General features: G+C 48.2%; 3 protein-coding genes and 1 long non-coding RNA gene across 13 annotated transcripts in view; 3 read left to right on the top strand and 1 right to left on the bottom strand.

Annotated features, from left to right (window-relative positions):
* LOC144738219 (uncharacterized) overlaps positions 1-2404 on the top strand; it is a 2639-nt gene extending 235 nt beyond the window's left edge. The window contains exons 1-2 of the mRNA XM_078621216.1: positions 1-1081; positions 2201-2404. The exon at positions 1-1081 is cut by the window's left edge and continues 235 nt beyond it. Of these exons, the coding sequence (XP_078477342.1) occupies positions 1-1081; positions 2201-2404 (1285 nt within the window). The remainder of the gene's footprint in view (positions 1082-2200) is intronic.
* Positions 2405-29060: 26656 nt separating this feature from the next.
* LOC144738206 (uncharacterized) lies at positions 29061-45498 on the top strand. The gene is made up of 3 exons (XR_013589175.1): positions 29061-29130; positions 30281-30471; positions 42945-45498. It is a non-coding gene; the product is annotated as an uncharacterized LOC144738206 (long non-coding RNA).
* Positions 45499-48210: 2712 nt separating this feature from the next.
* On the top strand, positions 48211-57911 carry LOC144738183 (uncharacterized). The gene is made up of 4 exons (XM_078621179.1): positions 48211-48277; positions 50425-50505; positions 52858-52919; positions 55788-57911. The coding sequence occupies exon 4, from the start codon at positions 55798-55800 to the stop codon at positions 56776-56778; it is 981 nt and encodes a 326-aa protein (XP_078477305.1). The 5' UTR covers positions 48211-48277; positions 50425-50505; positions 52858-52919; positions 55788-55797; the 3' UTR covers positions 56779-57911.
* Positions 57912-69572: 11661 nt separating this feature from the next.
* Positions 69573-111661, bottom strand: LOC144738164 (uncharacterized). 10 transcript variants are annotated; one of them, XR_013589155.1, is made up of 4 exons: positions 95713-96212; positions 89704-91789; positions 89537-89581; positions 69573-73329 (listed from the first exon to the last, which is right to left on the bottom strand). XR_013589155.1 is itself a non-coding variant. In XM_078621142.1 (3 exons), the coding sequence occupies exon 2, from the start codon at positions 104807-104809 to the stop codon at positions 103565-103567; it is 1245 nt and encodes a 414-aa protein (XP_078477268.1). In that variant the 5' UTR covers positions 104810-104849; positions 111582-111661; the 3' UTR covers positions 91478-91789; positions 96219-103564. The 10 variants fall into 10 exon arrangements, 4 of the variants coding, with proteins under 4 accessions (XP_078477268.1, XP_078477270.1, XP_078477271.1 ...); XR_013589154.1 differs by lacking the exons at positions 69573-73329; positions 95713-96212 and adding an exon at positions 111582-111599 and having other exon boundaries at positions 84079-89581; positions 89704-91544; positions 91740-91789; XR_013589153.1 differs by lacking the exons at positions 69573-73329; positions 95713-96212 and adding an exon at positions 96219-103569 and having other exon boundaries at positions 84079-89581; positions 89704-91544; positions 91740-91789.
* Between the last annotated feature and the right edge of the window lie 32518 nt (positions 111662-144179).

Genomic DNA, 144179 nt, shown 5'->3' with positions numbered 1-144179 from the left:
TCACACAGGAGAAAAACCATTCAAGTGCACTGTGTGTGACAAGGCATATGCACAGTCATCAACTCTTCAGATCCACCAGAGAACACACACGGAAGAGAAACCTTTCAAGTGCAATTTCTGTGTAAAGGTATTTTCAGGTTTATCTCCTCTGAAACGACACCAGATAACACACAGGGGAGAGAAACCCTTCAAGTGCACTGTGTGTGAGAAGGCATTTACAGAGTCATCACATTTTAAAATACACCAGAGAACGCACACAGGGGAGAAACCCTTCAAGTGCACTGTGTGTGGAAGCGCATTTGCAGCGTTATCAAATCTTCAGACCCACCAGAGAACACACACAGGAGATAAACCCTTCAAGTGCACTGTGTGTGAGAAGGCATTTGCACAGTCATCACATCTAAAAACACACAAGAGAACGCACACAGGAGATAAACCCTTCAAGTGCACTGTGTGTGTAAGCGCATTTGCACAGTCATCAATTCTTCACGACCACCAGAGAACGCACACAGGAGAGAAACCCTTCAAGTGCACTGTGTGTGAGAAGGCATTTGCAAAATCATCAAATCTTCAGAGTCACCAGAGAACGCACACAGGGGAGAAACCCTTCAAGTGCACTGTGTGTGAGAAGGCATTTGCACAGTCATCAAATCTTAAAAAACACCAGAGAATGCACACAGGGGAGAAACCCTTCAAGTGCACTTTGTGTGGGAAGGCATTTGCACAGTCATCACTTCTTAAAAGACACCAGAGAATACACACAGGGGAGAAACCCTTCAAGTGCATTGTGTGTGTGAAGGCATTTGCACTGTCATCACATCTTCACAACCACGAAAGAACACACACAGGACAGAAACCCTTCAAGTGCACTCTTTGCAGGAAGGCGTTTGCACTGTCATCACATCTTCAAATACACCGGAGAACACGCATACATCAGAAGATCCCCAAGGAGCGGAGTCTGAAATTGGCTTGTGAAAGTCCAAGTGCTGCAATGAGCCCATCCCTGCTGAAAAACGAACCAGAATTTAATTCCAGCTTGGACGCAATTAAATGTATCAAGGTGAAGAGCGCAGAAGTGAAGGTGAAATGTGAAGAAGTGATGGTGAAGAGCGAAGAAGCGATGGTAAAATGTGAAGATGAAGATTCAACTCCACATCGATGGAGGCAACGTGAAGCAGGAGGAGAATTCTGACTGTGAGGCTGAGCGAGGCAACTCCCAGCAGTTTGTGGAAGTGGAGGTGTGGGTGGACTTCTTAGGCAATGCAAAGTCAAATGGAGACCCGGTAGATGTGTAAGTTTGAGACAATGAAGCTCCAATAGATGCACCTTTGTCACAGGCCTTTTAATTAAAATAACGTGAAGTTGCACACTCAATTCCTAGGTTCAACCTGCAGAGTAAGAGCAGCCAGTATTTGCGGACCTGTGGGTTGGGTAGATCTGTAACCAGGAGTTAGAGCCAATAAGCTCCAAAGCATTCTCTATGTTATACTATGTTATAATAATTTTAGCATTTATATGGTGCTTGCTTAATCTCCTCAGCAACTCAGTTGTTTTGTATCATCTCATCACAGACACTCGAAGAGCATGTTGTATATGTAATGCGAGCGTAAATCGGGTTGTTGCTGGGCTCTGGCCCAATCACACGGCCCGGAGTATTGGGAGGCGGAGCCTGGTCTGCGGAGCGTGTGAGAGGGGCCACCGTTCACCTCGGCTCCCAATGGGAGGCGAGGTGAATGGGGGCGGAGCCAGCAAGGGCAGTATGGGAAGGCCGGATCTGACGATCCGGTAGGCGAGGAGTCAGGGTCACGTGGGGGGAGAGGATATAAGTGGGAGCCCGGAAGAGATCGGGGTCAGTTGGGGAAGTTAAGAGTCTGAGCCACGTTGGGTGGTGAGAGAGATCCGCGCCATCGGCCACGTGGCCGAAGGACCTCAGCACGCCGTCGGCCAGCGGTGTGCGGAGTACGGGAGTAGAGGAGCTAACGGAGGAGCGTGCGTGGCACGCGAGAGGAGACACTGGTCCCTTATCAGGACCAGCGGGGTGTGAGGAAGAGTGGAGGAGCTGACGAGGGAGCGCGTGCGAGGCGCGCGCGAGATGTCGCTGGTCCGCGGAGGAGACCAGCGGGGTGCGGAGAAGAACCTAAATAAAAGACAAGCGGAGACCAACAGTGCCTGACGGAGTCTTTTATTACACTGGGGTCAGAAGTGCTTCGAGATGTCAAAACATCTCAAGAAAAAGAATATACCTACGCCATCTTCAGAAGACGAAGAGGACCTTCCTCCGGCGGTGGCGATCCCGACCATGGAGGGCGCGGGCGAAGTGGCGGCGAGCGACACGACAGGAGTACAAGATGTCGTCGCGGCGTCCGGGCCGTCTGCGTTAACGAGCACCGAGGACGGCTGGTGACACGTGGCAGACCAGCTTGATTCGCTACGGGCCATTTTGCTGGATTTAGTCACCCTGGTGGCGCCTGCGATGAAGCCGGGACAGCCACGCGTTGGGCCTTCAAGCGGGGAGCCATCGGGTGGGGCCGAGCCGTCCGCCATTGGGGCCTCTGCGAGGCTTCCCGCCCTTCCCGATATGCAGCAGGACGCTGCCATCTTGGGTGTGGCCGTGGCCGAACGGCGGGAAGCCGCCATCTTGTCACCGCCACATGGGACGCCTGCATCGGAAGACAGCAGCTCGGGGACTCGCAGCCATCGCCTGACGACGATTAAAGAATTCTCAGTTGGAGGAGATTGGAGCGCATTTGTGTGGCGTGTTGAGTCGGCCGTCCGATCCGTCAAGTGGACGGATGCGGAGGCCTTGGAAGTTCTGCCGACGCTCCTGGATGACAAGTCTTTGAAATTCTTCTGCTCCATCGCGGCCGTGAAGAAGGCGACACTGAAAGGGGCGTTCGACGAAATGGCAGAAGTGTACGAGCCTCAGGACGACGCACACCGCAGGTTCGTCCAGAGGCAATGGGCAATGGAGGAATCGCCTGTGGCCTTCCGGGGCGCTGTGCTTGAGCTAGCCATGGCCGCGTATCCAGAGACGGAGCCCGACTTGTTGGAGCCCTTGATACTGGGTCAGATGTTGGAGCTGTCCAAGGACTTGGGCATTCCACTGCCGGTGTGCGGCCATGAGCAGCTGACCTCCCGGATGGCTGCCAAGTGCCTCAACATGCAGTTCAACTTGCGCCGTTGGGCAGAGATGACCGCCTGGATGGGGAGCCCGACCGTGGAGGGAGACGCCGTCGTGTGGACTCCGTCGAAGGCCGTCTTCGTGCCGGACGAGAGGGGGCCTGGCGATCTCACTGCGGCGGCGGGCCAGTGGGTTCTTCCAGGGGGAGTGGTGTCGTTCCGGGCCACCGCCGATGGATCGCCGAGACGTGGGGGGAGCCGGGCGGCGGGCCGACTCGTCGTGTTACCGCTGCGGGCGTATTGGACACTTCGCGCAGGACTGTCGGAGTTGCCTTCGCCCGCCTCTTCAGCCGGAGTCCCCGGCCAGGGACGCGCCTTCAATGCCGGAGAGTCAGCCGTGTCAGGCAAGTCGGTACGCATCAGACACCCGGCAAGGCCTGTCATCTCATTCATCACCGTCGGTATGCGTTCCGGGGGCCTGTTCTAACGGGGGGACTCTAAGGGATCCGCATCGCTCGCTGACACAGTGGCGAAAATTGGCACTGAGGGTGGTCGCAGCCGCTACTGGGTCGTCAACCGTACCGGGTTCGATACAGGGGATCGACGTGCGGATTTTGGTAGATTCGGGCGCGTCCTCCACTATCATCTCAGACGTGATATTCCATCTCTTGTCCATTCCGCCGTCGCGGGTACGACCGGTTTACGATTCATGTGTTGCGGCAAACGGAGGGAGTATCGGCATCGTTGGTCAGGTGGAGGCGCGTATTTCGGTTGGGGGTGCGTCGGCTTCGGGGACGGTGTTAATTTCCAGGTCCCTCGCTGTGCCGTGTTTATTGGGGACCGATTTCCTGGCAAAGATGCCCATTCAGATAAGGGTAGATCAGAATTGTATTGAGTTACCGGCGGGCCGGAAGATTTTCTTTTTGCCGTCGCCGTGGGGCCAGTCCGCCCCAGACCGCCAGGTGCAGGCGCTGTCCGATGTTTCGGTCGACATTCCACCTGGCTCGCAGATGCTCATTCTACTGCGTTATCGGAAGCCCGTGCCTGGGGTTAAAGGGGGCGGCGGGGGTGTTGTTGTCGCCATCCAACGCGGTTACGGCTGGCCTGGCGCTGGTCGCGGCACAGACGATTGTTCGGCCAGGTCAGCCTCCGTGTTTGCAAGTGTTGAATTGAGGCGCGGACAATGTCGTCGTGCCGGCCGGAACAGTTCTGGCCCATGCCACGACCGCCTTCACGGCCCATGATGATCCGGCTCACCGGGGCCTCGTAAGGGGGGTTTCGACCTCGACGTCGCAGGACGATCGATGGATCACCGGGTTGTGCCAGGAAAATGCGTCTCTGACTACGGACCAGCGATCCGCGCCTCGCGTGCTGTTGGATAAATATTCTGACGTCTTTAGTAAAGACGATTTCGATCTGGGGGACGCACCTCGTTGCTCTCCCACCATATTGATACCGGGGATGCTGCTCCCATTCGGATGAATCCATATCGGTTGAGCCCGGTGGAGAGGGATCATGTACGCGGCGCAGTGGATGATATGCTAGCCCCCGACATTATTTCTCCGTTCAACAGCCCATGGGGCGCTCCGATGGTCCTGGTGAAGAAAAAGGATGGTAATTTGCGGTTTTGTGTTGATTTTCGGAGGTTAAACAAGGTGTCGGTTGCGGACGCTTACCCCCTGCGCATATGGATGATTCCCTCGATGCCTTGTCTGGGCCGAAATTTTTTTCCACTCTTGACCTCTCTTTGGGGTTCTGGCAGCTCCCCCTGGACGAGTCCTCGAGGGAAAAGACGGCTTTCCGTACGCCGGAGGGCCCTGTTTCAGTTTAATTGTTTTCCCATGGGGTTGAACGCTGCCCCTGCTATGTTCCAGAGGTTGATGGAACTCGTGTTGACCGGTCTGCAGTGGGACACGTGCTTGATATATTTGGATGATGTTATTGTTTTCAGCTGTACGTTTGAGGAGCATCTTCAGAGATTGGATGCTGTTTTTGCTAGGGTGCGTTCCGCCAATTTGAAATTTAAGCCCAAGAAGTGTCACCTTTTGCAACGATCCGTGCGCTATTTGGGCCACATTGTCAGCTCTGACGGTGTGGCCACGGACCCGGAGAAAACGGCGTGCGTCCGGGACTGGCCGATTCTGGCCACGGTGGGTGATGTGCGTCGATTTGTCGGGTTCGCTTCCTATTATCGCAGGTTCGTTCCAAATTTTGCTACGATCGCTACGCCGTTGCACCTCCTTACGGCAAAGAACCGGAGGTTCAGCTGGGGGCCGGCGGAGGAGGCGGCGTTTCATGGCCTATGTTATCGCTTGGCGTCAGCGCCGACGCTGGACTACCCTTATTTCACTCTGCCTTTTATTCTGGATACCGACGCTAGTGACACGGGGATTGGGGCCGTCCTATCGCAGTTTAAGGGTGGCGTCGAGCGCGTTGTGGCTTACAGGAGCCGCGTTTTATCTCCGGCGGGGACCCGCTACTGCGTTACCCGCCGGGAACGGTTGGCGACAGTACATTTTGTCCGTCAATACCGCCCGTATTTGTATGGCCATAAATTCATTGTGCGCACGGACCATGCGGCTTTACAATATTCCCTGAAAGTTGACCAACCGTCTGGCCAATTGGCACGATGGTTGGAAAATTTGCAGAAATTTTCGTTTGAGATTCAATATCGTAAGGGGTCGCGTCACGCAAATGCGGACGCGCTCTCCTGATTGCCGCAGGGAACCACCTGCGCCTCTGGCACGAATAGGTGCACGCGGGTTACACAGCCCCCGCGTCCTGTCATGTCCGCTGTGGAGATGCCCGCGGCTTCCACGTGTCCGGAACCGGCCGACGGGGTTTTGAATTTGCCGCGTTCCGTGTGGGTTCGAGAGCAATTGCTCGATGATTAGCTGGGGGCCTTGCGGAGTCGGGCTGCGAAGGAAAGGGGATATCCGTCGTCCAATGGGACGCCGGGAGCGGCTCCCCGTGATGGCTTGTTGATGTGGAGGGAAGGCTTGCACGATCGCTGGTGTCTTGTTGTGCTGTCGTCATTGCGATATGAGTTGATTCGGATTCTGCACGCTGAGAAGTTGTTACATCTCGGGGTGCAGAAAACCTTATTGACATTGCAGCGGGATTATTTTTGGCACGGCATGACGACTGACGTCGTCGGGCATATTCGGGCGTTCTCCCATTGTGCCCGGCGGAAGCCGCCAAAGCAACCGTATATTCCCCCAGTTGGTGGCGTTGGATATTCTGGGGCCCTTTCCCCCGTCCGCTCGGGGGAACAAATTTTTGCTGGTCGGGGTTGAATATCTTTCCCGCTGGCCGATGGCCTGGCCTTTGCCCGACCAGTCGGCGGCGTCTATCACGGATGCATTTCTGTTCGGATATGTGATGGACAAGGGGGCGCCGGAAAGGTTGCTTACAGACCAAGGGCGAAATTTTTCTTCAAACTTATTGCGGAATGTGTGCGACACACTGGGGACTAAGAAAGTTCGGACGTCTCCCTACCATCCACAAACTGATGGGATGGTTGAACGATTGAACCGGACCCTGTCGGCCATGCTCTGTCATACGGTTAGCGAGAAGCAGGCCGATTTGGATTTGCATATCCCTGGAGTGCTCTCCGCTTACCGGATGGCGCCACATGCGTCGACGGGGTACTCATCTTTCTTTTTGATGTACGGCCGCAAGAATCTGCCGCCTGTGGAAGTGAAACTGGGCACGCGGGCGAGGGGTCCTGTTAAGCCCCTCCCCGAGTATATTTGTGACGCCGCTCGGCGCGTGGCGGAGGCGCGGGAGGCGGCCCGATTGGCTACGGCCACGATGAGAGAGCCGGGCGCAACGTTCATTCCGGGGAACGAACGTTGCGCCCGGCTCTCTCATCGTGGGTCCCCCTGGCGAGTGGGGGACATGGCCTAGCTCCACTGCCCACAGGTACCGGTGGGGACCTCCCCTAAGTTGCACAAACCCTGGCAGGGGCCGGTTGTGCTCATTGAGGTCCCTAGCCCGCAGTCCGCGCGCGTTCGGGTCGGATCGCGACGTTGGTACGTTCACACGTCCCGATTGAAACCCTACGTAGTCCCATGTGTGGATATGTCATCTCCTAACGTTGCCTTGCCGGTGTCTGTCGCATCTGACGCGCCACTGACTTTACCTGTTTGACCTGCAAGCGCGCCTGTCGTGCCTCCTGTAGATGGCCCGGCTGTGATCCTGCCGGACACATGGATTCTTGCACCGAGTGGGCCTACCACGGCGACGGGGATACTTGGCCCCGCTGCCCCTACAACCCCACCGCGGTTGCAGTTGCAGGGGCCCCGAATACGGACCTCTCTGGGGAACGGGGTGCTGGGACGGACAGGCCTCCACCAGCGGCGGATAATTCCGGTTCCATCGCTCCTAAATCTCTGTCGGGACTGCGACCTTTGGGGGCGCCGCCTCTCGTGAAGGACGGGCCGGTGACCCGCACTCGTTCCAAATCCCTTCCCTTTCGTTAATTGTGTTGTCGTTATACTCTCCGTTGTGTCTAGTGATTCCTGATTGTGATGCTGTCGCTCGCATTATTTTATCCTTTTGCAGCCGGAACGGCTGGCGAGCGTAAATCGGGTTGTTGCTGGGCTCTGGCCCAATTACACGGCCCGGGGTATTGGGGGGCGGAGCCTGGTCTGCGGGGCATGTGGGAGGGGCCACCGTTCACCTCGGGTCTAATGGGAGGCGAGGTGAATGGGGGCGGAGCCAGCAGGGCAGTATTAGAAGGCCGGATCTGACGATCCGGAAGGGGAGGAGTCAGGGTCACATCGGGGGAGAAGATATAAGTGGGAGCCCGGAAGAGATCGGGGTCAGTTGGGGAAGTTAAGAGTCTGAGCCACGTTGGGTGGTGAGAGAAATCCGCGCCATCGGCCACGTGGCCGAAGGACCTCAGCACGCCGTCGGCCAGCGGTGTGCGGAGTGCGGGAGTAGAGGAGCTAACGAAGGAGCGTGCGCGGCACACGAGAGGAGACGCTGGTCCCTTATCAGGACCAGCGGGGTGTGAGGAAGAGTGGAGGAGCTGACGAGGGAGCACGTGCGGGGCGCGTACGAGACGACGCTGGTCCGCGGAGGAGACCAGCGGGGTGCGGAGAAGAACCTAAATAAAAGACAAGCTAATGAGATTCTGCAGGAAATCCCCAGTTGCCTTCAAGAGAAGGCCGCCATAAAGGAAAACCCCCACAATAAAACAAATGATGAAAACAGCAGGGGTCATGAACCTCCCTTGGACAGTGAAATTCACCCAAGGGCAGTTAATCATTGCGAGTTAACTGGGTTTTTTAAAAATACAACAGAAATGTTTGAAGCTTAGCTATATCTTCAACCTCAGGATATCAAAATATAACTTGGGAATAAGAAGCACGGATCCCTGGCAATACAGACTGGGAACAAATGTTAATTAAACCCTCGTAATATCCTTGGTAACAACTCATGGTATACCACAAATCTTGGTTAAGCATGAACCAAGTAATTATGAAAGTATTAGACCTAGGGTCATTCAGAAGAGATAATGCGAAATATGCCAATCACACACGACCAAGATAATATGTGTTCCACAGGATCAGAGCCTCGCCAACCGCCTTTGTCTTCCAGTAGCTAACACAGTACATGGTCAGTTTAACACGTAGACTTTCGCGACCAATATTAGTCAAATGTGTCGTAACCCTCCACCACCCGACACTGCCAAACAGTAAAAATTGTGTTGCGTTTACCAAGACAAATAGATTTTCGATTTAAAGCTTTCGTGACTGCAGGGATTCATCTTCTTGGTTCTTTCGGTAAAGTCACGCAGAAGGGAAGTAGCAAAATAATAAAAATAAAACATAATAAAATAATTCTCACGACGTTTCGGCCACAACGCAAGCAGCCGTCCTCAGATGAAAACCAGGTCTGTCAGGGCGACAGCGTCTGAATGAAACAGCACCATGCTTGGAGCATATATTTAAGCTGGGTTGGAAGGGGGGGAAAGGGCGCCTTGACAAAATAATCTAAATCAAAAGGAATTTAGCATATTTATGGGAAATGCAGGTATGTGATTAGTACTACTTATGCCCGTGCATTATGCAGGATTAGCAGCATCAAAGGGAGGGGATATGGGAAATGCAGGTATGTTATTAGTACTACTTATGCCCGTGCATTATGCAGGATTAGCAGCATCAAAGGGAGGGGATAGGGGTAGCATTAATAAAGGGAAGGAGTGTTAATAGTATGTAGCTGCAGTAACTAAAATCACTGCGTAAACAACTAAAGTATAAACCGCATAGTATCATCAGTATACTAAATATACTCTACAATAAGCTGAGTTAATCACATACCTGCATTTCCCATATCCCCTCCCTTTGATGCTGCTAATCCTGCAAGAAACAGGTCTGTCGAAGACAGTAGGTATAGTGTATAGCGGATTGTATAATAATAAATAGTATAAAATTGTAATGTTTAATACAATGTATATAAAGTAATATATAGTATCGTAATTGTATAGTGAATCTACAGCAGTGTGATATACATTAGGGTGGGTAGAATAATACAGTGTAATATTACAATGTATAAGGTATAGGGTGGTTTATAGTAATACAATTTAATGTTGGGTTTGTCTATGGCAGTATATAGCAGGGGGTAGACCGATTGATATGCAAAATAATTTCCATATCAATCGGAATTTAGCATATGTATGGGAAATGCAGATATGGGATTAGTACTACTTGTGAAGTGCGTAGGAGGTGGGAAGGGGGTTTAAAGTCATTATGCCCGTGCATTATGCAGGATTAGAATCAAAGGGAGGGGGTAGGAGTAGCATTAATGAAGTGAAGGAATGCTAATAGTATGTAGCTGCAGTAACTCAACCACCACGTAAACAACTAAAGTATAAAATACATAGTATCGTCAGTATACTAAATATACTCTCCAATAAGCTGATCTACTAACAGTAAGTAATAAATTATAATTCTATGTCGCAAAATTATAATATGCTTCCAGCGAAACTTTATTCCCTTACATCACACGGGTCTATCCCCTGCTATATACTGCCATAGACAAACCCAACATTAAATTGTATTACTATACACCAACTTATACATTGTAATATTACACTGTATTATTCTACCCAACCTAATGTATATCACACTGCTGTAGATTCACTATACAATTACGATACTATATATTACTTTATATATTGTATTAAACATTACAATTTTATACTATTTATTATTATACAATCCGCTATACACTATACCTACTGTCTTCTCGACAGACCTGTTTCTTCACCTGAGGACGGCTGCTTGCGTTGTGGCCGAAACGTCGTGAGAATTATTTTATTATGTTTTTTATTATTTTGTTACTTCCCTTCTGCGTGACTTTACCGAAAGAACCAAGAAGATCAAGACAAATAGTTCACTACTTTCGCCCACCACCGGTGTGTTGAGTGATTCAACATCATTTAAAATTTTGAGTACAACGTTTCGCTGGTAATTACATCCAGCATCATCGGGCAATTTGCCATAATGTTGAGGCCCTCCACTCGCTCCTGGTCTTAAATAGAATAACAGGGTGACGTCATCTTTTATCTCAATCTGGTGCAGTGATTCGAGGCGGAGACGGGGAGGGTATTGTAATTATATAATTGACTAGCATTACTACCCGGCATCGCCCGGGACTTGGATTCACCACGTCTGGCCGCCTTTGTCTCCCCAGTGGCGATGTTCACACCACACCAGTTACTCGTTTGAGGCTGAGTTGACCTAGGGAATGCCCAGGACCGGTTGAAATAATCGTCACCGGTAATGGCCGTGAGCGGGAATCGCACTCGGGTCGCCGGGTTCGTAGCGCAGTGCGCTAACCACGACACTACAATGCGTTACTGTTCCGCATGCGTGGGCCACATAACAGATTTGTATGTCGGATTATGAAATTTTGATAAAAATAATAAAAATTTATGAAAATTTTAAAAAATGCGTAAATCGCATAAATTATGATAATGTATGTAATTATATGCATAAATTCTGATCATCACGGATATAATCGTAGTAATTTATGTGAATGCTTGCGATTATTTTAATGTGTGCAGTTATGATAAGTAGGCTTAGCTTCGTTATCCAGAGTTGTATCAATTGGGATAAAACGATTATCTTTGATTAAACATTTACTGATTATCTTAGTGTGGTTATGTTATGTTAGGTCTCCAAATTCATATCTCATCGCAGGATACAGTTCTTATGAATAAGACAGTTTTGCATGGACTGGGAAAGAAGCACTCGAACTCTTGGTGTTAAGCAATTTTAATTCTAAACAAACATATGACACTCTAATATGCAAAGGCAAAAGTATACGTCAATAGATTCATTGGTAAGATTATGCAATTAACGAAAATAAATGACTAAAACATTTCTTATTCATGTAACTCGACGGCAGCAACTGTTTTGCACGATCAGTAGATATTGAACGCACCACCTTGAAATGGCAACCCTTTTGAAACACAAAGATAACTTTTTGAAAATCTTATTCGTGTGCGTGTTGTGTGTGCGTTGTCCACTTGTAAAATTAATTTAAAATTTTTTAGAGCCGGGAGTTGTGTCGTTAGCTTGTGGGGTGGGGGAGGGAATATACAAACAACGGCCAGAGAGTTTCTCTCCGGCTTGGGCTTGGCTGCAGCGAGCCCGTCCTGCTTTCTCTCTCAACTGCTTGATCGAGCGGCGTTGGCACGATGTTCGCCGTCGTGGTGCGCGATGATTCCGTCGTCGGATAGCGCGCAGCTCCTCCACCGCTGGATGACGAATCGGCACGACGCTCGGTGACACCCGGGTCGTGCTGCTCGTGCGCTCTCTCTCTCCGCTGCTGGATGACGTGTTGGCACGACGCTCGCCGACGTGGTGCGAGATGATTCCGTCGTCGCTGCTGGATGTCTTGTCTGTTCTCACTGGGTGTTGGTCGGTGTGTGTGTGTATCAAACACGGCGCATTCGATGGCACTCTCTCTCTCTTGGTGGCAGCTCCAGGCATCTTTACTGCTGGGTGATTGTTGAGTCGACACGATGCTCGCCTTCGGCGGTGCGCGATGATATCGTCGTCGGATAGCGCACAGCTCATCCGCTGCTGGATGAGGAGTCGGCACGATGCTCGGTGACGCCCGGGTGGTGCTGCTGCTGTGTCCCTCTCTCCTTGATCGCTGCCAACTTCACACGGACACCCGCCCTTTCTTCAGGCTGTGTTGGCTCAGGCTCTGGACGACGCGGCTGTGCGCGCTCACCGGCTTGGAGCGCTCTGGCGATGAACGATGATTCTTGTTGCTCATCCACTGCTGCTTGGTCGACGCTTGGCGATTTCCGCCCTTTCTACAGGTTGATTGCTTGTTGTCACTCATCACTCTCTCTTCTCCGTGCTTTCCTTTGTTCGTGCAGCTGCCAGCTTCACTCGCACTTAACCACACCTCGCCACTTCGTTCTGCGAGAAGCAACACCTGCCATCGGTATCGGTGTTTGCTCCCTCACGACGCTCCGCCAGCCGGAGCACGGCTGAACCCAGCCTCGACCCAGGTTGAACTCAGATTTCTGCCCTAACGACCCCTCGTCGTCCCATCTCTTCTCAGGGCACGACTCGCCCCAGCTCCCTTGCGAGCCCCGTCGCAACGCTGCGTCGCAAGCCGAGTCCCGAGACTGAGCACGACTCGAATCAGACTGCTCACTCTTCTGCCCGTTTGTGCTTAAAACTCAAAAACGTGAACCCCCCCTGCGCATCTCTTGTGAGAGAAACAACAACCCGAAGAAAAAAAAACAGACACCCTCCCGACCCCTCCTCGTGACCCTTTCTAACCCCCTAAGTATTTATGGTGCCATCTGTTTGTGCCGGACCGTTGGAGACAAAGGTGGCTGAGGAGATTTTTGCAATACATTTATGTGGTCCTGTGTGTTACATTTGTAATAAAGGACTCGACCGCTTGTATCTGTCTCCGTGTCCTTTATTTGGGTTCGTATACTTTTCCCACACGGCTCTCCCCTAGAGACTCTCCGCTTGGCAGCCCCAGGCTGCTGTCGCTCTCGTAGCCTCCTTCTCTCTCGTAGCAGTCCCGCTGCTGAACTCTTCGTGCAGACCCCCGCTGCCGATCTCCCCTTGCAGACCCCCAGCTGCTCTCTGCAGCCTCCTAGCTGCTCCCGCTTCTCCGGGGTCGGTCACCGCTGGCCGACGGTGCCGAACCTCACTCTCTGTGTATGTGGCGATCTCGCCACTCTCTCACCCTCCGCCCTACGTGGCCTTTCTCTATCCCAGTCTCCGACAACTCCCCTTCCTCTTCCGGTTTCTCCCCTTTTAGACTTGAACCCTCTCCCCCACGTGACGTAACTCCTCCCCCCATGACGTCACATCCGGAAGGTCGTTTACGCCCGCATTACACCACCCTCCCCCGTAGAGAAAATCCAGCCGACCTCGGCTGAACAACAACTCCAACAAGTAATGCGAGCGAACACGACCGAACACGTTAAAGGACACGAAGCATACAATAATATAACAGTAAGAACAAGAACACAACACAACAGTCAACGAAATGTGAGGGATTTTGAGCGAGTGCGGGTCGCCGGTCCGTCCCGGACGGTCGGCGGCCCTCCCGCCGAGCGGGAACGTGACAGGGTTTTAGGAGCGACAGGATAAAGTTCATCTGTCGCTATTGGAGGCCCGCCAACGTCCCGGTCCCGTATTCCTGAAGGCCCAGTGTCAGAGGTGTCCCGCAATCGCGTCTGCGGCGGGGTCGGAAGGGCTGCGGGTTTCAGAGTTTTCGCAGCCGTGGTAGGCACACCCCGAGCAGAGCCTCCTTTCTCCTGCGGCGTCACGGCCGGCTTGTCTGTAAAAGGCACGACAGGCGCTCTTGCATGGTCAGCAGGCACAGGCAAGGGCGAGTCGGCAGCAACAGACCCCGGCAAGGCAACCTCAGGAGATGACGCATCAGGTCGAGGGGCCACGTATGGTTTCAAACGAGATGTGTGAACGAACCAACGCCGAGATCCAAACCGAACACGCGCCGACTGTGGGTTGGGAACCTCGATGAGGCGAACCGGCCCTTGCCATGGTTTATGTAATTTAGGAGAGGTACCTGGCCCCACCTGTGGGCAATGGAGCCAGGCCAGGTCCCCCGCTTTCCAGGGGCACTCCCCCTTAGAGCGTCGAGCACATCGCTCGTTCCGGGCCTGGGCTTTGGCCGTAGCCATGCGGGCCCCTTCCCGCGCCACAGTAACACGGCGAACGGTGTCCTGAATATAATCAGGAAGAGGCTTAACAGGTCCCCTCACTCCAGTTCCCAACTGCACATTCATCGGCGGCACGTTTTCCCGACCGTACATAAGAAAAAACGGCGAATATCCTGTAGCCGCATGCGGCGTCATCCGGTACGCCGAAAGTACCCCAGGGATATGTAAATCCCAATCTCACCGTGTGACACAACATGGCGGACAAGGTCCGATTTAGCCGTTCAACCATACCACCCGTTTGTGGGTGGTAGGGAGATGTCCGTATTTTCTTAGTTCCGAGAGCCGCACACACTTCCCCCAGCAATTTAGAAGAAAAATTTCGGCCCTGATCCGTGAGGAGCCTCTCCGGCGCCCCCTTGTCCATAACGTACCCAAATAGAAAGGCGTCTGTAATGGACGCCGCTGACTGGTCGGGCAAGGGCCAAGCCATCGGCCAGCGGGAGAGGTACTCCACGCCAACTAGCAAGTATTTATTACCCTTAGCGGATGGCGGAAAGGGTCCCAAAATATCTAACGCCACCAATTCATTAACTCGAGATACCTGAATAGATTGTATCGGCGGCACATATGGATGTTTAGGTGGCTTCCGGCGGGCACAATCGGGACACGCGCGAACGTGACCGACGACGTCTGTCGTCATGCCGTGCCAATAGTAATCTCGCTGCAGCGTCAATAGGGTCTTCTGCACCCCCAGATGTAAAAGCGTGTCGCAATGCAGAGTCCTAATCAATTCGTACCGCAAGGATGCCGGTACAACAAGACGCCAGCGTTCCTGTATCCCTTCCCTCCACATCAGCAGACCATCACGGAGAGCGGTTTCCGGCACACCCCCCGTACCCGGTCCCCCACTTTCCTTCACAGGCCGCTTACGTAACGTCACCAAAGAATCGTCCAACATTTGTTCCCGAATCCACACAGACCTCGGGAGATGCAAAATCCCATCAGCCGGTCCCCCATCAGCCGGCCCCGGCTCAATCGGAGCTTCAGGCACTTCGACTGCCAGCGCGACAGGCTGAGGGGGGTGCTGAATCGGGCCACATCTATGCGTCCCAGACGCGCACGCGCAAGGGGATCGCTGTGGCAACCTGGAAAGCACGTCCGCATTAGCGTGACGCACCCCCTTCCGATGGTGAATTTGGAAGGAAAATTCTTGCAGCGTGTCCAACCACCGCGCCAGCTGGCCGGATGGTTGGTCCATCTTAAGAGCATACTGCAAGGCCGCATGATCCGTGCGAACAATAAACGAACGACCGTACAGATACGGTCGAAATTGGCGGAGAAAAAAAACAATAGCCAAAAGTTCCCTGCGAGTGACGCAGTAGCGGGTTTCCGCGGGAGACAAAACCCGGCTACCGTACGCCACCACGCGTTCCACACCACCTTTGGACTGAGACAACACCGCCCCAATGCCCGTGTCACTCGCGTCCGTATCCAGAATGAAGGGATGTTCAAAATCTGGATAATCCAACGTCGGCGCCGTAGCCAATAGATCGCGCAGGCCTCGAAATGCCGCCTCTTCTGGCGGTCCCCAAGCAAATTTGCGTCCTTTACCCGTAAGGAGGTGCAAGGGCCTCGCGATCGTCACAAAATTGGGAACAAACCTCCGATAATATGAGGCAAAGCCCAAAAACCAACGCACATCCCCCACCGTGGCCGGGGTTGGCCAGTCACGGACGCACGCTGTTTTGTCCGGATCCGTGGCCACCCCGTCCGCACTAACGATGTGCCCCAAGTAACGTACGGAGTGTTGCAGTAGGTGACATTTCTTAGGCTTAAATTTCAAATTAGTGGAACGCATCCTGGTGAACACAGCCTCCAACCGCAGTAAATGCTCGTCAAATGTGCGGCTGAAGACGATAATATCGTCTAAATATATCAGACATGTCTCCCACTGCAACCCCGTTAATACCAACTCCATCAACCTTTGAAAAGTGGCAGGGGCCGCATTCAACCCCATCGGAAGACAGTTAAATTGGAATAACCCCTGCGGCGTACGGAAAGCAGTCTTCTCCCGCGAGGACTCGTCAAGGGGAAGCTGCCAGAAGCCGGAAGAGAGATCTAGCGTTGAAAATAACTTTGCCCCCGACAAGGCATCGAGAGAGTCGTCCATACGCGGCAGGGGGTACGCATCTGCCACCGACACTTTATTTAATTTGCGAAAATCTACACAAAATCGCAATTTGCCGTCTTTCTTCTTAACCAAAACAACAGGCGCGCCCCATGGGCTGTTAGATGGAGATATTATGTCCGCAGCCAACATGTCATCCACTGCCCCTCGAACATGCTCTCGCTCAGCCGGACTCATCCGATGCGAGTTTAACCGAATAGGGGCAGCGTCCCCTCTGTCAATATGATGGTAAAGCAACGAGGTGCGTCCCAAGTCCAAATCGTCGGAGCTAAACACATCAGAATAACTAAATAATAATTTACGAATCGCACAACGTTGTTCCCCGGAAAGGGCTGAATTCTCCCCACACAATTCAGCGATCCAGCGATTATCTGCAGCCCCAGGGCCTGAAACACCACCAACCATAACCTGGCTGGCCAGATAATCATGAGCTGTAAACGCAGTAGTGGCATGTGCCACAACCGTACCGGCCGGCACACACACACTTTCGGTACTTGCGTTAAGCACCTGCAAAAATGGCTGCTGGTCCGGCCGGACAATAGTTTGCGCCCCGACTAGCGCCGATCCGCCCGTGATGGTGGCGGACGGCGACAACAAAACCCCAATAGCTCCTTGACGACCAGGCACAGGCTTCCGAAATCGCAAAGGAATGAGCATCTGTGAGCCAGGTGGAATATCAACAGATACTTCGGACAGCGCCTGCACTTGGGCGACAGGAGCAGGTCGCCCCCAGGGCGACGGCAGAAATGTAATTTTACGGCCCTCCGGTAATTCAATGCAGTTTTCATTAATTCTAATTAGAATGGGCATTTTGGCCAGAAAATCAGTTCCTAACAAACAAGGAACCGTAAGGGACCTCGAAATTAACACAATTCCCGAGGCCGACACTCCCCCGATAGATATTTTAGCGTCCACCTGGCCCACAATGCCCATGCTACCCCCGTTCGCAGTGACGCAGGAAGCGTAAGCCGGACTCACGGCCTCTGGTGGGATGTTCAAGAGATGAAATATTACATCCGATATAATAGTCGCGGACGCTCCGGAATCCACCAAAATACGTACGTCCACCCCTTGTATTGACTCAGGTACAGTGGACGAACCGGTAGCGGCCGCGACGACCCGCCGAGCCAACTTACGCCACTGCGTTACCGAGCGACATGGCCCAGTCAATGGCCTCCCGTTATTAACAACACCCGGATCGCATGACAACGGTGATGAGTGAGGTGTCAAGCCTTGCCGGGTGTCTGGTGCGCACCGACATGCCTGTGCTGGAGAATCCTTCCGTGATGTGTCCGCTGTCGAGGCCTCCTGCTGGGGCGGACCTGGGACGCGGGCCCAGCAGTCCCTGGCGTAATGGCCCTTACGCCCGCAGTGGAAGCAGTCGACGTCGTTGCGCCGCGCCGCGGGCACCCCGTCCCGACGCGGCCGTGTCGGCGGCGCAGCCCACGGCCCCGGCCCACTGCGGGCCGGCCACGGAGCAGAGGCGGCTGACAGCTCCTGCGGGCCCCTCTCGTCAGGCACATACACCGCCTTTTTGGGATCCCAACCCACGGCTCCCCCTTCGACGATGGGCCCCCCCGTCCACGCCGTGACTTGTTTCCACCGGCGCAGGTTAAACTGGGCGTCCAGACATTTAGCCGCAGCCCGGGATGTGAGCTTTTCATGGCCACACACCGGCATAGGAATGCCCAGATCCCGGGACAGCTCGAGCATCTTACCCAGGATGAGAGGTTCCAGCAGGTCAGGCTCCGTCTCCGGGTATGCGGCCATAGCCAGCTCCAGTACCGCGCCCCTATATGCCACCGGCGACTCCTCGGGTGCTCGCTGTCGTTGAACAAACCGGCGATGAGCATCATCCGGCGGCTCGTAAGCGTCTGCCATTTCGTCGAACACTCCTCTCAATGTTTTCTTCTTCGCGGCCTTTATAGAGCGAAAGAATCTGACCGACTCGTCATCGAGAAGAGTCGGCAGAACTTCCAATGCCTCCGCGTCAGTCCACCTTGCAGAGCGTACCGCCGCCAAAAATCTGCAGGCGAAAGCACTCCAATGGCCCCCGATGGAGAATTCTTTAACAGTTGTAAGATGACGACTGCGACTCCTTGGCGCGCCGTCTCCAGCCGATGACTCATCTGGTGGCATGTTCAACATGGCGTCGCATCGTGGCGTGGACAAGATGGCGGCATCTCGCCGCGGAGGGCGCAAAATGGCGGCTTCCCGCCTTTCTTCGCCTGCCATGCCCAAGATGGCGTCTTCGTGCCGCGTGGCCGATGGTGTCGACAGCGAAGGCAAAGCGGCGACCTGCGGACCACCATCGTCTCTCTCCGACGCCGTCCTCGGCGTGACGAGCTCACATAACTGCGCCAGTACGTTTTTGAGTGTCTCAAGTTGCTCCGCCATCTGGCCCCATCGTAAATCCGCGTCATTTTGTGCAGACGGGTCCGCCGACGCGGCGACATCTTGGACCCCCGGACCCGCACTTGTCCCAGCACGGATCTCCTCCTCCATCGTAGTCAGGTCCACCGCTGGAGGAAGGTCGTCGTCGTCGGATGATGAAGCAGATGCTGGCGACGGAATATTATTTTTTCTTAGTTGTTTTGCCATGCCGTTACACTTCAGACACCAGTGTAATAAAGGACTCGACCGCTTGTATCTGTCTCCGTGTCCTTTATTTGGGTTCGTATACTTTTCCCACACGGCTCTCCCCTAGAGACTCTCCGCTTGGCAGCCCCAGGCTGCTGTCGCTCTCGTAGCCTCCTTCTCTCTCGTAGCAGTCCCGCTGCTGAACTCTTCGTGCAGACCCCCGCTGCCGATCTCCCCTTGCAGACCCCCGGCTGCTCTCTGCAGCCTCCTAGCTGCTCCCGCTTCTCCGGGGTCGGTCACCGCTGGCCGACGGTGCCGAACCTCACTCTCTGTGTATGTGGCGATCTCGCCACTCTCTCACCCTCCGCCCTACGTGGCCTTTCTCTATCCCAGTCTCCGACAACTCCCCTTCCTCTTCCGGTTTCTCCCCTTTTAGACTTGAACCCTCTCCCCCACGTGACGTAACTCCTCCCCCCATGACATCACATCCGGAAGGTCGTTTACGCCCACATTACACATTTATTCTTGATATTTCTTATGAGTTCCCTCGGTCTTAGTTTATCGTGGTTATTATTCGGTCTATGTTTAATGAATATTCGTAATGATCCTCGTTACATCATTATTTTGAGGGCTTTGCCAAGTTTGGTTATGCGTTTGTCTCCAGGAATTGGTGTATTATTCTGAGTTATATTTTAATGTCCTGAGGTTAAGTGTAACTAAGTTTCCACTTAAGCTTTCTTGACAGCTGGAATTCGTATTCTTTAGTTTTTGGTAAGCTCATGTAGATAGAAACATACAATGCAAAATAATATATATGCGGTGAATACGAGTAAAATGAGGGAATTACTAATAAAAAGCCTCTATTGTAGGCTGGTTGATTCTTTTTGTTAAGTTTCTACTTTTCGTTAAGGAAACGTTAAAGAAAACGCGAGTTGCAACAGTTGTTTTTCTCTGCTCTGCACGATATCCGTGCATCTCCAGACGTCTTGGGAAGGTTAGGCCATCGACCTTTTGTCCATCTGGATGTCTCTGACCTCTCTGCTCCGAATGGCCTTCCACGGTTTTTTTTTCTTTGTGTGGCATGCGAGGGTTAGCGGGTTGTTTTCATTATTTAATTAAAAAATATATATATATAAATGTAAAAAAAAAACAATTTTTTTTTTGCCTAATTATTCTTAATATTATTTTTTGGAAAACAGGGCATAGATACAACACGTCACAGCTCCCCTCCCCCCCCCCCCCCCCCCCCCCCATAAAAAGTTGATTTTTATAATTTTGCATGGTGTACAGTCTGGAAAGTACCCACATGGCAAGTTTGTTGCATGTCGGGAAGTACGCGAAACATTTTGAACGGTCACATAATCACAACTTTGCCTTTTATGTGTAATGGGTTCCAGAGACACTTGTAGAGGTAACTTCTTTATTACGATACCACACTCCAACAGTCCTCTGTTATAGCCTAGGGACACAGCCTAGGGACACAGCCTAGGGACACAGCCTAGGGACACAGCCTACTCTGGCTACGCTCTCGGGTCCTCCGGCTACAATTACCCTAGGGGAGGCTACCTGACCTGACCCAGCCAAGGTGCGGGTTTCGACTCTGGCTTCCTCGGAACTCGCTCTTACAAGGACGTAGAGCCGCGAGTCCCAGAGTCCCACCACTGGCCCGCACAGCGTCCCGGCCCTTACAAGGACAAGCGGGGCGAGGGGGTCCAGGGTCCTAAGTTAGCTGGTCTTTGGTCTTGAGCTGCGACTGGTCCCGATCAGTTGGGGAGGTCCCCTTTAATGTCCCTTTGCCCATCGAGGGGTGGCGTTGCGTGGGATCGTAGATCCCCCGCAGCCCCCGCCCCCCCCTTGGCGGTACGGGGCACCCTTACAGATGGACCTCGTCTACCACTGCCGGTAAGCGTGGCCCATCTACGGCACTACATATGTATATGGAGATTGGTAATCATTCAATTGTTGTTCATTGCTATTTGTTTCCCCTATAAGGAATGGGAATTGTAATAGAATATGCTTCCAGGCTGCACTAAGCCTGTAGCTTTCAGAGCGATTCAAGTTACTTGTATTTCGCTCAATTTCAATGGATTATATAATTAGTCTTGGCCAGTAATAATTAGTTTTACACAACACTTCAACATTATCAAAATCAATTGAGTGTCCTTGACAAGCATGCTCTGCCACTGCCGACAGTTGTGTTTGAGATTATTTAATAAGACTAAAAGAACACCAAAGAAAGTACTGTCTGTGAAAAGACATTTGCACGGTCATCAGTTCTTCAGATCCACTAGAGAACATACGGAGAAACCATGTGCAGTGTGTGTGGGAAGGCATTTTCAGGTTCACCTGCTCTTAAAAATCACCAGAGAACACAGGTGTAATGATTGTGGTGTTGCTGCTGTGTACACACGCACACGTGTGACGTCACTGTGCCGGGAGCGTTTCTACCACGTGGGTCTACACACATGACGTCATCCTGGCTGGAGGCGGGAATGACGTCAGGGCTGGTGCTGGACATGTGACCGAATCCGAGTGGGGGGCCGGGGGCCCAGGGGGACCTCGGGGGGCACGTGGACAGCAGGGGGGCTTCGAGAGGGTGCTCGAAGGGTGGCGTGGCCGGGGTGAGGCCGGGCACGCCGAGGCCCATATAAGCAGCCTCAGGGGGTTCGAGGCTGCCCGTGCCGAGAATGAAGACGCCTCATGAAGATGCCAAAAAGAGAATTCCTCCAGTGAGCGGACCTGCCAGCAGCCCACCTGGCTGGGTCACGCTAGAGTAGCTAGGAGAGAAGTGTGTATTAGCTAGGGTAGGTCGGTGGTCACCACCCTATGTGTAAAGTAAGAGTAACTGTTGAGTCACTGTTGTGTTAATTAATAAATGAGTGTTGCCTCCCAAGAAATGTGTGCACCTAATATGAACCTATTACACAAGCATCAGAAGATCCCCAAGGAGCAGAGTCTAAAATCGGCTTGTGAAAGTCAAAAGTTCTGCAAGGCGCCCATCCTTAATGATAAGAACTACAAGAAAATCTCAGCTTGGACACATTCAAATGTATCAAGGGGAAATTTGAAGAGGCGAAGGTGAAATGTGAAGATGCGGCAGTGAAGAGCGAAGAAGTGACGGTAAAATGTGCAAATGAAGATTCAACTCCAAAATAGGACCTTCACATCGGTGGAGGCAACGTGAAGCAGGAGGAGAATTCTGACTGTGAGGCAGAGCGAGGCAACTCCCAGCAGTTTGTGGAAGTGGAGGTGTGGCTCGACTTCTTAGAAAATACAAAGTCAAATGGAGACCCGGTAGATGTGTAAGCTTGAGACAATGAAGCTTCACCAGATTTTTCACAGGTCTTTTATGAAATAATGAGAAGTTGAACACTCAATTCCTGGGTTCAAACTGCAGAGTAAGAGCAGCCAGTATTTGCGGACCTGTGGGTTTGGTAGATCTCTAACCAGGAGTAAGAGCCAATAAGCTCCCAAGCATTCACTATATTATGATAATATTTGCATTCATGTGGAGCTTAATTGCCCATAATTAGATCGCGTTAATTTAAATGTTTGGTGAAACCCGCTACTACGCGATTTGTTTTCCAACACACTAGTGTAGTGTAATAACGCCGACTGTTGTCAAGCAACGGCAACTGCTGTGGACAAATAATACACACGCCAGTGAGCAGAGGAACTGGGGCAAGGGTCATGGAAGACCCTATCTGGAAGCCCCTGGAACTTGCTAGAGGGTTCAAGAAGAAAGGCGCGACCAGGGCAGAGCCAGGCCGCGCTGGGTACAATAAAAGCAGCTGAGAGCAGGAGTTCAGCGCTGCCGGTTCTGGGAGTGGGCTCGTATCGTCGTCGCTGTCATCTTCGCTAGATATTGTGCGGCTGGATAGTTGTTGGCTGTCTCGGTCAGCGCCATCGGTGTTACACCGTCAGGGTTGGGTTTAGGCTAGGCTAGACGACTAGAGAGAGTGCATTTATATTTACGCGATCTAACCCCAAAAAAATCTTATGGATGATATTGGTCGCGAAAGCCTAAGGGTTAAACTTGCTTAATTGCATCAGCAATTCGGAGTTTTGTATCATATCTCATCACAAACACTCGAAGAGCACTCCTAAGTGGCAGCTGCCTCTGTGTGGCATAAGGTGGCCCAGCACTAGCCTGCATGTGGGCATGAGTCAGTCATAGGCGATAATTGATGTGTAATCTCAGTTGTGCAATTTCTGGATAATATTTGGAATTTCTCAAATTTTGACAATGACACCAACATGCAAAGACCTATGTGTTTTGAATGACACAATATGTTTTACATCCACTCTTTAAGCAGATGGTGCATATTTTGGTTGATGTTACTGGAGTAGCCAGGAGTGCCTGTCGGATTTGAACCTTGAACCTCTGCAATAAATATAGAATGCGCTACCACTTGGCTTCCCTCAATCTGAGTGTAGGCATGCCAGACAATGTTTCTAACCAGCGCAGATGTTCCATTTAGAGGGGTCCACGTTTCACATGCCTAGAGAACGGAGGGCATGACAGTTGCCGAGAAGACCCGAAGCTTCATGCAGAGCGACAGGCCAGGTAGCTTCCACACAGCATTGCAGAGCTGATGGAAAGATAATGCCGCCCGACTGATTCGGACCACCCACAAACTGTACACATACGCAGTGTAGACGTATTGTGTACACACAATGTATATACAGCGTACACACGGTCTGCACATACACTGTATACACAAACACACTAACAAAAACAACGACTGCCATTCGCCAATACGTGGTGGTGATGTCACCATGGCGCTTGTGCCAGGCTATGTGCACGTTAAGGCCACGTGAAGTGTCGAACTCCCGCCGGCAGGAGGTCACAGGGCAGACTCAGGTGTGTTGTATACTAGCCCTTCTTCCAAGGTTGATATATAATGAATGAAAACACACCAAAAAGCAGCAAACTGCAAAACACCAGGTGTTGTTAAGTAATGAACTGGAGGAGGGCTAGGATGGCAGAATTTGCAACCTTGCTTCAAGGAAAGATAAGGCCTGATAAACGGGCACATGTCACCCGTGCAGGCGGCAGAGACAGTGGGAGAGTCAGCCAGACATAGTTAAGGCAAAAAGCCCAACCATCCTGCATGGTTTTAAAGTAACGTCAAAATTCGAAATTCAACAACAGAGTAGGCTAAATTATCGATCCTCGCGCTCGCTCAAATTGGAGACCAGGCTGCGAGCTACATCAATGAACCATTGCCCATTTGCTAATCCAATACTGAATGTTAATATTACTGAAGTCAAAACGAATTCTATGACCTCAGCACATGGGCGAATAATAGGGCAGTGTCAACTCAAAGGCAATTAAAGGAAGCAGAGGCGCCTTTGTCTAAATCACAACCACAGAAAGCCAGGAATCATCACTGATTGTGTGTTTAGGGATTCCGAGCTAATTGGAACACGTGTGCACAGGGGAGGGAGCAAAGATAAACCCAGCTCAAGGCTGTGTGCACAGAGGAGGGAGCTGATTTAAACAACCCTGCACGTCAGAACGTGAGGGGGCCTTTGTCCTGAAATTAATAACACTCCCAGAGCAGAAGGTTGGATGACCACAGTGAGACGAGAATAAGGGTGTTGTGCATCTCTCAAGGATGCAGGCTCAGCTGAACAGCGAGGCTGCGGGGGTCACCAGAAGTTCGTGTTCGCCTAGTTAAGACAAAAAGCTCAATTATTCTGTATTGCTATTAAAGTCACGTTAAAGTCGGAATTTAACAACAGGGTAGGCTAAAGTTATTGATATGAAATGTTATTTCCATACTTTAATACTTTATATACAACTCGACCCGAAGCATAACGGGATGAATCACCACTAGGTCGAATATAAAATACATAATAAAAGAGCGATGTTAAACCCAGGGTCGGAGAGAAAGGGAGATCCCGGCCGTCTTTGTATCCCCGCAGCGCGGGATAGGAGTGTGTATACGCTCGGGGAAACACCTCCACTTGAGTCAAGCACCACGATGGGAAATGACAGACCTTAGGTTACATACAGAATCATAACTGTGAAATGGTAAGGGACAAATGTTAAAACTTTTTACCCATTTCTTTGTGCGTCAGTGAGGGTCGGAGGGAGTGTTGCCCCTCCCTCCAGGTGGTGCAACACGGACAAAGATGCCTATGAGACGATTTGTAACGTCTGTGTTTTGGTTCATGAAGAAGGCCAAACAAGAGATAATATCGCACCCAGACAGAGAGACGACCTCGAGGCAATTTGTAACACCTGATTGTTTGCTCGTGGATTTTATGGAGGGAGTATGACAACGGAATATACCGTGAGTGATGCACACAAGGACATACGGACGTACGGACACACACATTGACACACCTACCTACGGACAGATCCTGACACAGTAAATCGAAAGAAACCCCGCCTTGTGGGCAGGGTCCAAAGGGATTTTTCGGCATAAAAGAAAGGACCCTGAGCATTGGAAACCAGTTCGACCGGGAGGGTCGACTCAGGAGCGAGCTGCGACCAGCGGGTCGGCTCGACTCATCTTCAGTTCGACCGGGAGGGTCGACTCAGGAGCGAGCTGCGACCAGCGGGTCGGCTCGACTCATCTTCAGCTCGACCGGGAGGGTCGACTCAGGAGCGAGCTGCGACCAGCGGGTCGGCTCGACTCTTCAGCTCGTCTGGGACTCAGCCGAGTTCGATCGGCTCACCGGAGCCGGCTCTCGGGGCTCGACTCAAGCGGCTCCCCATCTCCTCTGCAGGCGGGCAAGACCCGCTTGACAGCTCAACTCGGCCTGCGTGGGTCAACCTCTGCCGAGTCGGAGGTCTCTGCTGCCGCCGGAGTGGCGAGCGTCGCGGTTTGGCGACGAGGCTCCGTGCTCACCCTGGTTGACGACCCAACACTGCACGCTGCGAGCGAGCTGTGGGCGCCACCTACCGACCGGGTTCCGAACTGCGACAGCGTATCAACAGGCATCCAAACCATTTCACCACGGTGACAGGGGAGCGACTGATACGTATGACGCGCACCGCCCCCTCACCACACGACCACCAGGCGTCTGTTTGACATAAAGAACCGACTCCGAACACTGACTATTCAAGACAACTCTTACCACTCAAACACACTCGAACCCATAAGCCATCCGTGGCTGTGAAGGCATCACAACGAAGACCGAGTGATGGCCATCCGTCGTTTATAAGTGTATTCGTAATTTTTATCTTTAATATTTAGTGGGCTGTACTCTTAATCGCATAAATTCCCAACAGATCCATCAATACGAATTGATTCTTGGCACCTCCTTCCGCCGAGCCACGCTCACGTGGGGAGTGGTGGCCCACCAGATCCTTATCAGGTGATCTGGTCCCCAATTAGTAAACTTGGTATAAGATAACGATCTTCGGGAAAGGAGCACCGTCGCAGGCCCTTACTCCGAGCCATTCTGTTGTCAGATAACGTGCCGATGTATCTGTTGAGATTGGTGCCTTTAAGAATAATAACTGTTTTTGATTGTGTTTTTTTATCGCCGTATAATCTTTCAAGTATCTCTCAGTCATAATCGCCGCACGTACTCGCATCCTCTACAGAATATTCAACTGTCCCGTGACCCAAGGTGCTAACAACGTGATAAGGGTTGCGTATGATCAATAAGGAGTGCGGTACTGCGTGAACAATATTGAGTATAATCATTCATTAACGTTAAGGTTTTTCTTAGCACAGTATTTGCATATTTTAACGACTCTCTCTCTCACTAACAACCATCGCGTTATGCGGGATCCATGTGCCGTTGTCAAAGTGAAATCAGACAATCGTCGATGATACTGTATTGATGCCGTGTTGACGTTCCGGGATTGAGAGTTCGCATACTATATCATAGTTGAGGTTGAATTAGTAATAAATTGATTAATACAGAAGTGGTTGTGTGATTCTTTCCTGAAATCTATGCATAAGATCTGCTTCTGCGTTGAGATCTGAACTTGGTGACCTTAATAAACACACTAATACATACTCAGTAAATGTTAAAGGGATAACGGGGTGAACCGGGGACCTAAAATATAACCACGAATACCCACTCTGGGAATGTTAAAGCGAGAATGAGACGAACCTAGACAACGATGCCGAGTTAATCTAAGTTAATCTTGCATACTTACACCACACCTGCATAACTGCATACGATTAATTGCCTTATTCCGATCGATAACCCACCCTCGTCACCGAGGCGGGGTCTGGTTATCATAACGACTTGCATTATCATAATTACACCCACTCGCATAATTACTACGATTACCTCTCGAATTGGCATAATTAAATGTGCATAATTACATAAATTAACATATTTCCGGATAATTACACATTTGGCCAAATTTCATTTGATTATTATTATTTTCACTGAATATTCATAACCCACATATACAACATAATAATTTCACCTACGCACGCATACAACACATAACAAATTTTCATAACCAACATATACAACAGGTGCTATGGTTCAACTGAGATGACTGGCCGATGCACCACCTGTGTCCCCTACTGTGCCAACAGTGTACACACAGTTTGTATACAGGGGCTGTCCATAAATGACGTCACGCGATTTTGGACGATTTTTGACCCCCCCTACTTCGTCACACGACGTCATAAAAAGTCAGCCCCCCCCCCTCAAATATGACGTCACAAAGCTCTGCCCACCCTCCCCCCCAAAAAATTTTAAACATGCTTCAAATCGCTTTAAACTATTGCCATTGCAGTGCGTATTTAATGTGGTGCTACACTCTGATGTTGTAGGAGAATACATTTATTAAAAAGACTTTAATCAAGTAGAACGTGTTTATATTATACGGCCCCCACACACACTATACACAGTTTGTACATACACTGTATACACAGTTTGTACACACAATGTTCACGTTGTTGAGCTCACGCACCCAAAGGGTCAATGTTCAATAGAGGGATAAATTGAATAGGAATTCATCTTCTTGGTTCTTTCGGTAAAGTCACGTAGAAGGGAAGTAATACAATAATAAAAATAAAACATAATAAAATAATTCTCACGACGTTTCGGCCACAACGCAAGCAGCCGTCCTCAGATGAAAACCAGGTCTGTCAGGGCGACAGCGTCTGAATGAAACAGCACCATGCTTGGAGCATATATTTAAGCTGGGTTGGAAGGGGGGAAAGGGCGCCTTGACAAAATAATCTGTATATCAAGAGGAATTTAGCATATTTATGGGAAATGCAGGTATGTGATTAGTACTACTTATGCCCGTGCATTATGCAGGATTAGCAGCATCAAAGGGAGGGGATATGGGAAATGCAGGTATGTGATTAGTACTACTTATGCCCGTGCATTATGCAGGATTATCAGCATCAAAGGGAGGGGATAGGGGTAGCATTAATAAAGGGAAGGAGTGTTAATAGTATGTAGCTGCAGTAACTAAAACCACCACGTAAACAACTAAAGTATAAACTACATAGTATCATCAGAATACTAAATATACTCTACAATAAGCTGAGTTAATCACATACCTGCATTTCCCATATCCCCTCCCTTTGATGCTGCTAATCCTGCATAATGCACGGGCATAAGTAGTACTAATCACATACCTGCATTTCCCATAAATATGCTAAATTCCTCTTGATATACAAATTCTTTTGTCAAGGCGCCATTTCCCCCCCTTCCAACCCAGCTTAAATATATGCTCCAAGCATGGTGCTGTTTCATTCAGACGCTGTCGCCCTGACAGACCTGGTTTTCACCTGAGGACGGCTCCTTGCGTTGTGGCCGAAACGTCGTGAGAATTTTTTTATTATGTTTTATTTTTATTATTTTATTACTTCCCTTCTACGTGACTTTACCGAAAGAACCAAGAAGATGAATCCCTGCAGTCACGAAAGCTTTAAATTGGAATAGGAATCTTGATGAACTTAAACTCTAACCCCGCTCACTGACCTCACCACTGCATTACCTCATCGGCGTGAGGGGGAGGTGTACCCCGCTAGTGACGTCATGTCACCTGCTGCCGCGTGACGTCACTAAACACCAGGAAGCTGCCGATCCGCGCGCGCGCTCACTGAGATCCGAGGTGAGAAGTTCACATCGTGGTTGTTGTTGCGGTGGTGGTTGTTGTTGTTTACCCAGGTAGAGCCTCGCTCCTTCTCCCCCTCATAGGGATATCAATTGAGTAGCAGCGAGTATGGAATCGATGTCCAGGTTGGAACATTACAACGCAGGGCCTTGCCCTTGCCTGATTGCATTTGATTTGATTCTCTGCTTAAGTTTAATTTGTCTTCATCTGGCTCACGACTTTCAAACTTTTTTTCTTTTAAATATTTATACAGTTTTTTTTTATCTTACCAGGCCAAGCCCACTTCAGCTGCTATACCGCGCTTGTTTTCAGAAGCGACCTGCCCAAAACAAAGTGGCTTATCAATGTGTGGGAATGAATATCGGTCAAATACTCTAAACGCGTGGTGATGTTGACTCTAAATGTGGAGGGAAAATCCACGCGACCACGGGGAGAGAGAGAGACACGCAAACTCCAAATATACAGGAGGGGTCGGGATCGAACCCACAACCTCCTGTAAACCAGGAGAGACAATTAACATCTCCCAGCCACCATGGTGCACACTCGAGTACATTACCACAATGAGTCTCAGCACTCTAATTCAGGAGCGTTCTGCCGAGTTGGTTTTGCTGATGCACCCTTTAGACCGATAAACAACTTTTTTTATATTACCAACCAAGGCTCACTGAGCTGTTAGATCTTTGTCAGAAGCCACCTGGCCATAGATGATAGCTCAACGAAATAGCTTATCACGTGGAAGATTATAGCAGCCAGATAATCTAAATGCATGTTACTAAATGTGTGAGGGAAAAATCGAAGGACCCTAATAAAAAAATACTGTGAGTGAGTGTACTCATTTGTGTGAGTGTACTCCTCAAGCGTACTCTGCGTGCGTAAGTGCACTCTGTGTGCGAGCGTACTCCGTGTGTTAGAGTACTCTGTGTGAGTGTACCCCGTGTGTGTAATGTGGGGAGCGGTCGTGTTGCGCGGTGACGATCTGACCCAAAAACCTATATTATGAATAATATTGGTCGCGAAAGCCTACATGTTAAATAGTGTACTGTGTTTGAGGGTTTTCCAATTTAATTTCTTATTTAGTTAAAGGTTATGTTTCAGGTGGGTCCTGCATTGAACTGTTTGACCATCACCAAATATATTTTGAGTTTAGGTTTGGGACAAAAATGGAAAACCCAGTGGAACACCAATGCCGACGGTGACGGCCGACGCCAGGATAGCGGCCACGGGCTCGAAGCGGGGGCAACCCGGCTCTTGTCCCAAGAAAGGAATCCGCTCCCCGCTGCCCTCCACGGTGGCGCATCGTTGGCGGGGCTGCACGTTGAGCCCCAACTTTTCCAGGAGGTCGGTACCTGCAATACACTCGTGGCATAACACGCTCGACACGTATAACTCCTGATTACACACCTGGTGTACGAGGCGACCCTTAAGGGTGACCCTCCCCAGCAGTCCCATCCCACTTCCACTTGCAGTGTGCAGTGCACGATCCGGGGCCTGTAGGCGGCCCACTTCAACCCCGACCACGCTGCAGTGTGTTGCACTCACGAGTGACGTTACCGCCTCCGTGTCCAGCAGAATACGGGTACGCCGCCTGTTCACCTGCCCTTCCACGAGCGACGTGGCCCCCATTATTCCTGCCATCAGCTCCCACAGCCAGTCACCCGCAGTCGCCGCATTCTGGGGTGATGTTGTCGGCATCTGCGTGGGGGTCACTCGCTCATCTTTATCATGACAGTTTATTTGTGTTTGGACCACGTCGATTGCACCCCTTTGTGGTCCCCTCTTTAAGGAGGCCTTGGTGTTTAACCCTGGTGCTTCTCTCGTGCAGGCGATCTGGGGACAGTCTCTCACGAGATTCCCCCATTGGTCGCGTACAGTGAGGGAAAAAAGTATTTGATCCCCTGCTGATTTTATACGTTTGCCCACTGACAAAGAAATAAGCAGTCTATAATTTTAATGGTAGGTTTATTTGAATAATGAGAGACAGAATAACAACATCAAAAATCCAGAAAAACGCATATCAAAAATTTATAAATTGATTTTCATTTTAATGAGGGAAATAAGTATTTGACCCCTCTGCAAAACATGACTTAGTACTTGGTGGCAAACCCCTTGTTGGCAATCACAGAGGTCAGACGTTTCTTGTAGTTGGCCACCAGGTTTGCACACATCTCAGGAGGGATTTTGTCCCACTCTTTGCAGATCTTCTCCAAGTCATTAAGGTTTCGAGGCTGACGTTTGGCAACTCGAACCTTCAGCTCCCTCCACAGATTTTCTTTGGGATTAAGGTCTGGAGACTGGCTAGGCCACTCCAGGACCTTAATGTGCTTCTTCTTGAGCCACTCCTTTGTTGGCTTGGCCATGTGTTTTGGGTCATTGTCATCCACGACCCATTTTCAATGCCCTGGCTGAGGGAAGGAGGTTCTCACCCAAGATTTGACGGTACATGGTGTTGTATGTGTCGGGTTATGAAATTTTGATAAAAATAATAAAAATTAAAAATTTTCCCAAAAATGCGCAAATCGCATTAATTATGTTAATGCGTGTATTAACATGCATAAACTATGATAATGCGTGTAATTATATGCATAAATTATGATAATCGCGGAGATAATCGTAGTAATTTATGCGTATGCTTGCGATTATGTTAATGTGTGCAGTTGTGATAATTCAGCTTGGTTTCGTTTATCCAGGGTTATATCAATCAGGATAACACGATTATCATCGATTAAACGTTTACCGATTATCTTAGTGTGTTTATGTTATTTTAGGTCTCCATTTTCATATCTCATCGCAGGTAACAGCTCTTATGAATAAGACAGTTTTGCATGGACTTGGAAAGAAGCACTCGAACAGTTGGTGTTAAGCAATTTTATTCTAACAAGCATGTGACATTCTATCATGCAAAAGCAGGTATACGTCAATAAATTCATGGACAAGATTATGCAGTAACGAAAATGAATGACTAAAAATACTTCTTCATTGGCGTGATTATGCAGTTAACGAAAATGAATGACTAAACATTTTTTATTCATGTAACTCGACGGCAGCAACTGCTTGCACGATCAGTTGATATTGAACGCACCACCTCAAAATGGCAACCCTTTTTGAAACGCAAAGACAATTTTCTTTTTAAGTCCTATTCGTGTGCGTGCTGTGTGTGCGTTGTCCCCTCGTAATATTAATTGTGTCGTTAGCTTGTGTGGTGTAGGAGGATACAAACAGCGGCCAGAAGTTTTCTCTGGGTTGGGCGTGGCCGCCGCGAGCCCCTGCGTGTCTCTGCTCGTGCGCTCTCTCTCCCTCCACTGCTGGATGACGAGTTGGCACGACGCTCGGTGACGCCCGGTGACGTCCGAGTCGTGCTGCTCTTGCGCTCTCTCTCCCTCTACTGCTAGATGACGAGTTGGCACGACGCTCGGTGACGCCCGGTGACGTCCGAGTCGTGCTGCTCTTGCGCTCTCTCTCTCCACTGCTGCTAGATGACGAGTTGGCACGATGCTGTCCTTGAAGATGCTCGGTCGCTCGTGTGGCTCGGTGGTGCTGGGTGGCGCTCGTTGTCGCTCGGTGTCGCTCGGTGGCGCTCGGTGGCGCTCGCGCTCTCTTGGTGGCAGCCCCCGGCTTCTCCACTGCTCGATTGATTGTTGAGTCGGCACGATGCTCGCCGTCGCTCTGGACGTCTTGTGTGTTCACACTGGTCGTTGGTCGGTGTGCCCTCAGGCACACGGCGCATTCGATGGCGCTGTCCTCTCCCTCACAGCCGTTTGACCAGGCTTCCTCCACTGCTTCGCGCTCTCTGCTTTGCTCGCTTGGTCGACGCTTGGCGATCTCCGCCCTTTTACAGGTTCATTGCTTGTCGTCACTCTCTCTGCTCCGTGCTTCCCTTGTTCGTGCAGCTGCCAGCTTCACTCGCACTTAACTTCGTTCTGCGAGAAGCGACACCTGCTATCGGCATCGGTGTTTCGTTTTCTCACGACGCTCCGCCAGCCGGAGCACGGCTGAAACCCAGCCTCGACCCAGGTTGAACTCAGACTTCTGCGACTCGAACGACCCCTCCTCGTTCCATCTCTCCTCGAGGCACGATTTGCCCCAGCTCTCTTGCGAGCCCTGTCGCAACGCTGCGTCGCAAGCCGAGTTGCGAGACTGAGCACGACTCGACCCAGACTGCTCTCAGGCTGCCACTTTAACGATGTCTCGTCGTCCCATCTCTTCTCGAGGCACGACTGCCACAGCTCCCTTGCGTGCCCCGTCGCAACGCTGAGCGCGACTCGGACTGACTGCCCTCAGGCGGTGTGTGTCCGTGCCTAACTCAAAACGTGACTCCCCTCTCCTCTCTCCGCGTCTCTTGCGAGAGAAAACAAACAGAATAAAAAAACAGATATCTTTGGAATGTCAGGCACCGATTCCCCCCTGTGACCTTTTTGCTCCCTCCTTGCTTGGCCTGCGTGGGTCATTCTGAGGTCAGACCCCGCTGGAAGACAAAGGTGGTCGAGGAGATGTATGCGATCCTTATGTGGTCCTGTGTGTTACATTTATTCTTGAATTATATTTTATGAGTTCCTTCGGTCTTAGTATCGTGGTTATCATTCGTCTATGTTTAATGAATATTCGTAATGATCTTCGTCACATTATTATTTTGGGGCTTCGCCAAGTTTAGTTCTCCAGAGATTGGTGTTTTATTCTGAGTTATATTTTAATGTCCTGAGGTTAAGTGCAACTATGTTTCCACTTAAGCTTTCTGGAATTCGTACTCTTTAGTTTTTAGGAAGGTCGTGTAGGTAGGAAACATATACTAATAAAAAAAAAATATTATTGTTTGTTGGTTAATTATCTTTGTTAAGTTTCTACTTTTCGGTAAGGAAAACGTTAAGAAAACGCGAGTTGCAACCGTTATTTACTCTGCACCTTATCTGTACATCTCCAGATGTCTTGGGAGGCTAGTCCATACATCTTTTGTCCATCTGGATGTCTATGACCTCTTTGTGACCGAATTCTCAACATTTTAACCGCCCTCCATGTTTCATGGATTCCTGGTGTGCTTGTGAGGAGAAGTGAGTTGTTTTCATTGTTTAATTAAAAAAAAAAGATATATAGATAATATAAAAATATAATACATTTTTTTTGAATTGTTCTTAATAAAAAAAAAAGGGTATAGACACAACAATGGCCCCGTCCATCGTCCCTTTGATGCGGTGAAGTTGTTCTGTCCCCTTAGCAGAAAAACAGCCCCAAAGCATAATGTTTCCACCTCTATGTTTGACGGTGGGGATGGTGTTCTTGGTGTCATAGGCAGCATTCCTTCTCCTCCAAACACGGCGAGTTGAGTTGATGCCAAAGAGCTCCATTTTGGTCTCATCTGACCACCTAGTTGTCCTCTGAATCATTCAGATATTCATTGTCAAACTTCAGACGGGCATGTATATGTGCTTTCTTGAGCAGGGGGACCTTGCGGGCGCTGCAGGATTTCAGTCCTTCATGGCATAGTTTGTTACCAACTGTTTTCTTGGTGACTATGGTCCCAGCTGCCTTGAGATCATTGACAAAATCCTCCCGTGTAGTTCTGGGCTGATTCCTCACCGTTCTCATGATCATTGCAACTCCACGAGGTGAGATCTTCCATGGAGCCCCAGGCCGAGGGAGATTGACAGTTTTTTTGTGTTTCTTCCATTTGCGAATAATCGCACCAACTGTTGTCACCTTTTCACCAAGCTGCTTGGTGATGGTCTTGTAGCCCATTCCAGCCTTGTGTAGGTCTACAATCTCATCCCTGACATCCTTGGAGAGCTCTTTGGTCTTGGCCATGGTATAGAGTTTGGAATTTGATTGATTGCTTCTGTGAACAGGTGTCTTTTATACAGGTAACAAGCTGAGATTAGGAGCACTCCCTTTAAGAGTGTGCTCCTAATCTCAGCTCGTTACCTGTATAAAAGACACCTGGGAGCCAGAAATATTTCTGATTGAGAGGGGGTCAAATACTTATTTCCCTCATGAAAATGCAAATTAATTTATAACATTTTAACATGCGTTTTTCTGGATTTTATTGTTGTTATTATGCCTCTCACTGTTCAAATAAACCTACCATTAAATTATAGACTGGTCATTTCTGTGTCAATGGGCAAACGTTCAAAATCAGCAGGGGATCAAATACTTTTTTCCCTCACTATAGATAGCACGCACGGGGAAGGGCGGTGGCTCCTTTAGAGGCCCCTTTCTCACTCCCCCTTACCCTCCCAGTGCGCATTTGTTCGAGTTCTGCCTCTTATTGAGATACTCGCCTGGGTAGCCGCCCGACCATGGAGCGTAGCCCTCCCACCTTGGACTAGACTATCTCCGCTGTGGACTGCAGCTTGGTCACATTCAGGTGTACTTGGGTTACCTCCCCGCATACTTGGGTTACCTCCTTGCGTACTTGAGTCACATGGCCTACGATATCTCCTATACCAGTCTGTATCCCTGCCACCCATCCTGGGGTTGTCTCACGGGATCCCGGAGGCTTCCTCGACCCCCCCCCCCCCCCTCACCGTCCTGGCGAGCTTCTCCTCCTCTAGAAGAATACTTGCAATGGTGCTATCTCGTCCCAGCCATCGGAATTCCGCACGCTCGCGAGCAAATCTCACACACACATGTGCGCGTGCTCGGCAAGGATGTTAAATGGGGGATTTGGGCAATTGGCATCTGGCTGCCACCCCGTTGTGCTTGTCAGATACTGCTGAACTTTCTCGGCAGCGAGGTCATCGATGATCTCGGCAGTATATCCCGGGCGTGCGCTCTGTGTTAGCAAGCGTGATTTATTTTAGTGCGTGCTCACTGAGATCCGAAGTGAGAAGTTCACATCGTGGTTATTGTTGTCGTGGTGGTAGTTGTTTACCCAGGTAGAACCTCGCTCCTTCTCTATCATAGGGAGGCCGTTTTGGATTGCACGACTCTTCGATTTCACATTAACATGCTAATTTATCACATTAACAACACTAGCCCTGGCCACTTCTTTATGACCCTTGGGCTACACCCATTTCAAACCTTTTTAAACAGTCTGCCTCAGACCATGCTTTCCCACCTGATAACGGACGCTTGTGTTGCACCCGAAACGTCGTGATTTATTTTATACCTATGTGACTTTCCCGAAAGAACCAAAGAGTATGAGTTCCTACAGTTACGAAAGCTTCAAATCAAGAATGCATTTTCTATCAGAGTATGTTTTTGTTTGCATTCTGACCACAAGTATTGTGGTTAATGCACACATGATTCCTTGTGTAGTGACATAAGAAGGGAGGGGGCTGCTGGGGGCTCTGGGACCCTGGGCGGCCCAGGCGCTTGGGCCCCTTGGCGCCGGGCACTGGGTTCCCAGGCGACCCAGACGCTTAAGCCTCTTGGCGCCAGGCGCTGGGTTCCCGGGCGGCCCAGACGCTTAAGCCCCTTGGCGCCACCAACGGGGGGGGCTGTGTGTGCTCTGTGGGATATCTGGGGGCGCACACGGCCCCACCCCTCGTTGGGGACTAGGCATAAAAGGGGAGCTCCCTGGACGATCAGGGCCAGTTGTAGCTCAAGACCCAAGACCCAAGACCAGCCATCTCAGGACCCTGGGATGCTGTGAGAGCCAGTGGTGGGACTCTGGAACTCCCGGCTGTACGTCCTTGTGAGGGCGAGTTCCAGAGTGTAGCCAGAGTAGTGGATCTAAGCTGTGCACCTAGGCTGTAACAGAGTAAAATGACTGTTGGAGTGTTGGATTGTACAGTGATACCTCGGTTCACGAACTTAATTCGTGAACTGACTCTGGTCGTGAACCGAATTGGTCGTGAACCGAGGCACATTTTCCCATAGGGTTCAATGTAAATCCGGTTAATCCGTTCTGACCTTTTTTTTTGGTTTTTGAAGCACAAAAATATGAAACAAATGACAATACACATTACTGTAGTACTGTACAGTATAGTAATGTATAAAGAGAGAACACTAACCTTGCTTGAGATGACTTCTGGCATGGAGGAAGGCAGGTGGGAGGCGGGTGGGAGGCGGTTATTTTTTGGAGGGAGAGTCCCAGTAAGCACTCAAACGGGTGAACTGTACAATACAGTAAGTACAGTATTGTACAGTACAGTAGTACAGTACTGTATGTGCTAAAAAGCACACCAAAAAGTCACTCAAAGTGTCTTCACAGTACTCACAGTACTTCTTTCTGTCTCTGCTTCTCTCCACGATCTTCCTACAGGAAGTCACGACCATGTGACAGCCTGGAATTAGCATAAAAATGGCCGCGGCTCCTGTTCGTGAACCGAAGCGGAGTTCGTGAACCGGAGCATATTTTTATGAAATTTTCTATTCGTGAACCGAGTTGTTCGTGAACTGAAGCGTTCGTGAACCAAGGTATCACTGTAATAAAGAAGTTACCTCTACAAGTGTCTCCAGAACCCATTACACTTGTAAAAGGTTTCAGTTTGGTGTTTTAACATCTTAACACCTGTTTTGTTGCCAGAAAAACGTGGAAAACCTATTCTCATATTTTGGTACTGGCAAAGGTTCCATGATGAAATATTGCAGTATATTAGAGGTGAGCTGTGCGTGTGCAGAGAGGACAGTAAGGAGCCGGAAGTTAATGAATTTTGTGGGAAAAATGCTGGCCTTATAATATGTAAGGATAATGTGGTAAATGAGAAAAAATATAGCAGCGGCAGGGTGTTGGAGTGTTGTTGTGTCTATACCCTTTTTTTTAATTAAGAACAATTCAAAAAAATATATAATAAAAATTTTTTAATCTATATATATACACCTTTTTTTTTAATTAATTAATGAAAACAACTCACTTCTCCTCACAAGCACACCAGGAATCCATGAAACATGGAGGGCGGTTAAAATGTTGAGAATTCGGTCACAAAGAGGTCATAGACATCCAGATGGACAAAAGATGTATGGACTAGCCTCCCAAGACATCTGGAGATGTACAGATAAGGGCAGAATAAATAACGGTTGAAACTTCGCGTTTTCTTAACGTTTTCCTTACCGAAAAGTAGAAACTTAACAAAGATAATTAACCAACAAACAATAATATTTTTTCTATTATTATATGTTTCCTACCTACACGACCTTCCAAAAAAATAAAAATAAAAACTAAAGAGTACGAATTCCAGAAAGCTTAAGTGGAAACATAATTACGCTTAACCTCAGGACATTAAAATATAACTCAGAATAAACACCAATCTCTGGAGAACTAAACTTGGCGAAGCCAAAATAATAATGTGACGAGAATCATTACGAATATTCATTAAACATAGACGAATGATTACCACGATACTAAGACCGAAGGAACTCATAAAATATAATTCAAGAATAAATGTAACACACAGGACCACATAAATGTATTACAAACATCTCCTCAGCCACGTTTGTCTTCCAGCGGGGTCTGACGGGCAAGGAGGGAGCAAAAGGTCACAAGGGGGGGGGGGTGTCTGCTTCTTCTCGCTCTGTCTTGTTTGTTTTCTCTCGCAAGAGACGCGAAGAGAGGGGAGTCACGTTTTGAGTTAGGCACGGGCGCACACCGCGAAAGGACAGTCTGGGTTGAGTCGGTCCGAGTCGCGCTCAGCGGTGCGACGGGGCACGCAAGGGAGCTGTGGCAGTCGTGCCTCGAGAAGAGATGGGACGACGAGACATCGTTAAAGTGGCAGCCTGAGAGCAGTCTGGGTTGAGTCGTGCTCAGTCTCGCAACTCGGCTTGCGACGCGGTGTTGCGACGGGGCTCGCAAGAGAGCGGAGGCGCGTCGTGCCTCGAGGAGAGATGGAACGACGAGACATCGTTAAAGTGACAGTCTGAGAGCAGTCTGTCCGAGTCGCGCTCAGTCTCACAACTCGGCTTGCGACGCAGTGTTGCGACGGGGCTCGCAAGAGAGCTGGGGCGGTTGTGCCTCGAGAAGTGATGGAACGAGGAGGGGTCGTTCGAGTCGCAGAAGTCTGAGTTCAACCTGGGTCGGGGCTGGGTTTCAGCCGTGCTCCGGCTGGCGGAGCGTCGTGAGGAAACGAAACACCGATGCCGATAGCAGGTGTCGCTTCTCGCAGAACGAAGTTAAGTGCGAGTGAAGCTGGCAGCTGCACGAACAAGGGAAGCACGGAGCAGAGAGAGTGACGAGCGACGACAAGCAATCAACCTGTAAAAGGGCGGAGATCGCCAAGCGTCGACCAAGCGAGCAAAGCAGAGAGCGCGAAGCAGTGGAGAAAGCCTGGTCAAACGGCTGTGAGGAGAAGGACAGCGCTGTTGAATGCGCCGTGTGTCTAATACACACCCAGATCAACCAGCATCAACCAAAACCGACTCGTCATCCAGCAGTGGGGAGAGAGAGAGCGCAAGAGCAGCACGACTCGGACGTCACCGGGCGTCACCGAGCGTCGTGCCAACTCGTCATCCAGCAGTGGAGAGAGAGAGAGCGCAAGAGCAGCACGACTCGGACGTCACCGGGCGTCACCGAGCGTCGTGCCAACTCGTCATCCAGCAGTGGAGAGAGAGAGAGCGCAAGAGCAGCACGACTCGGACGTCACCGGGCGTCACCGAGCGTCGTGCCAACTCGTCATCCAGCAGTGGAGAGAGAGAGAGCGCAAGAGCAGCACGACTCGGACGTCACCGGGCGTCACCGAGCGTCGTGCCAACTCGTCATCCAGCAGTGGAGAGAGAGAGAGCGCAAGAGCAGCACGACTCGGACGTCACCGGGCGTCACCGAGCGTCGTGCCGACTCGTCATCTAGCAGTAGAGGGAGAGAGAGCGCAAGAGCAGCACGACTCGGACGTCACCGGGCGTCACTGAGCGTCGTGCCAACTCGTCATCCAGCAGTGGAGAGAGAGAGAGAGCGCACAAGCAGAGACACGCAGGGGCTCGCGGCGGCCACGCCCAAGCCAGAGAAAACTTCTGGCCGCTGTTTGTATCCTCCTACACCTCACAAGCTAACGACACAATTAATATTACGAGGGGACAACGCACACACAGCACGCACACGAATAAGACTAAAAAAAATATTGTCTTTGCGTTTCAAAAAGGGTTGCCATTTTGAGGTGGTGCGTTCAATATCAACTGATCGTGCAAAGCAGTGCTGCCGTCGAGTACATGAATAAGAAATATTTAGTCATTCATATTAGGTAATTGCATAGTATCGCAAATGCATAAGTGTTTATTAATTCATTTTAGTCAAATGCATAATATCGTAATTGCATAAGATATTTTAGTTATTCATATTAATCGAATGCATAGTATCGCAAATGCATAAGAGTTTGGTTATTCCTGAATTATTGACGCATGCTTGACCTGCATGATAGAATGTCACATGCTTGTTAGAATAAAATTGCTTAACACCAACTGTTCGAGTGCTTCTTTCCAAGTCCATGCAAAACTATCTTATTCTTGATAACTGTATCCTGTGATGAGATATGAAACTGGAGACCTAAAATAATATAAACACACTAAGATAATCAGTAAATGTTTAATCGACGATAATCGTGTTATCCTGATTGATATAACTCTGGATAAACGAAGCTAAGCCTAATTATCACAACTGCACACATTAACATCATCGCAAGCATCCGCATAAATTACTACGATTATCTCAGCGATTATCATAATTTATGCATATAATCACATGCATTATCATAATTTATGCATGTTAATACACACATTAACATAATTAATGCGATTTGCGCATTTTTTGGAAAATTATTAATTTTTATTATTTTCATCAAAATTTCATAACCCGACACATACAACAGTGTGCAGGTTACAGGTGTTGAAGGTGAACAGGTAAGCTAAAAATTTCGTGAAAAACATAATAACCTTCCTTGAGTACGTATGGAATTTTTGATGTGTGTATGTTTCATAGTGTTGGCGCAATTTGGTTCTCAAAAAAACACAGTCTGCTTTATTTATATACATTTATACTCATCTTGGAATGTTTTGTATACAGTTTCTCCACATTTATTTCAGTAATTTAGTTTATTTGGAATACAGTACAGTACTTATTTCAATTGTGATGTATAGTTTAGTTGCCGTTTACCTAACCCCATTATTTAGGTAAGGGTTTAGTATTGAATATCGGCATTTTAGCTTTCACACGGCACTTTTCAAGAATGTAACCTCCGCGCTGTTGTATTTTCTGTCCATCAGCTATAACACAGGGGTACGGATTTTCAGCAGAAACTAGATCTCTGCTTTCTTGGTGTAATTACGGCCTATAGTACCATAAATAGGTTTGGGGTTTTGGATTGTTTTTTTGTTTTCGATGTCTCTGCCTCTGCTCACATTCGTTGAGGATTTTTATGATTTTTGGCTGGCCCATCTAAAGCTGCGTGACCAGGAGTCGGATCCCTTTCTTGTTCAATTTGGCTTGTGGCTGAAATTCCCTCTGGCCCCATGCATTACATTACGTAGCATTTTCAAATAATGATGTGTTTTGAGAAGCTCACAATGGCCCTATAAAAAATTGCATTTCATACAGTAACAATGATATGCTAATCGATGCCTGGCTGTCGTCAAGGGATCGTCCCCTGCTGGTCAACCATGTTACGCATGTTGATGATCTGGTCATGGCTACTCAAAGATATTGAGTTGTAAAATCGTGTTCTGTACATGGAGAATTCTATGACGAAATGGGTCCTTGCATATGTTCTACAAAAAGATCACCTCCCTGGGAAAATCTTGACTTATAGCTTTCGTAACTGCAGGAATTCATATTCTTTGGGTCTTTCGGTAAAGTGACGTGACTTTACCGAAAGACCCAAAGAACACCTCCCTGGGAATTTAATGTCATACAACACTGCACCTGCTCAGCTCTCCATGAATAATCAGGTAGTTCTACACGTGGTGGAGGAGCTCCTATACCTGGTTAATGTGTTCACGACCAGCTCTGGTTTGGCATCCAAAGTCTCACTTCAAATTAGTCTAGCAGCATTCTTTCATTAGTTTCTGTAACACTATGTTGGAGCTGCCTGGACTTTTTTTCTATACAAAGCTGTGAGTGTCCATCGCCAAGGTCTCGTCCATTGCAAAGGTCTCATCAAAAAAACAGGCAATAGTCTACATTATAGACTGCCAATACACTAACGGAGGTTAAGAACCAGGCTACAGTCTACATTATAGACGGCCAGTATGCTCACTGAGGTTAATAACCAGGCTACAGTCTACATTAGTCGTTTTTTTCGTCTATTCACTTTATTTGAATTATTATTTTCTATCTACGTGACTTTTCCGAAATAACCAAAGAATATGAATTCCTGCTGTGACAAAAGTTTTAAGTCAAGATTTTCCCAGGGAGGTGATCTTTTTGTAGAACATATGCAAGGCCCCATTTAGCTATGGAATTCAACAGGTACAGAACAAGATTTTATAAGAATGGAAACAGTCAGGAAATTAACACTGCACATATGCAGCTGAAGTTAGATCTGTTCATCCTCGCATTCAAGCTCATCTGAGCCTGGCTTCACACCTCTAAGTTGCAAATGAACATTAATTTATACATTTCTGCATAATACAAATAGTATTCTTTTCAACAGCCTTTGCTATGTTAGCTCATTTTTCTTAAATAAATATTCCTGTTGTAGCTAGACAACCGAAATTGTGTGCTTGGAGTTTTTGGTAAACATTCAATTTGAAGATACTCGGGTGTCCAGGCATATTTATGACCATTTGCCCTCTCATTGTGTGCCTTAACAGCCCGTGTGATGAATTGGGGAATCTCTTTCACTATATCTTGAAAATATGAATATGTATAAACGTGTAAGTCATGTGTGACTGTGTATATATGCATTCCTCTGTGCCTCAATACTCATGGAGATGGTGTGGATATGTTTTTCTGTCTGCAGCTGACGCTTGCTCTGCAGAGTTGTTCAGACCGGGATACGTGGGTCTCCCGGCCACAAGGTGCTTGTTGGCGAACACAACCCTGGGCCGGGCCCCAGGGATGATATCAATACAGAATATATGTATGGATGCCCCCCCATTGGACTCCCCCTGGAACTCTACCAGGCATGTGCCACTGGGTGAACACCCCGGGGCTGGCCCAGGACACGCTGGTGGGACTGTCACTCGGCTGGCCTGGGAACGCTTAGGAATTCCCAACAAAGAGCTCGAGTCTGTCGCCAGGGAAAGGGAGGCCTGGACCGCCATACTCAACGTGCTGCCACTGCGACCCTCACCAGGACAAGCAGCTTTAGAAAGAAACGAAAGAACAAAGCTGCTGGGAGTCTTCTTGGCTACAGATATTACTCCTTTCTCTGTGGATGCAAATATTAACTTATTTAAATCTCTACTGAAATTGCCAACACATTGGCATGTTGCATAGTTGGGTCTCGCCTTGACTATTGCAACTCCGGCCGAGTCCGGACCTCAGCTGGCAACCTAAAGAAACTTCAAAGACTACAAAACAACCTAGCACGCGTCGTCATTTCCCACACTCATCCCGTCTCGACTCACTAGCTTGTCTCCGTGCTCTCAACTGGCTACCCATCGCCAGTAGGGTCACATACAAGACCGCCTGCCTCTGCCACAATGCCTTCATATCCGCCTGCCCGCCGTACCTTTCTTCATTATTGACAACTTGCAGCTCAGCACACGGCAGATGCCTGCGCAGCGCGACTCACGACCTCCTCTTGATACCAAGATCCAGGATGGTCATGTCTATGCGCCGCTTCTCGGTGGCAGCCCCAACAGTCTGGAACGATATCCCTCTGCATATTCGCAGCATCACCTCAATCGCCTCTTTCAAGAGAGACTTAAAAAACCTCTACAATCATGCTTTCGAGCGACTCTGAGCTTGGCTCCGCGCCTCTGAGTTGCGGCCACTACGTCTGCAAATTTGCGCGCGTTACAAATTGAACTATTATTATTATTAAATAACCGTCTGTGCTGGCCTATACAATGAAGGCTGGCCTGCTTATGATCAATCCGCTATTGAACCAGACTATATTGTATTAGAAGCTTACAGATCCAAAATATATTAATATAGCATATAATCAGTGAGTCTATTTGGCAGGCAAGGCTCCATTGGTTTGACCATGAATCCCACATTCCCAGACACCGCATGCTCAAGCAGCTTCTGTTAGTCCAGATATTATGGGCTAAAACAGTCATGGCATTGGCTAGAGAAGAGATTAGAGGATGTGGAGGTGATCGGACCTGCCGATGACTGGTGCCAGGTGTGAAGATCGGTCTCTGGAGGAGGCCCGTAAGGTATGCTGCAGGGCAGTTGGAGGTATTTGCTCTGCAACAATGATGAGGTCGAATGAGCGACGCTCACATGAATGGGTGGAACGCTGGGTGCTTAAATGCAGAAAGAAAGCTGGGAGCACAGCTGGTGCATCTGTCAGTCATCTCTTGACACCTGGACCATTCGCATGCTCTACTGACAAGTGATCCACACTTACATGGCCTTAAATTGCACCTATCATGGCATGAGCACTGATGAGATTAATTCCAATTCGTCATAAATGTGGCTGTTTTTTTATAGCATATGTTAATGATTCACGTGCAATGCATGTGTATGTAAGACTTTATCTATGTGAGGAGCGGTGGCGCAGTTATATCACTGCAGTATGAATTCAACAATTAGAGTTTGATAATCGTCGACAGCAAACATCATTGATAAGTGAAAGCTGAACTTATTATGGACTTCTATGTTGATTGATCCTCAAATAATTACATAGTGAAGTGAGGAAACATTAATACTGAGCAGATGAAGGCGGCCAGGCATGGTTCTGGACACACCATCACATTTTACCATGCCAGTGTGTGACAGTGTCAAGTTTGTATCTGCTGTAAAATATATTAAGACAGCACATTTCCAGCTAAAGTTAGATCTGTTCATCAAAGCATTCAAACAAGTCTGAGCCTGGCTTCACGCCTCGAAGTTGCGATTGAACATTAATTTATACATTTCTGCATAATACAAATAGTGTTATTTTCAACATCCTTTGATATATTTGCTGAATTTTAATTTTATAAATATTCTTTTGGTAGCCAGACAGTCAAAATTGTGTGCTTGGAATTTTGGGTTGACATTCATTTTGAACATAATAGGGTTTTCAGGCATATTAGCCCTCATTATATGCCTTAACAGCCCGTGTGATGAATTAGGGAATCTTTTTTATTATACCCTGAATATATGAATAAGTATGGAAACATACTTATTCATATATTCAAACAATGCGACCAGAATGCAAACAGCATGGATTGTACTGGAAATTTGACACAGCATCAGAGAACACACACAGGAAAGAAACCTTTTAAGCGCACTGTGTGTGAGAAGAAATTTTCATGGTCATCAGTTATTTAGAGCCACCAGAGAACACACACCGGAAAAAGCCCTTTAAGTGTACTGTGTGTGGCAAAGCATTTTCAGTTTAATCTGCTCCTAATAAACACCAGAGAACACACACAGGAGATACATCTTTCAAGTGCAATCTGTAAGGGAAGGCGTTTGCACATTCATGATCACATCTTCAAAGACAACAGATAACACACAGGCATCAGAAGATCCTCAAGGAGTGGAGTCTGAAATCGAAGTGATTTGAATAGCGAATAATTGAAGATAAAATATGTAGATGAAGATTCAACTCCAAAATCCGACCTTCACATCGATGGAGGCAACGTGAAACAGAGGGGAATTCTGACTGATGCAGAGCGAGGCAACTCCAAGCAGTATGTTCAAGTAGAGGTGTGGGTGAAATTCTTAGACAATACCAAGTCAAATGGAGACCCGGTAGATGTGTAAGCTTGAGACAATAGATTCACCTTTGTCACAGGCCTTTAATGAAAGAATGTGGAGTTGAACACTCAATTTCTAGGTTCAACCTGCAGCGTAAGAGCAGCCAGAGTTTGTGAACCTGTGGGTTGGGTAGATATCTAACCAGGAGCGAGAGCCAATAAGCTCCCAATGTCATACTGGTAGTAACCTCCTGGTTACACTAGCCCACAGGGGATTATCCTGTCCGTCCGTCTGTCATGCATCCAAAAATGGGAGGGGTGGGGCTGGGTGGAGAGGGGAGGGTGGGGAGGGTAGGGCTGGGTGGGGAGGCGCTGGGTGGGGAGGGGCTGGGTGGGGAGGGGCTGGGTGGGGGGTGGGGCTGGGTGGGGAGGGGATGATCACCCCGTGGTGCCCTTATAAAACTCAACGTTTAATCTACTCACGCCGGCTTGTGCCCGCCCTCACAGTCGGGCATATTTGCGGAATACACCACGCCGCCGTTGACCCTGGCCATTGACCGAACAACCCAACGTTACTACCAGCTCCCTCTGCAGGAATGTGTTTTATATGGTACTTGCTTAATTGCCTCGGCAACTCTGAGTTTTGTATCATATCTCATCACAAACACTCGAAGAGCACCCCCAAGTGGAAGCTGCCCCTGTGTGGCATAAGGTGGCCCTGCACCAGCCTGCATGTGGGCATGAGTCTGTCACGAGGGGGCGATGCTTGATGTGTAATCTCCATTATGTAATTTCTGGATGTTTGGAATTACACAAATATTGACCATGACATTAGCATGCAATGACTGGGTTTTGAATGACACAATAGCAGTGGCGGCTCCTGCAAAATCTCTCAGGGGGGGCAAATGTCTGGATGATTGATAAGGATAAGGTCCACCCATGCAATGAATAAATTAACAGCTTAAGCATGTAAAGGCAACTTCACTTCTTTAATATTAATGAAAAATAAAGTGACTCTTACAATACATCTTGTTTGTTTATATACTCACTTAAAACAAACCACTCAAGTTTATTTTATTAAAGATTCCACTAGGTGGCGATAAATTATATTGTTGGATGAAACGTGCTTACGTATGATGACGTTAGCACGTATGATGACGTAAGCACGTTAGTGCATGCTCTCCCGGAAGCCATAGAGAATGCATTGCAGCGCCCCCGTTCGAAAAAAAACATCTTTGAATGTAAGTCTATGGGGCCACTCGGGGCGATTCTCAGCCGTAGTGAAATCGCCCAAAAAGAGGCGGTACTCCACAGAACGTGACATGACGCTGATTGGACTATATCCAGAGGCTGACAGTGACGGCTAGCGTGACTCTGTGGTTGAATGACATTGGTGGTGCGTCGCCCAATCGCCCTAATGAAGAAACCGCCCCTGCACAATAGTATGTTTACATCCGCTGTTAAGCAGACGGTGCATATTTTGGTTATATTACTGGAGAAGACAGGGGCGCCTGTCTGATTTGAACCTTGAACTTCTGCAATAAATAGAGAATGTGCTACCACCTGGCTTCCCTCAATCTGAGTAGGCATGGCAGCCTGAATGTTCCTTACTGGCGCAGATGTTCCATTTGGAGGGGTCAACGTTTCACATGCCTATAGAAGGGAGGGTATGACTGTGGCCAAGAAGACCCGAAGCACCGTGCAGAGGGACAGACCAGGTAGCTTCCACACAGCATCGCGCAGCTTGATGAAATTATAATGCCGCCCGACTGATTCGGACCACCCACACACTGTGTACACACATACGCAATGTAGACATGTATTATGTACATGCACAGCGGCAACACACACGGTGTACCCTCACAGTATACACAGTATACCCACGAGGTGGACACACACCATGTACATACACAACGAGCGTAAACAATGTACCCGCACAGCATATAACAACCGCCATTCGCCACTAAGTGGCGGTCACGGCACCATGGCGCTTGTGCCAGGCTATGTGCACGGGGTAGACCCAGGTGCCATGGGTCGACTCACTCCGTTGACTGGCCGATGCACCACCTGTACCCCCGACTGTGCCAACACAGTGTACACACACAGTTTGTACATACACAGTGTACACACACACAGTGACGTCACCACTCATTAACTCGTCGGCGTGAGACGCCAGGGGGAGCTGTATCCCGCTAGTGACGTCATGTCACCAAGATATTCAACCCCCCCTCGCGACCAAGGTTTTTGACTGGCGGTTCATTAACATAGTGTATTCATGAATACCGTCGCTATTTCATTGCGACGGGTTCAGCAGCCAAGCCCAATGAGCCCACATGGGCCCGGCTTATTAACATAATTTATCAATTACACTGCCGCTCTTTGGGGGAGGGGATTGTGTGAACCCCGTAAGTGAGGTCATGTCACCTTCTGCTGCCGCGTGACGTCACGATATACGAGGAAGCTACTGCTCTGCGCGCGCTCACTGAGAACCGAGGTGAGAAGTTCACATCGTGGTTGTTGGTGTCGTGGTGGTTGTTGTTGTTTACCCAGGTAGAGCCTCGCTCCTCTCTCTCGTAGGGATATCAATTGAGTAGCAACGAGTATGGAATCGATGTCCAGGTTGAAACATTACAACGCGGGGCCTTGCCTCCTGCCCTTGCCTGATTGCATTTGCTTTAATTCTCTGATTAAGTTTAATTTGTCTTCATCTGGCTCACGACTTTGAAACTTTGTTTCTTTTAAATATTTCTACAGTTTTTATTTTACCAGGCCAAGCCCACTTGAGCTACACCGCTCTTTTTCAGAAGCGACCTGCCCAAAACAAAGTGGCTTATCAACGTGTGAAAATGTATATCGGTCAAATACTCTAAACGCGTGGCGATGTTGACTCTTAATGTGGAGGGAAAAACTGGAGGATCTGGGGTAAGATCCACGCGACCACGGGGAGAGAGACACGCAAACTGCAAATATACAGCAGGAGTCGGGATCGAACCCACCACCTCCTGTATTCCAGGAGAGGCAGTTAACATCTCCCAGCCACCATGGTGCTCACTCGAGTACATTACCACAATGAGTCTCAGCACTCTAATTCAGGAGCGTTCTGCCGAGTTGGTTTTGCTGATGCACCCTTTAGACCGATGAACAACTTTTTTTTTATATTACCAACCAAGACTCACTGAGCTATTAGATCTTTTTCAGAAGCCACCTGGCCATAGATGATAGCTCAACGAAATGACTTATCACGTGGAAGATTCATCTTCTTGCTTCTTTCGGTAAAGTCACGTAGAAGGGAAGTAATAAAATAATAAAAATAAAACAATTCTCACGACGTTTCGGCCACAACGCAAGTTTTATTATGTTTTATTTTTATTATTTTATTACTTCCCTTCTACGTGACTTTACCGAAAGAACCAAGAAGATGAATCCCTGCAGTCACGAAAGCTTTAAATCGAAACGTGGAAGATTATAGCAGCCCGATAATCTAAATGCATGTTTCTAAATATGGAGGGAAAAATCGAAGGACCCGGAGAAAAATACTCCGAGTGAGTGTACTAATTTGTGTGAGTGTACTCCGTGAGCGTACTCTATGTGTGTGAGTGCACTCTTCGTGTGTGAGTCTGTACTCCGTGAGGGTACTCTGCGCGTGAGCATACTCTGCGTGTGTGTGCCATCTGCGTGTGTGTGTGTCATCGCTCTTCCCTACCTTTTACCTTTTAGCAGGTAAGGTAAAAAGCAACGAGTCTACCTTGTCCCATACAAATTACCCGATTACAGGGAAATTACAGGGATACAACACATGAAAAAGGTTTATAACGATAAATGCTAGCTAGAGCGCTTTATACATATAGAATACTCTCGAATCGGGCGTTGAGGCTGTCGACGACACCGTCCTCCATAACCTCCTTGTCCCAGTCGTCTTGGTCGATGGCGATCTCATCAACAACCTGATCAAGTTTGTCATTGCCATCGTCCTCGGACGAACGATAGGCAATAAGATCCTGCGGCGCTCCGGCCCAGTAAGACGGAACCTTCAGGCAGCCGACGCCGACGTCCCGACCTCGCTGCCTGGGGCGAGCACGTTGTGCTTCTTGAGGTGGGCTTTCCACCCCGACGCGTTCGTGTGGGTGGAAAACCACTTGTGGCAGTGCACGCACTGCCGCTTCCCTTGCTGTACATGGGGATCACCCTCCATCCAATCATGTGTGTGCTCCCACGGGAACGCATGCCGCTGCCTCTTTCGATTGCTGTTCGCAGCAACCCCAAAAATGCCATTGCTGGCATCCTCGACCTCGTCCTCTAGTATCTCTGCCTCAAGAACGTGGACCGTCTCCGTCTGGTCCGACATCAATTATCGCAATTTAAAATGGAGGCCACGGACTGCGCCACAGAGCTTTTAGCGGTTAACAAGGTACTGTAGTTACCGGGTAATTATTCGCGCTACATTTACCGTACCGGGTAATTCTTTTGAGCTACCTTTACCCTACCCTTTACTTTACCCCTTGGCATGTCGAAACATTTTCCGTTTACCCCTTTTACCCGGTAAAAAAGGTAATTTACCTTACCTTGCCGAGGCCTAGTGTGGGGAGCGGGAGTGTCGCGCGTTGACGTCACCTTCAGAGTCGGCGCCTCCCCCTCTGTCAGGCGGGTGACGTCACCAAGAGCAGACCGGAGAGAGGAGTTGGGGACAGCAGCGAGAGGTGCGCTTGGGGCGAGTGTTTGAGAGTGAGTAACGCGTGTAGAGTGTGTACAGAGCAAGGGAGTGAGTGTGTTCATTGTAATTTGTTTGTGTGATATATTGTGTTGTGGTGGCGAGATGTTAACTACCTCACATGGTATGCAGAATGTCATGGGTTCAATTCCAACCCTGACGCATTTATAATTGGAGTTAAAAAAAAATTCTCTCCACGTAGTGGCATTGATTTTTCTCCACATTTAGAAACATGCATTTAGAGAATTTGGCTGCAATACAGTTCCATATCATAAGCCACTGAGGTGAGCTCTCATTTGAGTCCAGGTCTATTCTGAAAAAAGGCTATACAGCTCAGTGGGCCTCACCTGGTAAAATAATAATAGTTTGTATTCTGTGTTTTGAGGGTTTTCCAATTTAATTTCTTATTTAGCAGTTAAAGATTATGTTTCAGGAGGGTCCTGCATTGGACTGTTTGACTACCAGGAGAAAAACGGAAAACCCCAGTGGAACACCAATGCAGAAGAAGGGGAGAAATTACAAACCTCATACAGCAAGTAACCCCAGTCAAGAATCGAACCCAAGCACAATATTCATCACTGTTCCACACATGTTTAAAATGTGTCATGTACACATCTATTTTGTCCAAACTTCGAGGTGACTGGAGCCAGATTCAGGCCATTAGACCTCCTGCATTGCACAGAGATCCAGGCGTTATTAGTCCAACTCCCAACACAGGTTTGGCAGCATCTCCTCCCCTATGACCTTATGCAATTCTATGTGGTGAGCAACATTGCCTCATTTCTCGAAACTAAGACATCACAGACATCTGTCCCCTTGGGGCCGATGGCACATGCTTACTTTGAAATTCCTTTCATTGTTTTGGTAATTAGGTTCAAGATGGAAATGATGGACGAGGTTTATTGGCAAGCTGAGGTGTTTCACGTTGTCAAACAATCCATGTCAGAATGAGGAGGCTTACAGCAGCCAAGAGCCGTGCGGTACTGCAAAGATGAGGGGTGATTGTGGGTTGTTGAAGAGATGGAAGCTGCTTCAGCAGCTCGCAATCACAAATTACCACTTAATTTAATCAAAAACGTAACTTGCAGGCCCGAAACTATTAGCATCATTAAGAAACATTTGTAGATTTAGAGAGTAATTGTGAGGTATTCTAGTTGGGAAAACCCCTCAGCCCAGGCAGCATCATGGGGCAGGATGAGGCTGTGTAGTCTCAGATATCTGGATGGAGGAGCCATCCAGAGCCTGTGAGCAATTATAGCGCCGGGCATAAATGACTTTAAAAAAATAAACTCCTCTAGGAGGGTAGCAGTTTTCAAAGGCTGCAAAACAGAAGATTATTACCACTGGGTGGATCAAATAATGGGATCTCTGGGATTGGAAGAATACCTTTCAAGACCACTGCTTGTTAGATAAGTATTATGCATAACTAGCTTGTTTGCCCATCCTAAAACGGAAGCTGTAATATTAACGAATTTTTTTTAGCATAATTGTATCTTGTGTAAATTTAATGGCAGTGAATCTTGCACAAAAGTATGTCATCAAACACTTCACTGCATTTCAGTGTAGCACTATTAATGGCAGTGAATGTGGCACAAAACAAAGTCATAAAACACTTCACTGCAGTTCACTGTAGCACAATATTAATGGCAGTGATTCTTGCACAAAACTACGTCATAAAATACCGCACTTCATGTCACTGTAGCACTGTATATAACTGACCTTGAATTTGTACAAATTCACTGCTCTGATACTTTATTCTCGTCTGCTTTCGGTCGCTGGGGTTTAAATAAATTGGAATTCGATACAATATCTGGAAAATCACCGAGAAATGTCTATTCTACCATAATGTAGAAGTGTAAATTAGACTTACCGTTTGTCTCAAGTGGTGAAGAAATAAAAACACCAAATCCACTGTTGATGCGTATAATTATTTATTTGATTTACTTTCATATAAAGAAACATCAAACTTAAAGCGAATTTGCGAAAAAAAATGTTATTTCCGCTCGACTTTCTGCGTGAGTGCAAATATCCACCCGCTCATGAATATTAATGACTTCACGCACGTTACACACAAACAGACATTCTTGGCTCATTATAGTAGGAATTGGCTTGCCATACCTGCTGAGAAGAAGCTTGCAGAGCCACATTGTGGTTTCAGGCCAGAGCAGTCCTACACAAATGTCATACTCTCTGTCCGTGTGCGAGAGCACATATATACGAATTTTCAGTAGACACTAGATTCCTGTTTTCTAGACTTAATCAACGCATACAGGACCATCACAAGGCCGGGGCTTTGGGCTGTTTATGTTTTCAGGGGCCATTCCCCTGTACTCACTTTAATTAATGATTGTCATGATGGTTGGCAGGACTGGGTACTGCTTCATGACTGGAGTCTGGACAATTTCCTGTTCAACTTAGGGTGTGACAGGTATGCTCTCGAGCCCCTACATTACATTATTTGCTTATGTTGTCTGAGATGCGTTCAATGGCACTATGAGAAGAATTTGCATTAGGTGCAGTTACATTGAGAAGCTCATGGATGGCTGGTTGTAGTCAAAAGATTGTTGCCTACTGGTTCACCATGTTATGTATGCTCATGACCTGGTAATGGCCACTCACTGGAGTGTGCTATTAAGAGGTGGGGTCTTGCATATGTTCCACACAAAAAAGCATCCGTCTTGGTATTTCACGTCATCCAACACTCCACCTCAACTCTCCCTGAGTAATCCAGCAGTTCTGCAGCTATTGCAGGAGCTTCCATTCGAAGCTACTGTACTGATGACCAGATCTCACGTCGCTGCGAAAGACTCACTTCAAATTAGTCGAGCAACAAAAAAAATTCTGGCCTGGACTTTTGCAGCAGTATTAGACTAATTTCAGGGTGCTGATTCTAAATCTGATCTCAGATTTGCTCTATCACATCTCATTTTTATGCTATCGGCATACCCCATTTTCATTGATTTTACCCGAAATTAACTCTGTCACTTGTGATTGCAAGTTGTTGCGAGTCAGTGACTGCTTTAGTGTTAAAATATGGTGCTGTATTTTTAGGATAGTGTGTTTATAATATAATTTTATGTGGATATCCACATTTATTTAATATTTTTCTTCTGCAGGGCGTGATCTAACAATGACTACAACATCCGAAAGAAGGAAATGCAGTAATGACCCAGATATCTTCTGCTACATCTGTGGCAGCTTCACTTTGCAGGATCAAAGGCGCAACATCAATGCCTTTGTCAAGAAGGTTTATCTTACCTACTTTAAAGTACGACTTGGAGACCAAGACAAAAATTGGGCTCCTCACAAAGTGTGTAAAACCTGTGTTGAAACTTTGCGATCATGGTCTAAAGGAAATAATGTTAAGCTGAAGTTTGGTGTGCCAATGGTTTGGAGAGAACCTACAAACCATTTGGATAACTGCTACTTCTGCCTTGTCAATGTAAAAGGTTTCAATAAGAAAAACAAAACACTTACAATACCCAGATATCCCATCTGCCAGACTACCAGTTTAGCACTGTGAGGAAATACCTGTGCCTGTATTTATTGAGCTACCAGAGATTGATGTTGAATCCCTCAGTTTACCTGCTTCTACAGATGATGATGATGCTCAGATCGAATATACACCATCTGATGCAGATTGTGATAAAATGTCTCTGTTTAGTCAGCCTGAATTGAATGATCTTATAAGAGATTTGTATTTGCCAAAGCAGTCTGCTGAATTGTTGGCTTCCAGGCTACAAGAGAAAGGACTACTCAGACCTGGCACTAGTGTCTCCTTTTATTGACAGTAGTAAAAGGAGTTTGAAATGTGTGTTACTTCACAACGGAAATATATATGGTTCAATCCCAATAGGACACTGTAAAAATGAATGAAGAGTATGCCAACATCAAGATTGTTCTGGATAGATTGGAATACCATGTTCATGGATGGCTAATTTCTGTTGATTTGAAAATGGTTAATTTTCTGCTGGGTCAGCAAGGAGGTCACACCAAATACCCTTGTTTCCTGTGCTACTGGGACAGTAGGACTACATTAGATCACTGGGTTAAAAAGATCTGGCCACCAAGAATCAGTTTGACGCCTGGTGACAAGAATATTAAGAATGAGCCTCTGGTTGATAGGTATAAAATTGTATTTCCCCCACTGCACATAAAACTTGCGTTAATGAAGCAATTCGTCAAAGCTCTTGATCACACTGGAGACTGCTTCAGCTATATATGTTCAACCTTTTCAAGTCTTTTATAAGGGCACCCCGTGGTGCCCTTATAAAACTCAACGTTTAACCTACTCACGCCGACTTATGCCCGCCCTCACAGTCGGCCATATTTGCGGAATACACCACGCCGCCGTTGACCCTGGCCATTGACCGAGCAACCCAAAGTTCCTACCAGCTCCCTCCGTAGGAATGTGTTTACCCTGCCCTAACAATGAGGGTGGAGGAGCGATGTACACATCAGTTAGTGGAGCAACTGAAACCACCTCGTTCTGTCCAATGACCTGATGACTAGTGTTCCACAATTACATGCCCTCAATTTGCACCTAGCCTCGCACAAGCATTTTGACCATGTCACCACCAATTAGTGGAATGACTGTTCTGTTTATATTATCTGTTATTGATCCATTTGAAATGTATATGTAATTGTGTGTCTGTATAGGTAGCGGTGATTGCATTATGAAAATCCCAATTAGAGTTTTATTGCCAACAGAAAACATGACAACTAAACGTATTGTGGGCCTCCGCTGAGTTGATTGATCCTCAACTAATTGGTGAAGTGAGGAATCATTAGTAGTGATCAGATGGTGGCCTGGCACGGTTCTGCCCACACCACCACATTGTTCACAATGGCAGTGTGTGAGATTGTAACGTTTGGTTTAATTGTAAAGTATTTTGATTCTAACATGGTGGTTTAATCAAAACCATAGGGATTTTTGTCTCCCTGGAACTTTTTTTTATCAGCATGGAAACAGGATAAGAACATGGCACATATCGAGCTGAAGTTACATCTGTTCCTCGGAGCATTCAAGCAATTCTAAGCCTGGCTTCACACCTACTTTACTAGGCCTTCCAGGCATATTTATTGCAATTTGCCACTCCCACTGTGTGCCTGAACAGCCAGTGTGGTGAATTAGGGAAGCTTTTTCAATATATCATGAATATATGAATGTGTAGATGTGTAAGTTATGTGTGACTGTGTATATATGCATGCCTGTGTGCCATGATGCTGGCTTAGATGGTGTGGATATTTAAATTATCTATGCCGTTAACTCTCCCTCTGCCACTTTACTCTGCAGAATTGGTCTGATGGAAGAAAGACACTCAACACAGCTCAGTACAAAAAACCACCAGTGTGACCAGTGTCCTTACAGCACGGATCACACTGGAAACTTGAAGCAGCACCAGAGAACACACACAGGAGAGAAACCCTTCCAGTGCACTGTGTGTGAGAAGGCATTTGTACGGTCATCACTTCTTCAGACCCACCAGAGAACACACACAGGAGAGAAACCCTTCAAGTGCACTCTGTGTGGGAAGGCATTTGCACAGTCATCAATTCTTCAGACCCACCAGAGAACACACACAGGAGAGAAACCCTTCAAGTGCACTCTTTGCGGGAGCGCATTTTCACAGTCATCTGCTCTTGTAACACACCAGAGAACACACACAGGAGAGAAACCCTTCAAGTGCACTCTGTGCCGGAAGGCGTTTGCACAGTCATCAATTCTTCAGACCCACCAGAGAACACACACAGGAGAGAAACCCTTCAAGTGCACTCTGTGCGGGAATGCGTTTTCACAGTCATCTGCGCTTGTAATACACCAGAGAACACACACAGGAGAGAAACCCTTCAAGTGCAGTCTGTGCCAGAAGGCGTTTGGACAGTCATCAAATCTTAAAACACACCAGAGAACACACACGCAACAGAAAATCTACAAGAAGTGGAGTCTAAAATCGGCTTGTGAAAGTAAAAGTGCTGCAATGAGCCCATCCCTCATGAAACAAGAACCAGAAGAAAATCACCACTTTAGCACTTTGAAAGGTATCAAGGTGAACTATGAAGAAGCGAATGTGAAATGTGAAGAAGTGACAGTGAAGGTTAAATTTGAAGATGATTCAACTCCAAAATCGGGCCTTCACATCGATGGAGGCAGCATGAAGCAGGAACAGAATTCTGACTCTGAGGCAAAGCGAGGCAACTCCCAGCAGTTTGTGGATGTGGAGGTGTGGGTGGACTTCTTCGACAATACAAAGTCAAATGTAGACCAGGTAGGTATGCAAGCTTGAGACAATGAAGCTCCAATATATTCACATTTGTCACAGGCCTTTAATGAAAAATAATGTGAGGTTGAACACTCAATTCCTAGGTTCAACCTGCAGAGTATGAGCGGCCAGTATTTGGACCTGTGGGTTGGGTAGATCTCTAACCAGGAGCGACTCAGTATTTTGTATCATATCTCATCTTACACACTCGAAGGGCACCCCCAAGTGGCAGCTGCCACTGTGTGCCACAAGATGACCCTGCACTAGCCTGCATATGGACATATAGTTTGTTAGTAGGGGGTAATGATTGATATGCCAGTTGGATTTAGACCTTGAACCTCTGCAACAAATAGAGAATGTACTACCCCTTGGCTTCCCTCAATATGGGAATGCTGCAGATAGATATAGGACTCATCTAGTCAGAGATCAACTTGTAAATACGATGCAAGGAGATGCAGTACATTTCACTGTCGTAATGATATGTCAATGTGCCTATCAATAATTTAGAATAATAATTTTATGAATACTTGTCTGATTTAGAACGTAAATGCAACATTGTGTATTAATGTCAAACATAGAATATGTGATGTCAGGACATAGTATCTGTTTTGGTAGTAACCTGTGCAGATAATTCGTGTGAGAGCTGTTTCTTTGTGATTCAGTAAGAATTTGCCCCTGGTCAACTCATTGTCTTTAAAATAGGGAACATAGACGGATCATTCATCAGTTACAAGTCATACAGATTTCAAGTTACGTATAGGAGATACATTCTCCACAACAACACTAATTCTAATTTTGTATTACGTTTTTTATAGCTTTTGTCGAACTGATCTTGAAATGCACCTTGCTGATTAGCATTCGTTGAAGCAAGCCCGAATACTGTTGACACTACACCAAAACCGGTCCATAGATGGCTTGCACTGAATCAGTGCAGCAGACATGCCCTCCCAGAAGGCCGTGGTATTTATATTTTGTGTAAAACATTCCTTTGTTTCGTTAGAGACCGATGAATAAAAGATGTCTGCTGTTTTTCTTAGCAAGGAGATAATATTAAGAGCACATTTGAATGCACCACGGGTTTTTTGTTACAGATTTGTATTCTATCCTAGGTTTTATTGAATTATAATCTGTTTAAATAAAAGTTGTATTAATGTGTCCATTGATGTCCCACCTTGTTCACCACATGTTTACTTAAATATGTAGAAGCTCCCACGAGTGGGTTACGTCAGGCCCTCCCTCTAGCTTGTGACGTCACCAGAATCTAACGACTGTGCACGGTGTCTTGGAATGCATTTGCACAGAAATCACATCTTCACAACTGCCAGGGAACACACATTAAAAACCACGTAAAATACACTTGGAACGCCTTTTAAATTGTTTTGAAACTGAAACGCGTATAAGGAGGTGTACAAGGAGCAGTCTGAAATTGACGTGTGAAATTCGAAGTTCCATAAGCCCATCTTTTGTGATGCAAGGACCAGAAGAAGATGGCAGCTAAGAAACGTTACCATTTGTGAAGGTGACCTGTGAAGGCTCTCGGGTTTGACTTCCAGGTCGTTAATGGAGCCCGAGACAAATCCCAGCCATTTGTGGATGTGGAGGTTTAGGAGGACTTTTTTGACTGTAACGTAGGAGCAGCCAGTATGTGACCATAAGTGTTGGGTCGATCTGTAACCAAGAGCATGAGACACGGACACTCCAGAGCATGCATCTTAGGTTATTAATATTAGCATTTATATGGCACTTGCTTATTTGCCTAAGCAACTTAAAGTGGCTTGTATCATATCTCATGTCAAACAGTCGATGGCCACCCCCATGGTTTAACTGTCCTTGTGCTGCGCAAGTTGGCTAAGTAACGGTCTGTAAGTGGACATTCGTCAACCACGTAGGGATCGATGATTGGTGTGTAATCTCAGGTGGGTAGCTTTTGGATACTTTGTGGAAATTTGGTAAATGTTAACAATTACACCAGCACGAAATATTTTAATGACATCGGAGGAATTTTAACATCCACTTTGAAGCAGATGGTGCATATTCGTTTTAGGCTAATCTAGCCGCAGTCATAACCAGAGCTGCTTGTCGGATTGAACCTTGAACCTCTTCAAAGGGAGATAACTTTTACAATTCATGACCTGAAAAAACACTTCCTGAACAAATCCTCTTTCATCATGTTTTGTACCTTGCTCAACTACACCGCTTCCATAGCCACCATCATAATGCATTTATTCTCAAACTGACCCAAATGAACTAAAGATGGCCGCTTACTAATATTCCTAATGAACTCTCACTTCCTCCTGATAATCCAGCTAAGCTATGAAATCCATGTCCACATTTTTACATTATCATTTTGCAACGTGGCGACTCGCCATGCAGGACTGGCCTGCAACACCGCTGTTATTGTATTTGTTTATCGTATAGTGTGCCTTCGTCTGTCTGATTACTTCGCCTCAATCTGGAGCTTAATCTATGCAGGCACAATACACTGCACTATGAATCAAAAGCACTACACTACTTGTACTGTTTCTGTGTGTACAGCCAGCAGGTGGGATGTACAGTAGGCTTGCACAGAAACCTGCCATTATGTAAAATTCAAAAAGTAATGTCAGGCTAAGACCAATTAAATCAGACTCAAAAGGGATTAAAAACAAAAGGGCAGTAGGCACGCCCAACATTAAACATGTTTTTGCATTATGAAAATGCAATTGTAACAAGTGCTAAACCTAATATAAATCTTAACTTAAAGCTTTCGTGACTGCAGGAATGAATTTTCTTTGGGTCTTTTGGTAAAGCCACGTAGATAGAAAAATAATACAATTATCACGACGTTTCGATCGCAACACAAGCAATTGTCATTAGGTGAAAAATATAGCGAGAGAGCTGCCGAGGCAGGAGAAAATACAGCGGGAGAGCTGCTGAAACACAAAGTTATATAGGCTTGAGATGGGCTCAGCTCAAGGGTAAGTGGGCGGGGCTAGAGGTGGAATTTGTATGTAAATGTAAGATCGGTGATGTACCTCTACGACGACGACGCAGCTGTGGAGGTGGCCATTGTATTGTGAGAGATTAGCATCTCAATGTAAACGAACCAACGCAACGGTGGCTGTGCTAGTGAGACATCCAGCTTGTTAGAAAACGAGGGACAACACCACATCGATGAAAGGAGCAACGGTGGCTGTTAGTGAGTCATTTAGCGTGTATGTAACTCAGAGAGATGGAAATAACTGTTAGCATCGGCAGGTAGGATGGAAACATCACAGCCAGTTATAACTTAAAATGGTTAATAACGTCCTTCCAATGATTGCTCAGTTTGTATCCATCTTCTCGGTTGAAATTGTGTCTGTTAAAATATCTGGATGGCTTCATGAACGAATCTTTGTTGATAGACAGTGGGCTTTCAGAGTACCTTTGTCTTGAAAAAATCAATTGTGTGTGTGCCCACAGCGTTGAAACAATAATCAGCCACGGCTGAAGTATTAGTTATACCGTGTTTCAGATCTGCCTTATGTTCGCGAACACAGTGCGACATATGTCGCTTAGTTTCCCCAATGTATCTACTGCCGCAGCCACAGCTTAGTTTGTATTGCCTGCCAGGGATCACATCCTTCACAGATGGGATCATATCACGCATTGTATGTACTGTGTTGAATCGAACCTGGATCTTGTGTTTGCTCATGATTTTGGAAATCTTTTTGGTAACACCTGCTATGTATGGCAAGGTGATGGTTTTGATTGGGTCCTCAGATGGTTCTTTCCCAACGGTTTGGGTGATAGCTTTAAGGATTGTGTAGTCTGAATATCCATTCATCTTGAGGGCTTGGTGTACGTGTTCCAGTTCACTGGCTCGGTGGTGATGGTCGGAAATACAACGAGCTCTATGGTGTAGAGTTTTGATGAAGGGATGGATGGTGGTGGGAGTCAGATTTTAGGTAGGCATCCGTATGGTTGGCTTTCCTGTAGACAGAGTGTCCCATTGAGACATCTGCTCTTTTTTCGATTAACACATCCAAGAATGGTAACTTGCCATCCTTTTCCACCTCCATGGTGAATGTGATGGCTGGGTGTATGGAATTTATGTGGTTGAAGAATTGGTCCAGAGCTGGTAGGCCATGTGGCCAGATGACGAACGTATCATCTACGTATCTCTTCCACAAGGAAGGACGGAGGGTGGATGCCTGGATGGCATCTGTCTCAAATTTCTCCATGAAAACATTGGCTTGAACTGGAGATAAATGATAACTCATTGGGGTACCTTCAACTTGTTTGTAGAATGTTCCATTCCAGGTGAAGTAAGTGTTGGTGAGGCAGTGTCTATCCAGGGCCGGTACATCAGCATTCAGTCCTTGTTGGACCAAATCTTAAATGATTGCAATGGTGTCAGGCACAGGAACTTTGGTAAACAGAAATACCACATCGAATCTGACACACAAATCACCTGGAGATAGTGAGATGTCTTTAATTGAAGATATCAAGTGAGCTGAGTTAAGTACAACACAGTACATAACATTCATGATTTCATCCCATCTGTGACCCCAGCAATGTAGGGTAAGGTGATGGTTTTGAAAGGCTCCTCAGCAGGATCCTTCTTGACATTGCTGGGGTCACAAAAAAGATCTCCAAAATCCTGATTAAACACAAGATTCAGGTACGATTCAACACAGTACATAAAATCCGTGATCTGGTTCCGTCTGTAAAAGACGTGGTTCCAGACATACAGTACCCTGGCGTCTACAAACTAAGTTGCCTCTGTGGTAGCAGTTACATTGGAGAAACCAAACGACATGTCTCGGACCGCATCCGTGAACATAAAGCTGACCTGAAACACGGCAGGACAAACACCTCAGCCGTGGCAGATCACTGTTACAATTCAGTGGGTTCACATGACATTGACTTCTCCAAGACAGAGGTTCTCTGCAAGCCATCTGGCTACCATGAGAGATTCGTTCATGAGGCGATCCACATATACAAACACAGAGACAATTTCAACCGAGAAGATGGATTCTGGCTCAGCAATCATTGGAAGGACGTAATAAACCACTTCGGATCTTAACTGATTGTTGTTCACGTTTATGGTGACTTTCAGACCGCAGTCCACTCACTGGCATTAACGTTGTATCTTGTGTTCTCCACAGGGAATGCATTATTTGCTCCGCTGCGGATCTCCTGCCACCGTTTTCCCATTCACATGTGTCATTGCTTCTACATACTATTAACATGCCCTCCCTTTGTTAATGCTACCCCCCCCTCCCTTTGGTGCTGCTGATCCTGCATAATGCATGGTCATAATATGACTTTGAAAACCCCCCCGCCCACCTCCTACGCATTTCCCATGAATATGCTAAATTCCTCTTGATATGCACATTCTTTTGTTAAGGCTCTCTTCTTCTTCCACCTCCAACTCAGCTTATATATAAGCTCCTAGCTTGGCAGTGTCTCATTCTTCACCTGAAGACGGCTGCTTGCGTTGTAGCCGAAACGTCGTGAGAATTGTTTTATTATGTTTTATTTTTATTATTTTATTACTTCCCTTCTACGTGACTTTACCGAAAGAACCAAGAAGACAGATGAGCCTTCTTGTCTCGAAGTCTGTTAAAATATCTAATAGTTGTGTGGAAACCCTCCCTGTAGAGGCGGTTAAATCTTGACTAAACGCTTTCGTGACTGCAGGAATTCATATTCTTTGGGTCTTTGGGTAAAGCCATGTAGATAGAAAAATAATAAAGTTATCACGACGTTTCGATCGCAACATAAGCAATCTTCATCAGGTGAAAAATTATAGCGAGAGAGCTTCTGGTAAGACCTCAGCTGTACTTAACTCAGCTCACTTGGTATCGCTAATTAGGGACTTCTCACTATCTTCAGGTGATTTGCTTGTGAGTTTCGATGTAGTTTCTTTGCTTACCAAAGTCCCTGTGCCTGACACCATTGCAATCATTGAAGATTTGGTCCAACAAGGACTGAATGCTGATGTACTGGCCCTGGATAGACACTGCCTCACCAACACTTACTTCACCTGGAATGGAACATTCTACAAACAAGTTGAAGGTACCCCAATGGGGTTTCCCTTATCTCCAGTTGTAGCCAATGTTTTCATGGAAAATTTTGAGACATGCCATCCAGGCATCCACATTACGTCCTTCCTTGTGGAAGAAATACGTAGATGACACGTTTGTTATCTGGCCACATGGCCTATCAGCGCTGGGCCAATTTTTCAACCACATCAATTCCATACACCCAGCCATCAAATTCACCATGGAGGTGGAAAAGGATGGCTCAATGGGACACTCAGTCTACAGGAAAGCCACCCATACAGATGCCTACCTAAAACCTGACTCCCACCACCATCCATCCCAGAAGAATTCCCTCATCAAAACTCTACGCCATAGAGCTCATTGTATTTCCGACCATCACCACCTAGACAGTAAACTGGAGCACGTACTACTCCTTGGTTCTTTCGGTAAAGTCACGTAGAAAGAAATAAAATAAAATAATAGAATACGACGTTTCGATTGCAACACAAGCAATCATCATCAGGTACAAATGACATGCTAATCTCTCACAATACAATGGCCACCTCCATAGCTGCGTCGTCGAGGTACAATACCGATCTTACATTAACATGCAAATTCCACCTTAAGCCCCGCCTAATATAAATGTTCCATTGATTTAATAAAGAAAGTGCGTTACAAAAAACTATTCTAAAAACATCTTGAGAGCATACAGAGAGGCGCCGTCATACCTGACAGCCACTGTTAAAGCAATGTACAACAATTGACATTTATACTATGTAATTTCAAATGTCCCCATTAAAACACGATCCTAAATATATATATTTGTAAAGGCAGCAAAATACTTTGCATTGCAACTATTACACTTCTGCACTCAATACTTCATATGTACAGCAAGCTCTTCTCTGATTGGATGATGCCAAGCCCGTATGCATTCATGTCATGAGTGAAGCCTGTGAATAACCTGAATTCTATACAACCGCATTCTTACACTCCTGATTACAAATCTGTCTAGACTCCATTTCACAAGTGCTGGTCCCTTGTATAGTCTTTTCCAGTCCCTCCATGGGATCAACTGGCCAATGGGCGCACACCACAAGTATCACCAAAGCCACCTGCTCAGACTTTTAGACAATTTCCCTCAGGAGGGTGATTGTGCTATTCTACTGAACGTATTTTGGAAGATATATTTCTGTGCCCGGGACTCGTGAAGAGAAGGCTCCATATGAGTGCAAATGCATTACCGTGCACCTCTGATTTGCACGATTGGCTATGCACGGTGCAAAAACACTCTTAAATATATGTAGTGGGTTCAATGACAGAGAGGAAACTTATCTGAGGCAACACAGGTTTATTTTAACAACAGTTAACACAGAGGGGTACGGCCCCTCATACCCGATACACTATGGAGAGTGTACCCTTCAGACTAATACGCCTCTCACTGGCTAATTCTAGATTTGAAGCTTTCGTGACTGCAAGTATTCATATTCTTAGGTTTTCGGTAAAGTCACGTAGGTAAAAAATTTAAATTAAATAAAAGTAAAAAGAAATCACGACGTTTCAGAGGCAACACAAGCTTCCGTCTTCAGGTGGAACCGTCACAGCACGATAGCTGTATCAAGTAAATGAGAGATTACAAGAGATATAACCACGTATATATACTGGTTGAGGGGGGGGGGGATGGGCCAGGAACGGCCCACTTTTTATTATTATGGTAAGGTGCGGCTTGAGACTACGGCTAGTCTACATAACAAAGGACTGAGCCTTTATTATGGTTAAGGTGCGGCTTGAGACTATGGTTAGTCTACATAACAAAGGACTGAGCCTTTATTATGGTAAGGTGCGGCTTGACACTACGGTTAGTCTACATAACAAAGGACTGAGCCTGAGAGGGGGGAGGGTTCCAGAGTTGTTCAAAGTGCAACTGCTGCCAATGAGACCGAGCCTCTGCCATGTAGATGGTAAAAGCACAAAAGCAGGTCAGGAAGAAACGGCCTCCTGCTATGTTGTTTGGTGGGTAAAACTTATAGCAGGAAACCAGTGTGTAAAAAAAGAAGCTAAACATGGTAAAACAAAACTGGGTGTCTATCAGTAACCTGTACAGTAACTCAAGAATAGTTGTCTGTCAAATAAGATGGTCCAAATATGTGTAGTTAAATCTTTTTTGCATGGTTAATCACATCTTTCCAATGACTACTCAGTTTGTAACCATCATCACGGTTGAAATTATGTCTGTGTCTGTATATTTGTATGGCTTCGTGTACAAACCTCTGATGGTAGCCAGGTTTGCAGAGCACCCTGGTCTCGGAAAAGACAATCTCTACCTGCAAACTAGCCCGGTTTCTATCAGATACTCTGCTTCCCTTCACAGGCAAGACCTCTTCGGCAGTACTCAACTCAACCCAATTAGTCTCTATTGTCAAGGACATGGTACTATCTCCTGATGACATCCTCGTCAGTTTTGATGTAGTATCTCTGTTTACCAAAGTCCCAGTACCGGACACCCTAACAATAATTGAGGACTTAGTCCAACATGGATTGAATTCGGATGTACCTGCGCTGGTTAGGCATTGCCTCACCAACACTTATTTTACCTGGAATGGCACCTTCTACAAACAGAATGAGGGTACCCCTATGGGCTCCCCCTTGTCACCAGTGATAGCCAACATGTTCATGGAAAAGTTTGAATCAGACGCCATCCAGACATCCACCCTGCGTCCTTCCCTGTGGAAGAGGTATGTGGGTGACATTTTCATCATTTGGCCACATGGCCTCCCAGCATTGAACCACGTCTTGGACCACATCAATTCCAGACACCCATCCATCAGATTCACCATGGAAGTGGAGAAAGATGGCAAACTACCATTCTTAGATATTCTGTTTGAGAGGAGACCTGACGGATCCTTGGGACATTCTGTCTACAGGAAAGCCACCCACACAGATTCCTACTTGAAACCGGATTCCCACCACCACCCATCTCAAAAGAACTCTCTCATCAAAACGCTATACCACAGAGCTCATGGCATTTCTGACCAACACCACCTGGCCAGTGAATTAAGACACGTACATCGGGCCCTCAGGATGAACGGATACTCTGAACGCACCATCCGCCAAGCTGTGTCTCCCACCATACAGAAACAGTCACTTGAAACTCCGATCAAAACTGTCACGTTACCATACATAGCAGGCGTGACCAAAAAGATCTCCAAAATTCTGAACAAACATAAGATCCAAGTCCGATTCAGTACAGTACATAAAATCCGTGATCTAATTCCATCTGTGAAGGATGTCATCCCTGACTTGCAATACCCTGTAGTCTATAAACTGAGTTGCAGCTGTGGTGATTGCTACATTGGAGAAACAAAACGTCATGTCTCTGATCGTGTCCGCGAGCACAAGTCAGATCTGAAACACGGCAGAACTGATTCTTCGGCCGTTGCCGATCATTGCTACAACTCTGTGGGCTCTCATGAGATTGTCTTTTCCGAGACCAGGGTGCTCTGCAAACCTCCTGGCTACCATGAGAGGTTTGTACACGAAGCCATACAAATATACAAACACAAACATAATTTCAACCGTGATGATGGTTACAAACTGAGTAATCATTGGAAAGATGTGATTAACCATGCAAAAAAGATTTAACTACACATATTTGGACCATCTTATTTGACAGACAACTATTCTTGAGTTACTGTACAGGTTACTGATAGACAGCCAGTTTTGTTTTACCATGTTTAGCTTCATTTTTCACACACTGATTTCCTGCTATAAGTTTTACCCACCAAACAACATAGCAGGAGGCCGTTTCTTCCTGACCTGCTTTTGTGCTTTTACCATCTACATGGCAGAGGCTCGGTCTCATTAGCAGCAGTTGCACTTTGAACAACTCTGGCACCCCCCCCCCCCTCTCAGGCTCATTCCTTTGTTATGTAGACTAACCGTAGTGTCAAGCCGCACCTTACCATAATAAAGGCTCAGTCCTTTGTTATGTAGACTAACCGTAGTCTCAAGCCGCACCTTAACCATACTAATAAAAAGTGGGCCGTTCCTGGCCCACCCCCCACCCCTCAACCAGTATATATACGTGGTAGTATCTCTTGTAATATCTCATTTACTTGATACAGCTATAGTGCTGTGATGGTTCCACCTGAAGACGGAAGCTTGTGTTGCCTCCGAAACGTCGTGATTTTTATTTTATTTTACTTTTATTAATTTTAATTTTTTACCTACGTGACTTTACCGAAAACCTAAGAATATATATATCTCACTGGTTAATCTATAAGTCCTCTTTGAGTGAAGCTTGGATCTTCACTGGTATATAAACTGAGCTGTCCCTTGCCAGAGGTACGGCTCTGCCCTTGGGCTCTTCAATCTTCAGGAGCTTCTTGTCTTCCGCTGGACGACGACTGACTCGGACCGTTCAGGGTCCGGCTTTTATCCTTGGCCCGTGACTCGCTCCGCCCTAGCCACGCCTTCCTTCCGAACCTTCGAGAAGGATCTGGTAGTGATGTCATCCCCCAGCCCCCCTCCTGGGGTCTACGGTCTGACCCTTAACCATAAACGATCCATAGAGTAACCGTTGGGTCCCAAGGCCCATCGTCTCTCATACTGGACCTCAGCCCCTCGATTGCCCCCTATCGGCGTGTAGCCATTGCTGCAGGCAACTGCATGGGAACAGCGCATCTTTGCCAAACACCGTTACATATATACTACACTATACAACACACTCCATCAATATACACAACATGATACAATACTCCGAATAGCAAATTTGGCTACAAACGGTGTGAAAAAAGTTCCACATATATATACTACCCTTATACACTATACTCTACACCACTGTACACAACGCTATACACTACTCCGATTAGAAGGGTTGGCTGCGTAAGTTGTGAAAAAAGTTCACCATACATATGTAGCGGATGTCTCATCCATCCTCACACAATCGCACGACACCACCACATTGGCTAAATTGGGGCTCTGGACGGGTGCGAGGGGCTGGTAACCCCTCCACCTTCAATAAATTACAACTAAACTACGTGAAAAATATCGAATAAGCTTGTGCCCGAAGCTCCGGGGGTACAGGCGTCTATGACGTCTCCTGGCGAAACCCCATCTGGCGGAGCCAGGAGATTGATCTTTACCCTCGGGGCTCCTCCAGAAACAATAAAAAGCCACTACGTGTGGCCACGTGGGATGTTCGAACACTCACTGCGGAGATTGGCTACCAAAGTGAATCGGCTGATTAATTAATTTAAAGAACAGCATTTAACCTTTACCAACTTTCCCAATCCTTATATTGGTGTTGACAGTGCACCACATCACCTTCAGATGGAATTAATAGAACTTCAGTGCAACAGTAGCCTGAGAGCAAAGTTCCAGGATACTGCAGTCGAAGACTTTTACCGTCTCATCCCCCCTGCTTTGATGCCACAGCTCCACTTCGGGAACCGGCAGCCCTGAGCTCCCGCTCTCAGCTGCATTTATGCTACCCAGCGTGGCCTGGCTTTGCCCTGGTCACACCTTTCGTCTCGAATCAACGAGCAGGTTTCAGGGGCTTCCAGATGGGGTCTTCCGTGACCATTGCCCCAGTTCCTCTGCCCTGCCGACACACCCGTGTATATGCTCACTGGCGTGTGTCCTATTTGTCCACCGCAGTTGCCGTTGCTGGACAACAGTCGCGTTATTACACTACACTAGTACAGAACACCGGTGTGTTGGAGAACAAATCGTGTGGTGGCGGGTAGGCCTCGGCAAGGTAAGGTAATTTACCCTTTTTACCGGGTAAAAGGGTAAAGGTGTCGACATGCCAAGGGGTAAGCTAAAGGGTAGGGTAAAGGTAGCTCGGAAGAATTACCCGGTAGGGTAAAGGTAGCGCGAAGTGTTACCCGGTAAATACGGTGCATTGTTTACCGCTAAAAGCTCCGTGGCGCAGTCCGTGGCCTCCATTGAATAAGTAATATTTAAAAAAACTTTTTTAAAAACATGCTTTTATTAAATGTACTAGTAATGGCAGAACTCCACGCCTCCAGGAAGTGGCCCCGAAGCTTGCCATAATGTAAGGCACCGTGGCCAATTACAGCCAACGTCAATTGAGCGTGGACAATTAGACCCAAGCCGAAACATAACATATAAAAAAGAATGTTTAAAAAATATATATTTTATGATAGAATATAGTATTGTCATCAGTATGACATAAGTATACCAAGTTTGCAGTCGATACCACATTAGGAAGTGGGTTAAAATTGAGTTACAAAATTTGAGGATACGACGACGACAAGCGTGTAAAATTGAAATCGAGAGTATTCTATATGAATAAAGCACTCTACCTAGTATTTACCATTATAAACTTTTGTCATGTGTAGTAGTACCCCAGTAATGACCCTGTAATCAGGTAATTTGCATGGGGTAAGGGTAAAAGGTAGGGTAAAAGGTAGGCTAGTTGCTTTTTACCTTTAACCTTTTACCTGTTGTATATGTCGGGTTATGAAATTTTGATGAAAATAATAAAAATTAATAAAAATGTGTAAATCGTGGAAATTATACTATATAATTATATGCATAAATTATGATAATCATCGTATTAATTTATGCAAATGCTTGCGCTTATGTTAATGTGGGCAGTTATGATAATTAGGCTTTAAATCAAAGATAATTGTATCAATCGGGATAAAACAATTATCTTTGATTAAACATTTATTGATTATCTTAGTGTGTTTGTTATGTTAGGTCTCCAAATTCATATCTCAACGCAGGATACAGTTCTTATAATTAAGATGGTTATGCATGGACTTGGAAAGAAACACTCAACACTTCTGTGTTATGCAATTTTAATTCCAAACAAAAATATGACACTCTAATATCGAACTCTCATGCTGGGAATTGTTAACACAGTACTCCTGAAGATTTCTTCTTGATCTGCACATTTACCCTCAGTGACCATGTTGTCAAACTGGGTAATCATGGCAATCAGTTAATTCCAGAGTAACGCGACCATATACGGTGATAGGAAAAAGTCCTTAAGCATGCATGCAATGATTTCATATGAAAGGCGATAAGCAAATTATTATATCCCGAAGGCAAAAGTATACGTCAATAGATTCATCGGCAAGATTATGCAATTAACGAAAATGAATGACTGAAACACTTCTAACAACCGTATTCATGTAACTCGACAGGCAGCAACTGCTTTTCACGATCAGTTGATATTGAACGCACCACCTTGAAATGGCAACCCTTTTCGAAATACAAAGATAACTATTGTTCTAATCTTATTCGTCCCGATGTGCGTGTTGTGTGTGTGTGTTATCCCTTTGTTAAAAAAAAAATTTTTGGAGCCGGGAGTTGTGTCGTGAGCTTGCGGGGTGGGGAGGGGTATACAACCAGAGGCTTCACACCCTGCTCCCTCTCTCGGGCGTGGCAGTAGCGAGCCCGTCGCCGGCTTTCTCTCTCCGCAGCTAGATTGAGCGGCGTTGGCCCGATGTTGTCCTTGAAGAGGTTGGGTCGCTTGACGCTCGGTGGCGCCCGGGTGGTGCTGCTCGTGCACTCGTGCGCTGGCGGCTGGCTGCACTCGTGCACTTGTGCGCTGGTGGCTGGCACCTTTGTGCTCTATGGCCGTTGCAGCTGTTTGACCACAGCCGGATGACGAGTCGGCACGATGCTCGCCGTCGTGGTGCGCGATGATTCCATCATCGAATAGCGTGCAGCTCCTCCGCTGCTGGATGTCTTGTCTGTTCTCAGCGGGTGCTGGTCGATGTGTGTGTATTAAACACACGGCGCATTCGAAGGCGCTCTCCTCTTCCTCACGGGTGGCCGGTCAGGCTCTTTCTACTGCTCCGTTCTCTCTCCTTGCTTTTGCCTTTGGCGTGCAGCTGACAGCTTCACACGGGCACCTGCTGATGCCCCTCCAGCCCTCACTTCAGGGCTGCGCTGGTTCAGGTTCACTTCGTTCTGCGAGAAGCGACACCGGCCATCGGTATCGGTGTTTGCTCCCTCGCAACGGCACCGCCAGCCGGACACCGGCTGAAACCCAGCCTCGACCCAGACAGAACTGCGTGATGTGTGTTTGTGCTTAAACCCAAAAATGTGAAACCCCCTCACACCCTCCTTGCGCATCTCTTGCGAGAGAAAAAAAAAACAGACACCCTCCCGAACTCTCCTCGCAACCGCCCTGACCCCCCCACTCCCTCTGAGTGGGTCATCTCGAGGCCAGACCCCGCCATACGTATTTATGGCTGGCATGTGTTTGTGCCGAACCATTGGAAGACAAAGGTGGCCGGGGAGGTCCTGAGGTTTGCTGTTTAATGGCATTCCACGTTTTCCAGATGCTTGGTGCTATGAGTAGCGGGTTGTTTTCATTATTTAATTAAAAAACAAAATTGGCCTAATTATTCTTAATATAATTTTTTGGAAAAAGGGGGATAAATACAACATACCTTACCTGCTAAAGGGTAAAAGGTAAGGGTAGAGTGATTGTATTGTGGTAAGGTAAAAGGTAGGGTCAAGGTAGGCTCGTTGTTTTTACCTTTTAACTTTTACCCTACCTTGCCGAGGCCTAGTCGCGGGTTTCACGAAACATTGATATTTACGCGATCGAACCCAAAAAAAAACCCCATTATGGGAAATGAAGCAAAATATAAATGCAAACATTATTATCATAATATAGTGAATGCTTGGGAGCTTATTGGCTCTCACTCCTGGTTAGACATCTACCCAACCCACAGGTTCACAAATACTGGCCGCTCTTACTCTCCAGGTTGAACTGAGGAATTGAGTGTTCAACTTCAATATTATTTTCGTTAAAAGCCTGTGACACAGGTGAATCTATTGGACCTTCAGTGTCTCAAGCTTATACATCTACCAGGTCTCTATCTAAGAAGTCCACTCACACCTCCACTTCCACAAACTGCTGGAAGTTGCCTCGCTCTTCCTCAGTCACAATTCTCCTCCTGCTTCACGTTGTCTCCATCGATGTGAAGGTCTGATTTTGGAGTATAATTTTCATCTTCACATTTTACCTTCACTTCTTCGCTCTTCACTGTTACTTCTTCACATTTCACCTCTTCATATTTCGCCTTGATGCCTTTTAAAGTGTCCAAACTGAGATTCTCTCGTGGCTCTTTAATCATTAAGGATAGACACAATGCAGCAGTTTGACTTTCACAAGCCGGTTTCAGACTCTGCTCATTGGGGATCTTCTGATGACTGTGTGTTCTCTGGTGCCTTTGAAGATTTGATGAATCTGAAAATGTATTCCCACACACACTGCACTTGAAAGGTTTCACTCCCGTGTGTGTTCTCTGGTGTTTTTAAAGAGATGATGACACTGTAAACGGCTTCCCGCAGAGAGTGCACCTGAAAGGTTTCTCTCTTGTGTGTGTTCTCTGGTGTCTTTTAAGAGTAAATGCCTTTGAAAATGACTTCCCACACACACTTCACTTGAAAGGTTTCACTCCCATGTGTATTCTCTGGTGGATCTGAAAAGTAGATGACTATGCAAATGCCTTCTCACACAAAGAGCACTTAAAAGGTTTCTCTCCTGTATGTGTTCTCTGGTGTCTTTTAAGATGTGAGGACTTTGCAAACGCTTTATCGCACACAGTGCACCTGAAGGATTTCTCTGGTGTGTGTTCTCTGGTGTCGTTTAAGAGTACATGCCTTTGAAAATGCCTTCTCACAGCCAGTGCACTTGAAAGGTTTCTCTCCTGTGTGTCTTCTCTGGTGGTCTTTAAGAGATGATGACACTGTAAACGGCTTCCTGCACAGAGTGCACCTGAAGGGTTTCTCTCCTGTGTGTTCTCTAGTGTCTTTTAAGAGTAAATGCCTTTTAAAATTACTTCCCACACACACTGCACTTGAAAGGTTTCACTCCCGTGTGTGTTCTCTGGTGCATCTGAAGAGTTGATGAATGTGCAAATGCCTTCTCACACACAGCACACTTAAAATGTTTCTCTCCTGTATGTGTTCTCTGGTGTCTTTTAAGAAGTGAGGACTTTGCAAACGCTTTATCGCACACAGTGCACCTCAAGGATTTCTCTGGTGTGTGTTCTCTGGTGTCGTTTAAGAGTACATGCCTTTGAAAATGCCTTCTCACAGACAGTGCACTTGAAAGGTTTCTCTCCTGTGTGTGTTCTCTGGTGATCTTTAAGAGATGATGACACTGTAAATGGCTTCCTGCACAGAGTGCACCTGAAGGGGTTCTCTCCTGTGTGTTTTCTGGTGTCTTTTAAGAGTAAATGCCTTTTAAAATGACTTCCCACACACACTGCACTTGAAAGGTTTCTCTCCTGTGTGTTCTCTGGTAGGTTTGAAGACCTGATGACTCTACAAATGCCTTCTCAGACAGCGTGCACTTGAAAGGTTTCTCTCCCGTGTGTGTTCTCTGGTGTCCTTTAAGTTGCGAGGACTTTGGAAACGCTTTATCGCACACACTGCACTTGAAGGGTATCTCCACCGCGTGAGTTTTCTGGTGCTGTGTCAAATTTTCAGGACAATCTGTGCTGTTTGCATACTGGTCGCATTCCTTTTTGTACCGAGCTGCGCTGAGTGCCTTTGCTCCATCAGACCAATTCTGTAAAAGAAGCGTCAGAGGAAGCGTCAGCTGCAGACAGAAAAACATATTCACACCATCTACGTCAGTATCGAGGCAACGAGGAATGAATATATACACAGTCACACGTGACTTACACATCTATACTTATTCATATACTAGCGGGAAGTACCCGGCGTTGCCCAAGCAAAAAAGACACTCACATCGACCCACACACACACATCGAGCCACACACAACAACAACAACCGCCATTCGCCACGAAGTGGCGGTGACATCACCACGACACTTGTGCCAGGCCATGTGCACCTTGAGGCCACGTGAAGTGTCGAACGCCCGCTGGCAGGAGGTCACGGGGCAGACCCAGGTGCCACGGGTCGACTGAGATGATCGAGATGACTGGCTGATGCACCACCTGTGCCCCCTACGGTACCAACTTGCTGTGCTTTCGCCACCCGGCGCTCCACTCGTTGTTGTGAGCGTCGCTCCTCCGCCCTCTGTTGTTGTTGGAGGGCGACTGCCTCCAACTGCCCAGTAGTGTCCTTCACGAGCCTCCTCCACTGAGGCCGATCTTGACACCGCTGGTACCAGTCATCGGCAAGTCCACTCAGCTCCACGTCCTCCTGTACCACATCACTCCATCTCTTCTCTAGCCCGTGCCGCGCCTGTTTTGCCCCCTCGATCCGGCCGAACAAAAGCTGTTTAGGCATGCGGTGGCTGGGCATGCGGGCTACATGACCCAGCCAACGTAGCCTTGCCTGCCGGAAGAGCTCACCGATGGGACTTTGCCCAGATCTTTCAAGGATTTGTGAGCTCCTCACACAATCCAGCCTGGTTAAACCCAGGATGGATCGTAACTTTTCGCAAGACTAGAGAAGGGAGGGAATGACTGTGGCCGAGAAGACCTGAAGCTTCGTGCGGAGCGACACACCAGGTAGCTTCCACACAGCGTTACGCAACCGATGAAAAGATATTTCCGCTTGACTGATTCGGAGTGAGACCTCTGCTGTTAAACTGGAGCCGGTCATAAGCACACTGCCCAGGTATGGGAAACTCTCCACTCTCTCCACTACTGCCCCATCACCGATTGGGAGTTGTGGGTGCGGAGTGTCCGATGGTACAAAATACCCAGGCAGGTGCTTAGTTTTGGTGGGGCTTATGGTAAGGTCCCACCTCTTAGTGACAAGCTCCAGTCTCAGCAGCAGCGTCTCCAACTCCTCCTCTGAATGAGCAGCTATTACCAAATCATCGGCATACATAACGTGGTTGACCAATAGGAAGCCATCCCTTGATCACACCCAGGCATCGATCAGCCTCCCATTATATCTGTACCAAATGGAAATTCCCCCGGTACAGCTATTGAAGGCTTCACGAACTACGTGGTCAAAATAGATGTTAAATAATGTGGGAGCCAGAGGACATCCCTGTCGCACCCCAAGGTGTACAGGTGTAATAAATGACTCTAACGACACACAGCTTGGTCTCCGTCTCTGTCTTTATTCTTGTTATACCGCTCACACTCCGCCGGTCCCGACCGTGGACCGGCTGTTCCACTAGCGCGCCCCGTGCGCTCTTTCCGTCAGTTGCACTCCCGCACACCGTTGGCTGACGGTGTGCTTGGAGCCGTCTCCAGCCACGTGGCCGATGGCGCTGGAGTCCTTCCACGGCTCGACGTGGTCCCACTTCGAGTCTATGTCAACTGCCCCGAGTCTCTTCCGGATCCCCCTTATATTCCCCTCTCTCGTTATCCCATCTCCACCTTCCACCACGCCCTTTCCGAACCTTCCAGATCACGCCCTTCACTTAGCCCCCCCCCCGGCTCCGCCCCTAGGCTCCGCCCTTGATCATCCGATTCGACCGTAGGTAGGCGGCGGACCTCTCCATACGCCCACCTTACTGGGCCACGCCCCCAAACCTCGCTTACGCTCGCATTACACAAGGAAAGGCTCTGACTCCCGGCCACGTAGTTTTACCCGGGCCCGCTCACCATCATGAAGGTCCTTAATGATCATCAGTCCCTGACCCTCTGCTACTGATGGTATCATAGGCCTTGACCAGGTCAATAAAGCAGAGATGTAGGTCTTGTTGGAATTCCCTACACCTCTGCTGTAGCAGACGGACAGAAAATATCGCATCTGTGCAGGACCGCCCTTTCCTGAAACCGCATTGGGGCTCCGCAAGCCTCTCCTCAGCGTGCCTAGCAAGGCGATGTTGAATAATCATTGCCGGGACCTTTCCCGGCACACTGAGGAGTGAGATGCCCCTGTAGTTGTTACAGTCTGTGCGGTCCCCCTTCTTAAAGAGGCGGATCACCAGGGCATCCTTCCAATCCTGCGGAACCCGTCCAGTGGTCCAGACTGTTGTTATGATGTCATATAGGGCAGTCTGTGCACAAACGCCACCCTCCCTGAGCATTTCGCTTGGGAGATCATCTCTGCCCGGTGCCTTTCCTGGTCTCAGACTCCGGATCGCCTTCAGTACTTCATCAGCAGATGGCACCTCAGCCAGCCACTCACAGGGGGTGACCTCTTCCAATATTCGGGACGGCGGCAAGCGACACTGCGGGAGTGCAAGGTATCGTTGCGGGAGCCGGGCCGTCTACGTTTTCGGTCGCCGAGGACGGCTGGCGGCACGTAGCGGAGCAAATTGACATGCTGCGGGCCGTTTTGCTGGACTTGGTCACTCTGGTCGCGCCGGCGCCGGGACAACTACGTGTCGGACCTCTGCGGGGGGAGACTTCGGGTGGGCCCGAGCCGTCCTTCATTGCGTCCTCTGCGAGGCTTCCCGCCTTCCCCGACACGCGGCAGGACGCCGCCATCTTGGGCGCGGTCATTACTGACTGGCGGAAAGCCGCCATTTTGTCACCGCCGCGTGGGGCGGCCGCTTCGGGTGGGAGCAGCGGGGGGGCTCGCAGCCACCGTCTGACATCTATAAAGGAATTTGCCGATGGCAGGGATTGGAGCGCATTCGCTTGGCGTTTTGAATCGGCTGTCCGCTCCGCCAAGTGGAGAGGCCTTGGAGGTCCTGCCAACGCTCCTCGATGACGCATCTTCAAAGTTTTTCCACTCCATCCCAGCTGCAAAGAAGGCAACGCTAAAGGGAGCTTTCGACGAGATGGCGGAAGCATACGAGCCACCGGACGACGCTCACCGTTGATTTGTCCAAAGACAACGGGCACCGGAGGAATCACCCGTGGCCTTCCGTGGCGCTTTGATTGCGCTGGCCATGGCCACGTACCCCGAGACCGAGCCCGACTTGTTGGAACCCTTGATACTGGGGAAGATGTTGGAGTTGTCCAAGGACCTAGGCATCCCACTGCCCGTGTGCGGCCACAAGCAGCTAACCTCCCGGTTGGCTGCCAAGTGCCTCGACGTGCAGTTTAACTTGCGCCGTTGGGCGCAGATGGCCACCAGGACGGGCGATCCGGCCATTGATGGGAAACCCATTGGTTGGACGCCATCGAAGGTCGTCTTCGTCCTGGACGATGCGGGGCCTGGCGATCTCACTGCGGCGGCAGGCCAGTGGGTCCCACGAAGGGGAATGGTGCCACGCTCAGTGCCCTCGTCGGCGGATCGCTGGGACGCTGTGGGGGCCGGGCGGCGGGCCGACATGGCGTGTTATCGCTGCGGCCGTCTCGGACACTTCACGCGTGACTGCCGGGGTCGACCTCGTCCACCTCTTCGCCCGGAGTCCCCGCCTAAGGACGCGCCATCGACGTCGGACGGTGACCCGTGTCAGGCAACTCGGTACGCATCAGACACCCGGCAAGGCCTGTCACCTCATTCATCGTTATCTGAGTGCGTTCTGGGTGCCTGTTCTAACGGGGGGACTCTAGCTGATCCGCATCGGATGGTGACGCAGTGGCTGAAACTGGCTCGCAGAGTCGTTGCGGCCGCCACAGGGTCTTCAACCGTGCCGGGCTCTATACAAGGGGTTGATGTGCAGATTTTAGTTGATTCGGGCGTGTCCACCACTATCGTCTCGGATGTCATTTTCCATCTTCTATCCATTCCGGCGTCGCGGGTACGTCCGGTTTTCGATGCGTGTGTTGCTGCTAACGGGGGGAGTATGAGCATCGTAGGCCAGGTGGAAGCACACATTTCCGTTGGGGACGTGTTGGCTTCGGGGATGGTGTTGATCTCAGGGTCCCTCGCTGTGCCTTGCTTATTGGGGACCGATTTCCTGGCAAAGATGCCAATTAAAATAAGGGTGGATCAGGGTTGCATTGAGTTGCCGGCGGGCCGTAAGATTTTTTTTCTGCCATCGCCATTGGGCCGTTCCACCCCGGACCTCCCGGTGCAGGTGCTGGCCGACGTCTCGGTCGACATTCCTCCGGGCTCGCAGATGCTCATTCCGCTGCGCTATCGTAAACCCGTGTTTGGGGTTGAGGGGGCGGCGGGTGGGTTGCTGTCGCCGTCCAACGCTGTTACCGGCGTCCAGGCGCTGGTCAGCCTCCGTTTTTGCAAGTTTTGAAGGGAGGCGCGGACAATGTTGTGGTGCCGGCCGGTACGGTCTTGGCCCATGCCACTACCGCTTTCACAGCCCATGCTGAAGCGGATCGGCAGGGTCTCGTGGCGGGGGTTTCGGCTTCTAAGTCGCCGGACGATCGATGGATCGCCGGGTTGTGTCAGGAAAACACGTCCCTGACTGAGTACCAGCGGTCCGCGCTTCAGTTTAACTTGCGCCGTTGGGCGCACAATGAATTTTCTGCATACAGATACGGGCAGTATTGGCGGACAAAATGCACGATAGCCAACAATTCCCGCCGGGTGACGCAATAGCGTGTCTTAGCCGGAGAGAGAACGCGACTCCCGTAAGCCACAATGTGTTCGATGCCACCCTTACACTGCGATAGGACGGCGCCAATACCCGTGTCACTAGCGTCGGTATCCAAAATGAAAGGCAAAGCGAAATCAGGGTAATTCAGCGTCGGTGCTGACGCCAATCGATCACGTAGGCCGCGAAATGCCATCTCCTCCTCCGGCCCCCATTTGAACCTCTGATTCTTCGCCGTAAGGAGATGCAGCGGCCTAGCGATCGTAGCAAAATTTGGTACAAATCTGCGGTAATAGAAAGCGAACCCGACAAATCGACGTACGTCCCCCACCGTGGCCAGAGTTGGCCAGTCCCGAACGCACGCCGTTTTGTCCGGGTCTGTGGCCACCCCATTAGGGCTGTTAATGTGACCCAAATAGCGCACGGAGTGTTGTAAAAGGTGACACTTCTTGGGCTTAAATTTCAAATTAGCGGAACGCACCCTAGCAAAAACAGCATCCAATCTCTGAAGATGCTCCTCGAACATGCGGCTGAAAACAATGACGTCGTCCAAATATATCAGGTATGTGTCCCACTGCAGGCCGGTCAACACGAGTTCCATTAACCTTTGGAACGTAGCAAGGGCGACGTTCAATCCCATGGGGAGACAATTAAACTGAAAAAGCCTCTGCGGCGTACGGAAAGCCATCTTTTCCCTCAACGACTCGTCAAGGGGGAGCTGCCAGAACCCCGAGGAGAGGTCGAGGGTCGAAAAATAAATTCGCCCCAGACAAGGCATCGAGGGAATCATCCATACGCGGCAGGGGGTACGCGTCTGCAACCGACACTTTATTTAGCCTCCGAAAATCAACACAAAAACGCAGGCTACCATCCTTCTTCTTTACCAGAACAACCGGAGCACCCCATGGGCTGTTAGACGGAGAGATAATGTCAGCGGCCAGCATATCATCCACCGCACCGCGAACGTGATCTCTCTCCAAAGGGCTCAACCGATGCGGATTCATATGTATGGGACTAGCATCCCCGGAATATTTGGCACGATGGCTGGAAACTTTACAGAAGTTCTCGTTTGACATTCAATACCGTAAGGGTTCTCGTCACGCTAATGCGGACGCGCTCTCCCGACTGCCACATGGGTCCGCCCGCGCGTGTGCCTCGGGCAAGCTTAGGGGCACGCGGGTTCCACAGCCCCCTCGGCCTGTCATGTCCGCTGTGGATAATCCCGCGGACTCCACCTGTCCGGAGCCGGCTGATGGGGTTTTGAATTTGCCGTGTTCCGTGTGGGTTCGTGAACAATTGCTCGATGACTCGCTTGCGGCCTTGCGGAGTCAGGCTGCACAGTCAAAGGGGTATCCGTCATCTGATGGGATGCCGGGAGCAGCTCTCCGGGACGGATTGTTGATGTGGAGAGAGAACTTGTGGGGTCGCTGGCGCCTTGTCATTCCGTTGTCATTGCGATATGAGTTGATTCGGATTCTACACGCTGAGAAGTTGTTACATCTCGGGGTGCAGAAAACCTTGTTGACGTTACGTGATTATTTTTGGCACGGCATGATGACTGATGTTGTCGGGCACATTCGTGCGTGCTCCGACTGTGCCCGGCGGAAGCCCCCCAAACAGCCGTATGTTCCCCCAGTGCAATCGATTAAAGTGACGCGGGTTAACGAATTGGTGGCATTGGACATTCTGGGGTCCTTTCCCCCGTCCGCTCGGGGGAACAAATTTTTGTTGGTCGGGGTCGAGAATGTGCAGCCTGTGGAGGTGCAGCTTAACACGCGTGCGAAGGGTCCTATTAAACCCTACCCAATTATATTCGCGAGTCCGTTCAGCGCGTAGCGGAAGCGCGGGATGCGGCCCGATTGGCTACGGCCAAGACCCAGGCCCAGAACGAACGGTGCACCCGGCGCTCTCATCGTGCATCCCCTTGGCGTGTGGGGGACATGGCCTGGCTCCACTGCCCACAGGTGCCGGTGGGGACCTCCCCTAAATTGCACAAACCCTGGCAAGGCCCAGTGGTGCTGACTGAAGTTCCTAGTCCCCAGTCCGCACGCATTCGTGTCGGGTCGCGCCGTTGGTATGTCCACACGTCCCGATTGAAGCCCTACGTTGCCCCTCGTGTCGATGCGTCATCTTCTAACGTTGCCTTGTTGGTGTCTGTCGCGTCCGACGTGCCACTGCCCTTGCCTGTTCAACCTGCAAGCGCGCCTGTCGTGCCTCTTGTAGACGGGCCGACGGTGATCCTACCGGACACAGGGATTTCTGCACCGGGTGGGCCTACTACGGCGATGGGAGTACCTGCTTCCGCTGCCCCTCAAACCCCGCCGAGGTTGTGGCTGGAAGGAGCTCCGATTTCGGGCCTCTCTGATGCGCGGGTTTCTGCAACGGATGGGCCTCCACCAGCGGCGGATGATTCCGGTTCCGTCGCTCCTTCAACCCCGCCCGGACTGCGGTCTCCGAGGGCGCCGGTTTTCGTGAAGGACGGGCCGGCGGCCCGCACTCGTTCCAGATCCCTTCTCTTTCGTTGATTGTATTTGTCGTTGTTGTCTTCTCCGTTGTGTCTGTTGTGGTTCATGGGGGTGTTGCCGTCGCTCGCATTATGTTCATCCTGATTCAGCCGGGACGGCTGGTCCTTTACATCAGGTCATGTAATGCGAGCGTAAGCGGGGTTCACTGCTCGGTTCTGGGCCAATCATACGGCCCAGGGTATTGGGGGGCGGGGCCCAGTATGGGGGTGTATGTGAAGGTCCGCCACTCACCTCGGGTCCAATCGGATGCGAGGTGAGAAGGGGCGGAACCTAAAGGCGGAGCCAGCAAGACGCTATGCGGAGGCCGGATCTGGAAGGTTCGGTGAAGGGCATGGTGAGAGGGAGGAGACAGGATCACGTGGTGAAGGGAATATAGGTGGGATCCCGGAAGGGCTCCGAATCAGTTGGTAGAGTCACGAAGCTGGACCACGTTGGGTGGCCGGAGGGGATCCACACCATCAGCCACGTGGCTGGAGGAGCTTCGAGCACACCGTCGGTCAGCGGTGTGCGGGAGCGGGGGAGCGGAGTGACTGACGGGAGAGCGCATGCGGGGCGCGCGAGGAGCAGCTGGTCCGCTGTCGGGACCAGCGGAGTGCAAGCGTCAACGGGAATAAAGAGTGACGAAGACCAGGCAGTGTGTTGGCGAAGTCCTTTATTACACCTGCTCACCTTCAACACCTGTAACACCTGCACACACCCCCCCCCCTCTCTTTCTCTCATAATGTGTTAAAGCAACAAGGCATTCTGACTACTTCCAGTTTCCCACACACGCAAACACATTGTGACATTTTATATACTACAATTCCACGCACTCACCATAATATAAGTGTCTGCCCTGCACTGCCATATTTTTTTCTCATGCCACAAAATTCATCCACTTCTGGCTCCTTACTGTCCTCTCTGCACACCTCTAATATACTGCAATGTGTATATTTAAAAAAACATGTACTATTCGGAAATGTCTACATCTAAGTACCAGCACTACCAACCTCCTTCTACACAACAGACGCTATAAACAGCTACAACTAAATACATCAAGTCTACATCGCCTGGTAAGTAATACAAAGCATGAACATACACACTCGCGTTTACATAATTATACATGTACACACACCACCACAGAAATACTATTCATACCCACTTGAAACACTACAAAAAATTACTCCCACCAACAACTTACATCCTTTATACTTTGCTCCTTTGTGGCTATGTATTCACATTCCTACAATGATTACACACAATCTCACCACATCATTCACTCACACACTATTTACTCATTTTTTCTGCTTACTAACTTTTACCTCCACCGAAAATGTGCCTTGCGGAAAACGTGCATTTCTCTTCACCAAACGCGATAATAATTTATGCCATTCGTACAAGTTCTGCAATGGCTGCACCTACAGCTTATGAAACTTCAGTACAGCAGGAAGCAATACATGTTGTGACCAGTGCTGCTTTGCCTGCATCTACATCGAATGCAAGTCAACAGCAATGAGATACACAGAATACTAACACAGAACAAATGGCTGCCGCCACAACTAATCAAACTCCAGTCCACCAACAAGCTAGGCAGCTTGAAAACAGCACAATGGTTGCAAACAGGTGCCTACTCTGCAGCCAAAGGGGCCGTCCATAAATGACGTCACGCGATTTTGGACGATTTTTGACCCCCCCCATTCGGCACAAAAAGGCAGACTCCCCCCTCAAATATGACGTCACAAAGCTCTACCCCCCCAAAAAAAAACCATGCTTCAAATCGCTTTAAACTATTGTCATTATAGTGCGTATTTAATGTGGCACTGCACTCTGATGTTGTACGATAAAACATGTATTAAAAAGTATATTTAATTAAGTATAATGTGTTGTCTATATTTATTTAAAGTTGCGCATTTTGATGTGACGTCACATTTCTCACCCCCCCCCCCCCTCATCACACATCGTCACAAATGTCTAACCCTCCCCCCCCCCCCCCCAGGTGCGTGTTATCATTTATGGATGGCCCCAAAAGGAAAAGTCTTCTTTTCCATACATCCCTCACTTCATTTGCACTTCTGATCCATTGGTTCCATGTCTATTTCTTGCCGCTGCTGCCATACAATGACATTGAAAGGAGACCCTCGAGGGCTATGCTGCAACAGTACCATGGTTCAGCTCCCCACAATTAATGACCATCCCGAGCCTATTCATGTATTGATACCTGCCAAAACTGCCTATGCAAGCCAATTCTGAAACAACAATGGAAGATAGAACTCGTGCTTCCAAAGCACATGTTTTGACACCAAGCAACTCATCCCGACATCTGGCTACATGCCCACATTTAAAGTGCAGGGCCAGGTACATACTCGCATTGGCAGTCTGCTGCCACTACCTAATGACCTACCTACATGACCACAGATCTGCATTCAAGTCTGACAATAGGTGACAGGCTCAACAGCACTGCAACAATGTCACCAACACCAAGGTGCAAATCCTGCAAGGTGATGATGGCTACCATTTCCTACTTCGCCAAACTGACCCAGCAACAGGCTTGCCAACACAAACGAAGATTTCCGCCATGGACTTATTTGCCTTCAGGATCATGGTGCGAAACAGCAGCTTCAATTTCTTCTTGAGATGCAAAGAGCTTTTCCACCAATTTGCTGTCGACATGTATGCCAAAATTGAAGCATCATTCGATGAAACCCACCTGATGGAAACACATCCAACATTGTCTATCCTGAAGCTCTCCAAGGGTAATGAATATAAAAGCTGTCATAAAACAAACGAGCCCTGTGATTGTATAACACAACCAAAAAATCGTGACAAAACACACACATTCAGACTTCTTTGGCAGAATTCAATTATTCTAATAAAACCAGCATGGCAGGACATTACTCTTAGTGTTTGATTACTGAGACCCGTGCGAAGCCAGGTAACTTAGCTAGTAATAAATAAATACTATAGTTCCGATGATAATGTTTGTGCATGAGTGGGGAACGGTAGTGTAGTGCAATGGTTAGCGTGCTACGCTATAAACCCAGCGACCCAATTCATATTCCCACAGAGCCAAGCCACAAAATTTGGTTGTCACCTGATGAAGCTGGTTGTAATTACTGGCGAAACGTCGTACTCAAGATTGTAAATGTTATGGCTTGGCTCTCCAACACACAACCGATGTGCTGTACTTGTGATGAATTGGCCACGTTCTTTTTACATAACAAACATAATTTGCTGTGTCGGTGGTGGCAGGTTTAACGAAACCTTTGTATATTTACGCCAGGGGTGTCTAACTCAAATTCATCTTGGGCCGCATCGTCATTATGGGTGCCCTCAAAGGGCCGGTTGTATCTGTAAGACTATTTAAATGTATCTACTCTTTATCATATTAAATAATTGCCTCTGCATTCGATAATTTCTGGTTTTAGTAATAACTTAAGTAATAACTAACTCTGAAAGTAGAAGTCTAGGAAAAATAATGGCAAGCAGATATTCTTTTTTTTTCATTTCAGTTTTCAGTTTCATTTATTAGGTATAACCCTGTGAGCCATGCGGCTCTTGACGCGGGTGCAACCGCAACAAACAAAAACATGAACAAGGAATATCTTAATGTGACTTCACGCAACACAAAAATCCAGGATAAAACAGCAAAGTCTTCCAGAAAAAACACCGTATATCAACACTGTGTGCAAAAATCCCAGTGGGATGCAAGTCAAACAATAACCATAATACAATTTAGATTAAAGTTATCAGGCTAACTCTGTACTCCAACAAACAAACATGGCTAAATCAAAACGTTTTCAAAATGACCTAAAGCTATAAAAACAATGTAACAGTGTAAAGTCACGTAGAATGGAAATAATAAAATAATAAAAATAACATCTTATATATAAAAGTCTCCATGCGCTCGCGCTTGCGGGGGATTTGGCTCTCGGACGGTGGGGTTTAAGACCGAAATAATTTGCCAGGCGGCATGCCCTAAGCCCCGTGGTGGGAATAGGCTATTCCGTTTTCCCATCCGTAAACTTTAAAGTAGTTTAATTAACACATTTGTGCCGTTTCTATTATTCATTATTTACTTATTGCGTGATGTCGACCGTACCAAGTGTCGCCAATTGCGTGGGGGGGGACGGACCCTACCAAGTGCTGCGCGTTCACTCGAGCTCACGGGGACATTTTATTTTACGCGTTTTACAGCCAACACATACACACAACGCTGCGGACATTTCTTCACAGTGTCATGTCCTCTTCGCCCCCCCCCAACAAGATGCGTCCAGTTTCTACTACAGACTCCGTAGATAATAATATTTTACTGCTTACATAGCATTATTCTTGCAAGGGCAGGGAATGCTGGGGAGGGGGGGGGTAGCGGCCCAGCCCCTAGCCTGCCAACATGCCAACTCCGCCGCCTCGCCAATGTAGGCCAGGACGGGAGGCTACGCATGGCACAAGGCCTCAACACGCCTATGCTAAGAGAAAATTTCCTTGCTTCTTACGCTAACAACTCAAGCCCATTGTTTACTATTGTTAAACACATTAGTTGACAAACATTACAATAATAATGTTTGTGTGCAGATAACAACTCAGGTTCATTGTTTACCATTATGAAACAAGTTGACATGTTACAATAATTATGTTTGTGTACGCAAAACTCTTTTTGGATTTTTGGGTTGCTCAATTTCCCCTTTTTTTGCTGCGCTTTTATAACGCTGCCACAGTCTACTGCCAGTCTGTGATTTCTGCTTATTTCTTCAATGCATTTCTATTGTTTCCATTGCTCGCGTCACGCTATTTACTCATACGTAGTACTGCGATACTGATAGCTGTGCCATCATCGGGGATTGCTGTGCCCGTCGATGTGTGTGTGTGTGTGTGAGTCCGTGTGTGTGTGCGTGTAGAGCCATGCGTGTCTTTAACTCCATGTGGGTGTCTTTTTCGAACGGACAACGTCAAAGTGTTTATGTGTGTGTGTTAGGCAATGTGTGTGTGTGTCAGTCGATCTGTGTGCGTGTACGTCGATGTGTATGTCAGTCCATATGTGTGTGTGTTAGTCCACATGTGTGTGTAAGTCTATACATGTGTGTCACTCGATGTGTGTGTGTGTAAGTCAATGCGTCTGTGTGTGAGTCCATATGTGTGTTAATCCATGTCTGTGTATCTAAAGTACATATCTGTGTTTCACAGTCCATATGTGTATGTGTGTGTAGGGCTATGTGTGTGTCAGTCTATGTATGTCTAAGTTCATGTGTGTGTGTCTTAGTCCATATGTGTGTGTGTAAGTACATATGTGTGTTTACGTCAATGTGTGTTTTAGTCCACGTATTGCTGTGTGCGAGTCGGTGTGTGTGTGTGAGTCGCTGTATGTGTGTACGTCCATATATGCGTGTGCAACTCAATGTGTGTATATCTCAAGTGGATGTCTGTGTGCCAGTCCACATGTCTATGTGTGTGTACGGCAATGTGTGTGTCACTCTATGTATGTGTGTCGCTGTATGTGTACGTCGATATGTTTGTGTAACTCCATGTGTGCGTATCTCAAGTGCATGTCTGTGTGTGTGAGTCCATATGTGTGTGTGTCTGTAAGTCGATGTGTTTGTGTGTGTCAGTCCATATGTGTGTGTGTGTCTCAGTCCATCTGTGTGTGTGTTAGTCGCTGTGTGAGCATGGCTCCATGTTAGTCAGTGTAACTCCATTTCTTTGCGTGTCTGTAGGTCCATGTGTGCATCTTAGTCCATGCGTGTGCTTTATTGACCTGGTCAATGCCTATGATACCATCAGTAGGCCTGGCCTCTGGGTTGCTCTTTGTGCTTTCCGAGTCCCGAACCCACTCATCACCATCCTTAAGGACCTTCATGATGGTCAGCGGCCCCGCGTCTTAACTACGTGGCCGTGAGTCAGAGCCATTCCCTTTACACCTTGGGGTGCAACAGGGATGTCCTCTGGCTCCCACATTGGACCACGTAGTTCCTCGAGCCTTCAATGCCTGTACCGGAAGAATTCCCATCTGCTACAGATACAATGGGAGGCTGATCGATGCCCGGGTGCGGCCAAGGGATGGCTCCCTATTGCTCAACCACGTTATGTATGCCGATGATCTGCTAATGGCTGCTTACTCGGAGGAAGAGTTCGAGGTGCTGCTGCTGAACCTGGAGCTTGCCACCAACAGGTGGGGCCTTACCATCAGCCCAACCAAAGCTAAGCACCTTCCTCGCTATTTTGTACCATCGAACACTCCACCCCCACAACTCCCAAAATTGGTGATGGCGTGGTTGTGGAGAGAGTTTCCCTGGGCAGTGTGCTAATGACCGGCTCCGGTTTAACAGCAGAGGTCTCACTCCGAATCAGTCGAGCTGCAGTATCTTTTCATTGGCTGCGTAATGCTGTGTGGAAGCTACCTCGTCTATCACTCCGTACTAAGCTTCAGGTCTTATCGGCCACGGTCATTCCCTCCCTTCTCTACGCTTGCGAAACTTGGACCCCCCTAATGGAACATCTTCGCCGGTTAGAAACATTTAGGCTGGCCTGCCTACAATCCATGCTGGGTTTAACCAGGCTGCATTGTGTGAGGAGCTCACAAATCCTTGAAAGATGTGGACAAAGTCCCATCGGTGACCTCCGGCAGGCAAGGCTGCGTTGCCCGAGTCATGTAGCCCGCATGGCCAGCCACCGCATGCCTAAACAGCTTTTGTTCCGCCGCATCGAGGGGGCTAAACGGGCACGGCACGGGCTGGAGAAGACATGGAGTGATGTGCTACAGGAGGACTTGGAGCTGAGTCCACTTGCGGATGACTGGTACCAGCCGTGTCAAGATCGGCCTCTGTGGAGGAGGCTGCTGAAGGACGCTACTGGCCAGTAGCATCCTGAAGGGCGGAGGAGCGACGCTCACAACAATGAGCGGAGTGCCGGGTGGCTAAAGCACAGAAAGTTGCCACAGTAGGGGCCACAGGTGGTGCATCAGCCAGTCGTCTCAGTCAGTCGACCTGTGCCATCTGGGTTTGCCCCGTGACCTCTTGCCAGCGGTCGTTCGACACTTCACGTGCCCTCAAGGTGCACATAGCCTGGCAGAAGCGTTGTTGTGATGTCACCGCCACTTAGTGGCGAATGGTGTTGTTCAGTCTATGTCTGTATGTGAGTCCATTTGTGCATGTAACTCTATGTGTGTGTATCAATGGATTTGCGTGTGTAACTACATGTGTCTGTCTTTTTCGCTCGGGCAACGCCGTGTACTAACCGCTAGTAATAAAATAATTCTCACGACGTTTCGGCCACAACACAAGCAGCCGTCCTCAGGTGGAGAACACGTCTGTCGAGGAGACAGTCTGAATGACACGCCCCAGGCTTGGAGCGACTATTTAAGCTGGGATGGAGGGGCGAAGAGCACTTTGACAAAATAATTTGCATATCAAGAGAAATTTAGCATATTTATGGGAAATGCAGATATGAGATTAGTACTACTTGTGAAATGCGTAGGAGATTTGGCGAGGGGTTTAAAGTCATTATGCCCGTGCATTATGCAGGATTAGCAGCATCAAAGGGAGGGGATAGAGGTAACATTAATAAAGGGAAGGAATGTTAATAGCATGTAGCTGCAGTAAATAAACCACCACGTAAACAACTAAAGTATTAACTACATAGTATCATCAGTATACTAAATATACTCTCCAATAAGCTGAGCTACTAACAGTAAGTAATACATTACAATTCTACGTCGCAAAAAATATGTGCTTCCAGCTAAACTTTATTCTCTTACATCACACGGGAAACCCCGTACTATATACTGCCATAGACAAACCCAACATTAAATTATATACTGTATTGCTATAAACCTTATACATTGTAATATTACACTATGTATTATTCTACCTACCCTACTCTATATCACACTGCTGTATATTCACTATACAATTACGATACTATATATTACTTTTTACATTGTATAAAACATTACAATTGTATACTATTTATTATTATACAATCAGCTATACAATATACCATTGACCGTCGCGTGAAAGGAAGCAACGAAATATGTCAATGGGAGAGTATATTTAGTATACTGATGATACTATGTAGTTTATACTTTAGTTGTTTACGTGGTGGTTTATTTACTGCAGCTACATACTATTAACATTCCTTCCCTTTATTAATGTTACCCCTATTCCCTCCTTTGATGCTGCTAATCCTGCATAATGCACGGGCATAATGACTTTAAACCCCTCGCCAAATCTCCTACGCATTTCACAAGTAGTACTAATCGCATATCTGCATTTCCCATATGCAAATTATTTTGTCAAGGCGCTCTTCGCCCCTCCATCCCAGCTTAAATAGTCGCTCCAAGCCTGGGGCGTGTCATTCAGACTCTGTCTCCTCGACAGACGTGTTCTCCACCTGAGGACGGCTGCTTGCGTTGTGGCCGAAACGTCGTGAGAATTATTTTATGTTTTATTTTTATTATTTCCATTCTACGTGACTTTACCGAAAGAACCAAGAAGATGAATCCCTGCAGTCACGAAAGCTTTAAATCGAAATGTAACAGTGATCATAGGAACTGTGATTCAAATTTAACAATAAACGATAAAGATAACATGTACGACCAAACTTTGCAGCCATAGCTGGCTGCATGAGTCACTCCATCACAGCAGGAGTATCCAGTCGTAGTATCAATTTTTTTTAAAATACACCTTTAAAGATCAGCAAACTATTCAAGTGTACAACTATTGTACAATTGATTGAAAAATTAGTTTTGGTAACAGAAAGTTATTTCTTTTAAACAGACAAATATTAACAAGCACTGTTTGTTACATTAACTTTGCTAAACTTTTTGGTCCCAGTTGAGACAGGCAGAACTGTCGCAAAACAAATAATTGTGCTCTGATCTAATGTGCAATCTGTGGCATATAAAGTTGATAAGGTGATGTTGTCTGGCCCTGTACAGATCAGGTAGATCCCACCTCACCTTGAGACACCATATCAAACACCTTCCTCATCCATTGATCAATTTCTGCATATAACAAACACAAAACAAACGAAATGAAAGAGTGACCATTAGAATGCAAACATTGTCACATTGTACATATTCTTGATTGAAATATATTTTGTGATATTGAAAAAAAAAATACTTACTTATTTGTTTTCTGTTTGGAAAGCGGACACCGTTTTCCTGAGGTCAGTCCGTCGATGTCTGGCTTTAGGTCTTGTGCAGTAGCAATCCGTAAAACAGCGTGGAGGTTGTCATCGGTGATGCGTGATCTGTGCTTGGTCTTGTTCAGATTCATAACTGAAAACATCTGTTCGCATAGGTAGGTGCTTCCAAACATGGACAGAACACGGGCAGCTTGAAGTCGGAGCTGTGGCATCAAAGCAGGGGGGATGAGACGGTAAAAGTCCTCGACTGAAGTATCCTGGAACTTTGCTCTCAGGCTACTGTTGCACTGAAGCTCTATTAATTCCATCTGAAGGTGATGTGGTGCACTGTCAGCATCAATAGTGAAAGGATTGGCAAAGTTGGTAAAAGTTAAATGCTGTTCTTTAAAGTCAGAGAAGCGCCGATCGAATTCATTAATCAGCCGATTCACTTTGGTAGCCAATCGAGCACATGAAAAAGCACCCGGGAATGAGGCTGAGATGCTCTGACAGATAGGAAAGTGGGCAAGACTGTCTTGTTCAAGCTGGGACTTCCATAAGCGCAGTTTCTCCTGAAAAGCTGTGATTGCGTCGTACATGGCCGTTATGACTTGTTGGCGGCCCTGCAGCCTCTGATTCAGTTGGGCGAGATGCTCTGTTATATCACACAACATGGCAAAATCGCACAGCCAGTTTGGATCTGAAAGTTCGGGCAAGGGCTTCCCTTTACTTTGCGTGAAAAGAGCAATTTCTTCCAAAAGCTCAAAAAATTGCTTGAGAATGGTGCTCCTACTCAGCCACCTTACTTCTGTATGGTATGGCACGACCGTATGTTCCGTGCCCACCTCCTTCAAAAATAGTTGGAATTGACGATAATTCAGGCCCCGTGCACGAAGGAAGTTCACAGCTTTTGTGACTGTGGCCATTATGTTATCCAGTTCCAGAATCTTGCCACACAGAGCTTCTTGGTGGATAATGCAATGGTAAGTTATTAGCGGTTTTTGCATTTTATTTTTCAACAGTCCAACCAAGCCAGTTCTCTCTTCACACATTGCAGGTGCGCCATCAGTAGTAAGCCCCACCAACTTTTCCCAGGGTAATTTTATTTTACTTACAGACTCCTCCACTGCATTGAATATGTCCCTCCCAGTTGTTTTCCCGTGCATGGCGACCACATCCAAGAGCTCCTCACTGATAGACAAGTCTGCCTTCACGCCTCTTACAAAAATGGATAGATGAGCTGTATCAGTATTGTCAGTGCTTTCGTCAACAGCTAATGAAAACGCGAGATAACTGCGGGCTTCTTCAGCCAGCTGTGTTGTCAGATTACCTGCTAGTTCCCTGACTCTGTCTGTGATAGTGTTTCTTGACAAGCTGATATTGTTAAAAGCCTGTCTCTGCTCAGGGCACACCAGTTCGCATACCTTCAGCATACACTGCTTTACAAATGCACCTTCTGAAAAGCACTTTGAAGCTCGGGCGATTTCTTCAGCCACAACAAAGCTGGCTTTCACTGCTGCATCATTTTTTGCTGTAATGTTTGCAGAAATATTCTGTTGAGAATGCAGGCTGCCTTTTAATTCTTGGACTTTTTGTTGCTTTTCTTGGTGGTTAAGGTTAGCATACTTGGCTCCGTGTTTGGTCTCAAAGTGCCGACGTAAATTGTATTCCTTCATCACTGCCACTGCCTCGTAGCAAATAAGACATACTGGCTTGTCTTCATTAAGCACAAACATGTATTTGCTTTCCCATCTCTCATTAAATTGTCTTCCCTCTGCATCAACTTTTCTTTTCTTGGACATTTTGGGGCTGTTTGATCGTAGTTTATGGTCCCTATACCTCTGTAAAGTGACAGAATAGGTCAGTATATCCAATGTGTACCGATCCACCTGCCGTGGAATGTAACCATCACCCCCAGACTTGCCAATGCATTCCCAGACTTATCAATCTGACCATCAGACGTGCCAATGCATCCCAGGACTGCCAAGGCTCCCAGCACATTTTTAATGACTTTTTTTATATGCAGCAGCACTTACTTTTTCTATGCTTTATGTGTACTTCATCCACCGTCTCCTGATGTCTTCTCCTAGACAGGATAGGACAGAGCTGCTCTCAGACTCTCTATTTCGTGCAGCCATGCTCCTGCACGTCACCGCACATGTCACGGTACCTGAGCGCCGGGAGGTCACGTGATGTGACCAGAGGTGTAACTAGACACCACTGGGCCACCCTAAACTACCAGGCAACCACGTGCAACCACCACATGCCATACATCCACAGCACCAGTAGCAACCATGGTAGTTACGCCACTGTATGTGTGTATTAGTGTGTGTATTAGTGAGCGTTGTGAATGTGTTTGTGCATATGTATTAGTGAGCGTGTATTAGTGTGTGTGTTTGTGTGTGGGCAAAGTCCCATCGGTGAGCTCCTCAAGCAGGAAAGGCTGCATTGGCTGGGTCACGTAGCCCGCATGCCCAGCCACCGCATGCCTAAACAGCTTTTGTTCGGCTGGATCGAGGAGGCTAAACAGGCGCGGCACGGGCTAAAGAGAAGAGATGGAGTGATGTGGTACAGGAGGACGTGGAGCTGAGTGGACTTGCCGATGACTGGTACCAGCGGTGTCAAGATCGGCCTCTGTGGAGAAGGCTCGTGAAGGACGCTACTGGGCAGTTGGAGGCAGTCGCCCTCCAACAACAACAGAGGGCGGAGGAGCGACGCTCACAACAATGAGCGGAGCGCCGGGTGGCTAAAGCACAGCAAATTGGTACAGTAGGGGGCACAGATGGTGCATCAGCCAGTCATCTCGGTCATCTCAGTCAGTCGACCCGTGGCACCTGGGTCTGCCCCGTGACCTCCTGCCAGCGGGCGTTCGATACTTCATGTGGCCTCAAGGTGCACATGGCCTGGCACAAGTGTCGTGGTGACGTCACCACCACTTAGTGGCGAATGGCAGTTGTTGTGTTGTGTGTATATCACTATGTCACTAACACACAAACTCACACTAATACACACACACAAACACACACTAATACCCGCTCACTAATACACACAACCACAACAACAACCGCCATTCGCCAATAAGTGGCGGTGACGTCACCACGACGCTTGTGCCAGGCCATGTGTACCTTGAGGCCACGTGAAGTGTCGAACGCCCGCTGGCAGGAGGTCACGGGGCAGACCCAGGTGCCACGGGTCGACTGACTGAGATGACCGAGATGACTAGCTGATCCACCACCTGTGCCCCCTACTATGCCAACTTGCTGTGCTTTAGCCACCCGGCGCTCCGCTCGTTGTTGAGCGTCGCTCCTCCGCCCTCCGTTGTTGTTGGAGGGCGACTGCCTCCAAGTGCCCAGTAGCGTCCTTCACGAGCCTCCTCCACTGAGGCCGATCTTGACACCGCTGGTACCAGTCATCGGCAAGTCCACTCTGCTCCACGTCCTCCTGTACCACATCACTCCATCTCTTCTCCAGCCCGTGCTGCGCCCGTTTAGCCTCCTTGATCCGGCCGAACAAAAGCTGTTTAGGCATGCGTTGGCTGGGCATGCGAGCTACATGACCCAGCCAACGCAGCCTTGCCTGCCGGAGGAGCTCACCGATGGGACTTTGCCCAGATCTTTCAAGGATTTGTGAGCTCCTCACACAATCCAGCCTGGTTAAACCCAGGATGGATCGTAGGCAGGCCAGACTAAATGTTTCTAACCAGCGAAGATGCTCTATTAGGGGGGTCCACATTTCGCAAGCGTAGAGAAGGGAGGGAATGACTGTGGCCGAGAAGACCTGAAGCTTCGTGCAGAGCGACAGACCAGGCAGCTTCCACACAGCGTTATGCAACTGATGAAAAGATATTGCCGCTCGACTGATTCGGAGTGAGACCTCCGCTGCCAAACCGGAGCCGGTCATGAGCACACTGCCCAGGTATGGGAAACTCTCGACTCTCTCCACAACTGCCCCATCACCGATTGGGAGTTGTGGGGGTGGAGTGTCCGATGGTACAAAATACCCAGACAGGTGCTTAGTTTTGGTGGGGCTGATGGTAAGGCCACACCTCTTAATGGCACCCTCCAGTTTCAGCAGAAGCGTCTCTAACTCCTTCTCTGAACGAGCAGAAATTACAAAATCATCGGCATACATAACGTGGTTGACCAATAGGGAGCCATCCTTTGACCGCACCCGGGCATCGATCAGCCTCCCAGTATATCTGTACCAAATGAAAATGTCCCCAGTACAGGTATTGAAGGCTTCACAAACTACATGGTCAAAATATGTTAAATAATGTGGGAGCCAGAGAACATCCCTGTCGCACCCCAAGGTGTACAGGGAATGGCTCTCCCGGCTACATAGTTTTACCTGGGTATCATAGGCCTTGACCAGGTCAATAAAGCAGAGTTGTAGGTCTTGTTGGAATTCCCTACACCTCTGCTTTAACAGATGGACAGAAAATATGGCATCTGTGCAAGACCACCCTTTTCTGAAACCGCATTGGAGCTCCGCAAGCCTCTCATCAGCGTGCCTAGCAAGGCGATGTTGAATAATCCTTGCCAGGACCTTTCCCAGCACACTGAGGAGTGAGATGCCCCTGTAGTTGTTACAGTCTGAGCAGTCCCCCTTCTTAAAGAGGACCACCAGGGCATCGTTCCAATCCTGCGGAACCCATCCAGTGGTCCAGACTGTTGTTATGATGTCATGTAGGGCAGTCTGTGCACAAAAGCCACCCTCCCTCCGCATTTTGCTTGGGAGATCATCTCTGCCTGGTGCCTTTCCTGGTCTCAGACTCTGGATCGCCTTCAGTCCTTTCTCAACAGATGGCACCTCTGCCAGCCACTCACAGGAGGTGACTTCTTCTTCCAATATTTGAGGCACCGCAGCCTCAGCAGGGTCATCCCCACTTTGTTTTTCTGGCTGAAGGATTTCCCCTCCCCCAGGACCTCACAGAAATGTTCAGCAAATCTGCAAACCTGTTCCTGGGGGTCAGAGATTGGATCACCGTTTTTTCTCCTAATGATGGTAATAGGTGTGGCGCTGCAGGTTACTTTTTTGATGGAGTGAAGACACACACTATCTCACAGATACACACTCATACAGTCACTCACAGACACACACACTCATACACACACAGTCACTCACAGACACACAAAGATCCCCCCGTATAACCTTAACAGACTGTAGGGGCAAGTGCTGTTAGCGAGCACCTATGAAGGCCGGAACGGTACACGAGGGGGTGGCCAGCACCACGCCCGACCGCCTTTGTCTCCCTAGTGGCGATGTTTACACACCGCACCAGGTACTCATTTGAGGCTGAGTCGACCTAGGGGAGGCCCGGGACCGGTTCAGATAATCGTCACTGGGTGTTGGCCGTGAGCGGGAATCGAACCCGGGTCGCCAGGTTCATAGCGCAGCGCGCTAACCGCTACACTACCGCTCCCCACACAGACACACACTCACTGACACACACTCAAAGACACACTCACTCAGAGATATACACAATATTGACAGAATATTGACAGACAATACAACTCCTTAAACATACCACTATTTTGGTAGCAGATGAATCCAAACTTTTTCTATTTGAATATGGCGAAGGAACGACCCACACAAATCAGCAAAATTTTCATCTGTGTCCCGCGACGGTTTCACTTTGAGTGCCGGGACTTAGCGCGGTAAAAAAAAACACATTCTAGGGGCCGGCTCTGGAGAGAGGAGCGGCGGGACTTCACTGTTTATTTTTCAAACAGTGACAGTGTAGACGTGACCCCCGATGCTCCTAACTGCAGGTAGCGCGAGCGGCGCGCCTGCTTACTTGTAAGTATAGAGAGAGCTGGTGCAGGGATCTCCCCAGCCAGCACCTCTGCGAGGGCTACATAAAATGGCCTGGCGGGCCGGATTCGGCCCGCGGGCCTTGTGTTTGACACATGTTTTATTTATTTCTTTTGAGTTCCATTTATGTGGTAAAGCCCTGTGAGCCATTCGGCTCTTGAATCGAGTGATTTACGCGATCTAACCCAAACAAACCTGTATTATGGATGTATATTTGAAGTTTGCCTGTCTCTGTCTCTCTCTCCCCGTGGTCGCGTGGATTTTCCTCCGGATCCTCAGGGGTTTTTCCTCCACATTAAGAGTCAACATCACCACGCGTTTAGAGTATTTGACCGATATACATTTCCACACGTTGATAAGCCACTTTGCTGTGGGCAGGTCGCCTCTGAAAAAGATCGGTATAGTTCAAGTGGGCTTGGCCTGGTAAGATAAAAAACTGTATAAATATTTAAAAGAAACAAAGTTTCAAAGTAGTGAGCCAGATGAAGACAAATTAAACTTAAGGAGAGCATTAAAGCAAATGCAATCAGGCAAGGGCAGGAGGCAAGGCCCCGCGTTGTAATGTTCCAACCTGGACATCGATTCCATACTCATTGCTACTCAATTGATATCCCTACGAGAGAGAGAGGAGCGAGGCTCTACCTGGGTAAACAACAACAACAACCACCACAACAACAACAACGACGATGTGAACTTCTCACCTCGGATCTCAGTGAGCGCGCGCGGAGCGGCAGCTTCCTGGTATCTCGTGACGTCACGCGGCCGCAGGAGGTGACATGACGTCACTTGCGGGGTTCAACACACAATCCCCTCCCCCAACGAGCGGCAGTGTAACTGAATAAATTATGTTAATGAATCAGGCCTATGTCGGGTGATGGGGCGCGGATGCTGAACCAGTCGCAATGAACGAGACAGTATTTATGCATTAATTATGTTAATTGTAGCCAGTGACTGTGCGTAGCTTTGCCCAAATAAAGATTTTTATTGGAACAGAATCAGCAGACCAACCGGATGTGACGTCACAATCAAAGCGCTGTGGAGCAGCGATTGGGGAGGGGGAATACTTTGGTGACATGACGTCACTAGAGGGGTACACCTCCTCCAGGCGTCTCCACCGATGAGGTAATGCGGAGCGAGAGAGCGCGGGGTTTGAGTTTAAGTTAATTTAGATTCCTTTTCCATTACTCCCTCTCTTGAGCAGAGACCCCTTGGGTGCGTGAGCTCAACAACAACGTTAACATTATTGTGTGTATATTCTTTGGTTCTTTCGGTAAATACTCTTAGGTTTTTTCGGTAAAGTCACGTAGGTAAAAATAAATTATAGAAATAAAATTATAAATCACGACGTTTCGGAGGCGACACAAGTCTCCGTCGGTAAAGTCACTTAGGTATAAAATAAGATAAATCACGTTTCGGGCGCAACACAAGCGTCCGTCATCAGGTGGGAAAGCATGGCCTGCTGCTGATGCACTGTAGAAACAGTCTGCATCAGCAGCAGGCCATGTTTTCGCGAACCGGCGCCACACAAACCAAACCAGACCGACGACTCGCGTTCCCACCGAGGTTGCAAAATTATAATCCACGTTTTGGGTTTTGATTATAAATATTGGTCGCGAAAGCCTACGCGTTAAGCGAGCTCTATAATCCCTTCCCTCGCTCTGGGCGTTCATCCCTTGTAAGTTGTTCGTTTGGTTTGGAAGTAAAACATGAGACTCACTTTGCTGCTTTGATTGCAAGCGACTCAAGGTATGCCGTAGCCGTGTTCACGGTATTTCCATCTGGTTTGATCTCCCTATGGGGAAATGTTATTTGCTCGCGTGTGCAAATCTTGCTGTCCGTGCTGCGGGGAGACAAAGACGGCTGTGAGCTGCTCGCTTACCCTGGAGTGTTGCATGTTGGTTAATTATGATAGACTTCTCTGCCCTTAACTCTCCTAGGAGATCCACTCTAATTTCGTACTTATTATTTGACTTAGCCTGTTATTATTTTATCTGATATCCCGGGGCTAGGGAATGTTTTTTTTGTTGCTTAGGAGCGACCTTGACTGCCATAATTATTCTTTGATGCTTCGGTCATGCCGCGTAGAAATTATTAAAGGTAAATAATGTCAGTATTAAATTAACAAATGAGGATTCACGACCCTGGTGCAGACTGTAGTCTGGTTTCCAATTGGAGCGAGGATCGATAATGTTTGCTTAATCTTAATGGTTAAGTTGGTAACTTCGTTTAAAACCCGTCTTGTTTGCTTCTTGTTGACAATTTAGGCCGTAAGGTGAAGACATTTTACGCTTAATCCCGTTCCCATATATGGGCCACTACATTCTTTTCATTCTAATAAAAAGATCTATTGCTTTTGGCCGTGAAAATAAAAGTTCTCCATGTCTAATCCTGCAGTTTATTTTTTATTACTGTTTAAAGTCGGCAATATTTCTTTCCTCGCGTAATCATATTTTGATCGTCAGTGATGAGGCTTTGCGTCACGTGCTTCCCGCTAGACCAATAAGGTGGCCGCTTTTTTGGGACGAGAGGTAAACATTAGTCCAAGATGTCTGCGCCCTTGTTGTCAATATCGAGTAGTGAAGAGGAGAAAATTACGGCCAGACCTCCTTCAAAAGTCTGTAAATAGTATTTTAAACAATGCTACATACGTCCATAAAGAAAGAAGCAAAGGATTTTACACGCACACGGTGAGATACATTCAGAAACTGCGTCAAACGGTGGCTTTTTTTGCAAGGTGAGAATCGGAGAATAGCAGAAACATACAAACATTGTCTAGAAATCGAGTTTGACAATGTTCCTGAAGACGCTGGGTTTCACTCCACTTGCTACAGGCGTTTCATTGACAAGTAAACCCGTAAAAACAAAGTTTTCACTATAAATCCTTTATATGCGTGGCGGCTAGAGTCCTCTCGTCCTCTGGCTTGAGATGGCTGCCACCTATGGGTCAGATGATTGTCTGCCACCATTAAGCAATTGGTAATTAAATATTTAATTTGTTTTCCCTAAACAGTGTAAAATTTGGGATTTTTTTTTTCACGAAAATTAATTGTCACACACAACGAGTCTGTGTGGAAAATGTCAGCTCGATTGGATCAAGGGAAGTGGGTTAAAAACGAGCGAAAGATTTGCACGGTCCTAAGCAAGCAAGCAAGCTTAATATAAAGGATTTAAAAATATATTCGCCTGTGGAGGACGCGGGGATCGATCCCGCGACCTTTGGCATGGGAAGCGAGGGCGCTCCAACTGCGCTACTCCACCACGGCCTGTGGAGAGGTTACGCTCTGGGCTCTTACACTCTGACGTTCAGCCAAAGCCATGAATGAGTTCTATTTGAATATATGTAAAATACATTTTTTTGCCTAAAAAGTGTAAAATTTTGGGAATTTTTTTTTCACGAACAATAATTGTCTGGCACAACGAGTCTGTGTGGAAAATGTCAGCTTGATTGGATCACGGGAAGTGGGTTAAAAAACGACCGAAAGATTTGCACGGTCCTAAGAAAGCAAGCAAGCACGCACGCAAGCAAGCGAACTTAATATAAAGGATTTAAAAAGCGCTTGGATGCGGCCGAGAAACGGGCCACAGCGTCCTGAAGCTCAAGATCAAGGCCAGTCTGTGCCATCGGGTAGTAACGTTAGTATCGCTGCAGTTGATTGTCCCGCAAAAAAACTTAGGTCCAGGACCGGCCTGCCAGTAGCTTGTGCTGGTCCTGTGCTTTCTGCCTTGTGCATAATTTGTAAGAAAACGGACAAGTACATTACTGTGGGAGGCAAACGCCAGAAGGACCATCTTTCACAGGCAGAAACGTCAGCACGTAGGTAAAAACAAAACACACACAAACACACACGTTTGAACTTGTATTCCCTTATGCTGGGTACCATGGCTAACTTTCAATTACAATTACATAATTTATGTAATGTTTATTTTAGTCAGAGACAGATTTGCATTGTTTTGCATACAGCTACAGCCAGAACACTCATTATTGTTTAACTCTTAACACAGTTTTTTATTAGTTTAATTAGTATTTATTTATTTACAGGCAATTTGCTGAAAGCTGCTGAGATGAAGGAAGACACTAGCATTCTTGTGCATATTCGAGAGAAAGACTGTCTCTGGAGGTGCGATACCACAAGGCCTGTTATAGACAGTACACCAGGTTCTTGACAAAGTCTAGTGCATCAGTTACTGTGACCTCAGAAGAACAGTGAGTTAGCAATATTTTATATTAATAAATATTAATTAATAATTCCCTCACATTTTCACATTTCAAAAGTAGGAGGTTGGCCCGTAATTTCCCCCAGCTGGTGTTTCACTACCCCAAGAAGCGCAACATAAGTGAGATGGTTTTCGTTGAGACATTGTCTGCAGATAAGCTGATAGACAGGCTACCTCATCCATCAGGTACAGAAACAACAGTCAACTGAGGTAACTAGCGAAAGTGACTGTGAAAACAGGGCTAGTGCAAAAGCTGGTCCACAAAGACCAAGTTCAATGGCCTCCAACAATATTTCAGAGGACACGAGGACACTTTACAGTGCGGCATTAATATTAAATATGCTTCTGTGTGACTCTCCCGGTATGAAATGCCCGTGGCCACCCACATCAGATGATCTAAATGTGAGCGAGGCAAAATCTGTCGTTCCAATTGAACTGTACAATCCGATTTCCTGGATTATTGGTGCAACTGAGGAACCAACACTGGCCCATTATGTTGATATTCCAGATGATTTGAACCTAAAAGTGATATGTATCTGTCAAGACATTGTGTATCTTGCATCTAAGGGTTGGGGGCAGACCCCTAAATCATTGTGTCTTGGTCTAACGGTTCGCCATTTAACAGGTTCATCACAAATTGTGTCACTTCTAAATAGACTAGGACATTGTGCAGCATGGGACACAGTTGTCAGTCTAGACACTAGCCTTGCCCAACTTCAACTAATAGAGGGCAGAGACAAAATACCAAAGGGATTCTCAAAGAAGGTTCCTACAGTACTTGTGTGGGACAATATTGACTTTGGGGAGGAGACAGTCAGGTCGTAGAACTACCCACCACACAAATGGGATTATGCTGAAAAGTTCTGTAGTTGAACCTGTGTCAACAACAAACAGACAACCACTACAGAAGGGAAAAACCTCATTGAAAGTACCCCCTAGCATCCCTGCCGAACAGTACCATCAGTCTAATAGACAAGGACCACATAACTTGTTTCATCAGGAAAGTGTTCCATTACAGGCGGACACATACAAATTGAACACGGTGTCTGCTGTACAAACTGAACTGGCATATGTTTTTGTAAAGTCCATAGATGCTGAAAGATGCACAATACCAAGCTGGACAGGTTTACATACATTACTTCAAGGTAATGGCACTCTGCAAAAGTCAGCACTGTATTATCTTCCAGTCATTGAGGCTTCACCGACAGAGATGTCAACAGTAAACACAATTCTGAAGCGAAGTGTCCAAATTCATAATCAGCTAGAACTGGACCATATAGTGTTAGTTTTTGACAAAGCTATATATGCCAAAGCTCAGCAAATCTGCTGGAAAGATGATGACTTTACTCAGCGTAAAGTGATTAGACTAGGTGAATTTCACACATGCATGTCCTACCTGAGCATTCTAGGAAAAAGGTTTGGAGATGCAGGACTGCAAGACATACTCATCGAGTCCAAAGTTGTTGCCCCAGGATCCATCAATGGAGTGATCAGTAGAGCTATTTTCTTTGATGGCATGGCAGTCATTCAAGCCATTCGGTCAATACCAAGTACCTTTGGAGAGCTGGCAGAGACCATACTGCAGTACATAGTCAAACTTTCTCTGAAACAAACTGTACACGGATAGACTTTGTGATTGACCAGTATCCAAAAATGAGTATTAAAAACCTAGAACGGTCACGTAGAGCTGGTGGTGGTACACAACTGGTGAAAATTTATGGACAGGATCATAAGACATCAACACAATGGAAAAAGTGTATATCAGATGGAACAAACAAAGAAGCACTGGCAGAATTCCTCTATGTTGTGTGGCGAGAGGCTGATCTTACCACTGTGGGAAAGGACTTAAGCTTGTACATAGCACATGGAGACCTGTGTCACTGCGTGACTGTAATGGAGGATTTACATACTCTCAGTGCTGTTGAAGATCTGACATGTGATCATGAGGAATGTGACACCAGGGTGTTTTTACATGCACAACATGCTGCACAGGAACATCAAACTGTAGTCATAAAGATCCCTGATACTGATGTGGCAGTGATTGCTTTAAGTCTGCAGCCAGATTTACCATGTAGGTTGTATTTTTTCACGGGGGTTGGCAACAAAACAAGGCTCATTGACTTAGCTAAGGTGTCGTCAGCTCTTGGCACAAGTGTCTGTTTGGCACTTAATGGGATCCATACCTTCTCAGGTTGTGACTTTACAAGTGCCTTTTATGGCAAAGGCAAAAGAAAGGCATTTTCTGTTGCTTGTGAGAAAGAGGAATATATGACTGCTTTTACAAATCTGGGTAGCAGTTTTAACCTAGACCAGTCTACCTTTGAGCTACTTTGCACATATGTGTGCCACCTGTATGGCCAGTCATCTGCCGAAAATGTGAACGATACAAGATACAAAGCATTCTGTATGGCATGGTCAGCTTTTCCAGAACTATCCATGCCCCTTACAAGTGACGCCCTGTACCAACACTGCAAAAGGGCAAACTACCAAGCAGCCATAATGAGACATTCTCTGAAAGGTATAATGTGTGCCCCTTCACCCGTCGGCAATGGATGGCACCTCGAGGATGGTGAGTTAACAGTTACCTGGATGACTAGAAATCCTGCCCCTGAAAGTGTGTTGCAGGCAGTCCACTGCAGTTGCAAGCATAGCAAATGTGAGACTGGAAGATGTTCCTGTATGTCTGCAAGACTGTCTTGTACTGATTTATGTCGGTGCCAAAATTGTGCAAATGTTTCACAGGAAACAGAAGACCTACATGGGATGATGGCTCTGATAGTGATAGGGATGATACCGATGAGTAAATATGCGCTGTGTTATAATTTAATGTGATTTTGAGCTGTAAAGAATCTGTGGTAGAATTGTAATTTTTTTTGGCAGCATTCCAAAACAAGGGGGCAGTGTAGCATTTCGAGTCATTTCAGCCAACTTGGGCCAAAGTGTGCTTATATTTGTATCTTTATGTGATTACACAGTACCTACTGAAAATTTTGATGTACAAAACATCACAGTTTTGCTAAATTTAAAATGTTTGTTTAATTTTGCTTAGTGCCAATCTGTGAAGTTGAAGCATATTTTCTACAAATTTGCCATATTTCATGGTCTACATTCACACATAAGTATATAATGCACCAAAACCTGTCTCAAGTGTTTAGGTACATGTATAAGTGTCAGTTTGAGAGATATTTGGTGTTGCTAAAATGTATATAAAGTTACAAACAAAACCAGCAGCATAAGATTTTAGTTTTTTCCAATTCACAATTATATACATTTATGGATTTTGAAAAAAAACTGCAGGGTATTTTGTGGAGAACTTTTAACATAAAGTCGAAAATGGTTTTGTCTATGAAAAAATTCATTTAAAAAGTAGTTGCCAGGTGTGGGAACGAAAATCATTTTCTAGCCACTTTTTCCTTGTTCACCTTACGGCCTAATTCTATATTTTTTTTAGCCGTCAAGAATATAATTATATATTGCTCGTGGCGCCTGTTCTTGTATTGTGAGGGGGGCTTTTGGAAGTGTTGGTGTTATTCTAACACCCTCTTGCGACCCCCCCCCCCTTTTCCTCTCGTGTGAAAGTCGGGGAGGTTTTATGACATTTGATGGCTGTCTCTTTCATGCATTCTGGCCTTTGAAGCGAGGTGTGCACGCATCTGCTGTGGATTTGGGAAACGGGTTTTTCGCTCGTCTTTGTTTGCTCCCAAGTTGCCACCGGTGGCTGTTAAAAAGAAATATAGTATTGGCAGAATTATTCTTAATATTAATTAAAAAAGGGTATAGATACAAGACCTGTGTCACAGGCCTTTAATAATGGAGCTTCACCATCTCAAGCCTACACATCTACCGGGTCTCTATTTGACTTTGTATTGTTTAAGAAGTCCACCCACACCTCCACTTCAACAAACTTCTGGGAGTTGCCTCGCTCTGCCTCATAGTCAGAATTGTCCTCCTGCTTCACGTTTCCTCCACTGATGTGAAGGTTCGATTTTGTAGTTGAATCTTCATCTTCACATTTTACCTTCACTTCTTTGCTCTTCACTGTCGCCTCTTCAAATTTCACTTTCACCTCTTCACATTTCACTTTGATACATTTCGTAGTGTCCAAGCTGGAATTTACTTCTGGCTCTTTTTTCAGGAGGGATAAGCTCATTACAGCACTTTGACTTCCACAAGTCGATTTCAGACTACACTCCTTGGGGATCTTCTGATGCCTGTGTGTTCTCTGGTGTCTATGAAGATATGGTGACTGTGCAAATGCCTTCCCACACACAGTGCACTTGAAGGGTTTCTCTCCTGTATGTTTTCTCTGGTGCTTTTGAAGAAGTGATGACCGTGCAAAGGCCTTCCCGCACACAGTACACTTGAAAGGTTTCTCTCCTGTGTGTGTTCTCTGGTGTATTTTAAGATAAAATGCACTTGAAAATGCCTTCCCACACACACTGCACTTGAAGGGTTTGTCTCCTGTGTGCGTTCTCTGGTGTTTTTTAAGATGTGATGACTGTGCAAATGCCTTCTCACACACAGTGCACTTGAAAGGTTTCTCTCCTGTGTGTGTTCTCTGGTGTTTTTTAAGATTTGCTGACTGTGCAAATGCCTTTTCACACACACTGCACTTGAAGGGTGTCTCTCCCATGTGTGTTCTCTGGTGTTTTTTAAGATTTGATGACTGTGCAAATGCCTTTTCACACACACTGCACTTGAAGGGTTTCTCTCCCGTGTGTGTTCTCTGGTGGCTCTGAAGATCTGATGACTGTGCAAATGCCTTCCCGCACAGAGGGCACCTGAAGGGTTTCTCTCCCGTGTGTGTTCTCTGGTGGTTCTGAAGATCTGATGACTGTGCAAATGCCTTCTCACACACAGTGCACTTGAAAGGTTTCTCTCCTGTGTGCGTTCTCTGGTGTTTTTTAAGATATGATGACCATGCAAATGCCTTCTCACATACAGTGCACTTGAAGGGTTTCTCTCCTGTTTGCGTTCTCTGGTGCTGTGTCAAATTTCCAGTACGATCCGTGCTGTTTGCATAATGGTCGCATTGTTTCATTTTTGTACCGAGCTGCGCTGAGTGCCTTTGCTCCATCAGACCAATTCTGCAGAGAAAGCGTCAGCGGAAGCATCAGCTGCAGACAGAAAAACATATCCACACCATCTACGTCAGTATCGAGGCACAGAAGAATTAATATATACGCAGTCACACATGACTTACACGTCTATACTTATTCATATATTCAAGATATAGTGAAAAAGATTCCCCAATTCAGCACACGGGCTGTTAAGCCACACAATGAGAGGGCAAATGGTCAAAAATATGAATGGATTCCCTAGTATCTTCAAAATTAATGTTTAACCAAAACTCCAAGCACACACTTTCGGCTGTTTAGGTATGAAAGGAATATTTATTTCAGTAAAATTCAGCCAACATAGCAAAGTGTGTTGAATATACTATTTGTATTATGCAGAAATGCATACATTAATGTTCAATGAAAACTTAGATACTCTTTGGTTTTTTCGGTAAAGTCACGAAGGTATAAAATTAAATAAAGCACTGCTGGATTATATTTTTTCTGCCTGAGGACGACCGCTTGTGTTGTAATGGAAACGTCGTGATTTATTTTATTTTATACCTACTTGACTTTACCAAAAGAACCAAAGAGTATGGATTCCTGCAGTCACGAAAGCTTCAAATCAAGATCAAAACTTACAAGTGAAGCCAGGCTCTGATTTGCTTGAATGCTCGGATGAACAGATCTAACTTCAGCTGCATGTGTTGAGATGCTTTCCTTACTGTTTCCATTCTTATAAAAAGTTCCAGAGGAAAACTAAAATAAACTATTGTTTTGATTTAACCTCCATGTTCAATTGTTAATATGCTTTACTGAAAATACAAACTTGACACTGTCACACACCCGCATGGTATAAAGGTGGTGGTGGTGTGTCCAGAACCATGCCTGGCCACCTTCATCTGCTCAGTATTAATGCTTCCTCACTTCACCATGTAATTCATTTAAGATCAATCAACATAGCAGAGGCCCACAATAAGTTCAGCTTTCATTTATCAATCATGTTTGCTGTCGGCAATAATCAAACTAATTGTTGAGTTCAAAATGCAGTGAAATAACTACGCCACAGCTCCCCACAAAGATAAACTCTTAAATACACGTACATTTCACAAGGATCATTAACATTGTATAAACAAAACATCCACCATTCATGACGAATTGGAAGTAACCTTATCGCAGTGGTAATGCCATAATAGCTGCAATTCCAGGCCATGTACATGTGGATTCCTTGTCAGAATGTATTGGGAATGATCCAGGTGTCAAGGGATGACTGACAGATGAACCAGCTGCACACCCCACTGTCTTACTGGGTTTTAGGAACCCAGCATTCCACCCATTCATGTGAGTGTCGCTCCTCTGACCTAATCGTTGTTCCAGAGCAATAATCTCTTAAATGCCCTGCAGCATAGATAACGGGCCTCCTCGAGAGGCCAATATTGACACTACTTATACCAGTCATCGGCCGTGACGATCACCGCCACATCCTACAATCTCTTCTCTCGCCAATGCCACACCTGTTTAGCCCCTAATATCTGGACTAACAGAAGCTGCCTGAGCATGTGGTAACTGGAAATGCAGGATTCACGAATGAACCAATGTAGCCTCGCCTGTCAAAGAGACTCATTATCTATATATATAAAATCGCGAATCTGTCTGTCTGTCTGTCTGTGGGTCGCCGGACCATACGCAGTTTCATTGGACGGCGGTTGCCCCTGGCAACGGGTAGCGACGCCTTCGCCGCTTTCATTGGACGGCGGTTGCCCCCTTGCAACGGATAGCGACGCCTTCCCAGCGGGGTGGACGCCATTTTTAATTCCCGTTAAAAATAGGCGCACGCATTAACACGCGACTCTGAGGTAAATTCATCAAAGTTTCACGTCCTCTTCACTCCCCCCCCCCACCACAATGTGTGCAATTACTATTATAGCGTCGGTCGATTATACAATTATAGCGATTAGACAGTTTTATTGTAGCGCGGGGGGGGGGGGGAAACGGCACCCGTACCCAGCGTCAGCCGGGTGGGAAAATCAGGCGAGGCCGGAGGCTCTGCACGGTACTAGGCCTCGACACCCACCACGCGACTCTGAGGTAAATTCATCAAAGTTTCACGTCCTCTACAGAGTGGTGAGGGAGGGAGAGTGGTGAGGGAGGGAGAGTGGTGAGGGAGGGAGAGTGGTGAGGGAGGGAGAGTGGTGAGGGAGGGAGAGTGCTGAGGGAGGGAGAGTGCTGAGGGAGGGAGAGTGCTGAGGGAGGGAGAGTGGTGAGGGAAGGAGAGTGGTGAGGGAGGGAGAGTGGTGAGGGAGGGAGAGTGGTGAGGGAGGGAGAGTGGTGAGGGAGGGAGAGTGCTGAGGGAGGGAGAGTGCTGAGGGAGGGAGAGTGGCGAGGGAGGGAGAGTGCTGAGGGAGGGAGAGTGCTGAGGGAGGGAGAGTGCTGAGGGAGGGAGAGTGCTGAGGGAGGGAGAGTGCTGAGGGAGGGAGAGTGGTGAGGGAGGGAGAGTGGTGAGGGAGGGAGAGTGGTGAGGGAGGGAGAGTGCTGAGGGAGGGAGAGTGCTGAGGGAGGGAGAGTGCTGAGGGAGGGAGAGTGGTGAGGGAGGGAGAGTGGTGAGGGAGGGAGAGTGGTGAGGGAGGGAGAGTGGTGAGGGAGGGAGAGTGGTGAAGGAGGGAGAGTGGTGAGGGAGGGAGAGTGGTGAGGGAGGGACTCAGCCTCAAAACGAGTAACTGGTGTGGCGTATTAACATCGCCACTGGGGAGACAAAGGCGGCCGGGCGTGGTGGATACAAGTCCCGGGCGAAGCCGGGTAGTACAGCTAGTATTCTATATTGATATATTAAGGATCTGTAGAGCTTCGAGTACAAAATAGTCTGGTTGAATTAAGGATGAATCATAGGCAGGCCAGCCTTCATTGTAGAAGCCAGCACAGATGGTCATTTAAATAAGTTCATATTTTGCATCCACAGAGTAATATCTGTGGCCAAGAAGAATCACAGGTTTGTTCGTTCGTTTCTAAAAACGCTTGTCCTGGTGATGCTCGTGGGGGCAGCACACAGATTCGGGCAGTCCAGGCCTCCCTTTCCCTGGCGACAGACTAGCTCAACCTGGGGAATTCCAAAGCGTTCACAGGCCAACGTGTCTTGGGCCAGCCCCGAGGTCTTTGCCCAGTGGGACGTGCATGGTACAGTTCCAGGGGGAGTCTATTGGGGTGCATCCTTACATATATTCTATATTGATATCACCGCTAGAGCCAGGTCCAGGGGTTGTGTTTGCCAACAAGCGACTCGTGGCCGCGTGACCCATGTAACCCAGTCGGGCCAGCTCGAAATGGCTACGTGGTACCATCCTGTGCACTGAACATCCGCAGGATTAAGGGTGAGGGGCGGGTGCGATGCCAGTATGGCAGGGAGAGGGATGGTCTCATATGGACTCGACCTACGCGATGGACACTCACAGCTTTGTATAGAGCAAAAGTCCAGGCACCTTGCACACAGAGTTACAGTCTAATGAAGGAATGCTGCCCGACTAATTTTAAGTGAGATTTTGGCTGCCAAACCAGAGCTGGTCATGAATTAATTAAACAGGTATGGGAGCTCCTCCACCACTTGTAGAACTGCCTTATTATTCATGGAGAGTTGAGCAGGTGCAGTGTTGTATGACATTAAATTCCCAGGCAGGTGATTTATTTTTGTGGAACATTTTCAAGGCCCCATTTCATGATTGGAATTATCAAGCCACAGAACAAGATTCCCTAATTCCATCTCCTTAAGTAGCCATTACCAGATCATCAGCAGATGTAACATGGTCGACCAGCATGGAACGATCCTTGAACTATAACCAGGCATCAATTAGCGTATCATTGTAACCGTAACAAATGCAATAGTTTTTATATGACCATTGGGAGCTTCTCAAACTACATATTTATTGAAGATGCTATGTAATGTAATGCATGGGGCCAGAGTGAATTTCGGTCACAAGCCAAGATGAACAGGATATGGCTCCGACTCCTGGTCACACAGCTTAAGATCATCCTGCCCAAAATCATACAAATCCTCAAATAATGTGAGAAGAGGCATAGATTTGAAAACAAATAACAATCCAAAGCCCCAAGCCTCTTCATGGTACTGTAGGGCTTAATTAAATCAAGAATGCAGAGATCTAATTTATGTTGAAAATACATACGCCTCTGCTGTAGTCAATAGACAAAAAATACAGCAGCTGCTTGCATATCGCGGAGGGTACATTCTTGGAAATTGCCGCGCGAAAGCTAAAAGCGCGATATTCAATACTTAAGCCTTTCCTAAGTAATGGTGTTGGGTAAACGTCAACTAAAATTTACAACATCACAATTGAAATAAGTACTGTACTGTATTCCAAATAAACTAAAAATTGAAATAAACATGGAGAAACCGAACACAAAAAATATTCCCAGACAAAAAATAGTATAAATCTATAAAGATAAAGCAGACTTGGCGCTTGTGTATATTTTTTAGCGAACCAAATTGTGCTAACACACTCCAAACTTTCCATGCATACTCACGGGTGTGTTAGTGTGTTGTTCACACTAATTTTAATCTTAACTAAACACCTACATCTGTACCACCTGCACACACCCCACGCTCCTCACCTCCCCTGGACATTCTCACTACTTCCGGTTTGCCACACATGTAAACACATAATGACACCTTTATTATTAATAAAGGTGTCAGTTTTGTACCAGTTAAAAGGGTAAAAACCTACCATTATATTTTGCCACTGGTAAAAGAGATCTCATAGTGTACATGTAAACACATTATGACATTTCATATACTACAATTCCAAGCACTCACCATAACATGAGTGTCTCCACTGCACTGCTATATTTGATCTCATATTTACCACGTTATCCTTCCCTATTATCAGCCCTGCGTTTTTGCCGCCAAATTCATCCCCTTCTGGCTCCTTACTGTCCTCTCTGCACGTGCACGGCTCATCTCTAACACACAGCAATATTTTTATAAAAAACGTACTATTCTAAAATGTTTACATCTATGTGCCAACACTACAGACCTCCTTCGACACAACATAGATGCGAAACAACAGCTACGACTAAATACATCAAATCTACATCGCCTGGTAAGGAATAAAAAGCATGAAAATACACGCACTAGCGTTAAAATAATTATACAAGTACACGCACCACCACTCACATACTATGAATACCTACATCAAGCGCTACAAACAATTACTTCGTTTATAAGAGGTTTTTGGGTTAGATCGCGTAAATATGCGTCGTTAAAACCCGCCACCACCCGACGTAGCCAACTAGTAAGGTTTGTCACGTAAACAGAACGTGGCCAATTCCTCACTAGTACAGCACACCGGTTGTGTGTTGGAGAGCCAAGCCACAACATTTACCAACTGAGTACGACATTTCGCCAGTAAATACAACTAGCTTCATCAGGCGACAGCCAGATTTGTGGTGAAGTCTTACTGTTTCATACTCTTTGGTTCACATACGTGACTTTACCAAAAGAACCAAAGAGTATGGATGCCTGCATTCACGAAAGCTTCAAATCAAGAATCTTACTGTTTCGTTCCTTATATAGAGACTTCTTTGCCTTCAGGATCATGGTGCGAAAAGGCAGCTTCAATCTCTTCTTAAGATGCAAAGAGCTCTTCCACCAATTTTCTGTCGACATTTATGCCAAAATAGAAGCTTCATTCGATTAAACCCACTAGATGGCAAAACATCCAACATTGTCTATCCTGAAGCTCTTCAAGGGCAACGAATTTAAAAGCTGTCATAATTATTAAACAAACAAGCCCTGCGATTGTATAACACAACCAAAACACCGTGACAATACACATATTTACAGACCTCATTGGCATATTCCAATAATTCTAACAAAGCCAGCATTGCAAAACATTACTCGTAACGTTTAATTACTCAGACTTGTGCGAAGCCGGGTAACTTAGTTATTACTGAATACAATACTTCCGATGATGTTTGTGCATGAGTGAAAAGTGGCAGTGCAATGGTTCGCGTGCTGCGCTATAAACCCAGCGACCTGATTTATATTCCCAGAGCCAAGCCACAACATTTGGCTGTCGCCTGATAAAGCTGGTTGTAAATACTGGCCAACGTCTTACTCAGATTGTAATGTTGTGGCTTGGCTCTCCAACACACAACCGGTGTGCTGTACTAGTGACGATTTGGCCACGTTGTTTACTTAACAAACCTTACTAATTGGCTCTGTTGGGTGGTGGCAGATTTAACTTTATATATGTACGCGATCTAACCCAAACAAACCTGAATTAAGGATGTATATTTATAGTTTGCGTGTCTCTCTCCCCGTGGTCGCGTGGATTTTCTTCTGGGTCTTCCGGTTTTTCCCTCCACATTTAGAGTCAACATCACCGCGCGTTTAAGAGTATTTGACGGATATACATTTCCACACGTTGATAAGCCACTTTGTTGTGGGCAGGTCGCTTCTGAAAAAGAGCGGTGTAGCTCAAGTGGGCTTTGCCTGGTAAGATAAAACAAATTTTATTAATATTTTAAAGAAAAAAAGTTTCAAGGTAGTGAGCCAGGTGAAGACAAATTAAACTTAAGCCGAGAATTAAAGCAAATTCAATCAGGCGAAAGCAGGAGGCAAGGCCCCGCATGGCTAGGCCCCGCGTTGTAATGTTCCAACCTGGACATGGTTTCCATACTCGCTGCTACTCAATTGATATCCCTACAAGGGGGAGAAGGAGCGAGGCTCTACCTGGGTAAACAACAACAACCACCACGACAACAATCACGATGTGAACTTCTCACCTCGGATCTCAGTGAGCGCGCGCGAGGATCGGCAGCTTCCTGGTATCTCATGACGTCACGCGGCATCAGCAGGTGACATGAAGTCACTAGCGGGGTACACCTCCCCCTCGAGTCTAACGCCGATTAGGTAATGCAGTGGTGACGTCAGAGAGCGGGCTAAGAGTTTAAGTATGAGTCAGTCAGCGTATGATGAGTGAGTGTATGATGAGTGAATTAGTGTATGATGAGTGAATGGGTCAGCGTATGACGAGTGAGTCAACGTATGATGAGTTAGTGTATGATGAATGAATTTGTGTATGATGAGTGAATGGGTCAGTGGTTGTGTGAGTGTATGATGTGTGAGTGAGTCAGCGTATGATGAGTGAGTCCGTGTATGATGTGTGAGTGAGTGAGTGTATGATGTGTGAGTGACTCAGTGTATGATGAGTGAGTCAGCGTATGATGAGTGAGTATGATGAGTCAATGGGTCAGTGGTTGTGTGAGTGAGTGTATGATGAGTGAGTGAGTCAGCGTATGATGAGTGAGTAAGTGTATGATGTGTGAGTGAGTGTATGATGTGTGAGTGAGTCAGTGTATGATGTGTGAGTGAGTCAGTGTAAGATGCGTGAGTGTATCACGGCATCCTCCACGCCATCACGGTCTCAACCCGCCATCACGGTATGCTAAACATTTCGAACAAACACACATTTAAAAATTTGCCTTTTATGTATAAGATAGATAGAGTCAGGATGTACTACTGTAGTGTAAGCAGGTACCACCACAGTCGGTATCCACTGCTGTAATCATTGCAGGTACCACCACAATATGCACTGCTGTAATCATAGCAGGTACCACCACAGTCAGTATGCACTGCTGTAATCATAGCAGGTACCACCACAACAGTATGCACTGTTGTCATCATAGCAGGTACCACCACAATATGCACTGCTGTAATCATAACAGGAACCACCACAGTCAGTATGCACTGCTGTCGTGAAAGCAGGTACCACCACAGTCAGTATGCACAGCGGTAGTCATAGGATATCACCACAGTCAGTATGCACTGCTGTTGTGAAAGCAGGTACCACCAAAGTCGTTATGCACTGCTGTAGTCATAACAGGTGCCACCACTGTCAGTATACACTGCTGTAGTGATAGCAGATACCACCTCAGTGGGTATGCACTGCTGTAGTGATAGTAGATACTGCTATCGAGTTGGTAGATACTGTTATATAGAGTTAGTAGATACTAAAACAGTCAGTATATACCACTACAGTCAGTCTATACTGCTACAGTCAGTATATACTACTATAAGTCAGTACATATCATAGCAGGTACCACCACAATATGCACTGCTGTAATCATAGCAGGTACTGCCACAGTCGGTATGCACTGCTGTAGTGAAAGCAAGTACCACCAGAATATGCACAGCTGTAATAGCAGGTACCACCACAGCAGTATGCACTGCTGTAATCATAGCAGGTACCACCTCAGTGGGTATGCACTGCTGTAGTGATAGTAGATACTGCTATCGAGTTGGTAGATACTGTTATATAGAGTTAGTAGATACTAAAACAGTCAGTATATACCACTACAGTCAGTCTATACTGCTACAGTCAGTATATACTACTATAAGTCAGTACATATCATAGCAGGTACCACCACAATATGCACTGCTGTAATCATAGCAGGTACCGCCACAGTCGGTATGCACTGCTGTAGTGAAACCAGGTCCCACCACAGTCGGTATGCACTGCTGTAGTGAAAGCAAGTACCACCACAATATGCACAGCTGTAATAGCAGGTACCACCACAGCACTATGCACTGCTGTAATCATAGCAGGTACCACCACAACAGTATGCACTGCTATAATAGCAGGTACCTGTTGTGTCTATACCCCTTTTTTTTATTAATATTAAGAACAATAAAAAAATGTTTTTTTTTATATCTATATAAATATTTAAATTAAATAATGAAAACAACCCACTACTCCTCACAAGCACACCAGGAATCTGTGAAACGGGGAGGGCCATTAAACGCGGTTTGGCACAAACACACGCATGCCATAAAGTACGTATGGCGGGGTCTGGCCTCGGGATGACCCACGCAGGGGAAGCAAGGAGGGAGTCAAAGGGTCGCGAGGGGGGGGGGTCTGTGTCTGACATTCCTAGGGCATCTGTTTCTCTTGTTTGTTTTTCCTCTCACAAGAGACGCTGAGAAAGGAGAGGGTGTTCACGTTTTTGAGTTAAACACACGCGAGCAAATAACACTTCCCCGTAGGGAGATCAAACCACGATGAAATACAGTGAACACGGTTACGGCACGCCTTGAGTCATTTACAATCAAATCACAATAATACTAAACAGCCAAATGAGTCGCATTTTAACTTCCAAACCAAAAACAACTTAAGCTGTGTGAGACAAAGGATATAACGCCCAGAGCGAGGGGATCATTAAGCTCGCTTAACGCGTAGGTTTTCGCGACAAATATTATTCACAATCAAAAACGTGTATTATGATTGTGATGATGTAACCTCGGTGCGAACGCGAATCGTCGGTCTGGTTTAATGGATAACTCGTGTGGGGCACCAGTTCGTGAAGAAGCCCCCACCCCTCCTTCCAGAATGATTACACAGCTGTGTCTTTAAAGCTAAGAAACACACGCAACACATACGGACGGACACGCACACGACACACACGGACGCAGATGTGTTCGCCCCCACAAAAGATATATGACCCGGCCTTTGAACAACTCGGGAAACCGAGTGGATTTTCTCAATATAAGCCGAGGCAAAATCCATTCAAGACATCTCGTCTCCGGGGCTACGGCCCCCACCAGAGATCTCCAGGGCTACGGCCCCATCTCATCTCAACGCCGACAATGAAGAAGCTCTTCCGTCATCCAGAATGACGATGTTCGTGGGGTAGCGACGTGCATCGACAAGCTGAGGTCTGCACCACCTAAGAAGAATTGCTACCCTGAGTCGCCGAGCTGCGAGTGAAGCTGACGGAGATTCCAGCTATCACTCTCGAGCCAACAAAGACACCCAACGTCCACCCAACAATGAACGAAGCATCGTTCATCGCCAGAGTGACGACCAGCGAACAACCTGTACAAAGGGCGGAGATCGCCAAGCGTCAACCAAGCGAGCATCGCAAAGGACGAGCAGCAGCGGATGAGCAACAAGAGCCATCGTTCATCGCCAGAGCGCTCCAAGCCAGTGAGCACGCACAGCCGCGTCGTCCAGAGCCTGAGCCAACACAGCCTGAAGTAAGGGCGAGTGTCCGTGTGAAGCGGGCAGCGATCAAGGAGAGAGTGACGACGATATCATCGCGCACCACGACGGCGAGCATCGTGCGACGCCACTCATCTAGCAGTAGAGAGAGAGAAAGCGCACGAGCAGCACGACTCGGGCGTCATCAAGCGTCGTGCCGACTCGTGGAGGAGCTGCGCGCTATCCGACTACGGAATCATCGTGCACCACAACGGCGGACATCGTGCCAACGCCGCTCAATCGAGCAGTGGAGAAAGGGAGACAGCACGGGCTCGCTGCGGCCACGCCCAAGCGAGAGGAACCTCTAAAGAGCTGGTTGTATCTCCCCCACCCCACAAGCTAAAGACATAACTCCCGGCTCTAAGAAAAATGTAATTAATTTTACAAAGGGACAACGCATACACAACACGCACACGAATAAGACTTTCAAAAAGTTATCTTGCGTTTCAAAAAGGGTTGCCATTTCAAGGTGGTGCGTTCAATATCAACTGATCGTGCAAAGCAGTTGCTGCCGTCGAGTTACAGGAATAAGAAATGTTTTAGTCATTTATTTTCGTTAATTGCATAATCTTGCCGATGAATCTACTGACGTATACTTTGCCTTTGCATCTTAGAGGTCATATGTTTGTTTAGAATAAAAATTGCTTAACACCAAGTGTTCGAGTGCTTCTTTCCCAGTCCATGCAAAACTGTCTTATTCCTAAGAACTGTATCCTGCGATGAGATATGAAATTAGAGACCTAACATAACATAAACACACTAAGATAATCAGTAAATGTTCAATCAAAGATAATCGTTTTATCCCGATTGATACAACTCTGGATAACGAAGCTAAGCCTAATTATCATAACTGCACACATTAACATAATCGCAAGCATCTGCATAAATTACTACGATTATCTCCGTGATTATCATAATGTATGCATATAATTACATACATTAACATCATTCATGCGATTTGCGCATTTTTCGGACTTAATAATTACAACATATACAACATACCACCACAGCAGTATGCACTGTTGTAATCATAGCAGGTACCACCACAATATGCACTGCTGTAATCTTGGCAGGTACCACCAGAAGATGCACTGTTGTAATCATAGCAGGAACCACCACAGTCAGTATGCACTGCTTTCGTGAAAGCAGGTACCACCACAGTCAGTATGCACAGCGGTAGTCATAGGATACCACCACAGTCAGTATCCACTGCTGTAATCATAGCAGGTACCACCATAGTATACACTGCTGTAGTGAAAGCAGGTTCCACCACAGTATGCACTGCTGTTATCATAGCATGTACCACCACAGTCAGTATGCACTGCTGTAGTGAAAGCAGGTACCACCAAAGTCGGTATGCACTGTTGTAGTCATAGCAGGTGCCACCACTGTCAGTATGCACTGTTGTAGTGATAGCAGGTACCACCTCAGTCGGTATGCACTGCTGCAGTGATAGTAGATACTGCTATCGAGTTGTTAGATACTGCTATATAGAGTTAGTAGATACTAAAACAGTCAGTATATACCACTACAGTCAGTCAATACTGCTACAGTCAGTATATAGTACTATACAGTCAGTACATACTACTACGGTGAGTAGCTACTAGAGTCAGTAGATACTACTATAGAGTGAGTAGATACTGCTATAGAGTAAGTAGTTACTACTATAGTCAGTGGATACTACTATAGAGTCAGCAGATACTACTTTACAGTTAGTCGTTACTATTGTAATGCGAGCGTAAGCGGGGCTCGCTGCTCGGCTCTGGGCCAATCATACGGCCCAGGGTATTGGGGGGCTGGGCCCAGTATGGGGGCGTATGTGAAGGTCCGTCGCTCACCTCGGGTCCAATCAGATGCGAGGTGAGCAGAGGCCAACCTAAAGGCGGAGCCAGCAAGGCGCTATGCAGAGGCCGGATCTGGGAGGAGACAGGATCACGTGGTGAAGGGAATATAGGTGGGAGCCCGGAAGGGCTCCGGGTCAGTTGGTAGAGTCACGAAGCTGGACCACGTTGGGTGGCCGGAGGGGATCCGCGCCATCAGCCACGTGGCTGGAGGAGCTTCGGGCACACCGTTGGCCAGCGGTGTGCGGGGCGGAGGAGCGGAGCCACTGACGGGAGAGCGCATGCGGGGCGCACGCGAAGAGCAACTGGTCCGCTGTCGGGACCAGCGGGGTGCGAGTGTCAACCAGAATAAAGAGTAATGGAGACCAAGCAGTGTGTCAGCAAAGTCTTTTATTACACTACTATCGAGTCGGTAGATACGACTGTAGGGCCAGTAGATACGACTACGGCCAGTAGTTACTACAGTCACTAAATACTACTACACAGTCTGTAGCTACTACTGGCTCAGTAGATACTACTGTACAGTCCATAGATACAACTACAGAGTCAGTAGATACTAATTCCTCTGTTGTATGTAGGGTGTGTAGGTATATATACCTACGCGGGGGTAAAGATACTTTTTTGAGGCGGGGGGTCCATAATTTTTGGAAACCTTTTACATCAACTATTTACCCCACACTTTCAATAATTTTTTGGACTTGTGCAAGCCTCTTATAATTTTGTTGGTGGAGAAATGGACAAACGGCCCTCCGGGCTTTCACAATACCTTAGTATCTGTGTATGTATATGTAAGGTTTTTAAGAGAGGTTTTGAAATATATTTTCCCCCGGGCAATGCCTGGTACTTCCTGCTAGTAGACTATATAGGTAGGGTACATGGGCGGGGCTAGAGATGGGGTGGGGCAGAGTAAGATCTGCGGCAGCGACGGGAGAGCTAGCCAGAGGGATATAGTCTGCTAATGTAAAGACATTTAACTTGGAAATAATCACGACCAGTTAAGGCTTTACCTGGTTGATAACATCATTCCAGTGGTTGCTCAATTTGTATCCATCTTCTCAGTTGAAGTTATGTTTATATATCTGGATGGCTTCATGAACAAACGTTTCATAGTAGCCAGAAGGTTTGCAGAGCATCTTGGTCTCGGAGAAAACAATATCACGAGAGCCCACAGCATTATAGCAATGGTCGGCAACGGCTGAGGAGTTAGTTTTGCCGTGTTCAAATCCATTAACTCACCCACCTACAAACTGGCCCGATTTCTGTCTGAGACCCTGCTTCCTTTCACGGGCAAGACCACCTCAACTGTATATAACTCAGCTCATTTGGTTTCTTTAATCAAGGACATCTCACTGTCTCCGGATGATTTGCTTGTCAGTTTTTATGTACTCTCTCTGTTCACCAATGTACCTGTACTTGACACCATTGCAATCATTGAAGACTTGGTCCAACAAAGACTGAATCCAGATATACCAACTTTGGTAAGGCACTGTCTTACCAACACATACTTCACCTGGAATGGTACCTTCTACAGAATGTTTTCATGGAGAAATTTGAGACAGATGCCATCCAGACATCCACCCAACGTCCTTCCTTGTGGAAGAGATACGTAGATGACACGTTTGTCATCTGGCCACATGGTCTGCCAGCACTGAACCAATTTTTCAACCACATCAATTCCATACACCCGTCTATTAAATTCACCATGGAAGTGGAAAAGGATAGCAAGCTACCATTCCTGGATGTTTTGATCGAGAAGAAACCTGATGGCTCGTTGGGACATTCGGTCTACAGGAAAGCCACCCACACAGATGCCTATCTAAAGCCTGACTCCCACCACCATCCAGCCAAGAATAATTCCCTCATCAAAACACTACACCATAGGGCCCATTGCATCTCCGACCAGCACCACCTAGCCAGTTAGTTGGAGCACGTACACCAAACCCTCAGGATGCACGGATACTCGGACCGTACAATCCGCAAAGCTGTATACTCAACCATGTGGAGACAACATTCTGAGGAACCAACCAAAACCATCACTTTACCGTACATAGCAGGGGTTACCAAAAAGATATCCAAAATCTTAAACAAACACAATATCCAGGTTCGTTTCAATACAGTACACAAAATCTGTGATTTAATCCCAGCTGTAAAAGATGCAATTCCCTGGTGTCTACAAACTGAGCTGTGGTTGCGGCATGTGTCAGACCGCATCCGTGAACACAAGGCAGATCTGAAACACGGTAGGAACAATACATTTGCCATTGCCGATCATTGTTTTAACACTGTGGGCTCACATGAAATGTATTTTTCTTAGACGGAGGTACTCTGTAACCTACCGGCTACCTTCAGAGATTTGTTCATGAATCCATCCAGATATATAAACACAGACACAACTTCAACCGAGAGGATGGGTATAAACTGAGCAATCATTGGAAGGACGTTATTAACCAGGTAAAGTCTTAACTGATTGTGATGTTTCCATCCTACCTGCCCATGTCAGCTGTTATTTCGACTCTATGTGTCTCTTTCTCGATGCCTCTCTCATGCTCACATGTCCATTGCATTGCACTCTCATGCCTTTGGATTTCACTCTCATGCTCACATGTCCTTTGGATTGCACTCTCATACTCACATGCCCTTTGGATTGCACCCGTTGGGTTGCACTCATGCCTTTGGATTGCCCCACTCTTTGATTTTACATTAATATGCTAATCTCTCACATTAACATAGCCACTTCCGTGCCCTCGTCTAGGAGGCCGCTCTCCTATCTTACAGTTACATGCTAATTTCTCACATTAACATAACTAGCCCCGTCACTTCTTTATGACTCTTAGGCTACACCCATTTCAAACCTTTTTAAAACAGTCTGCCTCAGCAGCAGACCTTGCTTTCCCACCTGATGAGGGACGCTTGTGTTGCGCCTGAAACTTAGTGATTTATTTTATTTTATACCGACGTGACTTTACCGAAAGAATCCAATAAAATATTAGAATTTAGTTGCTTGAGCATTAACTGTGGTATGTGTGCGTGGTGAGATATAATTGCCAGCAGGAGGGCGTGTTCGCAACCCCTGCTTGAGCGCTGTGGTGTGTGTGCGTGGTAGGGTATAATCGCCTGCAGGTGCGCGCGCGTGCTCGCTGCCGCGTTAGCATTAGTGGTGGTGTGTACGCGGACATGTGTGGAGTAATCCCGTGTGGATTAGAGAGGGTGCTAGCGCGGGGTGGCCGATCACCCGGTCGGCGGGGCCCCGGCGGGAGCTGATCGACACGGTGGAGGAGGGAGTGGATGGGGCGGACGTCGCACCCCACCTGCCCAGCGAGGGGGTGGGGTGGACGCCGGCCCCCACACAGCACATCGGTGTGTTGGAGAGCCAAGTCACATTTAAAATCTGAATACGATGTTTCGCCAGTAATTACAAGTAGCTTCATCAGGCGACAGCCAGATTTGTGGAGAAGTCTTACTGTTTAGTTCCTTAAATAGAGGCGTAGATGTGGTGGACACGCTTTTGCGCTCTTGCACAATGTGGGGAGGGGGGGATTACTGAGGCAAGGTACATTATGCATGCTCATTATGTGAGCACTTTGAACTTGTCCTTCCTTTCTATTGTGTTTATTAAAATAGCCCTACCAACGGTATTCCCTATTGAAGTACACTGCCCTTTGTAGGCATGCATTTGGATAATGTATTATTTGATGATTCGCTTCCACGCAGCGCTAAGGCGGTAGCTATCCAAACGGTTAAAGTTATTTTTATTTCCTTCAATTTAGATAGATTTTCTAAATAGTCTTGGCCAGTAGTAGCTAGTTTTGCACAAAATTTAAACTTTATGAAAATCAATTGAGTGTCCTTGTTGGCAAGCGTGTTCTGCTACTACTGACAGTTGTATTTGGAATAATTTTATAGAGTCTCTCATGTTCTTTTAGTCTCGTGCTGATCATTCGTCCTGTTTGCCCAGCATAACATTTACCACACGTGCAGTTAATCCTGTGCACATCTTCTGTAGATAGCTTCGATAATAAATTTTTTGTACCAGATATAAATTTCTGTATTTTATGTACCGTGCCAAATCTGACTCGGATGTTTTGTTTTTCCAAACATCTGGCTAGTTTATCAGTTACTCGTGCAATATACGGTCTTTTTATCGTTTTAATTACTTGAGCAGTTTCAATGCTCTTATTATTTGATTTGGTTTTGGTATTCAATGCCCTGTTGAGTTGTGCATAATTGTAAACGTTAATTTGCAGCGCTTTAACATGTTGAATTTCACTTCTCAGACTGTCACCATCTGACACTTTCTTAGCTCGATGAATGAGCGTCTCGATAAGAGAAGATTTATGTGCGCGGTGATGGTGTGACTGCATTCAGATAGGCGTCAGTATGTGTTTTATTTCGGTAAACACTGTGTTATTTTACCATTTCGACCCTGTCGGAGCAGAATATCCAGAAATGGTGGAGTTCTGTCAGCTTCCACTTCCATGGTGAATAGGATGGATAGGTTTTGCGAGTTGAGATGATTTAGAAATGCGTTCAGTGTATTTTTGCCGTGTGGCCAGACCACCAATGTGTCATCCATATATCTAAACCAAGCAGATGGTTTTAGTGTGCTTGAAGCAATTGATACTCTTAGGTTTTTCGGTATACTCACGTAGGTAAAAAATTAAAATTAATAAAAATAAAATAAAAATCACGACGTTTCGGAGGCAACACAAGCCTCCGTCTTCGTTGCCTCCGAAACGTCGTGATTTTTATTTTATTTTACTTTTATTAATTTTAATTTTTTACCTACGTGACTATACCGAAAAATCTAAGAGTATGAATCCTTGCAGTCACGAAAGCTTCAAATCTAGAATTGAAGCAATTGCTTTTGTTTCAAAGTCTTCCATGTACAAATCCGTTATCACAGGAGACAAAGGAGAGCCCATTGCTTCTTCTTCCTTTTGTTTATAGAAGTCACCTTGCCACAATAAGTAAGTGTTCTTTTAACAGTGTTCAGCTAGTCTTGGGATCCCTTTGCCTAAAACTGTGTGTGTACACTCTGTGTATGTGTACACTGTGTGTGTTTACATCTCTGATTTATTGACCTGGTCAAGGCCTATGATACCATCAGTAGGCATGGTCTCTGGATTGTTCTTCGTGCTTTCGGAGTCCCTGATCTCTGGCTCCCACATTATTTAACATCTATTTCGACCACGTAGTTCGTGAAGCCTTCAATAGTTGTACCAGGGTAATTTACATCTAGTACAGATACAATGGGAGGTTGATCGATGCCCGGTGCGGTCAAAGGATGGCTCCCTATTGATCAAGCATGTTATATATGCCGATGATCTGGTAATTGATGCTCACTCAGAGGAGGAGTTGGAGGCGCTGCTGCTGAACCTGGAGCTTGCCACGAAGAGGTGGGGCCTTACCATCAGCCCCACCAAGACTAAGCACTTGCCTGGGTATTTTGTACCATCGGACATTCCACCCACACAACTCCCAATTGGTGATGGGGCAGTTGTGGAGTTTCCCATACCTGGGCAGTGTGCTCATGACTGGCTCCGGTTTGACAGCAGAGGTGTCACTCCGAATCAGTCTTTTCATTGGTTGCGTAACGCTGTGTGGAAACTACCTGGTCTGTTGCTCTGCATGGAGCTTCGGATCGTCTCGGCAAGAGTCATTCCCTCCCTTCTTTATGCTTGCGAAACGTGGACCCCACGAATGGAACATCTTCACTGGTTCGAAACATTTAGGCTGGCAAGCCTACAGATTGAAGGAAGCCAAGTGATAGCGTATTCTCTATTTATTGCAGAGTTTAAAGGTTAAAAACAAAACAGGCACACCTGGTTACTCCAGTAACATTAACCAAAATATGCAGTCTGTTTAACAGTGGATGTTAAACATACTATTGTGGCATTTAAAATGCATAGGTAAATTTCGATTTAAAGCTTTCGTGACTGCAGGGATTCATCTTCTTGGTTCTTTCGGTAAAGTCACCCCTACTGACAGACTTATGGCCAGATGCAGGCTGGTACAGGGCCACATTATGCCACACAGGGGCAGCTGCCAATTGGGGGTGCTCTTCGAGTGTATGTGATGAGATATGATAACCAACTCCGAGTTGCTGAGGCAATTAAGCTAGCACCATATAAATGCTAATATTATATTTATAACTTAGTGAATGCTTGGGAGCTTATTGGTTCTCGCTCCTGGTTAGGCATGTACCCAACCCATAGGTCCACAAATACTGGCCGCTCTTACTCTGCAGGTTGAACCTAGGAAATGAGTTTTCAACTTCACATTATTTTCATTAAAGGCCTGTGAAAAAGGTGAATCTATTGGAGATTACGCATCTACTGGGTCTCCACTTGACTTTGTATTGTCTTAAGAAGTCCACTCACACCTCCACATCCACAAACTGCTGGAAGTTGCCTCGCTCTGCCTCAGAGTAAGAATTCTCCTCTTGTTTCACGTTGCCTCCATCGATGTGAAGATCTAATTTTGTAGTTGAACCTTCATCTTCACATTTTACCTTCACATTTTCGCTCTTCACTGTCACTTCACATTTCACCTTTGCCTCATTATATTTCACCTTGATACCTTTGACTTTGATAAGCCGATTTGAGACTCCACTCCTTGGGGATCTTCTGATGCCTGTGTGTTTTCTGGTGTCTTTGAAGATGTGATGATGGATGTGCAAACGCCTTTCCGCACTGAGTGCACTTGAAGGGTTTCTCTCCTGTGTGTGTTCTCCTCTGGTACCTTTGAAGAACTGATGACCGTGCAAATCCCTTCTCACACACAGTGCACTTGAAATGTTTCTCTCCTGTGTGTGTTCTCTGGTGTTGTTTAAGAATAGATGAAGTTGAAAATACTTCCCACACACACTGCAATTGAAGGGTTTATTTCCTGTGTGTGTTATCTGGTGGGTCTGAAGAATTGATGACTGTCCAAATGCCTTCCCGCACAGTGCACTTGAAGAATTTTTCTCCGGTGTGTGTTCTCTGGTGGCTCTGAAGAACAGATGGCCATGCAAACGCCTTGCCGCACAGTGCACTTGAAGGGTTTCTCTCCTGTGTGTGTTCTATGGTGCTGCTTCAAGTTTCCAGTGTGATCCGTGCTGTAAGGACACTGGTCGCACTGGTTGTTTATTGTACTGGGCTGTGCTGAGTGTCTTTCCTCTATCAGACCAATTCCGCAGAGTAAAGTGGCACAGGAAGAATCAACTGCATATATAATTTCAATATCCACACCATCTCCGTCAGCATAGCAGCACGCATGGCATGCATATATACACAGTCACACATGACTTACACGTCTATACGTATTCATACATTCATGATATTTTGAAAAAGCTTCCCTAATTTATCACACTTGCTGTTCAGGCACACAATGGGAAGGCAAGTGGCGAGAAATATGCCTGGTAGCCCTAGTATCTTCAATATTTATGTGAACCAAAAACTCCAAGCATATAACTTCGGTTGTCTGGCTATGAAAGGAATGTTAATTTAAGCCAAATTCAGCTTACATAGCAAAGGGTGTTGAAAATAAAACTATTAGTACTGTGCACACATTTTGCGAAATGTACAAATTCATGTTCAATCGCAACTTGTGTGTGAAGCTAGGTTTAGAATTGTTTGAATGCTCGGAGGAACAGATGTAACTTCAGCTAGGTATGTGCCATGTTCCTATCCTGACTGTTTCCATGCTGATAAAAAGTGCCAGGGAGGCAAAAAGCGAAATGGTTATGATAAAATATTCGTATTAGAATAAAACTATACATTGTCACATACTGGCACCTTCATCTGCTCAAAACTAATGTTCCTGCACGTCACCAATTCGTTGGAGGATGAATTAACCTAGCAAAGGCCCACAATATTTTTAGCTATCACGTCTGGTTTGTTGTCGGCAATAATAAAACTAATTATTCGGTTCATGATGCAGTCCACTAACAACTGCATCACTGCTCCCAATCCATACTTACTCTTACATAGGCATTTCACATCGGTTAGTGACATAACAAATATAACAGTCATCATTCCACTAATAGGTGGTGACATCACAATGCTTGTGTCAGGGTAGGTGCAAATTGAGGCCATGTAAGTGTTTAACACTTGTCAGCTAGTCATTGGACAGACCTAGGTGTTACGGATTGACTGACCGAGATGTCTGGCTGATGCACCACTTGTGCTCCCTACTGTGCCACCTCACTGCACTTTAGCTCAGTCGCTCGACTAATTGATGTGAACATCGCTCCTCCATCCTCATAGTTGCGGCAGGGTGAATATCTCCAACTGTCCTGTAGCATCTTTTATTAGGCTCCACCAGAGGCAAATGTTTACACTTCTGATACCAGTCATGGGCAAGTAGACTCTGCTACAAAGTTTAATGTACGGCATTAGCACAGATATTCTCTTCATGTTTCTGCGCTCATTTAGCCACTGCTTATCTAGATGAAAAGATTCTGCTTGAGCATGCTGTATCTTGGTATGCAGGCTTCGTGACCCAGTCAACGCAGTACCGCGTGTCAGAGAGGCTGATGGGTATTTGTCTTCATCTCTTTAGGGATCTGTAAGCACCTGATCAAACCAGCCTGGTTAAAGCCAGGGTGAATTGTAGGCAAGCCAGTCTTATTTTTCCAAGTAAACCCAAATGCTCATGTAAAGCAGTCTACTTTCGCATTCATAAAGCAAGGTAAGACAACTAGCCAAGACGACTCAGAGCTTGGTATGGACCAACAGTTCAGGAATATTCCAAATGGTGTGATGCAGACAACTCAAAGATAACACGATGTAACACAATTTGTTTCAGGGTAGTAAGTGTTTATCATAAATACTTGTGCCTAAAAAGTATAGAAAATGGCTATTATTCCCCACAAACTTTGCTTTTATGACCATGACAGTGATATTTAGAAATGTACCCATCTTCATTGAGAAAACGAGCTAATTTGTGTATTTTCGTTCACGTAAAGTCAGAAAAAAACATATGAATGAAAAGTAACAGGTATTTATACTAAAGTACTACAAAAATGACTACAAAAGATTTAGAAGTGATTCGTTTTTCGAGATTTACGATTATATTGTAAATCACTTTTACGAATCAGCCCCCAAATGTAGTCTCCCATCATTCTCGTCATACTGTCCTTGGTAGCGGCGTTTAAAGTCCAGTATATCCTGGTGGAAGCGTTGCCTTACCCCTCCGAGTACGCTCCCATGTTCTCCTTCAATTTATCAAGATGAGCATCAAGGATATAGACTTTGAGGGACATCCTACAGCCCATTGTGCCGTAGTTTTTCACCAGTCTCAACCAGCTCCACGTAGTTTTCGACCTTGTGATTGCACAGGAAGTCGCGAACCACTGCGACAAAGCTATCCCAAGAAGCTTTCTCGTTACCAGTGAGCTTCTTGGAGAATTTATTGCACTACAGGATCTTCTTTATCTTTGGTTCGACAAAGACACCAGTGTTGACATTTGCTTCAGACAGCTTAGGGAATAAGTCTTGAAGGTACTTCAAGGCTGCCAATTCCTTATCTACAGCTCTGACAAATTGTTATAAGGCCCAATTTGACGTGCAGTGGTGGCATCAGCACCTTCCGGGGGTCCACCAGTGGCTCCCACTTGACGTTGTTTTTCTCCACAGAGAACTCGGTCTGCTGTGGCCAGTCCTGCTTGTGGTAGTGCGCCTTTGTGTCCCTGCTGTCTCAACGGCAAAGATAGCAGGGAAACTTGGTAAAACTGCCTTGGAGACCCATCAGGAATGCCACCATTGCGAAGTCTCCGATGACCTCGGATTGCTTCGAATAGACTAGTCACATTGTGGCAGAAGCAGAGCCCATATTGACGGGTGAAGAAGCTGCAAAAAGGTTGATGACGCTTCCTCTGATCTGCGACTTGCACACTTTCATCCAACAAGTTCCACTGCTTGAGCTTAGACTTCAAAAGCTCGGCATTGGACTTGGTGAGACCAAGATCTCTGATCAAGTCGTTGAGGTATTTTTGGTTGAGGTAGTTTCTCTCGTCAGCTCCACCTCTAAAATTGTCATCTGGATCTACGTCTTGCTTTCTCTCTGACTTGCTGCTCTCTTGTAAAGATGGCTGCTCTATGTCCGGAGGAGTGGGTACAGGGAGCTCATGGCAGTGTGGCACCGGGGCGATGGATGAAGGAAGGTCTGGATACGTGGTAGCAGGTGCATTTTTTCCAGCCCGACGTTTGTAAGGGTCCACCATGCAGACGTAACAGTTGCTTGAGAGGTCAGTGGGTTCCTGCCAAATTATTGGGATAGCGAACTTCACGGCTCTCTTTTCCCCTCTGTAACATCCTACAATAATACATTTATTTCCCCCATGACTAATGTGAAAGAGATTCTCGCAACATTTTTCAAAGATGATGTATTTTTTCAATATTAAAATTGTAAAATATTTAAAAAAAATTCAAACTTTAACAATTTTAAATTGTTTTACAAATTTTATAACAAAATTCTAAGCAACAATTGTCCATCTTACCTTCCAGAGTTTTTTTTGCATTGCTCGCAGGTGAAATGAGGTGCCCAGGGTTTGTCTTAATCCCCAACAGTCATGCAGAAATATGCCATGTAAGCCTCACACATCTTAGCAGATGTTTCCAAAGAGTAAGTTTTCGCTCTTGTCTTGATAAATTGGTCGCAGACATAGTAAAATGCGTCTGCTGGATGCTTGCAGCCTCTTGATGCCATCTAAAAAAATGCAGATATATCCATTAAGGCAGCTGGAACTTAACTGAACTGGTGGGCTTAAGGTCCCTGTTTTTATACTGCTATTCATATTACTGGAAAGTTTTAGAATGTTCTAGAAGTTACTCCAATCTTGATTTGAAGCTTTCGTGACTGCAGGAATCCATACTCTTTGGTTCTTTTGGTAAAGTCACGTAGGTATAAAATAAAATAAATCACGACGTTTCCATTACAACACAAGCGGTCGTCCTCAGGCAGAAAAAATATAATCCAGCAGTGGAACTGCTGAACTAGCGAGAGAGCAGTTGCAACAAGGTTATATATGTGGCGATGGGCAAGCAAGCGGGGTCTGAGCTGGAAAGGAATTCCACCCCGGACGCAAGCACCTCAGTTGTGTTAATGGGGGTTTAGGGAGAGAGGGATTACAGAGAGAGGGAGATTAGCATGAATAAGCTTCAGTCACCGCATAAGAGTATCATGCCCGCATATGCGCAAAACAGCAGTGTTAATGAGAGATTAGCACCATGAGAGTGCAATCCAAAGAGAGAGAGAGAGAGACATAGAGTCGGAAATAACAGCTGACGTAGGCAGGTAGGATGGAAACATCAGTCAGTTAAGACTTTACCTGGTTAATAACGTCCTTCCAGTGATTGCTCAGTTTGTACCCATCTTCTCGGTTGAAGTTGTGTCTGTGTTTATGTATCTGGATGGCTTCATGAACAAATCTCTGAAGGTAGTCGGGAGGTTTGCAAAGTACCTCCGTCTTAGAAAAATCTATTTCGTGTGAGCCCACAGCGTTAAAACAATGATCAGCAATGGCAGAGGTATTAGTCCTATCGTGTTTCAAATCCGCCTTGTGTTCACGAACGCGGTCCGAGACATATCGTTTCGTTTCCCCAATGTAACTGCTGCCGCAGCCACACCTCAGTTTGTAGACACCAGGGTATTGCATATCAGGAATCACATCCTTTACAGATGGGATTAAATCACGGATCTTGTGTACTGTGTTGAAAGGAACCTGGATCCTGTGTTTGTTTAAGATTTTGGAAATCTTTTTGGTAACCCCTGCTATGTATTGCAAAGTGATGGTTTTGGTTGGATCCTCAGAAGGTTGTCTCCCCATGGCTGGGGAAGCAGCTTTACAGATTGTACGGTCCGAGTATCCGTTCATCCTGAGGGCTTGGTGTACGTGTTCCAACTCACTAGCTAGGTGGTGCTGGTTGGAGATGCAACGGGCCCTATGGTGTAGTGTTTTGATGAGGAAATTCTTCTGGGCTGGATGGTGGTGGGAGTCCAGCTTTAGATAGGCATCCGTTTGGGTGGCTTTCCTGTAGACCGAATGTCCCAACGAGCCATCAGGTCTCTTCTCTATCAAAACATCCAGGAATGGTAGCTTTTCATCCTTTTACACTTCCAAGTTACTCCAAGTTTACTCGGCACGTAATCTATCTGGAATGTTCTGGAAAATAGGTCAATTTCTAAATATCACTGTCCTGGTCACAAAAGCAAAGTTTGTGGGGAATAATAGCCATTTTCTGTACTTTTGAGGCATATTTTTACTACCCAGGAGCAAAAAAAATTGTTAGACAGTGTAATTTTCCTCGACTAATTAGAAATTAGTCTTTGGTGGCCAAGCCAGAGCTGATCATGAGCACAGTAGCCAACAATGGGAGCTTCTACACTACCTGCAGAACTGCCCGATTACTCATGAAAAGTTGAGGTGGTGGAGTGTTGAATGACATGAAATACCAAGGCAGATGTTCTGTTTAAGTCGAACATTAAAGGTCCCACCTCTTAGTAGCACACTCCAGTGAGTAGCCATTACCACATCATGAGCATACATATCATAGTGGACCAGTAGAGAATGGTCCCTTGACGACAACAATGCGAATTCTTCTAATAGTGCCATTTAATGATTTAGTTAAATCATGCAATGTAGGGGTTAGAGAACATACCTGTTACACCCAAAGTGGAACAGGAAATAGCCCAGACTCCTGGTCACAAAGCTGCGGCCAGCCCTGTCCACCATCATGACAATGATTAATTTAAGTGAGCAGAGGGGAACAATCTATGAAAACAAGAGCAACCCAAAGCCCTGGCCACAATGGTCTGCAAGCTTCGTCTCAGCAGGTCTGGCAAGCCAGTGATGAATAATCCTCATCCTAGTAATCAGTGGTCTTTAGGTCTTCTTCCTATCCCAGAAAGCCAATCATTTGATCCACCCATTTGCAATATTCTGTACTGCAGTCTGCAAAAAAACTGCCACCCTCCTTGTGCAGTTTGTTTTGTAAGTCATTTATGCACGGCACTATAACTGCTCGCAGGCTCTGGATGGCTCCTCACACCTCAACAGGTGACACTTAAGACAAAGTAAAGTGGAGTGACTAATTCTAATCTGGGACAGCACAGCCTCATCTTGCACCATGATGCTGCCTAGGCTACAGGGTTTTCCCAAATGGAAGACCCCACAAATAATCTGTAAATCTACAAACTTGTTTCATCAGGCCACATTTCATCACCGTTATTTCTCTTAATGTGACTCATAGATTTGGCATTTACTTTCGTTTTCAATCCCTTTTGAGTCTGATATAATTGGTCTTAGCCTATAATCTCTTGTTCGTTCGGTAAAGTCACGTAGTTAGAAATAAAATAAAAAAAATCACGACGTTTGCAAGTTACTTTATTTCAATTAAACAGTTATTGGTGATTGCGAGCTACTGAAGCAGCTTCCATCACCACAACAATTCATGACCACTCCGCATCCTTGCAGTGTTGGACGGATACCGGCTGTCCTAAGCCTCCTCATTCTACGACATAGATTGTTGGACACGGTGAAACACCTTCTTGGCAAGCTGATAAACTCGTCCATCTTTTCATCAAGAAACGTCAGTAAAAACACCAATGTATATATTTCAAAGTGAGCTATTTAATACTATGCTGTTTTACCAGGTAAGGCCCACTGAACTATGTAGCACTTTTTCAGAAGCGACCTGGCCAACAATTATAGCTCAATCAAGTGGCTTATCACTTGGAAATGTCGAGCAGCCAAATACTAAAAATGCATGTTTCTAAATATGGAGGGAAAACCCGGACGACCCGGAGAAAAATCCCCACGACCAAGGAGGTCGGAATCGAACCCACGACTTCCTGCTTATCAGACAAGGTAGTTAACATCTTGCCACTGGGTCAAGCCAGCATGTGCCATCGGCTCCAAGGAGACGAATGTCTTTGATGTCTCTTTATTTCCAGAAAAAAAGGAGGCATTGTTGCTGGCCACGTGGAATTATGAACAGTCATAGTGGAGAAGAGGCTGCCATTCATATTGGGATAACGCCTGAATGTGTGGAATATATAGGGTTCTAATGAGGCTGGATCTGGCTCCTAGTCACCACGAGGGGTGGACGGTCCTCTAATCATAGGATACGACCAAACAAGGAGTGGCTCTTGTTCTGAAAAATATAACTAAGGGGGAGTGCGTATGCCACCTCTCCCCTGTTTGGTCTTAAACTGTCACATGCACACAATGATACCCTCAGTCAAGAGACAGACAAGACAAACGCGGTCGGGCGTGGTGCTGGCCACCAATCCTGGCCTTCATCTGTAGTCGCGAAAATCAGTCTGTTAAGTGGGCATCTTTGTCTTTATCTTGAGTGTGAGGGAGTTGGTTTTGTATGTTCTCCCCTTTGTTGAATGGGAATTGCGCAGGTTTTCTCGGATATTCTCCTGGCTAAACACACACACAACGTAGCTTGTTTTGGCCAAAATATCCCAATGCTGAAAAAGTCCCTGGATATTATTGAATTCGAAATGCATTTGGTAAAATCGCCTCTTTACTGAAAAGGAGTATTGACACTCAGTGAGGTAAAGCAAGAAGCCAGGCAGAGACAAATTACATGGGAACCCAGACCACATCGGGCTAGCTTAACAGACTAGTCCTGCACGGCTGGGACCCCTCGTTGAGATGTTTTAATATTACAACTTAGAAATCTATTCACAGTTACTACTCAATAGATAGTCACTTCAAAAGGAAAGGAGGAGCGAGGCTTTCCCCGGTAAACAAACGTAACAATAATTTAAAATTTTCACCTCTGATCAATGCGCGGCACACGGCCACGTGTATGCAAGAGGGGGATGGTGAACTGGCACAGAAAGAGCAGCTTCTGGGTTTGTCAAGTGATGAAGGAATTGATAAGTTCCATTCATGCCACCATTGCATTCGCGGTGCAGCATGCGCTTTCAGTTACATAATTATCACAGGAACCACGTGCACCGAGATTGATTCAGAATGTGCAGAGGTGCGTGCATTGTTGCATTTGTGGGGGTCGCTGGCCCCCGAGATCCCTCCCTCGGTACCCCTAACGGCCTGGTTAACCTCATTACTCGCCCCCTCGCTGCTAGGCGAACCGCTGCTGGGTTCTTCACCCATGGGGTGAGAGCCGTCGCTCGAGGATCCCCCTCCCCCGCGGGTCCGCGTAGTAGGCATGGTTAATTACGTACGTGCACACTCACACACAGCTCTGCGCGGCACTCACTCAACACTGACCACTCACGTTAGGATCGCGCACCTGTATTATACACGTCGTGAACGTGCGCGCACACCCACATACAGCTCCACACGCGTTACCCACTCTTGAGCCGCTCTGCGCCGCGCTCGCCGCCCGCTGGCCACTCACGTTATGATCGCGCACCTGGGGTACGCCGATTACGCACGCCGCGAGCTTACGCATACACAGTACCACACGCGTTCACACTTATAACACGAGATCACACGAGGCCACGATCAGCTATTAATGATTTATTATCTGCTACCTGGGACTGGTTGTTGAGTCAGTACGAATCGACGAGGCTGCCTACTCTACTAACCCGGGACCTATTCCCTATTTATCGTTCACGAAATACTTTTACCTCCTTACTCACGGTTTGAGGCACTCGACGTTCCGTGGGTTTTCCTCGCTGCTTGCCTCGACACGTCGCACGGACGTCCGGAGGGCAGAGCTGGGGCCGTCTTCGACGCTGGCTTCTCGGAGTAAGAGAGAGCTATACCTCGCTACGCTCTCTTTTTTATCCTAATTCCCGGACTCAGGCCCCTACCCCCTTCCCACGTACCGTGCGCCTTCGCTATGCTAATTAATCCTCTGTCCGCGCGGCGTAAACTCTAAACAATGGCTCGCGCCCCCCTTGCACGAGCACCGCGGCTCCGCGGCGCCTCCGCGGCGCTTTTGTTCTGCTAATCAATGAGCGACCTGCGCGGCGCAAATTCCAATCAATCCCTTTCTCCCGCAGGCCCCCCCATTATTGCAGTTCATGCGGCGGCGTCCGTCACAAAGGTGCGCCGTGGGAATTTGTGCACGGCTCCCCGCGTGACCCCGCTCTCCCGATTACTCATACTAACAGCCTTATCCTTTAACTCCCCTAACAATGGTGCCTGCGTGCCCGAGCGTAATTATGCCGTCCCTCCGCTGCCTGTGCGGGGGGTGCCTGATTATGCAATTCAGATGCGCTGCGTGTTTTCTAATGATGCTCCTCCATCACAATGCTTATTCCCTCTGCCTGCCCCGTCGATACTTGCATGTGTGGGGGGAAATGCGCCTCATCCGCGGTGGCCGAATGCCCCACGCTGTGACCACACCATATTAAGGCCGGTCGCAGCGCCGCGGCGCAAGGTAGCACGGGGGAGGTCATCCAATTCCCTAGTCGCCGGAAACCGTGAAAGTTTAATCCCGATAAGGGCTTCTCGGATAAAAACCGGTCGGCCAGGTGACCTCCCCCCGGAGCTGTATGGGGGGGGGGGGGGGAAATGCGTGCGGGTGTGTTCATGTGAGGTGAGGTGAGGGGGACGCGGGGTCGGCTCCGTCGCTTGGTGGTGGCGAGGTCGGAGATGGGGCACCTGCTGAACGGCTTCGTGGCGGCGGCATGACATAGCCCCCCGAGGTGCTGGTCCCCGTCCCGGGTTGACTGGAGCACCTTGCTTGAGCCGCGCCCACGAGGAAACGCTGCGGGGTCCGGGGGGTCCGTCCAGACCTCGTGGCTGGTCTCGGGGCGGGTGGCTCCGTCCTCTGCAGCTCCTGCGGTGGCCTCCTCCTCCACTCCAGCGGCTCTCCCTGTCCCTCGGTACCTGCGGGCTGGGGTACAAACTCAGAAGCGGAGGGGTTTAGGGGCCGTCGTCCGCGCCGTCCCCTGGCGGGGTCGGGGCATCTCGGGGGCCCGGCGCGGCCCATGTAGGGTGCGAGGCCCCTCAACACGAGGGGTGCGGGTACTCCGGGATTTCGGGGCCTTCGGGTGACGGGGTTCTCTCTCGCTGGGGCCGCTTTCCACGGTTTTAAGCGGCGGACGTTGACCACCGTCTCTCGATCCCTCTCCCCGCCATAAATTAGTACCATCCAGGGGGAGATCTGTCGCACCACGGTCCAGGGTCCCCGCCAGTAGGTCGTCAGTTTCCCCACCTGCCCGGCCCCGACGCGAGGGGTGTGTAGCCACACCTTAGCGCCTGTCAGGAATAAGGGGGGTTCCATGCGGGGTCGGGTGCCCTGTTCCTGCCGCCGATGCGCGGCTTCCCCTTGCGGGTATGCTCGGCCTCGGGCTTCTCGCAGGGTCTCCAACAGGTGTTCCACGGGGCGGCTTCCCTCCTCCGGCTGGGGGGAAGGGACGCCGAATAGCAGATCTGCGGGTAAACGAGACTCACGGCCGAACATCATTAAAAACGGGGTTTGTCCCGTCGACGTGTGTACGGTGGTGGCGTAGGCGAAAAGGGCATAGGGGAGGTGTTCGTCCCAATCCCGTTGATTTGCGGCCGCCATACGTTTGAGTTTCCCCGCTAGGGTCTGATTCATGCGCTCTACCATACCGTTCGCTTGGGGGTGGTACGCTGTGGTTCGGTCCTTCTGGATTCCGAATTCTCGGCACAGTGCCTGGAACAGCTCGGCCTCGAACTCGCTACCCTGGTCGGTGAGGACTCGTTCTGGGATCCCGTGCTTCAGTACGTAATGTTCCACAAATGCCCGGGCCACCACCAAGGCTGTTTTATCAGGGATGGCCACTGCCACGGGGTAGCGGGTGAAATACTCTACTGCGACCAGGATATACCGGTTGCCTCGATGGGATTGCGGGAATGGCCCCTGTAGGTCGATCCCGACCAGCTGATTCGTGCGGCTGACGCGGAACGGCCTTAGGGGTACCTGGTATCATGCCGGTTTCGGCCCGCACTGCTGACAGGCGCGGCAGCCCTGTACCCAGGCCGCCACGTCTTGTGCCAATTTGGGCCAGAGATACTGGCGACACAGGGTCTCTCGCGTGCGTCGTTCCCCATCGTGGCCCCCGAGTGGGTGGTCATGCACCAGCCGTAGCAGCTGGGGTCGCACCTGGGCAGGAACACAGATGCACCCCGGCTGGCCGGCCTCGGTTAACTCCCGTACCACTCCGTTCTGCACACACAACCGGCCATACAAACCGCTCCAGGGTCCTGGTAGGGCGCTCTTTTCCTCCCGCAGTGCCGCCTCCACTGCCGCCAGATCCGGATCTCGCTGCTGGGTCTGTCTCAGCTGCTCGTCGTTTAGGCCCGGGAAGGCGCAGCCGACGTCCTCCTGGATCCGTCCGATCGGGTCCTGAGCCGTGGGTCCCGCGCTTGCCGGGCGGTCGACGGGATGCTCGGTGCCACCTGTGAGGGTCTCTGTGGCGCACACTGCACTCTCTCTCGCTGGGGGGGGGGGGGGTCAGTGGCCGCGGCTTCTCGGGGGTCCATTGCCTGCCGGCAGCGTCCCCCCGTGAAACACGGGCAGGCCTCCTCCGCCCTTGTCTCGGCGTACACCGTGGGTCGCCTCAACAAGGCGTCCGCGTTTGCATGCGTCCGGCCAGCCCGATACTCGATTTGCAGGTTGTACTCCTGCAACTGCGCCAACCACCGGGCCATCTGCCCCCGCGGCTCCTTGAATGTAAGAAGGAACTGCAGAGCATAATGGTCAGTGCGTACGCGGCATCTCCTGCCGTACAAATACGGCCGGAACTGTTTGCATGCGAAAATCACGGCGTACAACTCTTGGCGGGTCACGCAATAGTTCAGCTCGGCCCCACTCAAGGTCCGGCTGGTGTACGCGATGACTCGTTCCGTCCCATCCTGTACCTGTGACAACACCGCGCCCAGCCCGCTGCTGCAGGCGTCGGTGTCCAAAATAAAATCGGTGGTAAAATCGGGGAAAGCGAGGGTGGGGGCGTGGGTGAGGTGATCTTTGAGAGTGGTGAAGGCCGTCTGGCAGGCCCCCGTCCACTGATAGGGGTGCTTAGGGGAGGTGAGTTGGGTGAGAGGGCGTGCAATCTCGCTGAATCCCTTTACAAATCGACGATAATAGGTGGCGAGCCCCAAAAATGATCTGATCTCCGTCAGATTCCTTAGCCGTGGCCACTCCACTACGGCGCATACCTTCTCCGGATCGGTGCGCACGCCTGCCTCGCCGACGCGATGCCCGAGGTACCCCACCTCGCGTTGTGCGATGTAACACTTACGTGGCTTGAGCTTGAGATGAGCCGCTCGCAGTCGCTGGAACACCTCTCGTAACCTGGACCAATGCTCAGACAAAGATCTACTGAACACTATCACGTCATCCAGGTAAATCAGGCACTGTTCCCATTGCAAGCCCCGCATCACCAACTCTATCAGCCGCTGGAACGTCGCGGGCGCATTGGTGAGTCCGAACGGGAGTACTCGAAACTCGAATAGACCCATCGGGGTGGTGAAGGCGGTTTTCGGCCGATCCTCCTCCGCCATCTCCACCTGCCAGTACCCGGACGCGAGATCGAGGGTGGAAAAATATCGCGCTCCGGCGAGGCTGTCAAAAGTGTCGTCGATGCGGGGTATGGGGAAGGCGTCGCCGAGGGTGACTGCGTTCAGTTTACGGTAATCGACGCAGAACCGGGTTAACCCATCCTTTTTTGTTACTAGTACCACCGGGGCTGACCAGGGACTCGCCAAGGGCTGAATTATGTTATCGCGAAGCATGTCCCCAACCGCCTCTTTGATCTGGGTGCGTTCGGGTGCGCCCACTCGGTACGCAGGGAGTTTGATGGGTCGGGCTGCATCGGTATCAATTTGGTGCTTAACAAGGTCGGTCCGACCCACGTCCGAGTCGTGTTCGCTGAACACGTCGGCATACTCCCGCAGTAACTCGCGCAGCCGATCGGCCTCTCCCCTAGGTAAATCCGCCCATGGTACATGTAACGCGTCGAGCAGGGGAATGACCTTGGCTCGGGGAGTCGGGCCGACTCGCCAGGCCAGGTCCTGGTCACCCTCAGGACGACCGGTGTCCTCAGCCCAGAGTGTGAACACCGAGTCGTTAGAGTGGCGTGCGTGCAGGGAGTGTACAGTGGCGATCGGGGTGCGCCGTCGCAGTATCGCTGGGGTATTGTGCGGGTTAAACATCCGCATAAACAATCGGTCCCCATCTGCGTCTACCAACGTGGCGGATCCCACGACCCCATACCGTTTTGCCAACTCCGGGTGAGGAGTTAGCATTACCTCCCCTGATGGTCGGAGCGCGGGGTCGGTGGGGGATGTTGCCACCGGCACCAGCATCTCGGTGAGCGGCCCGATGGTGACTGCCGTCGCCAGGATAGCGGCCACAGGTGCGAAGCGGGGGCGCGTTGGTTCTCGTCCCAGAAATGGAATCCGCTCGCCGTTGCTTTCCATGGTGGCGCATCGCTGGCGGGGTTGCACGTTGAGTCCCAGCTTTTCTAAGAGGTCGGTACCTGCAATACACTCGTGACACAACGCACTCGACACGTAGAACTCCTGGGTGCACACCTGGCTGCCTATGCGGACCTCTAGGGTGGCTCTCCAAAGCAACCCCATTCCGGCTCCGCTCGCCGTGTGCAGCGCGCGGTCCGGTGCCTGCAGGTGACGCACGTCGACCCCGATCGCGCTGCAGTGCGCTGCGCTCACGAGCGAGGCCACCGCCCCCGTGTCCAGCAGGATTCGGGTACGCACTCTGTTTACCTCTCCGTTCACCAGCGACGTGGCCCCCGTGATCCCCGCCACCAGCTCCCGTAGCCAGTCGCCAGGAGTCACCGTTTCTGTGGGCGTTGTTGCTGGAACCTGTGTGGAGATCACTCGCTCGCCATTATTCTCATCATCGTCTATTTGTATCGGGACCGCGTCGATTGCACCCCTAGTTGGTCCGCTCTCTAGGGGGCGTTGGAGTTTAACCCCCGCGTCTGCCTAGCCCGGGTGATTTCAGGACAGTCCCTTACTAGATGCCCTCGGCGATCGCACATATAACATGCCCGGGGAGGGGGGGCGGCTCCGTAGTGGGCCCCCTGCCCGCTCCCTCTCCCAGTTTGTCGCTGCCTGGACTCCACCTCTAGTTGGGTTACCCTTCCCGTTAGCCCTCCCACCGTGGCGCGCAGCTCCCCCATCTCGGACTGGATGGCCTCAACGGAGGACTGCAGCTTGGTCATATTTTTATTCGCTTCCTCGCGTATATCTCCTATGCCAGCCTGTAACCCGGCTACCCACCCTGGGGTGGTCTCGCTGGGTCTCTGGGGCTCCCTTGCCCGTCCCCTTACTGCGATGGCGATCTCTTCCTCCTCGTCGGAGAGTAGGCTCGCCACGGCGCACTCTCGTCCCCTTCCTCGATGCTGCGCGCGCTCACCCGAGAGTTTCTTGCATTTGCGCGCGCGCTCGACGAGGGTGTTAAAGGAGAGGCGTGCACCGTCTACATTTGGCTGCCACCACGGGGTGCGTGCCAAATATCGTTGGATTTTACCGGCGGCGAGGCCCTCAATTATGTTGGCCTCGTACTCTGGGTACGCGAGCTGGGTCAACATGCGTACATCCTCGGCGTAATCTCGTAAATCTTCGCCGGGTTGGCGGCGGCGTGCCTCTAAGGCAGTCTGCGCATCCTCCTCGTCATATGCGCCGAAGCGCCGTTCGAGTTCGCACATTAATTTTTCCCACTGAATTTGTGCGCTTGCGGGCAAAGCTTCCACAAAGTCAGCTGCCCGCCCATCTAAATGTAACTCTAACTGCTGTAACGCCTCCTCATCTGACCACCCATTAACTTTTTTAGCCCCTCTGATGCTGCGGGCAAACGATTTCCATGATGGAATTCCTTTGCCCGTAAATGTGCATTTGATTTTAATCTGGGTTGGGGGGCCTCTTTCCCTTGGGGGTGCGGGGGATCATCCCACTTCTGACACCAATATGTGGGGGTCGCTGGCCCCCGAGATCCCTCCCTCGGTACCCCTAACGGCCTGGTTAACCTCATTACTCGCCCCCTCGCTGCTAGGCGAACCGCTGCTGGGTTCTTCACCCATGGGGTGAGAGCCGTCGCTCGAGGATCCCCCTCCCCCGCGGGTCCGCGTAGTAGGCATGGTTAATTACGTACGTGCACACTCACACACAGCTCTGCGCGGCACTCACTCAACACTGACCACTCACGTTAGGATCGCGCACCTGTATTATACACGTCGTGAACGTGCGCGCACACCCACATACAGCTCCACACGCGTTACCCACTCTTGAGCCGCTCTGCGCCGCGCTCGCCGCCCGCTGGCCACTCACGTTATGATCGCGCACCTGGGGTACGCCGATTACGCACGCCGCGAGCTTACGCATACACAGTACCACACGCGTTCACACTTATAACACGAGATCACACGAGGCCACGATCAGCTATTAATGATTTATTATCTGCTACCTGGGACTGGTTGTTGAGTCAGTACGAATCGACGAGGCTGCCTACTCTACTAACCCGGGACCTATTCCCTATTTATCGTTCACGAAATACTTTTACCTCCTTACTCACGGTTTGAGGCACTCGACGTTCCGTGGGTTTTCCTCGCTGCTTGCCTCGACACGTCGCACGGACGTCCGGAGGGCAGAGCTGGGGCCGTCTTCGACGCTGGCTTCTCGGAGTAAGAGAGAGCTATACCTCGCTACGCTCTCTTTTTTATCCTAATTCCCGGACTCAGGCCCCTACCCCCTTCCCACGTACCGTGCGCCTTCGCTATGCTAATTAATCCTCTGTCCGCGCGGCGTAAACTCTAAACAATGGCTCGCGCCCCCCTTGCACGAGCACCGCGGCTCCGCGGCGCCTCCGCGGCGCTTTTGTTCTGCTAATCAATGAGCGACCTGCGCGGCGCAAATTCCAATCAATCCCTTTCTCCCGCAGGCCCCCCCATTATTGCAGTTCATGCGGCGGCGTCCGTCACAAAGGTGCGCCGTGGGAATTTGTGCACGGCTCCCCGCGTGACCCCGCTCTCCCGATTACTCATACTAACAGCCTTATCCTTTAACTCCCCTAACAATGGTGCCTGCGTGCCCGAGCGTAATTATGCCGTCCCTCCGCTGCCTGTGCGGGGGGTGCCTGATTATGCAATTCAGATGCGCTGCGTGTTTTCTAATGATGCTCCTCCATCACAATGCTTATTCCCTCTGCCTGCCCCGTCGATACTTGCATGTGTGGGGGGAAATGCGCCTCATCCGCGGTGGCCGAATGCCCCACGCTGTGACCACACCATATTAAGGCCGGTCGCAGCGCCGCGGCGCAAGGTAGCACGGGGGAGGTCATCCAATTCCCTAGTCGCCGGAAACCGTGAAAGTTTAATCCCGATAAGGGCTTCTCGGATAAAAACCGGTCGGCCAGGTGACCTCCCCCCGGAGCTGTATGGGGGGGGGGGGGGGAAATGCGTGCGGGTGTGTTCATGTGAGGTGAGGTGAGGGGGACGCGGGGTCGGCTCCGTCGCTTGGTGGTGGCGAGGTCGGAGATGGGGCACCTGCTGAACGGCTTCGTGGCGGCGGCATGACATAGCCCCCCGAGGTGCTGGTCCCCGTCCCGGGTTGACTGGAGCACCTTGCTTGAGCCGCGCCCACGAGGAAACGCTGCGGGGTCCGGGGGGTCCGTCCAGACCTCGTGGCTGGTCTCGGGGCGGGTGGCTCCGTCCTCTGCAGCTCCTGCGGTGGCCTCCTCCTCCACTCCAGCGGCTCTCCCTGTCCCTCGGTACCTGCGGGCTGGGGTACAAACTCAGAAGCGGAGGGGTTTAGGGGCCGTCGTCCGCGCCGTCCCCTGGCGGGGTCGGGGCATCTCGGGGGCCCGGCGCGGCCCATGTAGGGTGCGAGGCCCCTCAACACGAGGGGTGCGGGTACTCCGGGATTTCGGGGCCTTCGGGTGACGGGGTTCTCTCTCGCTGGGGCCGCTTTCCACGGTTTTAAGCGGCGGACGTTGACCACCGTCTCTCGATCCCTCTCCCCGCCATAAATTAGTACCATCCAGGGGGAGATCTGTCGCACCACGGTCCAGGGTCCCCGCCAGTAGGTCGTCAGTTTCCCCACCTGCCCGGCCCCGACGCGAGGGGTGTGTAGCCACACCTTAGCGCCTGTCAGGAATAAGGGGGGTTCCATGCGGGGTCGGGTGCCCTGTTCCTGCCGCCGATGCGCGGCTTCCCCTTGCGGGTATGCTCGGCCTCGGGCTTCTCGCAGGGTCTCCAACAGGTGTTCCACGGGGCGGCTTCCCTCCTCCGGCTGGGGGGAAGGGACGCCGAATAGCAGATCTGCGGGTAAACGAGACTCACGGCCGAACATCATTAAAAACGGGGTTTGTCCCGTCGACGTGTGTACGGTGGTGGCGTAGGCGAAAAGGGCATAGGGGAGGTGTTCGTCCCAATCCCGTTGATTTGCGGCCGCCATACGTTTGAGTTTCCCCGCTAGGGTCTGATTCATGCGCTCTACCATACCGTTCGCTTGGGGGTGGTACGCTGTGGTTCGGTCCTTCTGGATTCCGAATTCTCGGCACAGTGCCTGGAACAGCTCGGCCTCGAACTCGCTACCCTGGTCGGTGAGGACTCGTTCTGGGATCCCGTGCTTCAGTACGTAATGTTCCACAAATGCCCGGGCCACCACCAAGGCTGTTTTATCAGGGATGGCCACTGCCACGGGGTAGCGGGTGAAATACTCTACTGCGACCAGGATATACCGGTTGCCTCGATGGGATTGCGGGAATGGCCCCTGTAGGTCGATCCCGACCAGCTGATTCGTGCGGCTGACGCGGAACGGCCTTAGGGGTACCTGGTATCATGCCGGTTTCGGCCCGCACTGCTGACAGGCGCGGCAGCCCTGTACCCAGGCCGCCACGTCTTGTGCCAATTTGGGCCAGAGATACTGGCGACACAGGGTCTCTCGCGTGCGTCGTTCCCCATCGTGGCCCCCGAGTGGGTGGTCATGCACCAGCCGTAGCAGCTGGGGTCGCACCTGGGCAGGAACACAGATGCACCCCGGCTGGCCGGCCTCGGTTAACTCCCGTACCACTCCGTTCTGCACACACAACCGGCCATACAAACCGCTCCAGGGTCCTGGTAGGGCGCTCTTTTCCTCCCGCAGTGCCGCCTCCACTGCCGCCAGATCCGGATCTCGCTGCTGGGTCTGTCTCAGCTGCTCGTCGTTTAGGCCCGGGAAGGCGCAGCCGACGTCCTCCTGGATCCGTCCGATCGGGTCCTGAGCCGTGGGTCCCGCGCTTGCCGGGCGGTCGACGGGATGCTCGGTGCCACCTGTGAGGGTCTCTGTGGCGCACACTGCACTCTCTCTCGCTGGGGGGGGGGGGTCAGTGGCCGCGGCTTCTCGGGGGTCCATTGCCTGCCGGCAGCGTCCCCCCGTGAAACACGGGCAGGCCTCCTCCGCCCTTGTCTCGGCGTACACCGTGGGTCGCCTCAACAAGGCGTCCGCGTTTGCATGCGTCCGGCCAGCCCGATACTCGATTTGCAGGTTGTACTCCTGCAACTGCGCCAACCACCGGGCCATCTGCCCCCGCGGCTCCTTGAATGTAAGAAGGAACTGCAGAGCATAATGGTCAGTGCGTACGCGGCATCTCCTGCCGTACAAATACGGCCGGAACTGTTTGCATGCGAAAATCACGGCGTACAACTCTTGGCGGGTCACGCAATAGTTCAGCTCGGCCCCACTCAAGGTCCGGCTGGTGTACGCGATGACTCGTTCCGTCCCATCCTGTACCTGTGACAACACCGCGCCCAGCCCGCTGCTGCAGGCGTCGGTGTCCAAAATAAAATCGGTGGTAAAATCGGGGAAAGCGAGGGTGGGGGCGTGGGTGAGGTGATCTTTGAGAGTGGTGAAGGCCGTCTGGCAGGCCCCCGTCCACTGATAGGGGTGCTTAGGGGAGGTGAGTTGGGTGAGAGGGCGTGCAATCTCGCTGAATCCCTTTACAAATCGACGATAATAGGTGGCGAGCCCCAAAAATGATCTGATCTCCGTCAGATTCCTTAGCCGTGGCCACTCCACTACGGCGCATACCTTCTCCGGATCGGTGCGCACGCCTGCCTCGCCGACGCGATGCCCGAGGTACCCCACCTCGCGTTGTGCGATGTAACACTTACGTGGCTTGAGCTTGAGATGAGCCGCTCGCAGTCGCTGGAACACCTCTCGTAACCTGGACCAATGCTCAGACAAAGATCTACTGAACACTATCACGTCATCCAGGTAAATCAGGCACTGTTCCCATTGCAAGCCCCGCATCACCAACTCTATCAGCCGCTGGAACGTCGCGGGCGCATTGGTGAGTCCGAACGGGAGTACTCGAAACTCGAATAGACCCATCGGGGTGGTGAAGGCGGTTTTCGGCCGATCCTCCTCCGCCATCTCCACCTGCCAGTACCCGGACGCGAGATCGAGGGTGGAAAAATATCGCGCTCCGGCGAGGCTGTCAAAAGTGTCGTCGATGCGGGGTATGGGGAAGGCGTCGCCGAGGGTGACTGCGTTCAGTTTACGGTAATCGACGCAGAACCGGGTTAACCCATCCTTTTTTGTTACTAGTACCACCGGGGCTGACCAGGGACTCGCCAAGGGCTGAATTATGTTATCGCGAAGCATGTCCCCAACCGCCTCTTTGATCTGGGTGCGTTCGGGTGCGCCCACTCGGTACGCAGGGAGTTTGATGGGTCGGGCTGCATCGGTATCAATTTGGTGCTTAACAAGGTCGGTCCGACCCACGTCCGAGTCGTGTTCGCTGAACACGTCGGCATACTCCCGCAGTAACTCGCGCAGCCGATCGGCCTCTCCCCTAGGTAAATCCGCCCATGGTACATGTAACGCGTCGAGCAGGGGAATGACCTCGGCTCGGGGAGTCGGGCCGACTCGCCAGGCCAGGTCCTGGTCACCCTCAGGACGACCGGTGTCCTCAGCCCAGAGTGTGAACACCGAGTCGTTAGAGTGGCGTGCGTGCAGGGAGTGTACAGTGGCGATCGGGGTGCGCCGTCGCAGTATCGCTGGGGTATTGTGCGGGTTAAACATCCGCATAAACAATCGGTCCCCATCTGCGTCTACCAACGTGGCGGATCCCACGACCCCATACCGTTTTGCCAACTCCGGGTGAGGAGTTAGCATTACCTCCCCTGATGGTCGGAGCGCGGGGTCGGTGGGGGATGTTGCCACCGGCACCAGCATCTCGGTGAGCGGCCCGATGGTGACTGCCGTCGCCAGGATAGCGGCCACAGGTGCGAAGCGGGGGCGCGTTGGTTCTCGTCCCAGAAATGGAATCCGCTCGCCGTTGCTTTCCATGGTGGCGCATCGCTGGCGGGGTTGCACGTTGAGTCCCAGCTTTTCTAAGAGGTCGGTACCTGCAATACACTCGTGACACAACGCACTCGACACGTAGAACTCCTGGGTGCACACCTGGCTGCCTATGCGGACCTCTAGGGTGGCTCTCCAAAGCAACCCCATTCCGGCTCCGCTCGCCGTGTGCAGCGCGCGGTCCGGTGCCTGCAGGTGACGCACGTCGACCCCGATCGCGCTGCAGTGCGCTGCGCTCACGAGCGAGGCCACC

This window comes from Lampetra planeri, chromosome 78, assembly GCF_965212315.1.
Source record: "Lampetra planeri chromosome 78, kcLamPlan1.2.h2, whole genome shotgun sequence".
Taxonomy (NCBI): Eukaryota; Metazoa; Chordata; class Hyperoartia; order Petromyzontiformes; family Petromyzontidae; genus Lampetra; species Lampetra planeri.
The sequence above is the reverse complement of the archived record's forward strand: the minus strand, read 5'-3'. Positions and strand labels throughout refer to the sequence as shown.

Excerpts from the sequence above, each read along its gene's own strand:
- LOC144738183 (XM_078621179.1), top strand. The coding sequence starts at position 55,798 with ATGGAAGAAAGACACTCAACACAGCTCAGTACAAAAAACCACCAGTGT.
- LOC144738164 (XM_078621142.1), bottom strand. The coding sequence starts at position 104,809 with ATGGAGCAAAGGCACTCAGCGCAGCTCGGTACAAAAATGAAACAATGC.